The 144,179-nt window shown below is 43.0% G+C and overlaps 1 protein-coding gene across 2 annotated transcripts; it reads right to left on the bottom strand.

The window, feature by feature from the left end:
* Window positions 1-32,180: 32,180 nt before the first annotated feature.
* txnrd2.2 (thioredoxin reductase 2, tandem duplicate 2) lies at window positions 32,181-133,484 on the bottom strand. Of its 2 annotated transcripts, XM_041203186.1 has the most exons (16): window positions 133,387-133,484; window positions 126,541-126,606; window positions 122,239-122,295; window positions 119,262-119,406; window positions 108,943-109,017; window positions 108,724-108,802; window positions 97,950-98,012; window positions 95,898-95,965; window positions 78,116-78,135; window positions 77,808-77,899; window positions 73,274-73,448; window positions 44,510-44,646; window positions 43,769-43,864; window positions 43,020-43,112; window positions 35,127-35,296; window positions 32,181-33,192 (listed from the first exon to the last, which is right to left on the bottom strand). In XM_041203186.1, the coding sequence occupies exons 1-16, from the start codon at window positions 133,466-133,468 to the stop codon at window positions 33,069-33,071; spliced, it is 1,542 nt and encodes a 513-aa protein (XP_041059120.1). In that variant the 5' UTR covers window positions 133,469-133,484; the 3' UTR covers window positions 32,181-33,068. The 2 variants fall into 2 exon arrangements, with proteins under 2 accessions (XP_041059120.1, XP_041059121.1); XM_041203187.1 differs by lacking the exons at window positions 32,181-33,192; window positions 35,127-35,296; window positions 43,020-43,112; window positions 43,769-43,864; window positions 44,510-44,646 and adding an exon at window positions 64,261-64,910.
* Between the last annotated feature and the right edge of the window lie 10,695 nt (window positions 133,485-144,179).

Here is a 144,179-nt window from a genome sequence, read left to right as displayed (position 1 = left end):
CTGTTTGGAGCCTGTTTCTATGCTCCTCTCTTTTTAACTGAACTGGGATCTTTTCCTGTCCCTGTCCCTCTCTGGGATTCGTCTTTTAGGACCACTCCCTGTGCCGTCTCCCACTCCCTGCCTGGGACACTTGCTGGCTATGGTACTCTGATCCCAGTCCCCTGACCTGGGTTTGCACACTGTTTTCTTATGCACAAGTGCATTGGGCCAAAAAAAAAGCGTTAAAATGCCAATCTGTGCATGCACAGCCAGCTTCAATGCCTCTCGGGAATTGAAGTTCCTGACCTCTGCGCTCTCCAACGAGGTGAGTTTGGACTTCATAACAGTGCCAGTACAATGAATTTAAGATTGCTGTCAAATATGAAGTCCTAATATTATACATCATGTGCAGAATTTGTAAATGCTCCATTGCAAAATATTTAAAGAGTCTGCTGAAGATGGTTGAGAGAGGATCACCAATCCTTCCTTCACTTTGAGTCCTTCAATGCACTATTGGACACCTGTGAATTGCATGAATAAATATTTAGTGTTAAATGTTGCCCATGGAACTGGCTTCAAATCATCAGATCATAGGCAGCGTATGTAGCACATTAAGAAACTTTGTGTAGGACCATCATTCTTTAAAAAAATATCATATAGGGTTCAAAAAAATAATCATGTAAAATAGACTTTACTAATCACATATCAGTTACAAAGTATAACAGGTCTATACCATCCTGACTTGGAATGTGCCGTCTCACTACTATGTTCAATTAATACAAAGTACAGCAAAAAAATTCATGTTCACCAAACGTTATATTAGTTTTTTAATTAAAATCTGTACAGCATTTCTTTCAGCTCATGATTACAGTTCATATTTGAATGGCATGCTGGATTAAGTCAGATACCTTGATGCACCTAGAAGCTCACCAATGGTATCCTTATACTCCAGCGTATTAAACTGTCAGCTGTACACCCTCAGGGAGACAGCAGAGCTGTCACATTGTTGGCAAACCCCTAAATGTGAGTACATACTTTTGTCAAATTAAATTAAGTAAACTGTTTCATGTTTATTAATGCAAAAATTTGAATGTCAAGAGTTGGGGGAGTAAAGCCTTACACACAGATCCCTTGATAACCTGGGCACTTTCGTCCATGTTATTGGGACTCTTGATGGGGTCATGTCCATTTTCCCAGGCGCAAAAGAGAGGCTATGAATCCAACGTAACATAGGAACAGGAGGAAGCCATTTAGCTCTTCAAGCCTGTTCTGCTATTCAATGAGACCAATCTGTGGACTAACTTCATACACTTGCCATTTGCCCCGTATCCCTTAGATTTCCGTTAACCACAGATATAATCAATCTGAGATTTAGAATTAACAGTTGCAAAGAAGCGTTCCAAATCTCTGCCACATGCTGAGGTTGCATGAGTGTCCACTCTCAGCTTGTGGAATTCATTACTTAAATATTTTATCCCTCATTAGAAGGAAACAATAAGGAAACAAACAGGACTTCCAAAGCTGTGATATATCCTTCTGTCTTGCTATGGTGTTGTCTATGTCATGTCAGGTTTTGAAGTGGTGAGTCTACTCCTCACCATATGAGGTGTTATGCTGATGTTATTCCACATGCAACAACAATTGACATTTATATAGAATGTTCAACATGGTAAAATGTCCAAGCCTTCCCTAAAAGGAGCATACCCAAACATAAAGAGCCACATAAAGAGGTATTAGGACAGGTGCCCAAGAATGTGATCGAGAAGTAGGTATTAAGGAGCATCTTAAGAGAAGCAAGAGAAGTGGAGAGGTTTAGGAAGGAAGAAACAGAGTTGGAATTGAAAGGAGTACTGGCATCATTCATGGCTCACTTGGGAAGTGGGCACTGTTCCATTTGGGACCATTCACACCAGAAGGTCCAGGTTCAATTCTTGGGGCAGAATTTTTCCCTTGGTAGGTGTTTGGGCCCCACCGGCTCGGCGGCAGGTGGACAGCCGACTCCCACCACCGAAACAGGGCCCGCCGCTATTTTGAGTGGGTGGGCCAATCAAGGCCTACCCAGCGGCCTGCCCGACAGGAAGTGCTATGTGCTTCCTGTGCGCGGGGGGAGGGAATCCCCAGCTGTCAAAGTGCGCTCTGAGGCAAAGTGCTGTCTCAGGGAGATTACTGACAGTCCAAAAAACTTTAAAAATAGAAAAATTTAAAAATTACTGACATGTCCTCCTCATGTGACAATGTCACACGAGATGGGACATGTTAATAAATATCACATAAAATGTATTAAAGTTTTTAAAAGCTGTCATGAAACGGGATGAGGTTTCATGTATTATCAGAAGCCCGCTGGGGCTCCTGGCCTGCCCGCCAGCCTTAAGGTAGGATGGGCAGGTCTTTAATTATCTTAATTACTCTGTCAATGGCCTCAATTGGCCATTGACAGGTTGGCGGGCGGACAGCTGATTTCGCTGTCCACCCACCTTCCTAAACATTTAAAGGGACCGGGATGACATCGGGGGTTCCTCCCGACATCATCCCACATCATTTTCCCGTCGACGAGCAGGCCCCACTCCCAAATTGCTGACGGGAAAATTCAGGCCTTGATTTCTGCTAAATTCAGTCGAGGTGCCTACGCCTAATGGCTTTCCAGCAAGCCCTGCTGCAAAGTGCACAAGTATCAGCAATGGTTGATTGCCTTGTCAGTGAGGCACCCTCTTCATAGGGCTCCAACTCTCCAGGATTGTCCTGGAGTCCCCAGGAATTAAAGACTAATCTCCTGAAACTATTCTCTGGTAATCCCTGAGAAAAATCATGTTTTGTTTACTTTGAACACTTTTCCTCATTAGGTATAAAGATATTGGAGATAGGAAATAAAGGCAATATAACCCAACAAGGGACGGTGGAGATGGGAGGTCATGTCATGAAAGCTCCAAGAATATTTCCAACCAGAGTTGGCAACCCTACCTCCCATGATCAAATGGCCTGCTAACACTCATTGTCCGGATTCGCACCTGAAGTATGGGCAGTTGGGTTTTATGTACTGATAGTTGGCTAGCACCCATGGAACTGCATCCCAACACAAGTCATAGCCTTCAGCAGGAATGGGGGAAATTGGAAAGGTTGTGAAGAGTTTATGAAAAGAATTCACAGCCCTGTAAAATTCAGACAAGCTGTGTATAGTTTGTGATAATGCTTGCAGCTTATTTTGACTGTCAACACACATTGTAGACCTTGGCTTAGATTGCCGTTTATAACTAGTACTGTAACCCAGCCCATTAAATTTCTTAGTTGTAACCAGTCAAAAAATTGGACAAATGCTCAATGAAACACAGGAGTATTCCTGCCTAGCCTCAGGCCTCATACTGCTTTCCCTACAAATATATGGTCAATTAGAGTTTTTACGATGGACACAAGATATGCATGATATTAGAGGAATATTTGAAAACTAAATCCTGTCATACAAAGTCAGCTGTTCTTTTCTTTCTCTACATTGACAAAGAAAATGCTCTTTTAAATAAAAGCGGGAAGGTATCGGTTCTTTGTCATTAGCTACTCAGAGCAAGAACCATGAGGACACTCAAGTTTTGAAATGTGCGGTTTCTGTGATGGTAGGACATTAATTGGAAAAAAAGCGCAGCATTCTCCCATTCTGTCTTCAAAGGGGAACCCCGCCCCCAATACTCTTTGATAAGTATTGTAATCAAGCTGGGATCTGCGAAATGTCTCAAAATCCAACAATCGAACCATCGCTCTTTAGTCCTGCCAGAACACAGACCAGAACATTTCCGCTTTATCTATCCTCATAGAGGAGTCATGCTCAGCTGCAGAGCTTGTACATATTTGGAAGTAAAATAAAAGCAAAATACTGCAGATGCTGGAAATCTGAAATCAAAACAGCAAGTGCTGAAAATACTCAGCAGCTCTGGCAGCATTTGTGAAGCGAGAAATTAAGTTAAACTTTCAAGTCAAATATGACTTCTTCTGAGATGAAATGTTCCAGAAAACAGAAGGCCCGAGGGGTGACTTGATAAAAGTCTTTAAGTGTGGGAAAGAGTTTGATAGGGTAGATGTTTCTCCACTTGTGGGAGAATCCAAAAACCAAGGACCATAAATGTAAGATAGCCGGCAATAAATCAAATAGGGAATTCAGGAGGAGCCTCTTTAGCTTGTGAGTGGTTAGAATGTAGAACTCACTACCAGAAGGAATAGTTGAGGAGAAAAGAGAGGAAGAGAGCCGGCCCTGAGCAGTTTAGCTCATAACGTTTGAGGTAAGTCCTGTCATGATATTCTGGAGAAAATCTCCAATAGTCTTCTTGCTTATGTAGCTAATCTCTGATAGGAAAAGTTAAGAGATATTATTGTGATTTGGTGTTTCCTTTCCAACAGATACAGAGGTAAAAATTAAAGCTTTAGCCTCTTTAAGTCTCCCATCATTATCACTAATACTCCAGTACTTTGCTCAGCAATAATTCAGAAGTGGTGGTGAGAATAGTGAACTAAAAGGAAGGGTTTGATTTTTGCTACAGTGCATGACACATCAATCAAAAGAAAACTGGAACCCTATAAATGTGTAATTGAAAACAATTAAACTTTTTGAAGTTAGTATTCAAAATAAGTTGTATATATTACTTTACAGAAACAGCAATGTCCTGGATTATGCTGAAGCCTGCCCTTTTAGGCTTGTTCAGGCACATTTAGATTTTAAACCTATTTGTCCTAACAGCACTGTGCAGCTGTTCAAGAAGGCAGCTCACCACCACCTTCTCAAGGGCAATTAGGGATGGGCAATAAATGCTGGCCCAGCCAGCGAAGCCCACATCCCATGAAGGAATAAAAAAAGGTAAAGTTGTTGGAAGTGCACCTTAGTAATAAGGAAAATAGAACATCTGGGTGGGATCAACTGTCCTTACTTAATGAGATTAAAGGCTTGAGAAATAAACAGGACTGAGAAGTATGAGTGAATGCAATGTTAGAGAGGGAAGTCTCTGGGGACTTTGTGTCATCAGGACTGTGGTGACCTGAGTAAGAGAGGGATCATGGATGTGTCCCAGCCAGAAGAAAGGAAGAAAAAGAAAAAAAAATATATATATATATCAATGTCAACCTGGCTACTTTATAAAATTATTATTTTTATTTTAAAAATGGACAAAGCTTTACCCTGTCTAACCATGACTCATACCAGAGGAATTTCTAAACTTCAGAAACCAGCAGGGACCTTGTTAAAGAGGTGCTAATGCCCCCTGTGACTGCTGACAATCAAATTACAAAGAAATGCACCAACCCCCTCTACATTTCTAAGGTGGAACTCTGGTCAATGGAGGCAGTATGTCTGTGAAGGACGAAAGGGACCTTGACTCCTCTATTAAACTCCTCAAGATTCCACACCTTGGGAGATGAATCTATTGTCTAACAACCAGGAAAAGGAGTGGGAGTTATATCACATGATCTCCCTCAAGCTGCTAGAACCTGTAATATTGCCGTGTGGAACTGAACCCAGGCTACCATTTTATCATCTAACAGGTAGCAGTATAAGGAGCTCTGTCCAGGTGAAGTGTCTGGCCCTCATCTACACTGTGAACCACAGGAACATCGGAACTTCTGTATCTGTGCCTTCAAGACAAATTCATCTCTACGTGCTGTCTTCCATTGTGGAAGTCCTCGCTTCTGGAAAGTCGGATCACCATGTAATTGTTTCAGCCCACTAACTTCTGAAGGATTACGCCACTGGACTTTTGATTCTGGACTCTGCACTCACTGAAAAACATAACTTATTTTTATTGTGGTATTGATCTGTACCCCTTTCTTTCCCTTATCTCCCCTTTGTTGTATGGGTGCAAAAAGGGATAGATGTTGTGAAACCCCTTTCCCGCGTTTTGTGTGCGTGTAAAATAAGCCAACCCTCTTATTTTACCTTACCTCAAGTTTGCTGTGGGGTTATTAATAGAGGATTGGATCACTCTAAACTGAAGGGCTGGGAAAAACATGCCTCCGCTTATTACATTGGAAATTAGAAATCAAAAACACCTTTCTGTTTACGGACGGGTAGTGGGTGGAGAAATCAGGGCTGTTTAAATTAATACCCCTGCTCCCTGTAACAGATGCGTGCCTTGATGGTGGTAACCATGTCCAGGAACTTCAGATGGAATATGGCTGATGGTGAATGTGTCTCAAGGGCCAAAACCATTGAGTTTGAAGTGAGAGACCTGCCATAATGGAGGCTGAGTTGGAGAGACTGTCAGATTGTACGTGGCCCCATTTTTGTGAGGGAAGTAATGCAAATGCTTGTAACTACATGAGACATATCTTTGTCGTATTGGCTACTTAAAGTGAAATTTACCTTTTTTTTTAAATATCCTTCACCTGTTAATTAATGTTTGTGTGTTTATATTAGTTTTTCACAGTAAAAATTTTAAAAGGCGAAATCTTGTCCAGCATTGCTTTTATGCTGTTGGCATCCTGGCGATTCCTTTCTTTTTAAAATGTGAGAGGTCCCTAACAGGATTGGAACTTGTCAATGCCTTAAAACATTATAAAATAGAGTATGAAAACTAAGTGCTGAGATTCTGTTTGATTTATTAATCCCCCAGTTGATGCAGTTAACATTTATTAAAACAGCTCACATTTTCTTGGCATTTCTGTTATAGGGATGTTGAATACTGTTCAGTAGGTCTTAATGAAGTCTTCATAGGGAGGAATCGTCCCCGATTTGCACTAAGTGCAGCAGCAGGTGTGTAATTTTACCCACCAGCCATAATAGCAGGTTTTCACGTCGTATCATCCCAAACCAGCCGTGTTAGTTATGCGTTCCCAGGAAACGTGCCATTTCGATGATGGGCGGGGTCTCATTCACCCACCACGTCATCACCTCACCGCTTCATCACACCAGTCACCATATTTAAAGTCCAGCCACGCGCAAATATCTCACTGCTTCCGGCCCACAACTACTGCAGGGAACATGTCCACGAAAGGCAAAAATACTGCAGCCCCCAGGTTTAGCGACACGCCACTGGAACGCCTTTTGGATGCTGTGGAGACCAGCCACGATGTCCTCTATCCCTGCTCTGGCCACAGGATAGACAGCGGTGTGACCAACCAGGCTTGGGAGGTGGTGGCGGTGGTGATCAGTGCCAATTCTGCATGGAAGAGGTCGGCCATCCAATGCAAATAGAGGATGACCTCATCTGTCCAGCCAGGGTAAGACAACCATCTCATCACTCTAAACTCACACACTCAAGCTCATCACACATTCACTGGCATCTCACTCACTGCCAGCTCAAGGGACATCACCACTCACTCTCTCACACACACCTCACATGTCCATCTGGCCTCATCTGCTCTGGAGACTGCCTCCTAACCCCTCACCATCTTGAAGCCACTTGCACAGATTTACATGTGGCCCCCACACACACATGGGTTTACCCTCCTTCCCCAGCAGAGCTTTTGTCCTGCAGCCTCTTCCCTTGCCTAAGGCCACTTCCCCCCTTCGCCAAGCAAGCCCCAGCCCTGCAGCCATTGACAAGCCACCCACATATGGCTGATCTGGTAGGTAGAGACCTGCCGTTAGCGCCCCCCCCCTAAAAGTGATGCGGTGCTGTCTGTGAGGCCTGTAACTGATGACAGCGAGCGCTGACATAAGCAAGGTAGGCAAACAAACCTTGAAGTCCCAAGCGAAGTGCCGCCTGTCAGGTGCCCGTCTCTTATGTGCCATTGTGAGACACGGGGCGATCCAGTGGTGGGAACGATTCTGGTGGGCAGGTCTAATAATGATATGCTGACGTATTACAATGAGGTTCCTGACGTCTGATGGCGGAGAACGTGGCCCACGTGACACCATCGTGAAACAATCGCGCCACGTTATCCACTCACGCCACCGAACACGCCCGACAATGATGGGCAGGGAAAATCCAAGCCACGGTCTTAAGTAGGTTAACTGAATGTATTTATAAACTACAAGAACTATGTACATATATGCAGTAAAGGGTTCAAGCTGGGAGATGTCTCCATGCTTGCTTGTGCACACGGCTCTGTCCAACACTAGACTGACCCCCAGACATGGGTCATGTGTTTCCTTAAGTCACTGTGTAGTAGGCACTTTACTCAGTCCCACGTTAACCCTATATGTGCCAGACCCTTGTACTACACCTCTCCCCCAAGTCTTTATCTAGTGTATTTCAAGTTACTCTAGTTTATCCCATGTATTTTTTACATTGTTGTAACAACCCCATCACCGCCCCCCCACCACCACTACCACCACTACCACCACCACCACCACCACCACCAAACTCAAGTCTCTGAGTTCATAGATTCTGGTGGTCTGGAGGCCTTATAACCCTTCCATATCTCATTTGCATTATTGCCGGAGGAGTGGCAGACTCTGTCACTGCAGGTAAACTATGTTGATTTGGAGGTTGTTCTGGCATCTGGGTATCTTTTAATCCTCTTTTTCCATTCCTTGGCGTTGAGCCACTCTTTGTCGATTCGGCCGTTGTGGTGGTAGGTAGTTGTTGATTTATCAGGTTTTTTTCCAGGGTGGATGAATGCTGTGCTCAGCCCCATAGCGTTCTTTCCTCTCCTTTTGTTATCGGGCTTGTTATGGCACACACAGAAGTATACGTTCCAACAAGGGAGCCTTCACAGACAATTTTAGCCATATTTTTGGTTACTTTTTTAAAATTCATTTATAGGATGTGGGCATTGCTGACTTGGCCAGCATTTATTGCTCATCCTAATTCCCCTTGAGAAGGTGGTAGTGAGCTGCCTTCTTGAACCACTACAGTCCCTGTGGTGTAGGTACCCACAGTGCTGTTTTTCGAGCTTACGAACCTTTTCATTCAGTTCAGCAACAACTCTGGTGAGTTGAGTAGTTTTTATTTCAGAGTTATCTGCGGAACTCTTCTTAAAGTTTAACAACTTTGCCTGGATATTCAGTTCTTTTCAGAATCTTTCTTCCTTGGTCACTGACTGCACCTTAGACTCTTTCAATTCATTCATTAGATCTTCAATCTGTTCCATAGAATTCACCTTTTCTGCTTTTAAAGTTTGGATTTGCTCTTCCATACTGCACTTCTCATCCTTCATGTTTTTCAGATTGGATCGAAGTTCAGGAATTTCATCAGTTCTGGTTGTTAATTCTGCTTTCAAGTAACTGTTCTGATCCATCAGCAACGCCTTCTCCTGTTCCTGGCTTTTGCACAATGTTTACTGGAGACTTCTGATGCTTGATGTTCATCACGTTTTACGTGAAGCTCCATTTTTGTTGAATTTGTTTCTACAAGTTCATCATTTAAGCCTTTCAGGTCCTCTCTTTTAAGGGTTCTGTTTCCTGTGAGCAACATTCCAGTGTTCTCATTAGTTCCCATCTTTCCTTATCAAACACAACTTTTGTACAGGAAAGATTCTCTACACTATCACTTTTTCCTTAGCTGAGTATAATTCCACTATGCTATCATTCAAGCTCACATTCTATAATTGTGCTTCTGCTAATTGTTTTCGAGATCCCTTGTGCTCTTTTGTGAGAACTTCTACTTTCTCTTGCCATCCTAGGTTCTTGATTTTCATCTCTTCGTGTATCTCATTGGAAATGTAATGTTTTTCCAATTTTTCTTCCAAATGTCCAACTATTCTTTTCAGCTCTGTTGTCTCTTTCTTGCACCTTGGTGACACCTCAAAAATGTGTTTGTTCTGGTCTTGAACAGTTTGGTTCATTGATGACTTTAGGGTCTTATGTGGTTCCAACGATATATACTCAGTTGAAACTTGAGTTTCAAATCTTTCAATTCAGTTCTGATATGAATATTTTCCAACATTATTTCATTTTCTTTTTGCATAGTTTGTTTATTTTGGGTTTCATCAGATAGCTTTCCTTCATTCACAGCCAGCTTCTCGCTCCACATTGTCACCCGCTGTTACAGTTCAGGTAACGTGTTGGGATTTCCAAAAATACATATTTTCCTGCTTCTCTACGGCCCTCATGTGGTTTACTTGAGTATTGGTTTTTTCCATTTAGCTTTTTATTGGGGGTTTTCTATGCCTTTTTTTAAAGCTCTGTGGTCTCCACAGTTTGAAGATTTAAAAATTTGTCAAAGGCTATTAATATTTCATTGAAGCCAGTTGAGGATTCATCAATAGACTGCATTAGGATTACTTCATCAGCAAGTTCACCAAACCAGTATAAAAAGGTATTAAACAAAAACAAAATTATCTGCAAAAACTCAGCAAGTCTGACAGCATTTGCGGAGAGGAACACAGTTAACATTTTGAGTCCATATGACTGTTCAACAGAACTAAGGAAAAATAGAAAAGAGGTGAAATATAAGCTGGTTTAAGGCGGGGGGGGAGGGGCTGCGGTGGGACTGGTAGAGCTGGATAGAGGGCCAGTGATAGGTGGAGATAACCAAAAGATGTCATAGACAAAAGGACAAAGAGGTGTTGAAGGTGGTGATATTATCTCAGGAATGTGATAATAAAGGTACAGATAGCCCTAGTGGGGGTGGGGTGATGCCAGTTTCAACACCTCTTTGTCCTTTTGTCTATGACATCTTTTGGTTATCTCCACCTATCACTGGCCCTCTATCCAGCTCTACCTGTCCCACCCTCCCTTAAACCAGCTTATATTTCACCTCTTTTCTATTTTCCTTACTTCTGTTGAACAGTCATACGGACTCGAAATGTTAACTGTGTTCCTCTCCACAGATGCTGTCAGACCTGCTGAGCTTTTCCAGGTATTTTTATTTTGGATTTCCAGCATCTGCAATTTTTTGCTTTTATCTTAAAAAGCTATTAATCTGGACTTTTTCTGACTTTCTACTTAGACCTGATGTACTCCAGTAGTTTAAAAATCCTCTTCTCCGGGTGTCCAATTTTCCATTAGGTTTGGCCTTTGGATAAGTTCAAACTGATCTGGTAAGTTGGATTTTTGATCCATGGATAGAAATTTTAAAGTGTAGGCTCAGCTTTAAGAAATTCAAGATGGCGCCACCGTTAGTTTGAAGACAATGGGGTTTCCCGCTCTTGCCCTTTTTGGTAGGCTCCCGCTGCAATGGCGCTTGTGCTCAGCCTTGAAAGGAATTTAAACAATGGCTGCTTGGATAAACCAGCTGCAGACCTCTCCATTTCAGTGCTACACTTTAGGGTGGTCAAAGCGTGGAATCCTGGCCTTTGCTGGTCTTTAAAACTGATTCTTTAGCTGTGATTGTTCTGACTTAATTAATTATTTCCCCCCTTTTCCAGGCGAGCTCAGGCACCATGGCTTCAGGTTTTTCTGACAGAGTTTTTAAACGGTAATTTCTGACCGCTGAGCTATTTGAAAGCTTCTCGGGACTTGCTGAATCCTGGAATTTAAAAGCTTGAGCTGGGGTCTGCTGACTCCGCACTCTGGGAATTGACATTGTACTTCCAAGAGATTCTATGGAGTCTTCTGCTGCGGTGAGGAAATTTAAATTTCTGCTGTCAACTCCCAAGCCTTTCTTTGGATCTTTTTCCTCTGCGCAACTGCTTCTCGAGGTTCAGGTCAGAATGCGTCTTCGAATTTTTCTTTAGTCTTGCAGGTTCTTAGCTCTTGTCTGCATTTCTTTGTGAGGTTTCGGGTTTATCCATTCACTGTCACCACGTTGAAGGGTGTTGGATACCATTTGGTAGATCTTAATAAAGTCTTCGTAGTCTTAAGTAGGTTAACTATATTTATTTATTAACTACAAAAACTATGTACATATATATGGTAAAACGTTCAAGCTAGGAGCTGTAACCGTGCTGACCAGCATCCATACTGGCTCTGTCCAACACTAGGTTGACCCCTAGGTGCAGGTCATGTGCTCTCTTACATCACTGTGTGGACAATACTGTACTCAATCCCATGTTAACCCTGTATGTGCCAGAGCCTTATACTACAGACAGTGAATCGTGCTGTCAGTACAGCCAATATTGGAGGTTTTATAACCACAGCAGCCAGCAGCATTTAAGAATTGGTGCTGATATTTCTCATCTTTTCCCTGTACAGTTCTGATTTGCATGGGCCCGCACCTTACTTTGATTGTTAGAAAGCTCTTATGCATTAATAAGTTTTTTTTTTAAATGCTGCTTTGGGTTCTGCTCTTGCGATTTACAAGATTGCACTGCCCCTTCAGTTGTGTTAACATATCCAACACCCCTTTAAGTTTTCAGAATCCCATTCTAGTTAAAGATGCTGGGAACGTGGGTTAAACTGGTCACTACATCTAAAGCCAATACCTGCTGACAATTACTAAAAATCCGTGTTAATAAAATCATCTGTCGCAAGCAGTGAGATCTAGCAACAAAATTAAACAAGAGATATGATAGAGCAGCTTGCAAACACGGTGCATTGAAAGTAAATCAGTAGCTGTGAAGGACACTGGGGAGGATAGCTGTATGATATCTTGCAGCAGTTCAAGGCTGAGTCATAAATAAATTCTAAAAAGTGTAAATAGCTGGATAGTTTGAGGAGGAGAGACTGCAGCAAGTACGCGACTACTACTTTTCCAAGTAGAAACAGGATACTCCCTTTGGCTGAAGCCGTGAAGGGATTTTGTTACCAGTTGAAAGTGATTATAACATCAAGCGCACATGAAACATTCGTGGGATCGTTTTTTTTGAAATAGTGGGTTTTTTGTCTTTTTTTTTTCCTGAGCTATGACCTTTCCTACCGTACACTGTCTGTGTGAACTGAAAGGGAATGGGACTGGGTCTGGGGTCTGGGGCCTGGGGCTAAGACAAGAGGAGTTTTCAGGTGAGCTTAGGTTCGTAGATTGGCCACTGTGGAAAATCTCCGATAGAGCTGCCATATTGGATTGGAGTGCGTTGCCATGGAGTGAGGATAATGTGAGCTTTTGCACAACACACACTCATACACAAAACCACACAGTCACACAAATAAAAGCACATGTGCAGTTAAATGTACAACACACACACACATATAATATGAAATTAACAGCAGACAAGGTAAAGCAATCTGATCCAATCAAACACAATTATGTAGCATGATATATACACACCCGTCCCCACCCTAAACCATGTCATTCCCCTGGGGGAGAGGAAAACCAGATAAAAACCCATGCCAATTTGGTGAAAAGAATCCAGGAAATTCTTCTCCCTACCTCCTCATCCTAGGAGATCGAAACTAGTCCAGGAGATCACTTTGGCCCAGCTTAATGTTACTAGGTACTTATCTCTTTTATGAACTGATCTCTGTGTTAGACAGAAACCAGTCCAGCTCTCGCACCGTAGGAAATGGCAGCCCATTCCAGAGGTTCTCTGGGGAAAGAAACCATCCCTAACATTTTGCTCGGATCTGGTCCTACACAACTTAAAGTATGGAATCCCCTGGTCCTCCCTAATCTATTTGATTGGAACAAACTCTACTTGAATGCAAGTTATTCCTTCATCACACTAAAATTCCCAGATCACCCCTAAGTCTATGCTTCTCTAAAATATTATCAACCCTATCTTAATAACTGCAATGCCTCAAACTGGGAATTAGTCTAGTAGATCTCCTCTGCACCCTTTCAAAGTCTCAATATTACCAACGACGAGAGGAGACCAGAACCGGACACAGTACTCGAACTAAGGTTTGACAAAGATCTTGTATAACAAGATAAACGTGCACATGTAATACACACACACACACACACACACACACACAAACGTATGCATACACTTTAATGCACAAACATAACACACATACACAGAAACACAAACAAACACATAAATACATGCACCCATTAACATACACAAATAAACACAGATAACCACAAGCTTAGTTTATTTCTCTCCTTTTCCCGTCAGTGGCTGTAATTCAGGCATGGTGCCACAGCTGCCAGCAACCATCTGGTGCCTTGCTCAAGGACACGAGCGTAGACATCAAGGACAAGACCTTAACCCATTCAAAACCCATCCATTTGTGCAGAGTTAAATTGGGGTTTGAATGTCAACAGGCAAACCGACTGTAGTAATTGTGTGGGGGAGGTCTCATCACAGCTGAGCTTAATCCTCTTACCCAATGTCCACACACAGAACAAACACACACATGAATGTACACAGACATGCAGTTCCCAGCTTGAGTCAGGAACGGGTTCTTGGGGGATTCTTGAGGTATGGCGAACTTCACACTCAGAGGAAAACACTGCAATCACTTGGCAAGGCTTCGGGTTCTGTATTACAATCCCATTTTCTTTAATCTCTCAACTGCGCCAATCAGCCTCGACCACGCCTGCTCCATTAAGTAAACAGAGTCAGTGAGAAGTGAAAAACATACCGAGGAGCTCGGGTAGCATGATGAACTGCTTTTTGTGGTTTCTCAAAGCTACCTGAACTCCAGGGTGTGTTACATCCTTGAAACTTGCCACAACATGCAACCGTCGGTCTGATACAGGTGAAATTCCCAGTACGGTGATTTATTGAGGGTATGGTGAGTTCACTTTTATTTTGGGAGGTGGGATGGGGGGTGGTGGGTCGTTGCACCTCGGTGTTCTGAATCACATAACTTGAAGTAAAGCGCTGTCTGGTTTGAACTTTGCCGATTCCAGATTCTATTTCACAAGCATGTGGGAACAGCAGACACTGTATGTATTAGATTTAAAATAAAAAAAACAACAGATGTCTGGCACTGAGTTTAACTTTAGTAATTCAACCTCACAGTTCTTCCAGCATTCCTAAACTGCACAGATTTCACTCAGGCAGCTTGAGGTGTTCACCAGAAAATTGGACTGAGCTCCTGTCAGCCATATATCACTCTGTACTTAATAACATATTTAAAATGCAATCTTATTCCACCAAAGTCTTTTTGCACTGCAATAAAGTAAAAGGAAGACTTGTATTTATACAGCACATTTCACAACTTGAGGACATTCACAAAGTGCTTTCCAACCAGTGGAGTATTTTTAAGTTATGGTCACTGTTGTGGGAAACACAGCAGTCAATTTGTGCACAGCAAGCTCCCACAAACAGCAACTGGATAATGTCCAGATTTTTTTTTTTGGTAATGTTGATTGATGGGTATATATTGGTCATGACACCAGGGAGATCTCACTTGCTCTTCTTTGAAATAGTGCCATGGGACCTTTTATGTCTTTATGTTTTATCTTTTATCCAGGTCCAGCAAGCAACTAGGAAGGCAAATGGTACATTGGCCTTCATCACAAGGAGATTTGAGTACAGGAGTAAAGATGTCTTGCTGCAATTGTATAAAGCCTTGGTGACCACACCTGGAGTATTGTGTAGAGTTTTCGTCTCCTAATCTAAGAATGGATATACTTGCCATGGAGGGAGTGCAATGGAACTTCACCAGACTAATCCCTGGGATAGCAGGATTGTCTTACCGGAAGAGATTGGTGAAACTGGGCCTGTATTCTCTAGGATTTTGAAGAATGAGAGGTGATCTCATTGAAACTTACAAAATTCTTATAGGGTGTGACAGGGTAAATGTGGGTAGGATGTTTCCCCTGGCTGGTGAGATTTCTGGATACTAATGACAACAAGGGATATAGAGATAGCATGGGAAAGTGGTGTTGAGGTAGACAATCAGCCATGATCTAATTGAATGGCGGAGCAGGCTCGATGGGCCGAATGGCCTACTGGTCCTATATTCCTACTTTCACTTGAGGGGGCAGATGGAGCCTCAGTTTAACGTCTCTTCTGAAAGATAGCATTTCCAACAGTGTAGCACTCCCTTAGACAGAGGGAAAAACAGAGAATCACAGACCGGTTAGCCTAACATCAGTAGTAGGGAAAATGCTAGAGTCTATTATAAAGGATGTGATAACAAGACACTTAGAAAATATCAACAGGATTAGACAAAGTCAACATGGATTTATGAAAGGGAAATCATGTTTGACAAACCTACGGGAGTTTTTTTCAGGACTTAACTAACAAAATAGATAAGGGAGAACTGGTGGATGTGGTGTATTTAGGTTTTCAGAAAGTTTTTGATAAAGTCTCACATAAGAGCTTAGTGTGCAAAATTAAAGCACATGGGATTGGGGATAACATACTGACATGGACTGAGAATTGGTTAGCAGACAGAAAACAGAGAGTAGGGATAAATGGATCTTTTTCAAAATGGCAGGCGATGACTGGTGGGGTACCACAGGGATCAGTGCTTGGGCCCCACCTATTCACAATATATATCAATGATTTGGATGAGGGAACCAAGTGTAATATTTCCAACTTTGCTGACGACACAAAACTAGGTAGTGGTGAGGAGAGTGTTAAGAAGCTTCAAGGCGATTTAGACAAGTTGAGTGAGTGGGCAAATACATGGCAGATGCAGTATAACGTGGATAAGTGTGAAGTTATCCACTTTGGTAGGAAAAACAGAATGGCAGAGTAGTATTTAAATGGTAATAGATTGGGAAACGTTGATGTACAAAGGGACCTGGGTGTCCTTGTACACCAATCACTGAAAGCAAGCATGCAGGTGCAGCAAGCAGCTAAGAAGGCAAATGGTTTGTTGGCCTTCATTGCGAGAGGACTTGAGTACCCAGGAGCAAGCATGTGTTACTGCAGCAGTACAGGGCCTTGGTGAGACCACACATGGAGTATTGTCTGCAGTTTTGGTTTCCTTACCTAAGAAAGGATGTACTTGCCATAGAAGGAGTGCAGCAAGGGTTCACCAGGCTGATTCGTGGGATGGCAGGATTGTCGTATGAGGAGAGATTAGACCGACTCGGCCTGAACTGACTGGAATTTAGAAGAATGAGAGGGGATCTCATTGAAACATATAAAATTCTGACAGGGCTGGACAGACTGGATGCAGGGATGATGTTTCCTCTGGCTGGGGGGTGGATCTAGAACAAGGGATCACAGTCTCAGATTATGGGGTAGGCCATTTAGGACTGGGATAAGGAGAAACTTCTTCACTCAGAAGGTGGTGAACCTGTGGAATTCTGTACCACAGAAAGCTGTGGAGGCTAAGTCACTGAATATATTTCAGAAGGAAATTGATTTCTGGACTCTAAAGGCTTCAAGGGGTGTGGGGAGAGCATGGGAGCATGGTGTTGAGATAGAGGATCAGCCAAGATCGTATTAAATGGCAGAGCAGACTCGAAGGGCCGAATGACCTACTCCTGCTCCTATTTTCTTTGTTTCTACTGTACAGCCTAGATTTTTGTGCTCATGTCTCTGGAGTGGGACGAGGAACCCACAACCTACTGACTCAGAGGTGAAACTGTTACTCACTGAGCCACAGCTGGCATTATAAGCCATTACTTAAGCACTTTGTTCAACAAAAGAAACTTGCATTTATTTAGCCCTTTTGATAAACTCAGGATGTCCCAAAATGTTTCATAGCCAATTTTGCATATTTTGAAGTATGGTCACTATTGACATGTAGCAAACATGGCAACGAATTTGTGCACAGTAAGGTCCCACAAACAACACAAATAAATGACCAGATAATCTGTTTTAATGATATTGGTTAAAGGATATATGTTGACCAGCTTTCCCCTGCAAGCAGGAACTCCTCCATGTCTTCCACATCAAAATATTTCATAATCTTAAAATCCTCCATCAGGTCAACTTTTGGCCTTCTCTTTTCTAAAGAAAGGAACCCCCAGGCTGTTCAATCTTTCCACAAGGGAAGAGAACCTGTCGTTCCCTTTCCCTGGCTTGGTCACAGTCAACAAAGGGCTTTGGAAGTGATGTTTGGAGATTTTTCATAGTAGGACAGCTTTATGTGTGTTTATGGATTGTGTGTAATGGGCAATCTGAAGGGCCTGTGCAGAGAGAGCTGTTCTCAGAGCAGTGGGTTCAGATAGGCAGGGTTGTAAGATGAATAGCTATGCAAACAGCACCTTGTTTTAACATAGAGGTATTTATTTGGAATTCACTGCTGAAAAGCTCTGGGAGGACAAAGGTTGTGAAATGCTGTTCAATTATATGCCCTGCTGTAGCATTTAAAAGAATTAGATTGACAATTTAGTCATTAGAATCTCCATTATTAATTTTATTTTTTGTTTAAAAGGATGATTTAAGCTCTTCACCCACCTCCCACCCTCCCCTCCCCCAGTCATGCCAAAATGCGTCAATGGTCTGTTCATTGTGGTATAGAGACACACAGCGACCAAAAGAGTTTGATCTGTGGTCTGCGCTGAGTTAATTCATCTCAGGTTGAGGAGTATTTTGAGGGGAGGGTCTATAATTGGCTTCAGTGTCTCACTCTAGGAGTGGGGGGAGTGCTGTTCACCAACGATAAATGTGCCAATCTTTTCGAGGCTCTGGTTGGGACTCTGAAAGCTGCGAAAAAGAAGAAGAGGGTTAACTTCACTGAAGAGCTGCTCCTTCAAGGAGTTCATGACAATGTTGACATTGTCTTAGAAGTTGACTGAAGATGATCTGAATACTCCAGATTGCAACAGCAGTATGAGCAACATCTTGAATCTCTGGGATAGGTTCAAAACAGTACTGACTTTGAGTGTGCCTTGGAACCACAAGGTGGACTTTTTTAAAGATGTAATTTATCATAATATTGAAATTTTGGATTTCTAATTTGTGTATTTGGGTTGTGTGAAATTGGAAACTACAGCAATAAAGTAACGTCAGTAGAAAAAAAAGTCTCATTCTAGGAGTGGGGGTTGGAACACACCATGGAGTGAGGAGAAGAGGAAGGGGAGAGAAAGGGGGAGCAATTACAACAGCTGCTCCTCCAGCTCCACAGCAATACTTTTTATATTAAAAATAATTCCCAGCTACCTGTTGATGGGAACTGCTGAAGAACCCTGAGTGAGGTTGTTCTGTCACCTGCCTGCTTATAGAAAACAACTTTCCAAAAATGTTCTTCAAAAAGTGTTAGGCCTTAATTTACAAATTAAACTGGCCTAATAGATGTTTTAGGCATTGCCCAGGACGTATACAAATGTAATAGTGGGACCTAACCTTTCATAGATCGGCTGCAGTCTGTCCCACTGTTAATTTGGTCTGTATTATGCCCATTTTACATCAGATAATTAGGCATCCCAATTTCTATCTCTAAACATCTTCCTCTTCCAACCAATGGGGTCAGGGATAAAAGTTCAACGGTTGCTAATAGCTCTATGAGCCCCTGTGCCCCTCCTCAATAAATTTTGATCTATTTAACAGTGTTAATTGGCCCCAATTAAACACCTTCTCTGAGAATCTGTTCCACATTCTGCACTAACCTGTGAAAATAAGCTATGCTAACCTCCAGACTTGCTTGCGGCTTGTGCTTTTTGTTCTTCTGTTCTCTAGTCCTCTGTTCGTTGGCCAAGTTAAATATTTTGCTTACTTTGACCTTAAATATATCTTTCAGTAAAATAAGTGTAGCTTTACAACGTGTGTGATTTGATTAGATCAATTACTTTTTACTCAAGTCTGACTAATACTAGGGATACTTATGTGAGGCTGTGTAGTGGAAGGATTTGTGAGCTGATTAACAATTTGACAGGTCACGACTTGGGATTCTCTTTTTTTGGCTGCAATCGTTTTTAGACGTCAGCCAATAGATTGCCTTGTCCTCTATGGTGGGAGAGTTTCATGGGAATTCATAACTGATACACTCTTACCCCCACATTCAGAACCAGAATGCCTATCACTGTTCATCAGGGTAGTTAGGAATGGCCTGGAATGCTGCAGTCATTCTACCACTGAACCAAAGGCTGGCTGTCTTTGAAAAATGTGATGAGGTGATATTTAAGTCCAAGTCTACTCTTCTTTGCTCCCATTAAGCTGTTTCTTCAATGAGTGCAGTACCCTGACTTACACCACTCTTTCTGCCAATCCATTCCAACTGTTCATTACCCTCTGTGTAATGAAAGTGAATCAGGGAGTGTTTTTAAAATGCATTTTTGGGATGTGAGTTACTGTTGGAAAGGGAATACCAGGAATTGGGTTCATCATTACTGGGATGCATCTTCACTATATGGATTCCAGCCATACAAGAAAGTAGCTCACAACCATCAGCTGGCCAAGGGGCATTTGGGTTAAATGTCAACCTTGACAGCAATGCCCACATCCCAAGGATGAACCCTGTTTCTACCCTGAATTTTTTCTTCATTTGCATATACGAATTAGGAGCAGGAGTTGGCCACTCAGCCCCTCGAGCCTGCTCTGCCATTCAACAAGATCATGGCTGATTTGATTGTAACTTCCCACCTACCCCCAATAACCTTTCACCCCCTTGTTAATCAAGAATCTATCTACCTCTACCTTAAAAATATTCAAAGACTCTGCTTCCACTGCCTTTTGAGGAAGGGAATTCCAAAGACTTTGTACCCTCTGAGAGAAAACAATGCTCCTCACCTCTGTTTTAAATGGGCGACCCCTTATTTTTAAACTGTGACTCCTAGTTGTAGATTCTCCCACACCCTCTCCACATCCAACCTGTCAAGATCCCACAGGATCTTAAGGTTTCAATCAAGTCACCTCTTACTCTTCTAAACTCCAGTGGATACAAGCCTCGCCAGTCCAACCTTCCCTCAAAAGACAGCCCACCCATTCCTCTGAACTGCTTCTAACTAACTTACATCTTTCCTTAAATAATACAGTGGCGTATCTGAAATGATCGTCTTGGATTTAACTTCTCCCATTTTATTCCTCCATAAGAAACCCTCTGCAACATCTCTTCAAGGCTGGAGAGACTGACTCTTCAGGTTGCAGTGCTGGTTTTGCTGCCAAAAGGTGGGGCATCAGTGGCCAGTTCATGAAAATCGTCGATTGCTCTTAAAAAGACAAAGGGTGAAATTTTATGGTCCCATGGCAGCAGGAAGGGTGGGTGGGGCTGAAAAATGTGGCGAGACGTTCAAAAGTCCATTGACTTCGGCGGGACAATAAAATCCCGCTGTCATAAATTCCACCCAAAGTAACTTTAATCCTGGAGTTTAAAAAAAATTAACCACTGTGGATGATTCAGGAGTTTTCATTTAAGTACCAGGAAATGTTTGGGTTTACATACATAATATATATTTATCATTCTAATGTGATTAAAAGAACTACTTTGTTGCAATTTATATTTCAATGTTTTTCTTTGGAAACAGACAAAAGGCAAAAGGAAACTACATTAAACCTTATGCAGGAATATCTGTAATGTTTTTAAAATGAGTCACAATTTTATCATCTGCAGACTATTCAAACACCACAAAAATATATTATTTCAAACCCAAGAAAAGGATTTAAACTGTTACTTTTGAACGTTCCATTATTTTGATATTTAAATCACTTTCATGTGGAATTTTAGGTGAGATGGTTTTATGTAACATAAGTATATTTTATTTCAATTAGTAACATTTTCAAAATGCCTGGTTGTGTTGCCAATGGGTCAGTCCCAGTTGGAGCAAAGGAAGGTGACTGAGTTCTAATCTGTACAGTAAAAGCCTGGCAGAAAGACATGTGCATGGCTCTAGCTCAGCAGATATTGGCCTCAGGAATGGTGCACAGCATCTAGTAATTTAACGGAGGGCAGACAGAAATGGGAAAAGGTAATGATGCACATTTTTTAACAGTGGGAACAAAAATTGATGAAGATAAAGACACAATCATTAAATGTTGTCTGGGGGTGGTGGGGGCGGGGGGGGGGGAGATGGTGGGGGGTGGGTGGATAAGAAGGGATTTTAAAATTCTTATCCTTGTGTTCAAATCCCTCAATGGTGTCACTCCCTACCTAGCTCTGTAACCATGCCAAGATCTCTGCGTTTCTCTATTCTGGCTTCTTGAGCATCCCTATTTTTTATCGCTCCGCTATTGGTGGCCATACCTTCAGCTGCCAAGGTCTTAAGCTCCCTAAATTCTCTCCCTAAACCTGCCCACCTCTTCACTTCCTTTTGGATGCTCTTTGACCAACTCAGGCCTGCGTCGCGCCCAGCAGGAGAAACATTTAAGGTATGGCGATAAGGATGATGTGCAAGGGTCCGCCAGCCATAACATGGAAAATGCATAAGGATCCCAGTAGCCACAAGAAATGGGACATCACAACAAGCAACAGAACTCCTCAGATACCGATTAATCTGGAGAAGGATATTCAAAGATGAGGTGATGTGAAAGTGAAGTGAGACAGTTATCTCTTTCACTGCCGGACAAACAAGAAAATGTCTTCCTAACTGAAACCAGGCTCACTGGTTTGAACAAATTGACTTCAAGACTCTGTTTTCCCCTAAATTATTTCTGCATTGAGTATCCTTCAGTCCACACTAGGTGGCCGTGCCTTCAGCTTCTAAGGTCCCAGCTCCTGAAATTCTCTTCCTAAATCTCTCTGTCTCTTTCTACTTTTTCCACCTCCTTAAAAACTACCTCTTGAATTCACAGAATCACTGAATTGTTACAGTGTAGAAGGAGGCCATTCAGCCCATCATGGACATGTTAATTTGTACCAAGCTTCTGCCTTTTCCCCATAATCCTGCACATTGTTTCTAATTAAATAATCATCCAATGCCCTCTTGAATGCCTCCACCACACTTGCAGGCAGTGCATTCCAAACCCTAACTACTCGCTGTGTGAAAAAGTTTTTTCTCACCTTGCATTTGCTTGTTTTGCAAAACATTTTAAAACTGTGCCCTCTGGTTCTCGATCCATTTACGAGCGGGATCAGTTTCTCCCTATCTTCTCTGTCGAGGCCCCTCATGATTTTGAAAACTTCTATCAAGTCTCCTCTTAGTCTTCTCCTCTTCAAGGAGAACAGACCCAACCTCTCCAATCTTTCCTCATAACTGTCTCAGCCCTGGAACCATTCTCGTAAACCTCTTATGCACTCTCTCCAATGTGTTCACATCCTTCCTATAATGTGGCACCCAGAACTGTACACAGTACTCCAGCTGAGGTCTAACCAGTGGCTTATATAAATTCATCATAATCTCCCTTGTCTTGTACTCTATGCCATCACTAATGAAGCCTAAAATACTGTATGCTTTAGAAACAACTCTCTCTACCTGCTCTGCCACCTTTTATGACTTATGTACATATATACCCAGGTCCCTCTGCTCCTGCACACCCTTTAGAATAGTATCTTTTATTTTATACTGTCTCTCCATGTTCTTTGTACCAAAGTGTATCACCTCACACTTCTCCACATTGAACTTCATCTGCCACCTATCTGCCCACTCCACCAATGTGTTAATGTCCTTTGAAGCTCTACACTGTCCTCCTCACAGTTTACAAATCTCCCAAGTTTTGTATCGTCTGCAAGTTGTCCCCTGCACACCAAGATCTAGATCATTTATATACATCAGGAAGAGCAAGGGTCCAATACCGATCCCTAGGGAACGCCACTGTAAACCTTCTTCCAGCCTGAAAAATACCCATTAAACCATTACTCTGTTTCCTATCCCTCAGCCAATTTTGAATCCACATTGCTACTGTCCCTTTTATTCATTACCTTTAACTTTCTTCACAAGTCTGTTGTGTGGCATTGTATCGGATGCCTTTTGGAAGTCCATATACATCACATCAAGAGCCTTGCCCTCATCAACCATATATGTAACCTCTTCAAAAGATTCCAGTAAATTAGTTAGACATGATTTTCCTTTAACAAATCCATGCTGACTCTTCCCAATCAATCCAATTTTTTCCATGTGACTATTAATTCTATCCCGAAGAATTGTTTCTAGGAGTTTCCCCACCACCGAAGTTAAACTGACTAGTCTGTAATTGCAAGGCAGATCTTTACAACCTTTTTTGAACAAGGGTGTAATGTTTGCAATTCTCCAGTCCTCCAGCACTTCCTACAAATCCAGGGAACATTGAAAGATTATTGCCAGTGCCTCAGCAATTTCCATTCTCACTTCCTTCAATATTTTTGGATGTATTTCATCTGGTCCCAGTGCCTTATCAACTTTAAGTATTGACAGCTTATCCAATATCTCCTCCTTATCAATTTTAAACCCTTCTAGTGACTGAGTTTCCTCCTCTGTCACCATGGCCTGAGCAGCATCTACCTCGTAGGTAAAGATAGATGCAAAGTATTCATTTAACACCTCAGCCGTGCCTCTTGCCTTTATGTGTAAATCCCCTTTTTGGTCCCTAATCAGCCCTATTACTACCCTTTAAGCCTTTAGTCTCCAGTGCCAAATAGTTCCTTCTTTGCTTCAGCGTCAATTTTTGTCAACACATGAGAAGGCCATTTGGTTAATTGCACCAAGGCTACTTTAGATCAGATCTTGTTGCTGTATAATAAGCTAATAAGTTTTTGGGATACAGTAAGATGAATAATTTGAGACATGACAAGTGTAATATGTGTGGGAGAGACAAATGACTTTGAACTAATGGTTCCCAAAACTCTCCACCAGTAGGGGTTTTCTCCTGTCTGTCTGTTGTCTGGTATAGACTAAATGATAGAGATTGATTACCCTCGTTAGTCAACAGCTCCATTGTCAACATATCACGTTGATTTCCGGGGATGGTAGATGGTTAATCTAGATCCTAAGTCTTGGATCCTGAATGAGCCCATTACCCTTTCAGGGTGAGGTGCTGTTACTTGAGTTCACCCTCACATATTGTACATATCCGTATTCCTAATAGAAGGGAAATATTTCTAAACTATTAAGCCTACGTAATATAAAGTGACTACGCTCCAAAAGTAAGTTATTAATTATAAAGTGTTTTGGAATGTCCTGAGGACATGAGAGGCTTTAATGAAATTCCTTCTAAATATTGGCAAGCCAACATTTTTGCAGAGCTCATCAGAAAGCCAAGAGCTAAGACTGATATCAAGAGTCCTCCAGGGGTGAGTAGAGTACAAATTAGTCTTAAGTAGAATTTTAATTGGTTGAGATTGGGTACAATAGAAAAATCATATATAGTCTACTAAACGTGTTCGACATAATCCCACATACAAATTACATTGTTCAGCAGACACTTAACAAGCACTGTAGGGTAGCAGCAAATTGGAGCAGTGCCTTGCAATGATGAGATTGATACAGACTTGTCATTTTCCACAACACTGAATTACTACTGTCGGTATTGTTGTTGTGGGGATGTGTTGAGTGAAGGGAAATTCATTGCCAGACCATCTCCAGAAAATACCCTCTGAAAATGTAAGCAGATTGTAGTTGCTGGATTCCTTCCAAGTTCTAAATCAGTCCTCCTCACTCAATATGTTTATAAGAACTTAAACTATTCATAACTTCAAGCTACTGAAATTGGGCATTCTGGACAATATTGAAGTAAAATTGGCCTGTTACTTTTTAAATTGATAGATTTTTGTTAACCAAGGGAATTAAGGAATGGGGCAAAGGTACATATTGGAGCTATTTGGAGGTCAGCCACGGTCCCATTGGATGGACGGAACAGGCTTGAGGAGGTAAGCCGCCTACTCCCTGTTCACATATTCCTAAAATGAAAGGGGAGCAGACATGCACAGGGACAAATTGTGCAGCTACCTATTAATGCCATCAGTGTCAGTTGTGGCTCAGTGTTTGCATTCTTGACTCTGAGACAGAGAATTGTAGATTCAAGTCCCACTTCAGAGACTTGAGCACAACATCTAAGCTGACAATTCAGTGCAGCACAGAGGGAGTACTGCAGTGTTCGAAGTGTCGTCTTTCAAATGGGAAGTTATACCAAGATATAAAAGATCCCAAATCACTATTCAAAAAAGCACAGAGGAATTCTTCCTGGTGTCTTGACTGTTCTTTATCTCTCAGCCAACATTTAAACCATTTGGATATCCAGCATCCGCAGTTTTTTGTTTTTATTTAAACCATTTTACCTGGTAATCTATTTCATTGGTTTCAGTGGGAGCTTGCTGTGTACAAATTGGTTGCCCTATTTCCTACATTGCAATAGTGTCTAAACTTCAAAGAATCAGTGGCTGTAACAAGCTTGGGGCTTCCTGGCATTGTGAAAGGCACTATACAAATGTATTTTACCTTCCCAGTCTTCTTTTTAAATTTTTTGATCTTGCCATTAAATTCCTCCTATTCGCACAGGCGAAGGTTGTGGTACCTGCCTGTGGCTGGAGAGAAAGATAAATGCATGCGTTTTAAAATATTTATTTATTTTCAAACATTTACCAACAGGAGACAGCCTAATCTAGGTCATGAAGTGGTGAGCATCCATCTGTGTTCCCAACAGTGTTGGTAGGCTGATTAACATCGGACAGAGACAAATAAAGGTGCTCCATCCGATCTGTAGCTGTGCATGTATGAACAGTTGCCCACTTCCCCTTCATATAGTTCTACTTTTTGGAAGTCAGATTGAGAATACATCCATATTTCCCAAAATAAAATTAATTTCTATGTTCTCAAATGCCTACATTTGAAGACCACTAAAATGAAATTCTAAGGAAACCCAATGCCTGTTCTTGGAGTGATGAGCATGAAATAGCACATGAATTAAGACAAAAGAACTCATATGAAAGTTCCAAAGAAGATTTATATTAGATGTGAAATGTTAACTCTGTTTCTCTCTACACAGATGTTGCCAGACCTGCTGGGTTTTTCTGGCACTTTTTGTTTTATCGCATATGAAAGAAAGAGTTGCATTTATCACCTCAGGGCATCTCAATGCTTAGATCCATTTGGGAATTGTAGTCACTGTTGTAATATAGGAAGTGCAGCAGCCAATTTGTGCACAGCAAGCTCCCCCAACCATAATGACCAGATAATCTGTTTTTTGTGATGCTGATTGAAAGAGAAATTTTGGTCAGGAAGTAGTGCCACGGGATCTTTTACATCCAACTGAGAGGTCAATCAGAGCCTCAATTTAATGTTTCATCTGAAGACAGCACCTCCAACACCACAGCATCCCCTCAGTACTGCATTGGAGTGTCAGCTTAGATTTTTTGTGAAGTCTCCAGAGTGGGACAATGAACCAACAACCATTTGACTCAGGTAAATGTGTCACGGCATCGATAAAGCTCATTGGCTTTGGAAAAAAGAAACATAATCTTTCAAATGGCTTATGAACAGGGTTCATTTGAACACACCCATAGAGAACATCTTCAATTGAACACCATTGAGGCTTCATTCAATCATCAAATTCTCAGACATTACACGTGTGCATGTTTGGTATATTCATGTGGCGCACACCCATGTGTTTGCATTTGGGTTTTCAAATTCTGGCCCAGTGCTGCAGGCTTAAGAAGCTATCCTTTGTGTAGCATTCTTCCTTTATTGTTGATTTGCTTAGGGGCTTAATTTTGAATTGAGAAATAGACTTCAGCAAACATTTAGAACAATTCAGTCTCTGCAAATTTTGATGTAAATTTCAGTATGTAATTGACTTTCTGTGATGACTAATTAATAACATCACTGCCAGTGCTCAAGGCTCAATTTTTCTTCTGATTGTATTTTCAGGTTAAGTAATGTGCAGGCTCCTGTCCACTGTGCACATTGTCAAAATCTTTTCTGTCAGTTACAATAAATGGAACTCCTAACACAAATGTAATGTCAATGTTGTAGCTGAATTGAAGTAATATTTAAATTGTGTTTCTTAAGGTAAATATTATACTGTATTATTTAAATAGGGGAAACTAGTTTCAGAATTTCTTTCAAAAGCTTTATTGACAGTATCAGTTAACTTTTGATCTACAATAATTCTGACAAACAGGCACAATTGGCCTTTATTAGATCAAGTGCCGTTGAGATAAGGACTTGTTATTGTAAAGTATGAGGCAACAAGAACTCCACACATGTAGAAAGTAAGCAACGTGGGAGGAATGAATGTTTTTGTTGGTTTGCACAGTTAAAGCAAGACATTGTGGGAAGTAGCATATCAAAGGAAGGCACTAATGAAAGGCTTGGAGCTTTCTGCTATAGGACCCTTGGTATTCTGGTCATGGGAATGGGGAGGATAGTAAACGGACTGAGAAGATGTGAGGAGTGACACAGTGAACAGCTATAGACAATCTGTGGGAGGTCAGAGAAATGTACCATTAGCTCAGTCTGAAGGGAGGTGTTGACGAGCTTGCCACGGTTCAGCTTTCGCTGATATACGGCAATTTGCTTCTGAAGAATTAACCATGTTTTCATCATGCTAATGTCATTACAATATTAAGCTGGCAACTCCCTTGCTACTTAAAAGGGTTGTCAAATTTGTTCTTGGTTATGCTTCAATGATGAAAGTTTCAGGGGATATTTTATATATATATACATAAATAGATATATAAATGCCTAATGGGTGGAACAAAAAGCAAAGTATTCTGAGGATGTGTGTAAAACTGAACTAATCAAACTGTAAAAAGAAGCAAATCAAACTGTAAAAAGAAGCAATTCTGCACAAAGTCAAAATCCTAGTGGGCCAAATATAGAGGCACATGATGCATTTAAACCCTTACCAGCTAATTTACAAAGCAGTAAATAGGTGCATCAAGAGAAATGATGGATTTAAACTTTCACCAACTTTGAATGGGGGATGGTAATTGACCCTTTTCACAATTGAGTGACAATGGGATATTTCACAGTCTCTTTATGAAACAAATGCATCAATTGCTTGTTTGCTCAAAGATTTTCTTTACTTCCATTGACTATATATAATATTTAAACATAATCTCAGCAGCAACTTTATACCCAATTTAAGAGGTTGACATCAGTGCATCACAAATGTTCTGCAGAGTTCATCATTCAGTGACATTTGTTAACTTGGTATTGCCCAATGTCATGAAACTATAATTCACATATTATTATTGTGATTTAATGCAAAAGTGGGTTAATAGTGGGGTTGGATAGTTTGTGTGTGTTTGTGGGGTGGGGTGGGGGATTTAATTAAATTGGAGGCAGCTGGCCGGGAGGTTTTTGAGTCATCAAAAAGAAACTAGGTTTGAAAGGCTAAATATGTAAACAAGACTGAAATTTTAGAATGTGAGGTGTAAAGAAGATTTGCATTTTTAGATAAATTAGGTTAGTTTGAATTTCAAAGAGATGGTAAATTGTTACACTTAGCCAGAAGTAGCTAAGCCAAACAGTGTGTTTATTTTTCCCAAAGGTTACTGATAAAATTAATACGATGAAAGATTTATATTATGAGAAAAGTAAAGTTGCAAAAGCCTATGGGAACAATGGAATTTACATTCAAAAGGGAGAAACATGTATAAAGGAGATGAGGCTATGTGCAAGAGGAGAAGGCATTCTAAAATCTAACACAAGTGTGAAAAGTCTCCAGCCTCTGTGCTTCAAGTTGCTGTCTACAGGAACCGAAGCTGAGAAAACTCACTTTTGAATTTGACTGTTCAGGGTAGTGTGTGGCTTTGCCTGGATCTGTTTAAATCTGCTTGTTTTTACTGTTGCCTTAATGGGGGTATAACTGGAAGCCAGAATAATTAAGGGTTTTAGGAGTTATTATAGAAGTGATTTGGAGACCTATGTATGTGCTTGAAATCTTTTTTCTAGAAATTTATTTTTCTAAAAACCTCTGAAGTCATGGTAGTCTTATTACTTCTGAGTTCAAGGCACGCATCTTAAAATAAAATATAATTGCAAAACGGTTGTGACCACGTGATCAAGTTTCCCTTGTGGATTGGATCTGCCTGGCACACATCATCTGCCACATCATAACACTCAAGTTTATACCAGAATATTCCTTGGGGGCTAGCGTACTCATCTGATGCAGCAAGAAGGGGGAACAAGAAGAGAAGGCAAATAGGGAAAATTAACAGAAAGAGGGGAAAATAAATAAAGCTACCAAATTTAAAAATATAGACTACTGTGCATATACATAGGTGGCGTGGTCTGCTGCAAGATGGTGAAATATAGATTCGCCTTTTTCAACTAAAAAAGCTTAAGGGACAGCCATTCCCTGGTTAATTTCCCTTGACAATGCCTTGACCAGAGTTGACCAGCCTGGTTTGAATTTTAACAAAAGCTTGGCAGTTAACTGTCCCCTGCTGTATTCTCCATGGTCACCACTTGCCAACCAATCAGCACTCTCTTCACATGCAGTATAAATTGTTGTCTCTTTACTGTTGGTAATCCTGCACTTTGTCCTGACAGCATGTCTCTTTTTTTCAGCAATAAAATCTAAAAACGAAAGAACCAAAGTCCAAAGTTCATAAGTTGGAGGGGTATCTAATCAAAGATATATAAAATGATTAAGGGATCTGATAAGGTGGATACAGAGGAACTATTTCCTCTGGTGGGGGAATCCAGAACAAGAGAACAGAAACTTAATCCAAAACAGTTGTTTGGGCAATACGAAAACTTTAGCAGTACAGCACTGAATTTATAAATGGGTTTGAATTGTGATCTCTGGTGCTGGTGAAACTTGCCAACTCTCTTTAGGCTTGTTTCTATTGATCTTGGCCAAGACCACAGCCACATTCTACAATAATGGAGTGTCTCTTTAAAAATCTGCCCTGGCAAACCTACTTGTTGCCAGCTGACTGTCTAAGGATAGTGATGGAAGTTACTAAGTTAATAAGGACTATACCTGTCCTTGTTCCTGACAGAGGCAATGGAAGGATGCAGGAAACTACATGGCTTTAAAGGGAAACTACTCACACAGAAATCACAACAATTAGTGCAAAAAGTCTGAAATAAAACTTTTCTGAGGAATGTGACTTAATTAGTGATACCATTTTCCTTCATCATAAACAAGGAACATTGTCTTTGACTTTGTTTGGATTATGGCAGTCACACAGAGGAAGAACATTTAGACTTATATAACTCAACTGTTTAGAGAGCTCTACTCAGATTTAATCAGCAGTCAGGTTGTATTTCACATGCAGCTTGTTAAAACCGACTCTCCTACACTGCCTTTTTTGACAAGGGCACTGTAAATTCTTCACAAGGGCTGCATTGTCTAATAATATAAATGTGTTAGCACTGTAAATTACAGTTCTCCTTCTCCCTTCCTGTGAGAACCAACTACAAGGCACTATTTGGTTTATAAAAGACCTTGAGCCGTGTCAGACGCAAGTGATGAATCCAATTTTCGCTCTGCCTCTTTAAGCCTCAGAAACTTGTGCTCATAGCTAACCAGCAGTAAGTTTGAAATTGAATGGTCAGTTACAACATAGTGGCAATGGTGCTAGGAGGAGGCCATAAAAATGACAGCACAAGAAGTGGCCCATAACACTAATGCAAGCTCCTCACTGGGGATCCTTAAAAATGCTCCCTCTAATCTCCCTTCTCCATGCGCAGTCTATTTATTGCACTGAAGGATTCTTTTATGATTACCATGCATATATGCATCTTAAAGGGGCAGCTGCTTAGGCACAGCTGGCATGGCACTTTCCCAGGTTGCTGCAGAACAGCGTACCTGCTGATACAGAAGAATATATTTTAAAACTTCCAACAATATAATCTGAAGGAATGAGACTCCATGTTTGGTAAATATTAATTTTCAGTGCCATAGAGGTTTGTTTGGCAGTAATTAAGCTTCTCACACTTAATATTCACTTACGCTTGACATGGACTAGCTCTGGGTGCTGGTGTGTTTAGTGGGTAAATACCAATGTTTCCTAGTATTCCCTGGTCTAGTGAAGCTTATGAGGGAGCAGGGAAACTCAGCAACTTCTTGATTTCTACTTCAGTTGTGCATGCATAGAGATGAGAAGTTATTGTCCAATTTACTCCCTTATAATGGTAAATGCTGTTAGCCTCACTGCTATTCCTACCGCAAAATCCAAGCAGTTGTCTTAAACTAAAATTTCTTTTTAAAAATGGTGTTGAATGCATTATATTTTGTGCGTTTTGAAATTTTCATTGAAAATCTATAAGACAATGAAAGATGGAACGAAATTTTCACTCCCAGTCATCGCTGTTTACCCTCAAGAATCTTCATGAAACTGATTTAAAAAAAAGCTGTCTCCTCAAGATAGCTGTTGGATGTTGACAAGGAGCTTGACATGAGCTTGCTTACAGCAACAGTAAATCTGTAGAGAACAAGTACGAGTCAATGGAGAAAACCAAGACTTTTAATATGTAACTCATGAATCCAGCAATGGCCAGAAACGCACATTACGCTGATCAGCTGATCCAATGGCCAGAAAGTAGGAGATTAAAGCTCACTCAGCTATGAGGGCTATTCCTCTTGTATGACGGGTGCAACTTTTCTTTGGTCGGTGACCTGTAATTTTACAAACGGCTTGTGCTGCACTCAAAATGAGCTTCGAAAAAGGTTGAAAACTATTTCAGATGGATGGTGTATCATTATGATTTCCCTCAGAGAACCAGCACTTGTACAATGGGATGAATGACCTCAATTTAGGATGTAAAACTCTATGTTTCTCTACTAGAAGTGCAACAATGGAATATGAGACACGACAGATTTACTTTTCCCACAACTGACCAGTTCAAAATAACAAATATGAGACAAAACTGTAATATCAGTTTATTTAAATTTCTATATATATATATATATATATATATATATATATATACTTTCTAATGCCAATCAGCATCAGACCAGTCTATCCCATAATATGGGTTTACAAACAAGTCATCATTAACTGGCACATGTGTAGTCTGACTATACTATGTTCATATAATATACATTTATCGTGCAAAATGCATACCAGTTAACAGCAATAGTCAAACCACTTTTACTTTTTCTCCAATTATCCCTGAACAGCACACCAAAATCTCTGGCTCGTGAACTGGAAATCTTTCACAGAACAAGATAAAAAGGCACATTCAACAATTTCTGAAAAACATTCTTGCCTATGGTATAGAATTAAAGTACATGCCAGTTTCCATTAAAGCAATCCCACACCCTCCCAAGTTTACAGCTAAAACAAATACAATTGGCAACCCACAGTTTTGCAATACTGAGTTACAAATGATTTCCATTCCGGATAATTAAGCGACAATATTACTCACATCCAGCTTTATAAACAGACATCCCCCTCTGCTGGATGATTTAGGAATTGTTCTACTTTCACAATAGGACACATGCATGGACCCTTAAGGATTGCATCAAAAAAAAATATCATTTTGATTGCATTACTATAAAAAGAAATTGAAAAACAAAATGTCACTTCCATTCATTTACTTAATTCAACATTATTTTTTTTTGCAAAGGTCATTGAATGAAACTAGGTCAAACTTTAATAGTTGGTAAAGTCTTGAAATGTCAATAGCCAAAGCCAGCTATAGCTTCGATTTAAGATGACCAGTTTCAAACATGGATTTTTCTCCAGTGTGCATTTTTCTCAAGTGCTGTAAAGTTTTGTGGTGTGCCAGTTGCTTCAGGGATGACATTTAACCTCAGCAGGCTGTGACTGTTGGATCCAGACCCGAGCGCTTGGTGATGTTCAACTTATTCACGTCTTCTGCACAGGTTGGATGGATGCCCACTGTGGATACTAGCTGAGAGTATGTAGCATTGCATCTGGAAAAAAAATGCAAGTTTAATCGGAATGAAATAGATATTTACTAACAGACAGATGGGCTGAGAGAGATGAACATACAATGACATAGAATTTACAGCAAAGAAACAGGTGATTCTGTTCTATGTCTGTGCCAGTGTTTATGCTCCACACAAGCCTCCTCCTATTTAACTTCATCTCACCCCATCAACATGTCTTAATTCTTTCTCCCTATGTACATACCGACCATCCCCTTAACTTCTATTTGCCTCAACTACTCCGTGATAGTGAGTTCCAGCAAAGAATCTCCCAAGTTCTATACTAGATTTATTGGTGACTATCTCACATTTACAATTTCTAGTTTTTGACTCATCATAAGTGGAAACATCGTCTCTTCTTCTCTACATTTACCCATTGAAGTGCACACAGGCTTGCAGACAGCTCTGGAAGCAGATTATGGAAAATGATAGAAAGGTTGGAACTCACAAACGCATCAAATTATTGCCAAAATTTTGATCTAGTTTAAATAAAAGCAGCCAAAGTCTAGCACAGGAAGCATTGTGTTCTTCATCCCTCCCAACAAGACTGTGCTTTTTAACGAAGCAGCAAACTACTCATTACAGGGAGCACCACAAACATATAATTTACCAATGACTCATGAGGAAGCAGATGAATGTGGTTTCTTGGAACTTAGTAATTTTCTAAGTACAATAAGGCGGTGCTAGAATGGCACTAATTGTAATCGCAGCTCTTCTTTTGAAGATGAAGTCATGTTCTTTGGAGTGCTGCTGTTGTATACGATGCTGTGCAGATTTAAGCTCGTATGCAGGAAGAACTCTGAATGAGCTTTACAAGCTCATTGAGCAGAGAAAGTGGGCACAAATCAAAGGCATTACTTCAGGGAATGGTGGGATATAGAGCTTTGAGTCTTCACTTTGCTTAGTCCTTGACTTCAGGCCTGCCCCATGATATGGGGCAGAGGGGAGGAGAAAATGAAGGTGATGGGCTATCTCCTGAACACTCAAATATCCAGGGATTAGCGTGAGCCTGCATGAGTCAAATGCAGGCAGTATGTGGCCCAGATGAAGTTTAAAAAGCAGCATGCCCTTCACAGAAGTGGGTGGGAGGAAAAATGAACTGGTCTGGATGTGGACAGATACCAGCAGAAAAGCACATCAGGCTCTCCGACCAGGCCTCCACCCTTCAAACTCTCGCACTCACTAAAAAGCCCGTAACTTCACCCACACAGATTCCTCTTCCATCCCTTGTATTTTCTGTGCCCCAAAAATTAATCTCAAGCACCTCATGTTCACTTTCAAATCAGGCAATGGTTTTCCCCACTCTGCCTTGGTGATCTGCTCTGACTACACATTCCCATGCATAGTCCAGCTCCCAACACAGCGTTCCTTCATGCTGTTTCTGTTCCATTATTAGAGGTAACCCTTGCAGCCACTAATTTTTTTGCTTCCATGTTACTCATATTGCCACCTCCCTCCCTGATTTAAAAAAATAAATCTGCAACATTTCTTCACTCCCTGTTTTTCCTTTTTCTCCACCTGATTGTGTCCACCAGTTTTCTCATCTTGAATAGGGGCTCCTGTTTGACAGCACCACAGAAATGCAATGTATTGTATAAATGATAAATCATAGTAAAATGTTGCTTTATCAGATGATATTGGAGGTTTGCATAATCCTAAATACAAGTACTTAAGCACTAAAGCTGAACTTAGCTGATTTCAAAGCATCAGTGCAGTACAATAAAAGTACAGCAGCATTGCATTCCGCAGTAACATAAAGAAATAAAAAATGTACAAACTAGGCAGACAAAATTCAGATATATGCTTTTAGTTATTGGAAGTATAAGGGAAGTAGTCCACCAATTAATTAAAGATTGTATATATGTGTATCACAAAGCCACTTTTAACATAAATAAAAACCCAAATTCTTATCATCTTACTTTATTCCCAGTGCAAATCCTTGAATGACCTCTCCGGCATTTGGTCCAATGAAATGAAGCCCAAGGATACGCTGGTCACCTTCACGTAAGCAAACCATCTTGATATAGCACTGGGTGGCATCTCGTTCAGCTACTGCAAACTCCAGTGGTTTGTAATATGCATGATAAACCTAATCAAAGCAAGAAGTCAAAATAATAATAGGGACAATGAAACTATACTTCTAAGTCAACATATACACGATAAGCACATATGCATGTATATGTGTACATTATAAATATATTAATGTAAATATTTTGTGTGTGTGTATATATGTATATAATATATAAATATATATATATATATATATATATATATAACACTCCCCCATGCATACATAATAATCTCCCCCGGTGCAGTACATGCTGTATATGAGAATTAAGGACCCCCAAGTGTTGTATTCAGGGTATCAGCATGAGAGAATCAGGGTGTACAGATGCAATATAGTTGTCATTTCACAGTGTTTATTCCAATAATTCCAATACAGATTCTTACATTCACATTTATAACAGAATCTGTCCATGTAAACTAAAATCAAGTCACTTAGACAGGTGGAGGATAATTAAAGGAAGCCAGCATGAATTCATTAAGGGAAAACCATATTTAATGAACTTGGAGTTTTTTGAGGAGGTAACAGACAAAGTTGATAAGGGCAATGCTGTTGATGTGGTGTATGTAGATTTTCAGAAGGCATTAGATACAGTGCCACACAACAAACCTGTGAGCAAAATTCTAACTCAGAGTAAAAGGGAAAGTAGGCACTTCAATAAGAAATTGGCTGAGCGACAGGAAACAGTGAGTAGTGGTAAACCGTTGTTTTTCAGATTGGAGGAAGGTTTGTAGTGCAGTTTCCTGGGGTCAGTGTTGGGACCCTTGCTCTTCCTGATATATATTAATGAACTAGACTGTGGTGTTCAGGATTTCAAAATTTGCAGATGATACAAAAATTGGAAACATTGTCAACTGTGATGATGATAGTCTTGAACTTCAAACAGACTTAAACACGTTAGTGGATTGGGCAGACAAGTGGCAGATGATGTTCAATGCAGAGAAGTGTGAGGTGATTCATTTTGGCAGGAAGGATATGGAGACACAGTATAAACTAAAGGGAGAGCCTTTAAAGGAACTGCAGGAACAGAGGGACCTCGGTGTATATGTCATTGAAGATGGCAGGGCATGTTGACAGAGCAGTTAATAAAGCATAAGTATCTCAGGTTTTATTAACAGGGGCAAGGAGTATAAGAGTAAGGAGGTCATGGTGAACTTGTATAAGACAACAGTTAGACCTCATCTGGAGTACTGCTTCCAGTTATGGGCACCATACTTGAGGAAGGATGTGAAGGCATTGGAGAGTACAGAGGAGATTCACAAGAATAATTCCAGGAATAAAGAAATGTAGATATGAGGATAGATTGGAGAGGTTGTGGCTGTTTTCCTTGGAGAAAAGAAGGCTGAGAGGAAACTTGATTGATGCATTCAAGATCCTCAGGACGGAGTAAATATTGAGAAACTGTTCCCACTCAAAGAGTATCAAGAACTAAAGGGCACAGATTCAAAATAATTGACAAAAGGAGTAAAAGTGATATGAGGAAAAACTTTTTCACTCAGAGGGTGGTTGGAGTCAGGTTTGATCAAGGTATTCAAAAGGGAATTGAATTGCTATCTGGAAAGAAAGAACGTGCAAGGCTACGGTAATAAGTCAGGGGAGCGGGACTAGGGAGAGTGCTCTTTCAGAGAGCCAGTGCAGACTCGATGGGCCAAATGGCCTCCTTCTGCACCCTAAAGATTCTGTGATTCTGTAACAAGTTGCTCATGCTCCTGCCATTGGTATTGTTGCAGGGCCTCTACTAGTGGGAGGGTGCCGTTATAACATGACAAGTTTACATCAGCAGTTTCCATTATAAAAAGCTGACAGGAAGTGACTTTGGGCTTTGTACCAATATCTCATGGTAATACAAGCAAGGATTCAGGGACAAAGTGTAGTGCATATGTAATTCAGTCACCATTTTAAAACCATACAATCTGTCCTTATTTATATATTTCCATTACAAATCTGTGTCCACATGCATAATGGCAATTGTCTGTATATACTTGTTACATTGTAATCAGAGGGACATTAGAAATTCAATTTCATAACCCTGTCCTCCGTTCTGTGAAAATGATCAATGATTGTTAACCAGGCATTACACTTCAGGGGAACCAACAAACTGGCAGCACTGTGGAAGGGAACTTGAGGTTGGATTTAACTAAGGGTTGGGCTCACTGATAGATACCTGGTGGTCAGCAGTGAGGATAAGGGCAAGGCCTGGGATAGAAAGCATTGGTTGAGGGATCCCATGTGTAGCAACACTGGTTTGTGACTTTTCAAGACATCTCTGTAGACATAGAATTTGGTGTTTTATGATTTTTTTCTTGCTCTGTCTGCCACTGTGTCTCTCAACTGTGAGAAAACATAAACATTCTAATTACTATCAACAGAGTGCAGGCAGTAATTATAGCTTTCAAATTTGAACTCGTTTCCGGTATTGGACTGTTTGCAATTTCTAACTGCCAAAATAATAGATGATCACGTGAGATAATTAGAGGCAGTTTTGCTCGAAAATCCAACACATTTATTTTCAATAATTGACTGAATTAAAATGAGGAAAACACCTGATTTGCCTGGATTTCACACATTTTACTGAAGTTTATTGGACTTAAACAGTTTCAAGAAAGGTGTGTATTCAGTGACCTGCATTTTTCCGAGCATCAACAGTTGTTATAGAAAAAAAACATAATTTGTTTAAAAAGAAAATAGAAAATTAACTGCAAAAGTTTGAAAACTTGTCCTCTATTCTGAAAAGCTTTTGAGTGGAACCTGCTAGAATATGCCAACTATATAATTGAGTGGTACTAACGCATCTTAGGAAATTAAAATCATTGCACATGCTGTGACTCTCACCTCCAGCTCACAAAATCACAGGTATGTAATAAATTAACATGTCCAAGGCCTGGCTTTTGAGACAGCCTAAAGCCTTCAGACAAAACCTTCAACAAAAGGCACTGAAAAGCATCCGAAGTTTTACCCACTGCTCTCTTATTCCTCCATTTAACAACTCATTGTGCTCTAAGCAAATGTTCACAGCTCACTGATTTAAAACGTGGAATAATCTTTGTTTCCCTTGCTCTGAATCCTTTCCATTTCTTCCATGTCTTTTTTAGAAGGGCATTGTTCAAAAAAAATAGGGTACAATACTTCACATTTACCCTGATTCTTGTGCGCAGTATCTGCATCGGTGCCTGGAGCCAAGAGTGATATTACAACAATTCCTTTAAGCTTACCACTCTCTGAGCAAAGAGCAGTACAGCAAGATGTCATTCTACCCTGTTCGAGCTCTTCAACTGAATTGTTTTTCAGTTTTGAACATGCTGTTCACTGGAACAACACATGCAATTGTCAGTCAACTATTACATCTGAATCTTTTGCTAAATGTTGTCTAAAATTATAACCATCTTGTTTTTCATTAGACTTTCTGTTTAAGGACGTTATATCATATTGATTTCCTGTTGTGATTTACCCCAAGTTGATTTTTTTTAGATCATTTAATTTTACCCATTTTCCCCCAATACCTTTCTTTTCTATACAATGCATCACCTGCAGCCATAACAACAACTTGCAACTTGTGCCTGGAGCATAGTAAAATGTCCCAAGGCACCTCAAAGGAGCACTACCAAACAGCACTGGACACTGAGCCACAAAAAGAAATATTAAGACAGGTGAACAAAAAACTTGTTCAAAGAGATGGGCTTTAAGGAGCATCTTGAAGGAGAGAGGGGTAGAGAGATGGGGCGGTTTAGGGAGGGAATTCCAGAGCTTAGGGCCGAGGCAGCTGAAGGTATAGCCACCAAAGGGGAGGTGACACCTTCATGAAGGTCACATATGAAAATTGTGCAGCTGAAGTCACTGCTGAAGATGTTTTCCCAAAACCATCAATTTAGAAGTATTACTTGCATTTGATACCTTTGCTTCTTACTAGTTATCCAGCTAAATATTTTGGCTCTTTTATTAAAAAAACTTTGATTCTGGCCACAAAGCTCTTATGAGGCACCTCACCAATTGCCCCCAATACCACCACCCACCAGGCACAACAGATCCTCAGAATTCCAGGTATGACAAGGCTTTATATACCTGCATTGGTTTAGAATTTCTTATCCTTTTCTCATTAAATGTCAAGTTGACTCCTTTATAATATCTGTGCTTACATGGAAGTGCCTATTGTACAGGCACACTCAAAAACAAAAACTGCATTCTATCAATTTTTGCAACATTTTCTGTTTTATATTATATTGAGTCTATTTTAAAGTTGTACTTTTCTCTACAGTTAAAATCATTTAAGCGCACGATCCTATGAATATCAAGGTAACAGTTTCCTATAGTCCTTTGCGTGAGGGACCTGGGTGAAGATGATCACACTTGGGCCTTTTGACAGCAACAAAGCTGCTGGGGTTAATGGGTTCAAACTCACATCTATTTTTGAAACACAGGTTTCAATTTCTTATACTTTGCTCTTCTATTATAGCATACAGATATCAGTTATGGTTCAGTGAGTAGCGCTCTCACTTGAGTCAGAAAGCGATGGGTTTTCATGTCCCAATCCAAAGATCTGAGCACACAATTCAGTCTTTTGTGCTGTCTTTTGGATGAGACCCTGTATTTCCTCTCAGATGATTATATTTCAAAGAAGAGCAAGGGAGTTCTCTCTAGTGCCCTGACCAATACTTATCATAGAAACTAGGAGCAGGAGTAGGCTATTCCGCCCTTTGAGCCTGCTCCGCCATTCATTATGATCATGGCTGATCATCCAACTCAATAGCCTGCTCCCGCTTTCTCCCCATACCCTTTGATCCTTTTCACCCCAAGAGCTATATCTAACTCCTTCTTGAAAACATACAATGTTTTGGTCACAACAACTTTCTGTGGTAACGAATTATCCCTCAGCCAACATCACTAAAACAGACTGTCTGGTCATTATTACATTGCTGTTTATGGGACCTTGCTGTGTGTAAATTGGCTCCGTTTCTCCTGCATAACAACAGTGGCTGTGCTCCGTAAGTACCTTATTGGCTGTAAAATGCTTTGGGACATCTTCAGAATATGAAGGCGCTTTCCTGTCTTTTAACCTCTGGAACCTACATTTGACTCTAGACCAAATGAAAGTGTCCTCTTTCGTAAAAGCAATCCTTTTTAGGTGTGGTGTTTGGAAAGTCTCAGCTCCTAGTTGGCTCAGGTCCAAAGCACTGAACTGCCTACAATTCTTCAGTAGCCCAGAGTCTCGCTCAGGGAAGCCACAAAAACGTCTGGCACATGAAACGGAAATATTATGCTGGCACTGTGGAGGTGTTCCTCTGAGGGTGAGATTTTGCCCTGCATTTAATCAGTTGCAAACCTCATTTGCAAATGTTTAATGTTTACACTTAGTGCAAAAGTGAAAGCATCCTATTTCTTAGAACTGACATTACTACTTAGTGGGAAAAATTAAATTCCTTTCCTTCCCAACTAGAGTACAAAAGCGAGGAAGCTATGGTAAGCCTTTACAAATTACTGGTTAGGCCTCAGCTGGAGTAAGGCATCCAATTCTGCACCACAGTTTAGGAAGGATGTCAGAGAGTTCAGAAGAGATTTACTAGAATTGTATCAGGGATCAAAGATTTCTTGAGAAGATGGGGCTGTTCTCTCTACCGCAGAAATGGTGAAGGGGAGATTTAATAGAGGTATTCAGAATTATGAGGGTGTTTTTTATATAGACAGGCAGAAACTATTTCCACTGGCAGGAGAATCAGTAACTAGAGGACATAGAGTTAAGATTATTGGCAAAAGAAGTGGAAGAAAAGAAGGGTAATTTGACACAGCATGTTCCTTAACTTGTTTGTAATTGGCAGAGTACAGACCATAGTCAACCAGCTTGTGCTTTCAAAACCAAAACAAAACATCTGTTAGACGTGATTCTGCAATTGAGCAGCACTTGCTGAACAATCCCAAGTGCACTAATAGATGCACCAACAACCAACTTAAGACAAGCAGTTGAGCTTGTAACATGGCTCACTTATGCTTGCGAGAAGTTGCTTTCTCCATGACAACACCTCGGCCAGTCAGAGTCAATGTGCCAACCAATCAACGCCCTTTTCTCTTGTATCATAAATTGTTAAGAACATTTGAAATTTGGCATGCTTGTGTTTGTCCTGATTAGTGCAAGATGAAAAGCTTTGGCAACATGTCTCTCTTTTCAGTAATATTGAAGAGTTTTCTACACAGCGAGTGGTTATGATCTGGAATGCACTCCGCTTGAAAGATTGGTGGATTCAGATTCAATAATAGCTTTCAAAAAGCAATTTGAGATATAGCTGGAAAGGAAAAAAAAAGCAGGGTTATGGGGAAAGAGCAGGACAGTGGGACCTAATTGGTTAACTCTTTAAAAAGTTGGCACAGGCACGGGAGACTGAATGCGCTCCTTTTATGCTGTGAACTATTTGACGACTTATATTCACTTAGACACTGCAAACCATCAGAGGACAGGTTAAGGCTCAGACAATTTGGCATCAGATTCCATCTGTAGAACTTTTAATCTGAATCAGTGGATCTCCATAGAAAAAAAATGTTCAAACTGGAGTTTTTTGCTCCTTAATTTTCCCAGCAAAGGAGCTGCTAGAATATGGTTGTACAAGCACTGGATATTCTCTGGTGCCTCATTTAAGTTGTCAATCTATATGTGGGAGCCTTGACAGGAATGCAGATGACTACTCAACTGCAGAGGCATCACATCCAAGTTCCATCCTGTTCTCTCCCAGCATTCATACAAGTTCAGTTCCAGCAGAGGCCACCAGATGGCAATCAGGACTTGGTGCAACTTCTGGCTCCATAGCAGAGTCATGCAGAGGCCAATCACAGATCCCAGCCAGCATCCCGGCTGAGGTAATCTAAATCACAGATTGAGGAACGATTCTGAAACTGCGTCACTGAACAAACTCACTGAACTAACAAGGGAGCAACTAAATGCTTATCAATGCAGTTCAATTAAAGTGACTCTGCAGTTATCATGCAGTCTGCTCCTGGAAATTATAAATTATTTATTGTGCTTAAAAACTTAAATTATTCAAGAAATTGAAGCAAACAACATAAATAATACAGAAAAATTGGAAACCAGATTATCAGTTAATTTGAATTCAGTAGAATGTACAGCACCAAAATTGCCCATTCAGCCCAACTCATCCATACGTGTTTATGCTCCACATGAACCCCCTCCCACACCTGTTCATCAAACCCTAATTGCAGAATTTTCTATTCCTTTCCCATCTAAGTGTTTAGCTAGCTTCCCCTTAAATGCATCAATCAAGAACTAAGAATAAGGCTGGATTATGAAGACACTCTTTGAAAACTCTCTCTGACCAAAGTTTAGGTCATCTGACCTAATACCTCCTTAAGTGGCTTGGTGTCATATTATTCTTTTATAATACTCCTGTGAAGTGCCTTGGAATATTTTATTCTGTTAAAGGTGCTGTATAAATATAAGTTGTTGTTGAATAAGCCTACGATATCAAATGTCCTGACTTTGTATTGCAGTGTCCAAGTTTTCTGTCCTTGAGAGTCACTTTAGGTGCAAACCCTGAAGCCTCTTGGGCCACATATAAAGTTGAACCAAATGTTCTCACTAATTTACATTCCTCAAGTTCTGGTTACTAACTGATCTTGTCTGGTGAGGCCACAGCTGCAGGAACATATCTTTCCAAATCTGCAGGCTCACGAAACTCAAAAAGGACAATTCAATGAGTAAGAGGGCTATACTATAGTTCTTATTTCTTATACTTCCTATACTTCTTACCTCGATGTTGTCCTCACCATGGCGCTGTACTGCCTCTTCCTCAGATAAGCCTACACAGCCATACTCCAATGGTGTGAAAACTGTTGTAGCGACCTAAATATATAAGGTAAGCATTTCAACTGGATATAAGCAGTAAGTTACTAGGTAAAAGCCATCATTCCAACCTCATCACCCCAAACCATTGGGTCATTCACTCAGGTGGACCTAAAAGATCCCATGGCACTATTTCAAAGAAGAGCAGGGGACCTCTCTCAGTTGGCCAATAGTTATCCCTCAACCCACAAAAACAGCTTATCTGGTTATTTAACCTCAGTGCTGTTTATGTGCAAATCGGTTGCCGCATTTCCTACAGGACAATAGTGACTGCACTTCAAAAGTGCTTTATTAGCTATAAAGCACTTTGGGGCACTGATACATTGTGAAAGGCACTATACAAATACAAGTCTTTCTTTTTCTTTCCAAACGAGTGTGTGCCAGTTGGCCTGGTCCCTGATATCGGTTAATTCCAGCCTCAGGAAGTGAGGAACAACTCACAATAGAGCACATATCTCATTAGCCAAAAAAGAAGCAGTGCCAGTTATAGAGACTCGCTGACTTTCTGTTAAATTGCAAAGCTAATCACAATTGCATCTTATAAATATCCTATTATACATAGGCCTTTAAAATGAAAGCCTTTCTTCAATAGGTTGACTGTGAGTCAATTCTTTTTAAGCTGACTGCTATAGAATTTACCCATAAGGTTTACTCACATTGTCATAGTCCATCAGTTCAGTTGATTTGCCAAACAGTCGATGTGCCAACAACTTCCCAGCTTTGATAGCTGTGGGCGTGAGTTCTGGTCGGCCCTGTTAAACAAAGATAAAATGAACAAAACCTCTCTTGAATGAAAACTATTTACCAGTGTTCCATTTTGTCACTGATTGCTCATTTATGTCATTACTATAAATCATAGGAGACAATGCACAAGATCGCACAGTTCAAATGATTGGTAGGCATGCCTTGCAATTCTTAGTCATGTATAGTTAGCCTCATTTTAGCTATTTAACCCATTCTAAGCTGCCATTTCTGTCTTTAACATGGTCAAAGTTGACTGCATCTTCCTCTGAGATAGAAAAAGGCACTTCTATGGTGATTGCAAAACTTAAAGTAAAGTACCTGCAGCTTTTTGCTTTGGGTGTCTGAGATAGGGTGTACCAGTGTAGAAGGAACAGCCTCAGGATTGTGAAGTCACAAAAATGTCAGCTATTGAACAATTTATAGACTAAATTTAAGATGCTGAAATTTCAACATTTGTCAGCCTGAACTGTGATAAGCAACTACAAGTGCTGCAGCACTCAACGTCAAAACCCAATTAAATTACAGTGCAACAAAAGAATACAAATCCTGCAACCAATTTTGCCTCTTCTAGTCCATTACATTTCATGCAAACTATGATAAATTAATCCTGAAGATTATATTTTGTAGAAAGCAATTGCTGGATCATGTCCTACCTCTGCTATATCTCCAATCGCATAGATGTGAGAAGCAGAAGTTTCTTCATTGGCACCGACAATGACCTTGCCCGTTTCTGGATTAATCTGGACCCCAGCTTTGTCTAGACACAGGCCTCCCGTTTCAGGTGCTCGACCTGGAAGCAATTGGGAAGGTAAATACGTAATCAGCAAAGGACAGCGTGTAATTGCAGTATTTACAATACATGTATGAGAAAGTCTTGTGGCCCCGCGTGTGTCAATCAGTTTCAGGTGTCATGTATTGTTATGGGTGCAAGATAATCTTAAAAACAGAGAAAGAAAAGACAGTAATTGACTTGGAACCTGAAGTTTACAAGTGGTCACACTTGTCTGTGTATTACCTTAGATTTTAAGTAGCTGGGTTTGCAAATTAGAACAGGGGCCATTAAATGTTTTCTCTTTTGCATATAAAAGATGGACAAGACATGCAATTTCTTTTAAAAAGTCAAGTATTTCTAAAACTTCTAGTACTGTTCTCGTGTCAGCCTTGGTCTATGATGTGACAGAAAACCATCACCAAGTCAGTCTACTTTCATCCAAGCTGTTCACCCATTGACTTTGACTCAGGTATACCATTGCCGGACAGACATACCAAATCTGTGTTAATGTTTCAAAATAGCGCATCTGCATGAAAGCAAGTCTTCAACTATGTAGGACTGCCAGGTTTGACAGCAAAGGGACATTTGTTGGATAATTGTCAGCCTTCGTCTTGCTTCAATGGCACTAGATAGTGATCCGGAGACAGTAATCAAGCACGACAGACATTAACGTAGCAGTGCCACAAAGATACAGCACCTACACAGTCTTCCTCCCAATAGTCACTGGCAGCTGGTGAGAGAGATCTTGTCAGAGGTTGATCTCTGTGGAACCGCATTTGCCACTGAGCTACCTGGACATGAAATTTGTCCAAGAGCTTACTGCTCATGTTTGGGTAGGTAACTATTGTGTAAATACAAGACAGATAAACCTGGATTTTTAAGGCATTAGATCCATTTCAATCCTCTGACCTCGCCTCCCTGTGGAGGCAGAGAGATACTGGGGTTTGACCCCACAACAGCAGCAATAATAACGTGCATTTACATAATACCTTAACTGTAGCAATGCATTTCAACAAGTTCCACAGGGGTGTTATCAGATAAAATTTGACACTGAGCGACAAAGAGATGTGAGGACAGGTGACCAAAAGCTTGGTCAACGAGGTTGGATTCAGGGTCAGCCTTAAAAGATAGAGATAGAGAGGCTGTGAGGTTTAAGGAGGGAATTCCAGGGTGTAGAGCCTAGCCAGTTGAAGGCACAGCTGCCAATGGTGGAGTAAAGGGAATCAGGGAAGCGAAAGAGACCAGAAAAGCATCTCGCTAGTATCTTGCACCAATGATCATTTTTTCTATCGTGAGCATCACTTTGCAGTTCAACCCTGAAACCAATACAGATATGACTGATCCATTCCTCATCCTTACAATGTTCCCAGTGGAAGAGATGGGGTGTCACTGGGACCCAATTAAAAGAATTCTAAATGAATTTCCCTCCTCCTAGCCATTGTTGCTCATGTTTCATCCTCTGCCTCCACCAAAGCTGCTCTGAAATCATTCACCAGGAGGCACACAAGAACAGCCAGGCATATGCTTGGCATCTTCAACAAGTCTGGCCTGGGCATCTCAATGTACAGGCAGCTGCAGACAAAAACAAAAAACTGCGGACGCTGGAAATCCAAAACAAAAACAGAATTACCTGGAAAAACTCAGCAGGTCTGGCAGCATCGGCGGAGAAGAAAAGAGTTGACGTTTCGAGTCGAAACGTCAACTCTTTTCTTCTCCGCTGATGCTGCCAGACCTGCTGAGTTTTTCCAGGTAATTCTGTTTTTCAGCTGCAGACAAATACTTGCATCCTACTGTTCTCACTGACCTACAGTGACTCCAAGTCCAGCAATGCCTTGTTTTTGAAATTCTCATCCTTGCTTTCAAATTCTTTCACAGCCTCATCCTGCCCTCTCTCTTTAACATCCTCCAAGCTCTACAAACTCTCTGAGATCTCTTTGCTCCTCCAGTTCAAGCCTTTTGTGCATCTGATATTAATCCCTCCACCACTGGCTGCCTTCAGCTCTGGTATTTCCTCCCTAAAACTCTCTCTCCTTTAAGATATTTCCTAAAAATCTCTTTGACCAAACCTTTGATCACTGTCCCAATACCTCCTGTGTCTCTGTATCAAAATCTTTGATGATCACTCCTGTGAACAACCTTGGGCGTTTTACCATGTTAAAGACACTGAATAAGTGGCAGTTGTTGTCCTGTGGCACTGAGGATCCAGTACTGTGTACAACTCTCAAAACGTCACCACTGTAAAACCCAGTATACTGGTTGAATTTGTCCAGAAGCTGCCTGTGACTTTTAAGCGGATGGACTGTGTTAGTACACAAGTCACATGCCCAAACTACAAAACCTGCCAAAACTGTGCAGTTTACATTACAGATTTACAGAAACTGGGCCAATGGATTACATCTCCAAAACCTGGGCATATTTCACAGTCCAACAGGTCTTAGAATAAACAGAAAAGGAAGAAAAAGGCAGAGTTGGGACGAGTGTATGCACCCTGCCATGCCAGGAACTTAATCGTTGGGAGTGTATTTTTTCCCTGAAAGTCTGATTCATGTTGTAACAGGAGGATAAAATTCTGACATAGTAATCATTGTCTCTGTTCTGAGCTGAACATAGTAATTATAAGGTGAGGCTAGAAAAAAATTAGTCAATTGCTTGAAAAGCAAAATTAAAGGTTATATGGTTTAAACATCGGAGTGGAATTAGACTGGATGGCTTGTGGAGAAAAACAATGGCATAGACTTGGTAGGATGAATGGCCTACTTGTGTGCTGTTACATTATCGTCAGGTTGATATTCCACAGCGGGACAGGCAATAAATAACAGCTTTGCCAGTGCTCCCATATCCCAAAGTCAAATGTTAGTTAAAAATAGTGCTACACTACACCACCCATTGACCTAACATAGGAACAAACAGTAAGGCACGCCAAGTGGGGAAATATACATAAGTTCCAACCACAAGATATCGACAACCTGCATTTATATAGTCTCTTTAATGGAGTAAAACTCCAAGACGCATGATAGAACACATTGCAATATAATTTGAAACCAAGCCACAGAAGGAAATTTTAGGTCAGATGGCAAAAAGCTTGGTCAGAGGTAGGTCTTAAGGTTTTAAAAAAGAGAGACAGAGAGGTTTAGGGAGGGTACTCCAAACCTTAGAGCCCAGGAAACCAAAAACGTTGCTGCCAATCATGGAGGAAAGAAAATTGAGGATGCACAAGAGGCCAGAATTGAGGAACACAGAGATCTCTGAGGTTTGTATGGCTAAAGGAGATTAGAAAGATAATCATATTATAAAACAATCGCATGATCAGCTAGATAAATAATTATGCAGTCAGTGCAGTATCCTGTAAATACCATGGTAAGAAAAATGTACAGCACCACCAATGTTTGCAATCTACAGTATCTCTTAAAACAAAATCAAAAAATAAATTTGCACTTGACGGTTAATTGTTTAACTGCTTCCTGGTGTTATGACTGTGATGGGAGGAGTGTTCAGGTGATCTAGCCCCACTACTCCACAGGTCATACCACTAGTTTAAAAGTTGAATTTACTCACCAATGTAACTAATTGTTTACCTTCTCCGCTGGTACCCAGAATAAAAGAGACTAAACAGGCTTCTTTCAATAAACAACAAGATTATAAAACCAGTCTTGTCGAATAGAAAGGCAAAGCTTATCAACACACATGGATTATGAAATTATACTAATTACTCTTTAGAAATACCCTAAATCTCTCTCATACACACAAAACAATGGAAGTAAAATAGAAATGGAGGAGTTCAGCCAAAGGCTAAAAAAGTCAATGGTTCAAAGGCAAAGGATTGACGGTGTAGTTCTTGAAATGGTGTCTGAGTTATAGAATTGGTCTCTCAGTGCTGATCCGTGAAACAATCAATGACTCTGGCACTGCTGTTCAGGCAGACTCAAGGAATACTCGGGGGTACTCTATTCCAGCATGTAGAACATCTCAGGAGCAGTTTATATTAACTTCTGGCTCTGGACTGCAAAAGGCTGCTGTCTTCCTTCTCAAGCAGGTAGTCCTTCTCTTCTCAAAGCAAAACCAAAACCCAGCTTTAAAACAGTCTTCCAGGCATGGTTTTTTCTCAGGGCCATAAAAACCATGTGATTCCCTTTGTACACGGTTCACCATGGTCAAGAGGTTTACCGTTTTCTTTTCCAACTGCTTGATTACCCTTTCTTGTAAAAGGATGCTTTTTCCAGGAATAACAATCAGATTCCTGCAGTATCCCTTTCAAAGACAGTGTCTTTTAAAACACAAATTCTCCCAGAATGTCCTAAGTCCTAGAAAATGGTTCATCTTCAGAGATTAAAGTATTCGTGACACTGATTGCATTTGTAATGATTAGCTTCATGAGATAATCATGAATAATTAAACGCAGATTGCACTGCAATAGCAATAATATAAAAAGGTCAAAGACAGCCAAATTCAAGCTAAAGTACATTAAACTGATCAACATGATTATAACTAGTAAAAATGGTATTTTCCCCTCTTGTACACAGCCAGCATCTGCTCTCCCATCATATTTGAATGCATTTGAGAATATTTTGTATAGAATTGGCATCTGCTTACTCTGCACTTCCTTTCAGACGACTGACTGAAGCTGTCAGCACTGAACCACCTCTCAGTCTCCTCTCATGACAGCATGTGTTTTTTCTCCCTTTCTACTCACCATACTAGATCCTGCTTCATTGTTCATTTCTTCCTCCCCTATCCCCTAACATGTACACACCCACCCTCCCACCCCCATGCCGCAGTACTGATGCTATCAGTGAACAACAATAATAAAATGCCAGGCCTTATCTAGGCACGGATGTGATAGAACTTCCTACAGTTGTAATGCAATCTGTATTTGGATTATAGGCTGTAGAGTTTAGGACCCAACAAGTAACTGGGGTTTTCTAAACTCACACTCTTCCTGTATGCTGAGCCAAGGGACAAGTTAACACGTTATCAGACATTACAGCAGATTTCACTAGAAACTACAGACACTGCCTGTATAATAAATATCAGCGACAATGCATTATTTAGCTAATGTGGAGTGTTTAACTTCTTTCTTCCATCACAGGCTGCCGTTGGAGCTGATGGGATGATAATTTCACCAATTTAATTTGGCCAAGTCAGGCAGTTAAAGATGAGGAGTGGAAAGGCACCTCTGCTGGTGCCAGTGGGCAATGCTGCCAGCTGTATATGCTCAAAACTTTGCTTCGCAGTGAGTCAAGTTTGTCCTTCACAGTTGCAGTAGCACTTGGGGTAAGACAGCTGAGTGAGAGAAGGGCAAAATCAGCTAAGGCTGCTAGCCAGTGACCCTTGCTGGAAAGTGTGGGTAAGTGGGCTTCAGGTGGGCAGGTTCCAGCTCTGCTCAGATGCACTCCACAACCAAACAGCCTGCTAACAATCACCATTAAAAACTGGATAATTGGGCAAGGTACGAGGGGCCTCCCAGTGTGGGACTGCACCTGCAGACCTGCTCCTTCAGGACAGAAGGGGAGAATCCTGCCAAAGATAAGTAAGGGAAAGAAATGTAGTAAATTGTCTGAACCCAGTACTTTGCTTTCATTACAGACCAATGCTGAGGAGCATTAAGGGAGAAATATGAAACAATGAACACCCAGGAGTGATTACAGGTCAAAATATAATGGCTAAGGGGATTCTGACAATGGCCTAATCCACAAAATAAGCTCAAGCAGCTCACAGCTAAAAGTCTTGAAATTACTATGAGAGACCTGTAACCATTTATAATATGTGGATGACAATGGTCTCACCACTGTAATGCATAAGGACTCTAAATCCATTTGAAAGAAAGCTTACATTTATATATCTTGCAAACTAGGAGCCTCAACTGCAGCCTCACCAACAGCAATTAACTAAATAATCAGATAGTCTAATTTAATGATGTAGTTTGAGGGATAAATGTTCCTTAGGACACCAAGGGAACTTCTTTTCTTGAATTCAAAACAGTGTCCTGCAACCATCTGGATGGGCAGATGGGCCTTTGTTTAATCTGAAAGATTGCACCTTTGCCAGCCCCTTGGTACTGCAGTGAAGTGTCAACCGAGATCATGTGCTCAAGACTTACATCCATTTCTTTCAAATGGATCTTTGTGCAGCTATATTAAGAAATGACTCACAGTTTAATATTAGGGAATTCTACAGCAAGGAAACAACTAATATTGCAACTAAATATTCATGCTCAGCAGCTACAGAATGGATACTTGTAAGGTTATGGTATAGACCCACCCAACAATTCTCCCATGCTGAAGGTCTCTGCTACTGGTCTTACAGCTAGAAGGCAACACAGGTTGCTACCCAACAATCAAAAAAAAGGTAGGTAAGTCAACCAGGCCAACTCAATCATCTGAACCAGCATCCAGAATAGATTCGACAGTCACAAAGGACTTAATTAGTCACTGAATATCAACCCAAGCCATTAGATCAAAAGTTTTATTCATGCAGCATCTGCTACTTTCTGTTTTCAAGCTCATTTTCAACGCAACTTAATTTGTCATTAATTCCACAAAGATTTGTGAGTTTCGCATCTGTAACCCAAAGAAATTCCTTTTGAAAAGTATTTGTATTCATCCTTCCCCAATAATTCCAAGGTGCAGAGGGATCTAGATGTTCCAGATGAGGTCATTACAGGTTAGTATGCAGGTACAGCAAGTAATTATGAAGGCTAATGGAATATTATTCTTTATTACGAGAAGAAATGAACATAAAAGTAAGTACGTTATGCTTCAGTTATAAAGGCCATTCGCGAGGCCATATCTTGAATACTGTGCAGTTTTGGTCTCCTTATTTAAGGGAGGATGTAAGTGCGTTGGAGACGGTTCAAAGGAGGTTTACTAGATTTGATACCTGGAATGAGCGGGTTCTCTTATGAGGAAAGGCTGAACAGACTGAGCTTGTTTCCACTGGAGTTTAGAAGAGCAAGGGGTGATTTGATTGAAGTAGACAAGATCCTGAACGGCCTTGACAAGATTGATAAGAAAAAGATGTTTCCTCTTGGGGGTGAGTCTAGAAGTAGGGGGCACTTTTTTTTAAATTAGGGATCACCCTTTTAGGACAGGGATGAGGAGAAATCTTTTCTCTCAGAGGGTTGTGCAACTTTGGAGCTCTGCTTCAGAAGCTGGCGGGGTGGGGGGATCATTGAGTATTTTTATAGTAGAGGTAGATTGATTCCCTTGCCTACCAAGAATCTAAGGTTCTCGAGGATAAATGGGAATATGGAATTCAAAACACAGGCAGATCAGCCATGATCTTATTGAATGGTGGAGCAAGCTTGAGGGGCCGAATGGCCTACTTCGGTCCCTATTTCATATGTTCCTAGCTTCTGTCACAATGAATTCCAAAAGTCTTGGGAGCCCAACTTATTCTTCCTAAAGTCATGTCAACAGCCCCTTATGATATCTGAATTAACACCAAAGTTGGATGAAGTGATCGATGATATTTTTCCCCACCAGCAGAGTCGGACTTGCCAGTCCAACTTTCTCAGCACATTTCACTTGATTGAGTTTCACAATGGAGAGCTGCCTGATGGATGATGCCAACTACCCCAGCGGTATCTGCCCTAACATGTATTCTTCATTCACTTAATAAGTTTGAAAGCACATCATCTTCCTGCACTCAAACTACTACTGACTCCTGAATTATTTCCTCTGCATCCAAAAATGCAGCTGGGAAAGGAAACCATCCCTTTCCTTTCCTCCACCCTCTCCTACAAGTAGTATTTGTAGCAATATATTGAATCCCCAACTCCCCAGACTGGTCCTAGCTAATGTTCAAATTCACAACCATTAAAATCTGCCTCAATTTTAAGAATTCATGAGCACAATGCTAAACTTAACAAACAATTTTAAAATGAGTTGCACATCATAGCACATAATCTAGCCATTTGGAATCTGAACACAGACCATGCCACCCATCCCAACTTAGTCTGCTGCTACAGCCTTGTTTTTATGAAGCTACTAAAATATGAACCTGTGTAGCACCCATTTTTATGCTCTATCAAAGGAACATAGGAGCAGGCCATTCAGCAGCACAAGCCTGCTCTGCCATTCAGCTAGATCATGGCTATTTTCCTGCGATATTCCTATATCCCTTGATGTCATTAGTATGTAGAAATCTATCCATTTCCGTCCTCAACGTACGCAATGACTGAGCTTCCACAGCCCTATGGGATAGAGAATTCCAAAGATTCACCATCTTCTGAGTGAAGAAATTCTTCTTCTTCTCAGTCATAAACGGATTGCTCCTTATTCTGAGACTATGTCCCCGGCTCTAGATCCCTCCCCCAGCCAGAGGAAACATCCTTGTCTAGCCCCCTTAAGAATTTTGTAAGTTTCAATGAGATCACCTCTCTTCGTTCTAAACTTTAGAGAATATAGGCTCAGTGTCCTTAATCTCTCTTCATAGGACAGTCCTGCCATCCCAGGAATTAGCCTGGTGAACCTCTGCTGCCATCCCCCTCTATGACAAGTATATCCTTCCTTTTGTAAAGGGACCAAAACTGTACACAATACTCCAATACTCAACACTCCAGGTGCGAGGCTTCAGCTAATCCTGGTGCTCTATTTATAGTTATACTTTCGTCAGGACCTGTTTGGCTAACATCTGCACATGCTACGGATTCCCAAGGGAGTTTACCAGTGCTGGAGTCTCTTTAATGTCCTGAAGACGGCATTGGAGAATAATAGTTTAAAACATCAGTTAATTCGTGGCATTCACGTTTATTCTGCCAAATTGACTCAAGTTGTACGTAACAAAATATTCTAAACTAGTAAGTGTAGTTAGCTCACTGGATTCACATGGGCTTGTGATCACTAACCCGGGTTTAATTAACTCACTAACTTGTGTATTTGCCTGATATTTAAAAGTCCAAAAGCTGCTATACAGACAGCTGCTAAAAAAGCTTAAATGACAAAAGTTAAAGTAATTCTTACAATTAGTCATAGGGAATATAAGAATTGCTAGATTAAAAAAGATTAAGATCCATCTAGCTCGCTTTCTACTATTCTTAAGTGATATCACAGCACAAGTGGAAACAGTTTTCTCTCATCTACTCCATCAAACCATTTGTAATTTTGAAAAGCACTATTAAATCTCCCCTCAACCTTCTTTGCTGGAAGGATAGCAATTCCAACTTCTTTAGTCTTTCCACGTAACTTCCTTTATCTTGCTGGATCAGTTCGCTTCACTTATAAACAAGACTGATCAAATAGTTTTAGGTTGTATGCAATGGTCTGACAGTGCTATCTTTACACATAACAAGATAATGTGATTGGAAACCCACACACTCCTAGTGAACAATTTAATGCAGTCTGGAGTTAATAGTTCAATCTGTGCACATTAACTGCCGATGGTGAATAAAGATAAAGGTGCTGGAAACTTCTAACAGTTACCTTGAAGCAATCAAATATAGACATGTATTTTTAACATCACATATACAGATTCACCACTATTTCCATCTGGCCCTTTCTTCCCTAAAAGCCTTAGCTAACTTAACATAATACTGCATAATTTAATTTACCCTTAGAGAGCTTGTGAATGGCAGCATTCATTATTCCACAAAAACTGCTTGTAAAAGAAATGGAAAAAGGCATTAAAAAACTTCCATTCCTTCACCTCTCCCAACACACACAAGTGCAATGCTTTTTTTTTTAGAAAGCATCTATTTTTAACCAATTGTTTATATTTGAAAGGAAGTACTAAGGCCAAAGTAATATAATTGAACCAGGCGGCCTCCAGGTTGCAACGATCACACATCTTGGTGCTACAAGAATAGATTTACTATTGTGCTCTGATCAACCAACACAAGGAAGTCTCGACAGCAGAAAACAATAACCACAACTGTCAGTCATTCACAGTTTAAAATACTCACTTTCATTCGGCCTTTAAGTTGGAAATATACAAGCCTCCATGTATGTGCAAGTTCTGACAGTATGAGCATGTTCTTCCAAATTTCCAGGTCCCTAGCCACCAACATTTGGTACTTGAAAATCAGATTTTTCTTGGAGGTTATATTGTGCAGTGCTTGCTAAAACTGGGGTTCATTGTTTTTTTTCTTTCAAATTTTTACAGTGCTGCACATCATCAGCTATTGGCACCACCACAAATAGAACAGTTCTTCTGAGTTCAATTTTGCTATTAGAATCTTGTCCCCATTTTTTAAATTATTCATTCACAGAATGTGGGCTTCACTGGCTGGGCCCGCATTTATTGCCCATCCCTAGCTGCCTTTGAGAAGGTGCTGGTGAGCTGCCTTCTTGAACCGCTGCAGTCCATGCGGTGTAGGTACACCCACAGTGCTGTTAGGAAGGGAGTTCCAGGATTTTGACCCAGCGACAGCGAAGGAACGGTGATATATTTCCAAGTCAGGATGGTGAGTGGCTTGGAGGGGGGGCTTGAAGGTGGTGGTGTTCCCATGTATCTGCTGCCGTTGTCCTTCTAGATGGTAGTGGTAATGGGTTTGGAAGGTGCTGCCGAAGGAGCCTTGGTGAATTCCTGCAGTGCACCTTATAAGTGGTACACACTGCTGCCACTGTGTATTGGTGGTGGAGGGAGTGAATGTTTGTGGATGTGGTGCCAATCAAGTTGGCTGCTTTGTACTGGACAGTGTCAAATTCATTGAGTTTTGTGGGAGCTGCACTCATCCAGGCAAGTGGAGAGTATCCCATCACACTCCTGACTAGCACCTTGTAGATGGTGGACAAGCTTTCGGAAGTCAGGAGGTGAGTTACTCATCGCACTATTCCTAGCCTCTGATCTGCTCTTGTAGCCACAGTATTTATATGGCTAGTCAAGTTCAGTTTCTGGTCAATGGTAACCCCCAGGATGTTGATAGTGGGTGATTTAATGATAGTAATGCCATTGAACATCAAGGGGCGATGGTTAGACTCTCTCTTGTTGGAGATGATCATTGCCTGACACTTAAATGGTGCGAATGTTACTTGCCATTTGTCAGCCCAAGCTTGGATATTATCCAGGTCTTGCTGTATTTGGACATGGACTGCTTCAGTATCTGAGAAGTCGCGAATGGTGCTGAACATTGGGTAATCATCAGTGAACATCCTCACTTCTGACCTTACGATGGAAGAAAAGTCGTTGATGAAACAGCTGAAGATGGTTGGGCTGAGGACACTATCCTGAGGAACTCCTGCAGAGAGTCCTGGAGCTGAGATGACTGACCTCCAACAACCAGGTATGACTCCAACCAGCAGAGTGTTTTCCCCGATTCCCACTGAGTCCAGTTTTGCTAGGGCTCCTTGATACCACACGCTGTCAAATGCGGCCTTGATGTCAAGGGCAGTCATTCTCACCTCACCTCGGGAATTCAGCTCTTTTGCCCATGTTTGAACCAAGGCTGTAATGAAGTCAGGAGCTGAGTGGCCCTGGCAGAAACCAAACTGAGGGTCAGTGAGCAGGTTATTGCTAAGCAAATGCTGTTTGATAGCATTGTTGATGACCCCTTCCATTACTTTACCGAGGATTGAGAGTAGACTGATGGGGTGGTAATTGGCTGGTTGGATTTGTCCTGCTTTTTGTGTGCAGGACATACCCAGGCAATTTTTCACATAGCTGGGTAGACGCCAGTGTTGTAGCTGTACTGGAACAGCTTGGCTAGGAGTGTGCCAAGTTCTGGAGCACAAGTCTTCAGTACTATTGTTGGAATATTGTCAGGGCCCAAAGCCTTTGCAGTATCCAGTGCTTTCAGCCATTTCTTGATGTCACATGGAGTGAATTGAATTGGCTGAAGACTGGCATCTGTGATGCTGGGGACCTCCAGTGGAGGCCGAGATGGATCATCCACCCGGCACTTCTGGCTGAAGATTGTAGCAAATGCTTCAGCCTTATCTTTTGCATTGATGTGCTGGGCTCCTCCATCATTGAGGATGGGGATATTTGTGGAACCTCCTCCTCTAGTGAGTTGTTTAATTGTCCACCACTATTCACGACTGGAAGTGGCAGGACTGCAGAGCTTAGATCTGATCCATTGGTTGTAGGATCGCTTAGCTCTATCACTTGCGGCTTATACTGCTTGGCATGCAAGCAGTCCTGTGTTGTAGCTTCACCAGGTTGACACCTCATTTTTAAATATGTCTGGTGCTGCTCCTGGCATACCCTCTTGCACTCTTCGTTGAACCACGGTTGATCCCCTGGCTTAATGGTAATGGTAGAGTGGAGTATATACTGGGCCATGAAGTTACTGATTGTGTTCGAGTACGATTCTGCTGCTGATGATGACCTACAGTGTCTCGTGGATGCCCACTCTTGAGTTGCAAGATCTGTTCAAAATCTATCCCATTTAACACAGTGGTAGATGGAGGGTATCCTCAACGTGAAGGCGAGATTTTGTCCCCACAACGACTGTGCAGTGCTCACTCCTAGCGATTCCAACACGGACAGATGCATCTGCGGTAAACAGGTTGGTGAGAGTGAGGTCAAGTATATTTTTCCTTCTTGTTGGTTCCCTCACCACCTGCCACAGACCCAGTCTAGCAGCTATGTGCTACCGGGCCACTCTTGGTGATGGACATCGAAGTCCCCCAGAGTAAATTCTTCGCCCTTACCACCCCCGGTGCTTCCTCCAAGTGATGTTGAACATAAAGGAGCATTGATTCATCAGTTGAGGGAGGGCAGTATGTGGGTAATCAGCAGGAGGCTTCCTTGCCCATGTTTAACCTGATGCCATGAGATTTCATGAGGAGTCGATGTTGAGGACTCCCCATGAAATCTCCCTGCCGACTATATGCCACCTCTGCCGGTGGGACAGGGCATTTCCAGGGATAGTGATGGTGGTGTCTGGGTCATTATCTGTAAGATATGATTCCGTGAGGATGACTATGTTACCTGACTAGTCTATGAGACATCTCCCAATTTTGGCATGAGCCCCCAGATGTTAGTAAGGAGGACTTTGCAAGGTCAACAGAACTGAGATTGTCTAGGTTGATGCCAGGTGGTCCGTCCAGTTTCATTCCTTTTTTGTGACTTTGTAGCGATTTGATACAACTTGGCTTGCTATGCCATTTCAGAGGGCATTTAATTCAACTACATTGAATCACATGTAGGCCAGACCAGACCTTCCCTAAATTACATATTAGTGAACCAGATGGGCTTTTACAACAATCGGCAATGTCATGGTCATCATTCGATTTTTCGCTAGACTTTTATTGAATTCAAATTCCACCATCTGCCATGGGATTTGAACCCGGGTTTGTTTCTTTTTACAGGGAAACATGATTCAGTTCTAAAACCCCAATTTGCAAGAGGCTGCTGGTCTGCAACAAGAAACACACAAAAAAAAAACTCCTCGTGCATCAAAACTGTAATGTAGCTTTGAAGTGACACATCAACAGAAAGAAGGAAATGTAAGCATAAGGCATTGAGGCTATAACAAAATCCAAACTGCAATTCTCAACACCAACAATTCAACTACATTTAAAGTCCTTGCGTAAAACCTCCAGACCCAAGATTATTCAGTTATTAATACAAAAACTTGTGATTCTGTTCATAATTTTTGGTCCCTTTAAAATTTTTCCTAAGCTGAACCTCATAATAACCTAAGAAATAGGCCATGTGGCCACTCGAGCTTGCTCCATCATTCAATAAGATTATGGTTGATCTATGACCTCAGTTCCACTTTCTCACCCCATCCCCAAATCCTTTGATTTTTTAGTGTCTAAAAATCTATTAATCTCAGTCTTGAAAATACTCAATGACTGAGCATCCACACTCGCTGGGGTAGAAAATTCCAATGATTCGCAATCATCTGCTTGAAGAAATTTCTCCTCAGCGCAGTCCTAAATGACTGATCACTTATCCTGAGAGTATGATCTCTAGTTCTAAACTCTCCAGCCAGGGAAGACAGGCACATTGCATCTACCTTGACAAGCTCCCTCAGACTCTCATACGTTTCAATCAGATCTCCTCTCATTCTTCTATGTGCAGACAGTAGACAGTGCAGGTCTATTCTACTCAACCTCACCTCAGAGGACAACTCTCATATCCCAGGGATCAATCTAGTGACCTGCCCTTGCAGTTGATTTATAATTGCTTCACCATTGGTGCCATGCCTTTAGTTGCCTTGGCCCCAAACTCTGGAATTCCCTCCTTATACCTCTCTGCCTCTCCACTTCGCTTTCCTCCTTAAAACCTACCTCTTTGACCAAGCTTTGGGTCACCTGCCCTAACATATTGTTAAGTGCTCAGTGTCATAATTTGTTTTATAATCTTCCTGCTGAAGCATCTTGGGGTGCTTCATTATGTAAAAAGCGCTACATAAATAGAAGTTGCTGTTGAATAGCAAAACACCAAGACAAACTTAACTGGAGTGCAAGGCACTGGACAATATTGTGAAATATGCCCTAAAAATATCTCATTTTAACATATAACTTGTCAAATTTTATATTCCTACTTTAACTACACTTCAAAAAGACTTCATTACCTGTAAAGCTTTGGGATGTCCTGAGGTGAGGAAAATGCTATAATAATGCAAATCTTTTTTATGACTTAGGAGTGCAGCAACATATGCCAACACAATGAATTCTTCACCATTTGATTTACACCTACACAATTTATACATAGGTTATTATGGCAGCATTTTTATTCCTGTTTGAAAATTGCTGCAACACTTTTTATTTTGCACTGATCCAAAATTCTCTGATTTCCTGTTAAGTTTCTTCAAGTTGCTCCTGGGTCTTCCTTTAATATGCTTGGACAGGGGTTACCTGGAGTAACCTGGAAATGGCGTTTTATCCACTTTGAAGTTCTATGATCGTCTAATAAACACTGACTTATTTATTCTATTTGCAGAACATGTTTTATTTGTGTCCTGAATAATCCAACTTTGGCAAATCTATACTCATTTCTCAGATGAATACTAATGAGAGAAAATTATTTTAAGTGCTGCCACATCCTTGACGATCTTCTACTCCCTTGAGGGTAAAAAAAGGGCCTTGACTATTGCTAGGCACTAGGAGCTCAAAATCAATTTCAGAGGCTTGGTACAATTATAGAACTACAATAAGCTCTGCTGGTGGCTCAGTCAGCTATGCTTAAGGGACAGATCTTCAAGTCCGCACAGAAATAGCTGATCTCAGCCAGAATAGGGACGTACCAATCACCCTCAGCACTTGGGGCTACAGGAAGAACAAAAGTCCTCCTGAGTTTTCTACCTAATACTTCTGCCAGAAACAATGCAGGGGACATTTTCAACAGCAACAATTCAACTACATTTAAAGGCCTTGTGTAAAACCTCCAGACCCAAGATTATTCAGTTATCAATACAAAGACTTGTGATTCTGTTCGTGATTTTTGGTCTGTTTAAAATTTTTCCAAAGCTGAGTCTCATAACCTAAGAAATAGGAGCAGGAATAGGCAATCTGGCCACTCGAGCCTGCTCCACCAGGGGACAAAGGGTGCGGGTGAAAATGAGAGCGAGTGAGTGTGCTTAAAATTTCCAATGCATTAATTTTAAACTCTGCAAACTGCTGCAAGCTCAAGAGTTATTGTTGAAATTCCAGCATCATCAATAACTTAAACGCTTTAAATTTGCATAGGGTAAAAATATTTAATGTAAATTCCAAATATTGTGACAAACTAATTTTACTATATTAACATGAGGAGCTAGCCAATGCAAATACTGAATGAGACCTCACTTTCCGAATAAAGTTAGTTCACTCTGTTGTACAGTTATGTATGGATAAAAGCTGCATTCTCCAATTCTCCTTGTGGAAAACTACTCTTTCTTTCCAAACTCAGGGGTTGATATTAGAATTGCTGATCTTTCCTATACCATTACTGACCTGGTCTTGTGCATATCGGGCATAATTTTTAAGAGTTTGCAGATGACACAAAACTTGAAAATGTAGTAAACACTGAGGCGAAAAGTCATTTGTGGCTCAGCTGGTAGCTGGTAGTGATCCCCGGAGTTCTGGCCAATATTTATCCCCCAATCAACACCACAAAAACAAATTATCTGATCGTTATCATATCGCTGTTTGTGGTAGTTTGCAAAGTACAAGTTGGTTGCCACATTTCCGGCATTACAACGTTGACTACACTTCAAAAGTACTTCATTGGTTGTGAAGCGTTTTGAGTTCTGGTGGTCGTGAAAAGCGTTATATAAATGCAAGTCTTTCTTTTTTTAAACAGACTGAGGGAGGACATGGATCGAGTAGTGAAACAGGCAGACACATGGCAGGTGGAATTCAACACAATGTGTTAAGTGATGCATTTTAGTAGGATGAATGAGAAGCTGCAATATTACAGAAAAAAATTATTGACCCGGCAGATTTAATAGAATACAATAGAATAGAATTAAGGAAAATAGAAATGAGGTGAAATATAAGCTGGTTGAGAGGGTGGTGGGACAGGTAGAGCTGGATAGAGGGCCAGTGATAGGTGGTGGCAAAGAACAGATTGCCAAAGATGTCAGAGACACCGTCAAGGGCCCAAACATTCCTTTCAAGTGAAGCAGCACTTTACTTGCATTTCCCTCAATTTAGTTTACTGCATTCACTGCTCCCAATGTGGTCTCCTCTACATTGGAGAGACCAAACACAGACTGGGTGACTGCTTTGCGGAACACTTCGGTCTGTCCGCAAGCATGACCCGGACCTCCATGTCGCTTGCCATTTCAACACACCACCCAGCTCTCATGCCCACATGTCCATCCTTGGCCTACTGCAATGTTCCAGTGAAGCTCAATGCAAACTGGAGGAACAGCACCTCATCTTCCGACTAGGCACTTTACAGCCTGCCAGACTTAACATTGAGTTCAACAACTTCAGATCATGAACCCTCTCCTCCATCTCCATCCCCTTTCCGACCCCCCTTTTTCCAATAAATTATACTTTTTTAAATATAATTTTCTTTTCCCACCTATTTCCATTATTTTTAAATGTATTTCCATTCATTGTTTCAACTCCACCTTGTAGCCTATTTCGATCCCTTCCCTCCACCCCACCAGGGCTATCTGTTACTCGCTCGTCCTGCTTTCTACCCTTAATGCCACCATTAGCACATTCCTAAGCTAATGTCACCACTGTCAACACCTCTTTGTCCTTTTGTCTATGACACCTTTGGCAATCTCTTCTTTGCCTCCACCTATCACTGGTCCTCTATCCAGCTTTACCTGTCCCATCCCCTTAACCAGCTTATATTTCACCTCATTTCTATGTTTCCTCAGTTCTGATGAAGAGTCACACGGACTCGAAACGTTAACTGTATTCATCTCTGCAGATGCTGTCAGACCTGCTGAGTTTTTCCAGCTATTTTTATTTTTGTTTCAGATTTCCAGCATCCACAGTATTTTGCTTTTACAATAGAATAGAATTTGCTTTAACCATCTGTTTTACAGCACTTTAAATGAGTCAAATTAGAAATTGCCATAAAATGTTTCAGGGCAGGTAAAAGAAACTGTGAAAGCAAAACAAAAATTGTAACTTAGAAGTGTGGTATAATACCTTTCAGCCAAGAACTCTGTAATTAGTTAGATGGTACAGCTAATTTAGAGCTGGTATTGCACAAATGGATCAGTAGATATTGAACATTTTGCAGATTTGGGATCTCCTACAACAAATAAATCCACAGGATCACTCCAAGTCAAATGCAAAAAAATGTTACATTCCGTAGAGTGTCTGCCCATAAAAAAGCTGTGCTAATGCAACACTTTTATTTTATTCGCTTCAGTAAATTTATTTTTTCAGCAATTCTATAGGGGCTAAAGAACGAGAAGGAAGGTGAAACTTTATAAATGCAAGCTTTTTCTTTCTATGTAGGGAAATACTCAGCCCCAGTCAGCACACCTTACACCAAATTTGGAAACAGGAAATCTATGGCACAGAATGGGGCCATTTAGCTCAGCATGTCTGTGCTAGCCAAAAAAAGGTATCCAGCCAAACTGCACTTGCCAACATTTGGTCTGTAGCCCTGAACGTTCTGGTATTTTACATGTATGTCTAAATGTTATGATGGTTTTTGCCTATATTATCCTTTCAGGCAATGAGTTCCAGCTCCCCACCAGCCTCTGGGTGAAAGCATTCTTCCTCAACCCCCCTCTATTTCTTCTGCCAATTACCTTAAATCTGTGGCCCCTGACTTCTCAGCTAACAGAAATAGGTCCTTCCCATCCACTCTATCTGGACTTGTCAAAATTTTATATACTTCAATTAAATTGCCTTCCAGCCTCCTCTGTTCCAAAGAAAACAATCGCAGCCTATTTAATCTTTCTTCGTAAGCTAAAATTCTCCATTCCTGGTAAAATCCTCATAAATCCTCTCTGTACCATGTCTAGAGTGATCACATTTTTCCTGTAATGCAATGACCAGTGCTGCATGCAGTACTCTGGCCTAACTATACCCAAGCGGTGGCCTACCGATCCTCTACCAGTGGCCTAACTCGGAGAAGTCGGTTGGTGTACTTCTTGATAGCTAACGATTACACGAGAGGCTTCAGAGCATTTCTTTAGTCTGCCCTGTTGCGAAGATGTCCCCCGCCCACTCTGCCGCGAAGATCTGCAGCAGCTGGTGGCTTAAAGGGAAAGAGACAAAAGCGTAAGATACTGGCCTGAGTCACCTGAGGAGCGGCAGTCACCATCAGCCACTGGCCCCTACTTTTCTCTACCACGCCAGAGCTCCGCGTTTCTGGTCGGGAATATTGATCCCAGCTTCTCCAGAAATGCGGAGTGTCCAGTCCTTCAACGATCTTCATTGTAGCACTGGGGCATTGCAGGAAGACAAGTCACACTCCCTTTTTACAGCAGTTACCTGTATTCTGGTACAGCAAGGGCCAATCTTCAGGCTGCATGTGAATTCTCTCAGCTCTTTGGAAAATATTAATTATGCCAGATATATTACGTTAGAAAGTAGCATAAAGTTCAAGTGGCAAAGATTCCCTCACCTAATGGATACAACTTAGGCTTTTAAATGTTTCCATTTTTTTGAAAATATAGAGGAAATAATCCTGACTTTGAACCTAGTTTCCACTTCAGTGTTTAGCAACAATTTAATTGTTAAGACTATGGATTTACATCGGCTTTCAGCGGGAGAAATCTCTATTTCCCCCTCTTTTTGCATGAACTTAATGGCTTCAACAATGTGAAATCCTTCCAATTTTTAATATGGAATAACCTCATTTCAACAGTTCCCATGTGATTGACAGAAAGTGGCAAATCAGCGTTCTCCCCAACCCGTGGGCCTGTAAGTCTCTCAGTCTTATCCAACATGAAAACTGGGAGAATGTAATCTGCCAAATAGATCCCAAAGCGTAGACTTTCTTGCCAAAAACAACAAAGATTGGCTAAAAATGAACTAATAGTTTTATTTCCACTGATAGCTTTAATTAGTTTGCTGAGGTCATTCATAGGGCTAGCTTGTTTGAAGATGGCTCTTTGGGATGTTATACAGTAATTTTCTGCAGCTTGTGGCAGCGTGTGTGAGCAGGAGACAGGCAGGAGAGGAGAAATAGTTTATCCTCAGTTTGGATAACAACATGAACTAAATGCTCGACAGTGACTTCTGATCGCAATCTAGAGTAATCAAGGTAAGCGAGACTTGTCGGTGTTTGTAACCGATGGGCTGCTTCTTAACTTTTGAATCCCTTATAATTATAGCATTTGGTGAAAGTCTTTAATAAGAAGTGACAGTTGTGAATTGCTGAAAGTGGGACTTTTTCAGGTTTAAATGATGTTTTGCAGATTCAAGAACGCACTCACAACACGGCCAAGTTGGTATTTTAAGAGAAATAGTACACGTATACAAACTGGCCCATGTTACAGTGCAGGTAAAAAGTCCATAAAGTCCTCCCCCAACCCTTTACCAAAACTCAGATTGATTCAATTAGTGACATTAAGGAAGCAGGTACAATTTAGAATAATTTCATGTTTGGTTTTGAATTTTCCAACATGTTTATTGGAGCTGCTGTATTTCATTTGCAGTGCACTTTCTTCCTCGTCACATACTGAATGACAATATTAACCTGTCAGTTGTTTTTTTTAATTTTGAGGAAAGATCCTGATGTAATCGACATTGTGGTTTCCTGAAACGACTTATTTAATTAAACAGTGCAGAAATCTCCATTCAGCAATGATTAATCGCCATCCATGTACTTAATAACATAAAGACTACAGTTATGGCAGGGACGGTGCATGATGTGAAGAATTTCTGAAGTGCCAAACCCCACAGCTTGACATTAGTCCCTGCGTTAGCAAATCTCTGTCAGTTCCTGGTTACGTTTCAGATGCTCTCCACCTCCCTCACGTGTGACTAAAAAAAAACCAGAGTGTAAACACTGTAACAGTACTTATCCCGCAACATCGCCATCATATTTATTCCACAAGTTATTTTTATGAGAAAAACACAAATCTTTCAGTCCACTGTTTCTATTTTTCCCAGAATTTTCAGTGCACATGGATTATTCAGATAAAATTGTATAATTGTTCTGCTATTTGCTTTTTCTAATTGGAAATGTGCCTTTGCATTTGGTCTTGTTAATTACATAAATTGGAACTAAACATTATTGTCAATTTTAGAGTAACTCAGTTACCTTCACCTCTCAAAGCTTCTAAAAAGCTACAGAGAGAAAGTAAGGAGTGTGTGTAACGGGGTAGGGTGTGTAATGGGATAGAATGGGTAAGGAATGTGGGTAAGGGGAAGAGTGGCATGGGTAAAGGGGTAGGATGGCAGGTTGGTTAGGTGGGTGAGTGGGTAGGTGGATTAGGGCTAGTTAGATGAAGTCAAGAGGGGCTTGTCAGGTGGGGGGAAGTCAGATGGTGGGGACTAGTCAGGTTGGGTGCTGGATGGGGTGGCGTCAGGGGGGAATTCAGGTGCTGGGGGTAGTCGGGGGTGGGGTGAAGGGTCTGATTGGAGGATGGTGTCGGGGGACTCAGGGGGAGTGAGTATGAGTGATGGGGGGGGGGTCAATTGTTTGGTTATCCAGGAGTTAGATTAGGATTTTTCCGTCTAACATCCCTTGGGTAACTATCCAGATAAGTAAGTCAGAACCATCCGAAGTCTCCAGCTCTAACTCGAGTTAACACTTTTTTGGAAGGCCCTGGAGAGCTGGGGAATTGCCAATGAGGAGTTCAAACTTATCAAGCAGTTCCCACAAAGTCCTTCCATTGGGAATTGAGAGGAGAAGACCCTGGGACAGGCAGTCAGCAGCACCTAGAGGAGAATGCAAGAGAAGGACCCTGGGATATGCACACAGTAGCACCTGTAGGAGAGTGCGAGAGGAAGACCCTGGGACTTGAGCAAACGGAGAGCGGACCTGCGTGAGAAGGGCAACAGTGGTGGGAGGTAAAAACCGGTGGCAGGGAGCCCCTTCAACCTGTTCCTACCTGTCAGAAGCGAAGTGTGACATCACAGGAAAACAGGTAGGCGATTGGTGGGTATCCCTTCCATATCTCTTTTGATTGGCCAAGTGGTTTAAATCAGGAGATGTTATTACAGCTGTACATTACAGTTAAGAAATTCACTTTTAAAATATTTAACATCCAAATTAATTAATTAAATAGAATAGGGATGGCTGGGCAGGCAGCTGTAGTATGTGGGAGCTGGTGGATACCGGTGCGATCCACAGTGACCACACCTGCAGAAAGTGTTGGCTGTTCAAGGAACCTTGGCTCAGAGTTGATGAGCTGGAGTCCAAGCTGCGGACATTGCAACACATCAGGGAGGGGGAGAGTTACCTGGACACTGTGTTTCAGGAGACAGTCACACCCATTAGATTAATTACATCAAACGTGGACTGCGGTGACGCACAGGAGGGTGTGACTGCAAGTGAGGCAGGTATGGAGATCCAGAATTTAGCTTACGAGGACCCTCAGCTAGTGCCTTTATCCAATAGGTATGAGGTTCTTACTCCTGGTGTGAACGAGGGCACAGGCTGCAGGGAGCACAAGCAAACTGACCATAGCCCCCCCACCGTGGTACAGAGTGCCATTCAAGTCGGGGAGAAAAGAGAAATGTAGTAGTAATAGGGGATAGCATAGTTAGTGGAATAGATACCATTCTCTGCAGCAAATACAGAGTCCCGAAGACTGTGTTGCCTCCCTGGTGTCGAGGTTAAGAACATCTCTTCTGGGCTGGAGAGGAACTTGGTGTGGGAGGGGAAGGATCCAGTTATCATGGTCCACATAGGTACCAGCAACATAGGTAAGACTTGGAAAGAGGTTCTGCTGAGGGATTACAAGCAGATCAGGGCTAAATTAAAAAGCATAACCACAAAGGTAATAATCTCCAGATTACTACCTGAGCCACATGCAAATTGGTGTAGGGTAAATAAGATTAGAATGGTAAATACGTGGCTCAAAGATTGGTGTGGGAGAAGTGGGTTCCGATTCATGGGGCACTGGCACCACTACTGGGAAAGGAGAGAGCTATTCAGTTGGCACGGGCTTCATTTGAACGATGCTGGGACCTGCGTCCTGGTGAATCATATAACTAAGGTTGTAGATAGGACTTTAAACTAATTAGCCAGGGTGGGGTCGGGGGGGGGGGGGGGGGGGGGGGGGGGGGGTGGTGCAGGTTCAATTGAAGGGAAGTTTAAAAAAAAATCAAAAAGAAACAAGAGAGCAGAGGTGCAGGGTAGTGAAGAGGTGAACGATAATCAACATGTGACAGGAAGGGGCGGGAAATATAAGCAAAAGAGTGCAGCAAAAATTAGAACCAGAATGGGTAATAATGGTAAAAAGTCAAAGCTTAAGGCTCTCTATATGAATGCACGCAGCATTTATAACAAGATAGATGAGTTGACGGCACAAATAGAAATAAATGGATATGACTTAATAGCTGTTACAGAGATGTGGTTGCAGGGCGACCAAGACTGGGAACTCAATATTTAAGGGTATTCAGTGTCCTAGAAAAATAGGCAAAAAGGAAAAGGAGGTGGGGTAGCCTTGTTAATAAAGGAAGGTATCAGTGCGGTGGTGAGTAGTGATATAGGTGGAATAGATCATGATATGGAATCAATTTGGGTGGAAATAAGGAATAGCAAGGGGAAGAAGTCACGGGTGAGAGTTGTCCATAGGCCCCCAAAGAGCTGCCTCACCGTAGGACAAAGAATAAATCAGGAAATAATGGAGGTGTGTAAAAATGGCGCTACAGTTGTCGTGGGTGATTTTAATCTGCATATTGACTGGATAAATCAGATTGGCAGGGGTAACATGGAAGACAGATTTATAGCGTGTCTCAGGGATTGTTTCCTAGAGTAATACGTTGCAGAACCTACCCGGGAACAGACTATTTTAGATCTAGTAATGTGTAATGAGGTGGGATTAATCAGAGATTGCGTAGTTTAGGATTGTCTAGGTGGTTGCAATCACAACATGGTAGAATTTCAAATTCAGTTTGAGGGCGAGCAACTTGGGTCTCAAACCAGTGTCCTCAACTTAAAGAAGGGCAATTACAGAGGTATGAAGAAGGAGTTGTCTAAAGCAGGCTGGGAAAAGAGACTAAGGGGATGGTCAAAGGATGAGCAGTGGCAGGCATTTAAGTGGATATTTTATAATGCTCAGCAAAAATTTATCCCAGTCAAAAAGAAAGATTCAATCAGAAGGATGAACCACCCGTGGTTAACAAAGGTGGTCAAGGTGGGTTTCCAATCAAAAACTAAGGCATACAAAGCCTTAGTATGCCTAGTGATAGGCCAGGGGATTGGAAATGTTTTAGGAACCAGCGACGGATGACTAAAAAGCTAATAAAGAGGGAGAAAATTGATTATGCAAGTAAATTGGCAAGAAATAAAAAAAAACCAAGAGTTTCTACGGATATTTTAAAAGAATAGCTGAAGTGAGCATGGGACCCCTTGGAGGATGCGACTGGAGAATTGATAATGGGGAATAGGGAAATCGCAGATAATTTAAACCAATATTTTGCATTGGTCTTCACAGTGGAGGACACTATAAACATCCCAAAAGTATCAGATAAGCAAGGAGCTAATGGGAGGAAAGATCTTGTAACAGTATCTATTGCGAAGGGCAAAGTATTTGACAAACTAATGGAACTAAAGGCAGACAAGTCGCCAGGACCTGATGGCCTGTATCCAAGGGTTTTAAAGCAAGTGGCTGCAGAGAGAGTGGAGACATTGGTTGAAACATTCCAGAACTCTCTGGATTCCGGGAGGGTCCCAGCGGATTGGAAAACTGCTAATGTGACGCCCCTATTCAAGAAGGGAGACAAAAGGCAGTAAACTATAGGCCAGTCAGCCTCACATCTGTCATTGGAAAAATGCTAGAGTCCATTATTAAGGAAGAAATAGCAGAACATTTAGAAAAGTTTAATGCAGTCAAACAGATTCAATATGGTTTTATGAAGAGGAAATCATGTTTGACAAATTTGCTATAGTTCTTTGATGATATAACAAACAGAGTTGATAAAGGGGAACTGATAGATATAGTGTATTTGGATTTCCAGAAGGCATTTGATAAGGTGCCACATAAAAGGTTATTGCACAAGAGAGGAGCTCACGGTATTGGGGGTAATGTATTAACATGGACTGAGGATTGGTTAACACACAGAAGACAGAGAGTCGGGATTAATGGGTCTTTTTCAGGTTGGAAAGACGTAACTAGTGGAGTGCCACAAGGATCAGTCCTAGGGCCTCAATTATTTACAATCTATATTAATGACTTGGAGGGGGCAGAGTGTAATGTATCCAAATTTGCTGACGATACAAAATTAGGTGGGAGGGCAAACTGGGATGAGGACATAAGGAATCTGCAAGGGGATAAAGATGGGTTGAGTGAGTGGGCAAAAACTTAGCAGATGGAGTTTAATGTAGGAAGGTGTGAGGTCACACACTTTGGTAGGAAAAATCGAAAGACAGACTATTATTTAAATGGAGAGAGACTCCAAAAAAGTGCAGCACAGAGGGATCTGGGTGTTCTTGTGCATGAAACACAAAAGGTTAGCATGCAGGTGCAGTAAGTAATTAAGAAGGTAAATAGAATTTTGGCCTGTATTGCTCCAGGGCTGGAGTTTAAAAATAGGGATGTACTGTGTACAGTTTTGGTCCCTGTATTTAAGAAAGGATATAGTGGCATTGGAGGCAGTTGAAAAGAGAATCACTCGGCTGATTCCTGGGATGAAGGAGTTGATTTATCGAGAACGGCTATCAAGTTAGGCCTTTATTCATTGGAGTTTAGAAGAATGAAGGGTGATCTTATTGAAATGTACAAGATTCTGAGGGCGCTTGACAGGGTAGATGTTGAGATGTTTCCACTAGTGGGGGAATCTCGAACGAGGGGACATAGTTACAGAATAAGGGGACACTCATTTAAAACTGAGATGCGAAATAATTTCTTCTCTCAGAGGGTACTGAATGTCTGGAATTCTCTACCCAAGAGTTGTGGAGACTAGATCAATGAAGGTATTTAAATAGGAGGTAGACAGATTTTTGAAATATCAGAGAGTTGAGGGCTGTGAGGAGGTAGCATGAAAGAGGAATTGAGGCCTGGGGCAGATCAGCCATGATCTTTTTGAACGGTGAGGCAGGCTTTAGGGCTGAATGGCGTAATTCTGCACCTATTTATGTTCTTATAACTTCCAAGGGGTCCAGGAGCGCATCTTCCGGGGAATGTCCAGTCTCCGAACCATCGGACAGTGGAAGATCTGGGCCACTTTTTCCCAAAATACTGCCACAGTTTTCAACACTAAGTGATGTCAATGTTGATAAGAATTCCCAACACTCTTTTAAGAACAAGTACAAAGTTCTAATTTACTAAATTAAAAAGTGACTGATAGCTTGAATGCAAGTAATACAAAATAAATTTGGTACAAGTATTGAAGAATTCTGTAAAAACAATGGAGAATCCTGAGCAACACAGAGCGTAAGACGCGAGTATATCTGGCATTCCAACTCAGAATCTCAGAATTGTTACGGTGCGAAAGGGGGCCATTCGGCCCATCATGTCTGCACTGGCTCTCCGAACGAGCATTATGACTCGGTGCCATTCTCTTGCCTTTTCCCCGTAACCCTGATATTGTTTCTATTTAAATAATCATCTATTGTCCTCCTAAATGCCTCGATTGAATCCGTCTCCACCACACTTCTGGGGAGTGCATTCCAGACCTGAACCACTCGCTGTGTGAAAAAGTACTTTCTCACAGTGCATTTGCTTCTTTTGCAAATCACTTTAAATCTGTACCCGGTCATTCTCGTTCCTTTAGGAGCAGGAAAAGTTTATCTCCATCTACTCTGTCCAGCCCCCTCATGATTAAACTGAAAGTAATTGTTGTCCACTGACATTCTTTAGAATCCTTTGCTTGTTGACATTCTTGAATTATTTCTATATTTATGGACTGTACAGTCTGGTACCCAGGAATTCTTTCAACCTATTAAGGCTCCTTTGAAGACTATGCCAAGATGTCCGCTTCAAAATTATCCTTCAGCAGTCGTATATTTTTACAACAACATCAAAATAATTTTATTTATTTCATTATTAAAAGAACAGTGGCTGGTAGCAAAGAGCTGAACTTGCACTCGGGAGCTGGGATCGGGACTAGCATCACGAGCACATGGATCTGAACACCCCCATGGGCAGATTGTTCTGGTTCTCAGCAGTAACTCCCAGTAGCAGGCCAGTTTAGAAGGTGAGTCCTGTTCCATAAATCAAACATCCAGTTGCTAAATCTCCAACTTCAAATGGAATTCTTCCAACGTCTCTAACGCTAAAGCTGCCTCCAAAAAGCTTGATTTGCTCTTTCATGCAAAGCATCACTTATTCCTCTTAATAACCTGCAGAGCCCAGACCTGTCCAAGATTTGAATTCTGCCTTAAACAGAGGCGAGGCTCTTCCAGCAGCCCCCTCTCAGTCTGAAGATACAAGGCTGATCATCTGATGAATGATCCTTCTCTCATCTTTAGCCGCCGAACTCATTCACCTGCCTTTCTGCCATTGCTCCTCTGCCTTGTTTTCCTAAGCTTAGACCGTGCTGCCTGAAGCACTTCTCCACCACCCTTTCTGAAAGGAAGACTCACAGAATCATCTCTAACTCCCAACACTTCTGTTTCCCCAGGAGATCTACATTGTGGAACTCCACATCTCCTTTAGTATTTCCTTTTCCCTGCAAACTGAGGCCTTCAAAAATGAAGCATGGCCATACATGCTCTTCAATCTACTCTGCATTCTTTTACACAAAAAAAATTGAAGTAGTACAGACAGCAGCCACAGACACATCTAAAAACCCAGACTATTCTGCTCTCTTGATCAAAGAGAAATCTGGAGGAAGGATCCAAAATAATGACAGGTAAGCACAAGCTAGAGGGGGGAGAAACTACTGTATTCAGTCAAATTAATCTGCATTTCTGTGCAATCCACTATGTAATTAAGTGTCAGCACCCAGAGATAGACTGAGCAGTGCAACAAAGAGGAAATCACTGTGTTGAAGAGTTAACTGTTTCTCACTGCTTTCTCTCCCACTGCTTAAAACACCTGGTATGGGTGTGTTAATACAGAAAAAATACTGCGTTCTAACTCAAAACCACAGATCAATGTGCTTACAGCTTACTTCTGGGTTTGCTAAGCAGGGGTGGGGCTGACCCAAAAAAAGTCAAGACCTTCATGATGGACTCATTGTAAAGACTTCTGACAGTGAGAAAAATTAGGTGGATTACTTTGCTTTTGAGCTTGTGTCACTGCACATTTATATTTATTCAGCTCGACCTTTTTTATATTTTTACAGACACAGTTTACATAACATTGAGTTCATAAGACATACATAACATGGTATCTACTACAGTTTGGAAATAAAACTTACAAAGGAAGATTCTTGTGGTTGATTCAGCAATTCTGCATCTGGCAGACTGCTTTTCAAACAATACACGCTCCCCACAATATCTCAACAAGTCTAACTGGTAAGTAGCTGAGCCAAGCAGACCAGTTTGAGCCCTACTTCAATTCCCATTCTCTGCTGGGTCAACCAGAGCAATGGAGGGTAATGGATCACACAAAAATACTGAACAGTAATAACAACATATAATCGAGTGAATTATGGATAATCTACCATGTTTTTTTAAACAAAAATAAAAATACCTGGAAAAACTCAGCAGGTCTTACAGCATCTGCGGAGAGGAACACAGTTAACGTTTCAAGTCCGTATGACTCTTCAACAGAACCGGATTTTTTAATTTATTTTTTCATGGGTTGTGGGCATAGCTGGCAAAGTCAGCATTTGTTACTGAGTGGCTTGCTAGGCCATTTCAGAGGGGCAGTTAACAGCCAACCACAGTCACATGTAGGCCAGACCAGGTAACGATGGCAGATTTCCTTCCCTAAAGGGCATTAGTGAACCAGATGGGCTTTCATGACAATCGATGATAGTTTCATAGTCACAATTACTTTATTTACAATTGATTTATTAATTGGATTTAAATTCCACCAGCTGCCGTGGTGTGATTTGAACCTGTGGCCCCAGAGCATTAGCTTGGACCTCTGGAGTCCCATTATATTACCACTACGCCACTGTCTCCCCCTAAATTTTATTGACCAATATAAAAATGATGGGTGGCTTTCATGAAGGATGCATTTTTTTTAATGTGAAGCCGTATATATGCAAGTCTGTTCCATGGCTTGCAGCACTACCAGTGTTTCTTTTTGAAGGGACATGTTAAGAATTGACTTTCTTACCAACTGCCCACATCACTGTGTCAAAGGACTCTCGCTCTTCTACATTTGATTCAAGATTTTTCCATATAACCTGCAGCTTTCCATTGTCCAGTTTTTCTATTTTGATTGGTGCGCATTTCCAAAAGATCCTGGTACCGTAGGATGCCAAATAGTCAGTCACCAAATGGGCCATTTGCTACATTAAATGAAAATGAAAAATAAGTTAAATTGCAATAGCATTTTATCAGGCAATATCATATGTTATTTCCACATTTAGATGGGCACATTTCTGAGACTGCAGTTGGAATCTTTGTATTAGTTATTTCGGGAAGAAATTTGAGCTTTCCAGCTTAGCCTTCAAAATTAGTTCATCGAGCACACACACGTCTCAAACTTTCCTACCGATGTAAAACAATCTTAAAATTCTGGGTGTTTTGAGCTGCAGCTGAAATGAGCAAAAATTTCAACCCATACCATCCCCTGACCAAACTGTTAAACCACTGTCCTGGCCAAAGTTTCTCCCTCAACCAACTCTAGCAAGTTGACTGCTGCGTTTCCTGCACTAAAACAGTGATCCCATTTCCAGGAGTACTTCACTGGCCATCTTTAGGACATGAGAGTCATTGTATGAATGTAAGTTTTTTAAACTCAACTCAACCTATGTTTACTTAATGAATGCCTCCATAGTGTTAAAAGAAAGCCAATGTTCTTGCTGAGCTAAGCGCACAACGGCAATCTGGATGGTAGTGTGCAGGCGCTCCCAAACCATTCCCTGCAAAAGACCTCGCAGTCATGGCTGCACAAAAAATTTACGGGTAATGCTCACTGAAATAAATCATACACAACATATAGAATGTTCCTTCTAAGTTTTATATCTTAGCAAAATAGTACATTATACGTCATGTTCCAGTATATTCGGACTACAGTCAATATTTGAGAGTTTTAAAAACCACAAAAGGCTATGAAAAGATGGCTGCCTGAGGATCACCTGAGTTCTTTTGTGTATTGAAAAAACCCCCTATCTCAAGAAGGAAGAAAAGGAATTTTCCAGACCATGTTGACTCAATGCCTTTTCCTGAAACTAATTCAAAAGGGTCATTTCAAATTGAATGGGTCATTCAGATACAAAGACACTAGCTGTCTCAAACTTTCAAGGTGTGACTCATCACACAGGATATACAGCTGACCGAGACACCCACCTTATTTGCAAAAGGGCTATGGATCTTGTAACAAGTCACATGGTAAGAGTGACATGTTTGTTGCGTGCTTTTTAAACAGCAAGCTGTTCTGGACTGGAAGTCCATCAGACATCTATCAAACCAGCTGCATGTCAACTAAGCAGCCAAGGTTATAAACAACTATACCTTAAAGGTGGGGGAAGGACTCTCCTCAACCTGTTCCAATTTCAAGTTCACCTGAGAAGTAACCTGGAAAACTGACAAGAGGCTTTGCAGCTTACCTAAAATCCTCTGCTGTACAAGGCCTTCACTTTAATTAAAGCATCAACTGATCTAAGAAACTACGGGCCTGCCACAGAAGAGAGACTGAGACAATCGTACATTGTAATCTGTATCTAAAGTTTGTGCGAGCAATAGTGTGGGTGAGTCAAGTGAGTGAAGCGTCACATTTTAAACTTCCAGGGCAAATGTGTAATAATAAATAACCTTCCTTCTTTTTAAATTCACAAAAAAATTTGCTGCTGGAATTATTTAAATTAGGACAATCACTGAGGGTAAGAAAAAACACATCCCTCACACACAAAACACACTGATCTCAGGCAGTAAGAAAACACAAATTCTGTCTTTGACAACTGACATGTAATAACATCCTTGTCTTTATAAAAACAGTGCAACTTCCAACTTACCACAATCAATGATGTGAAAGATCCACTTGTTTGTTTTGAAAATTATTATGGCTGCTTGAGTGATTGCAAAGACAACTCTGAGCTTAGGTGCAAATAAACAATTCAGATTGCATCCTTGCAGTAGACGTTAAATAAATCGGAGGTATTTTATTTATTCTAATTAGTCCCACACTGATATCTATTAAATGCATGCGTCCTGGTGGTTTATGGTGTAGAATAATTGCTTTGGTATTGCATTAAAGGAGACTGTAGTTTTTCTAACTGCTGCATTCCTCATGCTCTTGAACAGAGCTTCCAATCCCATGCTCAGCATCACAGAAACCACCAATGTAACACTGCTGCCCATATCCTGTCCCACACTTTCACACTACCCCAGCACTTCTGTCCTTGCTGATATGCATTAGCTACCTATCTCATAATGCCTCAAATTTTAAATTCTTACACTAGTGTTTCAAACCCTTACTGGCCTTGCCCCATCCAATCTCAGCAACCTCCTCCAATGCATCACTCCTCACCTTCCAAACTCTCCAATGCTACAGGTATGACCTTTTCTATCTTTTCACCCTATGCCCACCAGTGATGGCGATGCTGTCACCTGACTTAACCTCATGCCATAGCCTTGAGTTATTTCCCTAAAACCTCCAATTCCCTTTCCTCCAAGACTCTTCTTAATACCCACCTCTTCAACCAAGCATGCGGTCACCTCTCCCAAACACTCTTCCTTTGCCTGTGTTTAAGTCTGAAGTACCTTAGAGCTTTTTCTACACTAACAGCATTAAATAAATGAAGGTTATCAGATTAAACAGCTCCCATGACAAACAAATAAATAAAAATAGACTATGTAAACAAGTTCTCAAGGACATAGTCACATCACTGCTAATTGAAATGGTTTCTGTATTTCACTTTACTAACCCAGTATGATTTTCTATTCATTCATGGGGTGCGGGCTTCGCTAGCTCGGCCAGCATTTATTGCCCATTCCTTGTTGCCCTTGAGGTGATGGTGGTGGTGAGCGGCCTTCTTGAACCGCTGCAGTCCATGTGGTGTGGGCACACCCACAGTGCTGTTAGCAAGGGAGTGCCATGATTTTGACCAAGTGACAGTGAAGGAACGGTGATATATTTCCAAGTCAAGATAGTGAGTGGCTTGGAGGGGAACTTCTAGGTGATGGTGTTCCCATCTGTCTCTGCCCTTGTCCTTCTAGATCGTAGTGGTCGTGGGTTTGGAAGGTGCTGCCGAAGGAGCCTTGGTAAATTCCTGCAGTGCATCCTGTAGATGGCACATACTGCTGCTACTGTGTGTCGGTGGTGGAGGGAGGGAATGTTTGTGGATGTGGTGCCAATCAAGCAGGCTGCTTTGTCCTGGATGGTGTCAAGCTTCTTGTGTGTTGTGGGAGCTGCACTCATCCAGGCAAGTGGGTAGTATTCCATCACTCCTGATTTATGCCTTGTAGATAGTGACAGGCTTTGGGGAGTCAGGAGGTGAGTTACTCGTCGCACTATTCCTAGCCTCTGACCTGCTATTGTAGCCAGAGTGTTTATATGGCTAGTCCACCAGTTCAGTTTCTGGTCAATGGTAACCCGCAGGATATTGATAGTTGGGGATTCAGTGATGGTAATGCCATTGAACATCATAGGGCGATGGTTGGATACTCTCCTGTTGGAGATGATCATTGCCTAATACTTGTGTGGTGTGAATGTTACTTGCCACTTGTCAGCCTAAGCCTGGATATTGTTCAGGTCTTGCTGCATTTGGACACAGGCTGCTTCAGTATCTGAGGAGTTGTGAATGGTGCTGAACATTGTGCAATCATCAGTAAACATCCCCACTTCAGGCCTTATGATGGAAGGAAGGTCATTGATGAAACAGCTGAAGATGGTTGAGCTGAGGAGACTACCCTGAGGAACTCCTGCAGTGATGTCCTAGAGCTGAGATAATTGACCTCCAACAACCACAATCATCTTCCTTTGTGCTAGGTATGGCTCCAACCAGTGGAGAGTTTTCCCCCTGATTCCCATTGACTCCAGTTTTGTTAGGGCTTCTTGATACCACAGTCTGTCAAATGCTGCCTTGATGTCAAGGGCAGTCACTCTCACCTCAGGATTTCAGCTGTTCTGTCCATGTTTGAACCAAGGCTGTAATGAGGTCAGGAGCTCAGTGGCCCTGGTGGAACCCAAACTGGGCGTCAGTGAGCGGGTTAGTGCTAAGCAAGTGTTGCTTGATAGCACTGTTATGACCCCTTCCATTACTTTACTGATGATTGAGTGTAGACTGATGGGGCGGTAATTGGCCAGATCGGATTTGTGCTGCTTTTTGTGTACAGGACATACCTGGGCAATTTTTCACATAGCCGGGTAGATACCGGTGTTGTAGCTGTACTGGAACAGCTTGGCTAGGGGCTCGGCAAGTTCTGGAGCACAAGTTTTCAGTACTATTGCTGGAATATTGTCAGGGCCTATAGCCTTTCCAGTATCCAGTGCCTTCAGCCGTTTCTTGATATCACATGGAGTGAATTGAATTGGCTGAAGACTGGCATCTGTGCTGGGAACCTCCAGAGGAGGCCGAGATGGATCATCCACTCGGCAGTTGTAGCAAATGCTTCAGCCTTATCTAGACTAACGGGTTATAGTTCAAAATAATGAAAAAGCAAACCTTTTTAATAGTTAAGTAGAGAAATATACAATGTCATACCTGATCAAAGCCACGAAGAGGAATGCTTCGCACCATGACTGAAGTGTCCAAACCAACACCAGTTAAAAACCCAGCACATTCCAAGGCCACATCTAATGAAGTGTCAAGTTAAGGATCCAAATATTACTACACCATACATGGGGTTTCAAAAGAATATTTTTATCAGAAGTAGTGTTCAACATTAAACACAGTTCACCAGCATGAAATTAAGCTTAGCATCTTCAAAAGCATTTCAAACAAAGGAAAAAATTTTATCAGACTGTATAACTTTATTACTAATCTAGTAAGGGTTTTCAAAATAAGGATACAGCTTGCGCCAATAATCAACCTGTAAGGAAAAGGGAAAAAATATTAAAATAAAGAATGTAATCTATTCAAGGATAACCTGGTGCTCCACTTGCTTTCTGTTTCGACCTCAGCAACAAACATTATTCAGTAAAATATACTGAAAGGTAATCTGGCTGCCTGACCTCTGCCAATCTCAGGCATCAGTCAGCCATTGAGAGGAGCTCAAGAACAGCAGAAGGAAATCCACTCATTGTTTTGGGGTTGATACAGATGATACATGCAACCTTTTCTATTGGGCTAGATTGCAATGTATGTGCTTCAGGAGCAAGTGGCATTCTCTCTCATACAATCCTAAGGCCCTTGGGCACCAATCAGCAGTCAAAACTTAGTTTAATGTTAATGCAAAACAAAAATATTGGGTTTAATTTTATCCAAATATCTGAAAGAGATGTCAAATGTCACACACATTGAAAAAAAAATCACAGCTTATTGGTTGATAGCCAGTTGATACGAAAAGGTCCAGAGGTGATATGAAGATTTCTTTTTAACGCAGCAAGTCATTGTGATCTGGAATGCACTGCCTAAAAGGGTGGTGGAAACAGATTCAACTGTAACTTTCAAAAGAGAATTGGATAAGTACTTGAAAGGAAAACATTTTTTGGATCAAGGGAAGTGTGATTGATTGGAAAGCTCTTTCAAAGAGCCAACACAGATGTGATGGATCAAATTATCTCCTTGTGTTGCTTTATTCCATGATAACATGTATGCGAATGGCATCCAATATGTTTTTTTCCTTAAGGTGAAGGTGTGCTGGAAAAAGACCACACCCATTGTCCTAGTTGCCCTGAGAATGTGATGGTGAGGCTTCTCCTAAATCAGCTGCAGTCTTTTTGCTGATTGTCCTCCTCACTTTCTCTTCCATCAATGCCATTCTTGTTGGCACCGTCGCCAACATTTAAGACTTAGAAGTGTCAAATCTTTATCCAACCTCAATAAAAACCCAAGCTATCTTCTCCGATAAAAAGCAAAATACTGCGGATGCTGGAAATCTGAAATAAAACAGAAAATGCTGAAACAACTCAGCAGGTTTGACAGCATCTGTGAACAGAAAAACTTTTATCTTCTTTGACTTTGACAAACATGCAAAATTGACAGGCCATCAAGCCTGACCCCATACACCACGATGGCTGAAACATCTGGGGCCCCTACTCCTTTTAGCTGCAATGTTTTGTGTCATTTTATTTCACGTAGTTGGGTAAATCTAAACCATTCACACTGTTGTAGGTAGGTACCAACAACTGTTGGCATTGCAAGAAAGGAAACTACTTGCTTCCAAGCCTGACCATCACAGTCCTACTCACATCCCTTATTCCCATTACATCAGGGTCAACACCCCACCCCTGCTCCAAAAAGTGGATCCTTCTCATATTACACAACCCCCAAGTTCACCTTCTTCACCCACATGTGAATGATCACCATGATCACATTTTGTCACCTCTGCCACAGTGTTTACCTTCACCCATCCCTCCCCAAACAAAACTCAAATCCAATTTTTTAATTATCTTGTGTATCTCCAAGGTTTGGCTTGGTGGCTACTACTCTACAAATCATTCAGAACACCTTAGCCCATGTTTTCATCTGCACTACAGCCCAAATCCCCATTGCTCCATATTAGCACAGATAGATGATTGGATAGCTAACAGGAAACAAAGATGAGGGATAAATGGGTCATTATCGGGTTTGCAAATTGTTACTAGTGGAGTGCCACAGGGATCAGTGCTGGGGCCTCAAATATTTACAATCTATATCAATGACTTGGACAAAGGGGCTGAAGGTATAATAATTAAATTTGCCAAGGACACAAAAATAGGTAGGAAAGTAAGTTGTCAAGAGGACAAAGAGTCTACAGAGGGATTTAGAGAGGTTAAGTCAGTGGGCAAAAATTTGGTAATGTGGGAAAATGTGAACGTGTTCACTTGGCAGGAAGAATAGACGAACAGTATATTATTTGAATGGAGAGAGACTGCAGAACTCTATGGTACGGAGGGATCCAGGTGTCTTAGTACATGAATCACAAAAAGCTGGTGTACAGATGCAGCAAGTGATCAGGAAAGCAAATGAAATGTTGGCATTTATTGCAAGAGGAATAATGTGTAAAAGTGGTAAGTTTTGCTACAGTTATACAGGGTGTTGGTGAGACCACAGCTGGAGAAGTATGTAAAGTTTTGGCCTCCTTTTTTTAGAAAGGATATAATTGCATTAGAAGCAGTTCAGAAAAGGTTCACTCAACCCCGATGTTGGGGCTGTCTTAGGAGGAAAGGTTCAGCAATTTGGGCCTGAAGCCATTGGAGTTAAGAAGAATGAGAAGTGATCTTATTGAAACATACAAGATCTTGAGGGGACTTGACAGGGTGGATGCTAAGGGGATGTTTCCCCTTGTGGGGGTGTCTAGACCAGGGGACACGGTTTAAAAATTAGGGCTCTCCCATTTAGGACTGAGTTCAGGAGAAATTTTTTTCTCTGAGGGTTGTTAGTCTGTGAAATCCTCTCCCCCAGAGAGCAGTGAAAGTCGGGTCATTAAATACATTCAAGGCTGATCTAGAAAGACTCAAAGATATAATTTGTTGTCAAAGGTCCATGGGTCTTTGCTAACCATCAGTCTGTTTCAAACACTTGCAGGTATGCCCCAAAGGACAATGACAAGCAGTCCAAAAAGTTCAGCATGAGGCAACAAGAAAATCACCCTACATAAGAGAAGCCAAACTAACAGCAGGGGGCTGGAGGTGGCCTACCTCACCAAAGCAGGTCACAATGACAGTACTTTTGCAGCAGGCAGTGGGAGTGAAAGGAAAAAAAAATCAACAATGTTTGTTTTTTTATTCATTCATGGTAAGTGGGCTTCACTGGCTGGGCCAGCATTTATTGCCCATCCCCAGTTGCCCTTGAGAAGGTGGTGGTGAGCTACCTTCTTGAACTGCTGCAGTTCATGTGGTGAAGATACACCCACAGTGCTGTTAGGAAGGGAGTTCCAGGATTTTGACCCAGCGACAGTAAAGGAACGGTGATATATTTCCAAGTCAGGATGGTGAGTGACTTGGAGGGGAACTTCCAGGTGATGGTGTTCCCATCTATCTTGTCCTTCTAGATGGTAGTGGTCGTGGGTTTGGAAGGTGTTGGCTAAGAAGCCTTGGTGAATTCCTTCAGTGCATCTTGCAGATGGTACACACTGCTGCTACTGTGCATTGGTGGCGGAGGGAATGAATATTTGTGGATGTGGTGTCAATCAAGCGTGCTGCTTTGTCCCGGATGGTGTCAAGCTTTTTCAGTGTTGTAGGAGCTGCACTCATCCAGGCAAGGGGGGAGTATTCCATCACACTCCTGACTAGTGCCTTATAGATGGTGGACAGGCTTTAGGGAGTCAGGTGGTGAGTTACTCATTGCAGGGTTCCTAGCCTCTGACCTGCTTTTGCAGCCACTGTGTTTATATGGCTTGTCCAGTTCAGTTTTGGGTCAATGGTAATGCCCAGGATGTTAATAGTTGGGGATTCAGTGACAATAATGCCATTGAACATCAAGGGGCAATGGTTAGATTCTGCCTTGTTGGAGATGGTCATTGCCTGGCATTTGTGTGGTGCAAATTTTACTTGCCATTTGTCATCCCAAGTCTGGCTATTGTCCAGATCTTGCTCCATTTGGATATGGACTGCTTCAGTATCCGAAGAGTCACAAATAGTGCTGAACACTGTCCAATCATCAGCAAACATTCCCACTTCCGACCTTAGGATGGATGGAACATTATTGAGCAGCTGAAGATGGTTGGGCCAATGACACTACCCTGAGGAACTCCTGCAGTGATATCCTAGAGCTGAGATGACTGACCTCCAACAGCCACAAACATCTTCCTATGCGTTAGATATGCGCTTGTTCTTGGACCCACTTGTTGCAACCCAATTGACTTATTAGCAATTTGGTACCTTTGTTTAGTCTGAATTAGTGTTAACCTGGCCAATACTGCAGGCTGATTGCAAATCAGTCTTTCATTCAAAATTCTGCCAAACCTCCTGCAAAGTGCAATCATGCCAAGTGAAATTCAGGGTGGTTAGCTGGGCTGCTGGTTCTCTGATCAGTTGGTCCGGTCATTCATAACCTGTGAATCTCTGCAGAGCACCAATGTGGTTCCAAAGTGATGGGAAAATCTATATTCAGAGGAAGGTAAAGAGTGAGGGTTTGCCCCAATATCCACCAACATTACACATTCTCAGAATGGAAAACTTCATAGAGACGAGTTTGAGGGGAGAGTCAACCTTTCTTCCTCTGACGAAAGTCATATTCCAACAAGCAGAAGTTAAACAGTGTGGAAATGGGAAACTTTTTCCATCAACAAGAAGAAAATGGGAGCTCAGTTTAAAGTCTTTCCAATTTACAGTGGCTTCAAATAAAAGCCCTTATTGCTGTGAAAGGATGTGTGCGTATTAGCTCTGAGCAAGTCTCATGAATTAGGCTTGAACCAATGATCTGAATCCAAAATCAGCCAGACCCAGTTCCAAGCCTGCAGTTCAAGTGAAGTAAACATTTAGAGTGTTATTCATATCCTTCTGCAGAGGAAGACATGTTTTTTTTTGAGATTACAATATAAACTGCAAAAGGCCTTTGAAAATAAATGCTGCAAAGGGGAGAAAAACTTTTGCTTTGTGTGTGGCCCACACAAAACTAAGCTCCAATACACTTGAGGGATGAGGTGCTGGTGGAATGGATAATTCTAATGACAAGACTAATCCCTTCAGGAATTAACAATACAACGCCAATGAAAAATGCAATACATATTGCAGAAGAGTTACTGTTACTGCCCCAAGGGCTACATCATTGTTGTTAAATCCACATTGAGTTGCTCACAATGGGAATTTGCCTTGAGCTGCTAACCAGAATATTACAGGCCACTTGTGCTTATGCAACTGAAGCTGTTAATGGACAGCAATGTTTCTATTCGCACAGTAACCAGCTGGTTTATCTGAAAGGAGATCTGTTGCATGAAGATACACTGATCATCAAGGCAGTATATTTATTTTACAAATTACACAGCATTTAACTGCATTCATCATAATCAGGCCCTCAATCTCCACAGCAGTTTTATTAATTCATTGTGGGCATAGTAAAGAGACAATGGTTCAGCGGTAATGTCACAGGACTAATAATCCAGAGGCCCAGGCTAATGCTCCAGGGAACAACTTCAAATCCCAGTGGAATTTAAATTAAATTAATAAATTAAAAGCTAGTTTCGGTAATAGTGACAATGAAACTATTGTTGATTGTTATAAAATCTTATCTGGTTCACTAATTTCCTTTAGGGAAGCAAATCTGCCAATCTTCCCCAGTCTACACACGAGTTCAGACCCACAGAAACGTGGCTGACTCTTAAATGTCCTCTGAAATGTCTGAGCATTGTTATATCACTCAGTTGTGTCAAATTGCTACCAGATCTAAAAGGAATTAAACCGGATAAACCACCCAGCATCGACCTAGGCACTGGGACGGGAACAGCACATCCAGCCATTCTGGCCCTGCAAAGTCCTCCTTTCTAACATCTGGGGGCTTGTGCCAAAATTGGGAGAGCTGCCTCAAAAACTTGTCAAGCAACAGCCTGACACATTCAGACTCTCAGGATTATACCTTATAATGTCCCTGAGTTAACGGCACAGTGGTATACAGTCGGGAGGGAAATTCTCTAAGTGTCCTCAACATCAACTCTGGACCCAATGAAGTCCCATGGCATCAGATCAAACATGGCCAAGAAAACCTCCTGCTGGTTACCACCTACTGCATCCCTCACCCACTGAATCAGCATTCCTCCACTTAGAAGAAGCACTGAGGAGCACTACAAATGACAAGGGCACCAACATACTCCATGTGGAGGAAGGACTTCAATAACCCCCTCAGTAGCACCACTACTGACCGAGCCCTAAAGGATATAACTGCTACAGTAGCTTGGCGGTACATGGTGAGAGAACCAACAAGAGGGGAAAAACCTACTTAACTCGTTCTCACCAATCTACTTGTCGCAGATTCATCCGTCCATGACAGTATTGGTAGGAGTGACCACTGCACAGTCCTTGTGGAGACGAAGTCCCGTCTTCACAGTGAGGATACCCTCCATCGTGGTGTGTGGCACTACCACCGTGCTAAATGGGATAGGTTTCAAACAGATCTCGCAACGCAAGCCTAAGCTTCCAGGAGGCGCTGTGGATCATCAGCAGCAACAGAATTGTATACAGCCACAATCTCTAAACTCATGGCCCAACATATGCCCCACTCTACCACTACCATTAAGTTGGGGCATCAACCATGTTTCAAACAAGAGAGCAGGAGTGCATGGCAGGAGCAGCACCAGGAATACCTAAAAACAAGGTCAACTTGGTGAAGCTACAACACAGGACTACTTGCAAACCAAACAGCAGAAGCAGCATGTGACAATGATGTAAGTGATCTCACAATCAATGGATCAGATCTAACCTCTGTAGTCCTGTCGCATAAACAGTGTTGGACAATTAAACAACTAACTAGCTGAGGCTGTTCCACATATATCACCACCCTCAATGATAGGGGAGCCCAGAACATAGGTGCAAAAGCTAAAGCTTAAGCACTGTGAACCATCTTCAACCAGAAATGCCGAGTGGCCTCCTCTGGAAATCCCCAGCATCACTGAAGCCAGTCTTCAGTCAATTTGATTCACTCCATGTGATATCAAGAAATGCTGAAGGTACAAGATACTGCAAAAGCTGTGGGCCCTGACAACATTCCAGCAATAGTACTGAAGATTTGTGCTCCAGGACTAGTCGTGCTCCTAGCCAAGCTGTTCCAGAGCAGCTACAACGCTGGCATCTGCCCAGCAATGTGGAAAATTGCCCAGGACAAATCCAACCCAGCCAATTATTGCCCCTACAGTCTACTCCCCAACATCAAAGTGATGGAAGAGGTCATCGACAGTGCTATCAAGTGGCACTTACTCAGCAATAACCTGCTCACTGATGCACAGTGTGGGTCCCACCAGGGCCACTCAGCTCCTGACCTCATTACAGCCTTAGTACAAACATGGACAAAAGAGCTGAACTCCTGAAGCGACTGACTGCCCTTCACATCAAGGCAGCATTTGACTGAGTGAGGCATCAAGGAGCCCTAGCAAAATTGGAGTCAATGGGAATGGAGGGGGAAAACTGTCCACTGGTTGGAGTCATACCCAGCACAAAGGAAGATAGTTGTGGTTGTTGAATGTCAAGAGGATTTGTTGGAGGTCATTTTTCTCAGTCCCAGGACATCACTGCAGGTGTTCCTCAGGGTAGTGTCCTAGACCCAACCACCTTAGTTGCTTCATCAATGACCTTCCCTCTGTCGTAAGATCAGAAGTGAAGATCTTCGCTGATGATTGGACAATGTTCAGCACTATTGGCGACTCCTCAGATACTGCATCAGTCCGTGCCCATATGCAGCAAGACCTGGACAACATTCAGGCTTGGGCTAATAAGTGGTAAGTAACACTTGCACCACACAAGTGCCAGGCAATGACCATCTCCAACAAGAGCGAATCCAACCATCTTCCCTAGACAGTCAATGGCTTTAAGCATTGCTGAACTGCCCCTCTATCAACATGCTTGGGGTTACCATTGACCATATGCTGAACTGGACCAGCCATATAAATACTGTGGCCACAAGAGCAGATCAGAGGCTGGGAATTCTGCGTAGAGTAATACACCTCCTGCCTCCCCAAAGTCTGTCCACCATCTGCAATGCACGATACCCTCCTCTTGCCTGGATGAATGCAGCTCCAACAACATTCAAGAAGCTTGACTCCATCCAGGCCAAAGCAACTCTCTTGATTGGCACCCCATCCATCATCTTCAACATTCACTCCCTCCACCATCGATTCACAGCTGCAGCAGCGTACACCATCTACAAGAGGCGCTGCAACTACTCACCGAGGCTCCTTTGACAGCACCTCCCTAAGTCTTCCCCATCACCTCAAAGGACAAGGGCAGAAATGCATGGGAACACCACCACCTGGAAGCTCCCCAAGTCACTCACCATCCTGACTGAGAACTATATCACTGTTCCCTCACTGTCACTGGGTCAAAAAACCTGGAACTCCCTTCCTAACAGCAATGTGGGTGTACCCACACCACATGGACTGCGGTGGTTCAAGGTGGCTGCTCACCACCACCTTCTCAAGAGCAATTAGGGATGGGCAATTAATGCTGGCCAAGCCAGCAACGCCCACATCACGTGAAACAATAAATGAAGCTATCTGCGTATGCAGTTACGGTGACACTTGCATGCCACTGCAGTGTATGCGGCAGTAGAATGGGTGTGGTTGTTGAACACACTGAAGTGAGGAAGCCACTTCACACAATCTGGCCTTCAGAACAAGGAAAATAGATCCATCTCTTCAACCAAGCTTTTAGTGACCCCTCCTATTCTCTACCCAAATGCCAATTTCTAAAGAACCTTGAAATATTTAGTTTGTGATAAAAGCACTATATAAATGCACACCGTTGCCAAACTCCACTGCTGTGTGAAGCACTGGTCATGCAGTCTACTGGGCCACTTGGTGAACTTAGTGGGGCTCCTGTACCCATGTGAGATTTAACACATGCAGCGCTTGCTACAGACAGGTAAGTCACAGCCCACAGAACAACTTCTGGCCTTGTAAACATGCTTTGAATTCAACAGATACCAGTCTCACACCGATAATAAAAAATGCAGCCTCCGGCAACACACGGTGTAACACATTTTCAACGTTCAGCCATTTTGACAGGGGCTCCTTTGCTTCATCCCTTCGGGTTGATCTCTCATTTTGCAAAAAAGGAAAAAAGGATACCCAAGTTCAGACATTCCTAAACTAGGGACACTGCAGTAACAATACTCCCCACTTTCCTATTCACTCTTACGGATCCTAAAGGAGCGACAATTTGGTAAAATGTGGGAAAAATAAATCTTGGGTAAGGAACATCTAAACAATAGAAGCATTTATACATATAGAAAGTGCCCTGAAGCATGCCAAAAATTTAGACAACTAATTAAATGATTGGGTCACAATATATTCTGGATAAACTGCAAAAAGACTGTCAAATTTGCTGATTAAGTATGGAAAAGCTACTGTAAGGCCTCGAGGCTTATTCTGACTATTACTGCAGGAATGTGACAATGTCAACAGCAATACACTTCTCATATTCTGTTAAAACCTGTATCAACAGCAACCAGGCAAAACTAGTATTAGAAATAAGATCTTCCCTATATATAGCAAGATTATTGCTCGTTTACAGCCCTCAAAATGATTAATTTCACCCTGTCAATTAGAACAGCAACATTGGGAATCAGAATGTGTTACTTTGTACAACAAAAAAAGCAAAAGGATATTAGAACATTGGCCTTTGTATTGAACCTGATGCAGAAATAAGCCACATCGCAACATTGACTCTGAATGCTGGACATCTACTGCTATCTAGTGGTGAAAGATTGAAACAGCAAGAACAAAAAAAAAAAAGTTAAAAAAAAAACAAAAAACTGCAGATGCTGGAAATCCAGAACAAAAACAGAAACAGAAATACTTGGAAAAACTCAGCAGGTCTGGCAGCATCGGCGGAGAAGAGCACAGTTGAGAAGATCTGTTGAGGGGTCATGAGGACCCCTCGTCAACTGTGCTCTTCTCCGCCGATGCTGCCAGACCTGCTGAGTTTTTCCTAGTATTTCTGTTTCTGTTTTTGTGTTAAAAAAGCTAGTCAGGTAGCAACCAAAGACACCATGTTGTAAAAAAAATGTGTGTAATGGTATATTTAAGGGCTGCTACCATGACAAAGGGGAAGGGCTAGGATCATGCTACTGCTAGTTAATGCTTTAACTAGGCAGGATTAGAGACAGGTGAAAAAACTGGCCTTTCCACCCGTCTGATGAAATCTAGCAGTTTCAGATTCATCCAGCCACTGGCTGCTGGAGATTCATGCTACAGGAGCTGACGGTTGAAGTTCAATACAAAAGCGGCTTAAAGTTCAACCTATTTTACTCAGTTTCTTCAAAAAATTCCAATTAAAGTAGCAGTCCTTTAGTGCAAATTATCTCCATGCTGTATATGTGGAAGAACTGGTTCAGGGATTTTCAGATCAAATCCAAATCAAGAACAAGACCAAATCCAGCTCAAGCTGTACTCTAGATGACCATAAAAATAACCAGTTTAATCTACCCAAGCGAATATCAGTAAACAAACTACAGTCACAAAAGATTTAGCGGTTCAACATATAACACTGTTTATTAAATTTGGTACTTTGCGCTTAAGTTTCATTGAAAATTTAATAAGCCAGATTTGGCTATAGTGTTGGACATCTAATAGCATCTACCATTAGTTAGACTCAGGTTCATAGACATTCACAGCACAGGAGGCAGCCATTTGGCCCATCATGTCCACGCCGGTCGATTCAGAAGTTAAATATTTCCCTACGCCCTTCAGCTCAAAACACTTTTGCCCACTGAGTTGGTCAAAGTGTGAGCTTGTAATGCCACAGTGAAGGAAATGGGGCAACCAGAACCTGAGTAATCAAGGTATCTCCACAACTAATGAGATTTAAGAATTAGCCAACAAACACAGGAAGGATGGAGAGTGGGATGAATTAAATAATTCAATGTCAAATCAGGCGCCAGGAGGGAAAGAATGATTGGATTCAAAGAGAACAAAGACAAAGAAAAAGAGAAAAAAAATAAAATTTGGACATGGTTTAAAATCTCCTTGAACTTTTCAAAACCTGAAGGAATGGGAGTTCACTATTACAAAAGCTCATTTTTAGTTCGAGAGAGATTGATTGGCAGTCATTAATAGTTATCATGTCATTCAGGTTATGGTTGTAATTATTAACCCCAATATCTGCGATGAATTTTGTCTACATCTACCTTGCAAACACAACTTCATGACATTCAATACCTGTTAATGATGAGGTAAAAGAGTGTTCCATTGATTAGTACAGTGGTGCTGTTCTTGCACAAGTTAGCTCTTGGGAGTCATTCCAAGTTGCTGCTTCTTGTGCCTTCTGCCTTTTAACTCTGTCCATCCTTGTTTGTCACTCCTGCAGCTCTTCTTTACGGCTCTATCCAGTCTTCTGTACTTATCACCTTTGCTCAGTGTTCTTTTCCTGGTCCCTCTTGATCTTCACCAGCTTTCTTTCAACAAACTTCCACTTTGGTTCAGAGATCCATCGTTCTTTGTTTGTTCCTCTGTCCAATAGTGACTTCTGTACTCTCCTTAATCTCTTCTTAAGATCTCCCACCGTTCCTCAGTGCTGCCCAACCTCACTTGAATCTGTTGGAGACAGCAAGCCAGAAACTGTCCACCGTGTCCTTCTCCTTCGGTTTCTTTGTTACAAATGGCTGTTATGACTTTGTTGCCTTCTTCAGCTTCAACCAGTTCAACCCCAGTTCTACATTCGAGTTCGTTGACAGCACCGCACCTCAGCAGTTGAACGTCAACCTAAAGAAATTGCCACATCAGAGGTCCAAAGAGCCATCAAGAGAGCCTGAGGAACAACAAAGCACCTGGAGTCAACAAGATACCAACAGAGCTGTTGAAATATGGCAAGAACACCATCATAACTGAGCTCACTGACCTTTTCAACAAGATCTGGACTGTGGAGGACATCCTGGATGACTGGAAGCAAGAAATAATGGTCAAACTTCCAAAGAATGGGAACCTTAGCGACTGCAACAACTGGAGGGGCACAACACTGCTGTCAGTACTTGGCAGGATCTTCAGCATGGTGCTCCTCAACAAATTGAAAACAGAAGTAGACGATAGTCTTCGTGAAGAACAGGCAGGTTTCCAGGGTGATCATGCAGTGAACAGATCTTTATGCTCATGAACATCATACAGCAGGCTCTAGAGTATTAGAAGCCATTTGTTATCAACTTCATTGATTTCAAAAAGCTTTCGACAGCATCCAACAGCAGTCACGCTGGTATGTTGCAAGACAGTACAGCATCCTGAAACAATATCAAAGCCTTAAGCCACGACTCCAGCTGCTGTGTCAAGACCATCACAGGCATGTTCAACATCATCACGGAAGTATGGCAAAGTTCATGTTCTCCCCACTCCTTTTCCTCTTGGTTATTGATTTCATCATGAGGAAGGTGCATCCCATGGTAATATCATCAATTGACAGACTTGGATTCTGCAGACGACATAGCTTTGATGGCCGAAAAATCATGCGTGCTCCAAGGCAGGACCAACAGTCTCGAAAGTGGTGGCACCAAGGTTGGTCTACGCATCAGCTGCAAAAAGACCAAGACAACGATGACTGGACAACAACTGGACAGCAACAGGTACTTCCCCTCTCCCCTCCCCACACCAAGGGAGCAACATCTCCAGGGAGAGTGAGGTAGAGATCGACATCCACACAAGAATCGCCAAAACAGCATCAGCCTTCCAGCAGCTCCACATGGTGTGACCGTCCAACACCATCAACACAGCCATGAAGCTGTGACTCTAATATAAAAGCAAAATACCGCGGATGCTGGAAATCTGAAACAAAGACAAAAAATGCTGGAAATCTGTGGATTGAAAGTCAGAGTTAACATTTCGAGTCCGTATGACTTCTTCAGAGCTGGGACTCTATATGTCCATAGTAGCACCAACCACAATCCATGACAGTGAGATATGGAAGAGAACAACAAAGGTGTCAAGTAAGTTGGATGTCTTTCATCAACAGTGCCTACGTAAGATCCTGGGCATCACATGGAGTGATAACAGCAACAAGGAAGTGCTGCAGAGGACTGGTCAGGAGCACCCTGCAGGACACTGTGATGGAAAGACAACTGATGCTTGCAGGGCACGTTCTTTGCCTCCCAGACGTACAATGCCCGCCAAAGTGGCAGTAGAGAGTAGACACCACCAGGCGGATCATGATGATGGACTGGCAAATGAAGACCTGGCAAAATAAATTAAAGGAGGGCCTCCAAGAGCGGTACACCAACTGGGAGGCAGCAACACAGATTGCAATGGAATAGTGCTGGTGGCGGAGAACTAACTCAGTTTTGGAGAAGAGTCATATTGGATTTGAAACATTAACTCTGTTTTTCTCTCCCTACAGATGCTACCAGACTGGCTGAGTTTTTCCAGTACTCTGTTTTTATTACAATTTGGATAGCCACTTAATAATATTATTTACCCTGGAGTCTGCTACCCTGGAGCCTGAAGTTGTTCTATTTACACACAGATAACAATGAGCGCCATTTGTCATATTAGATTTATTTTGATAGAAAAGTCTGGCCTTTATAATCTCTGCAGTACCTATAAATCTTGTGGGTGGCGCTGTAATGATTATTTTCAGTGTCGGGTGTCACAAAGTGTGATACAAAATAGCTGCTGTAATGATTATATGAAAAAGATCTCACGTTCTCATAAAGCACTCAAAATACTTCGATTTTTTTTCACCAAAATTTTTCCAGTTTTCCTGAAACTTCTAATATCCAAAATAAGGGATTGATTAAATTCACAACAACAAGATTACTATTTGCCAGTCTTTTAATATTTTCATTATAGGCATGAAATTACTTCACAACTGTCAGCGTTTATTTTGTATTTACAGTTAAGCATAAAGACTGGCAGCCAACATAAAGAGGAATCCCAAAGTCTTCTATCATCACACAAATAGTAAGATTTTGGCAAATGGTGTCTTAGGGCCGATTAGGGACTAAAAAGTGATTTATACGTGCAGCAGGGGGCATGGCTGAGGTGTTAAATGAATACTTTGCATCTGTCTTTATTAAGGAAACAGATGCTACCGAGGCCTCGATGACAGGAGAGGAACCTCTGTCACCAGAAGGATTCAAAACGGATAAGGAGGAAGTGTTAGGTAAACTATCGGTACTTAAAAGCTGACAAAGCACCGGAACCGGATGAGATGCATCCAAGGATACTGAAGCAAGTTAAGAGAGGAAATTGCAGGGGTACTGGCCATCATTCTTCAGTCTTCCCTAAACTCAGGGGAGGTGCCAGAGGACTGGAGAATTGCGCCCTTGCTCAAAAAAGGTTGTAAGGATAAGCCCAGCAATTATAGACCAAGCAGTTTAACTTCAGTGGGGGGCAGGATTCTAGAAACAATTATTCGGGATAGAATTAGTAGGTCGGGTTGATTAGGAAGAGCCAGCATGAATTTCTAAAGGGGAAATCATGTTTAACTAACTTGGAGTTTTTTGAAGAGGTAACAGAGAGGATTGATGAGGGTAATGCTGTTGATGTGATGTACATGCACTTTGAAAAGGCATTTGATACAGTGCCACATTGTAGACTTGAGAGAAAAGTTATTGCTCATGGAATAAAAGGGAAAGTAGCAGCATGGGTACAAAATTGGCTGAGTAATAGGAAACAGAGGGTAATCATCAATGGATATTTTTCAGGTTGGATGAAGGTTTGTAGTGGAGTTCCCCAGGGATCAGTATTGGGACCCTTGTGGTTCAGGAGCAGAGGGACCTGGGTGTATATGTGTATAGATCATTGAAGGTGGCAGGAGAGGTGGAGAGAACAGTTACTAAAGCGTCCAGTTTGCTGGGCTTTATTAATAGGGGCATAGAGTACAAGAACAGGGAGGTTATGCTGAGCTTATAAAAGACACGAGTTAGACCTCAGCTGGACTATTGTGTACAGTTCTGGATGTGACACAATAGGAAGGATGTGAACGCATTGGTAAAAGTGCAAGAGAGGTTGACAAGAACGGTTCCAGGGATCGGAAACTTCAGTTATGGCAATAGATTGGAGAGGTTGGGATTGTTCTCTTTGGAGAGGAGAAGGCTAAGAGGAGATGTGATTGAGGTGTTCAAAATCATGAGGGAGCTGGACAAAGTAGATAGGGAGAAACTGTTCCTCCTCGTAAAAGGATCAAGAATGAGAAGGCACAGATTTAAAGTGATTTGTAAAAGAAGCAAATGGGATGTGAGAAAAAACCTTTTCACACAGTGAGTAGTTCGAGTCTGGAATGCACTGCCTGGGAGTGTGGTGCAGGCAGGTTCAATCAAGGCATTCAAGAGGGCATTAAGCGATTATTTGAATAAAAACAAGGTGCATGGGTACAGAGAAAAAGTATGAGAATGACACTGAGTCATAATGCACATTCGGAAAACCAGTGCAGGCACGATGGGCTAAATGGCCTCCTTCTGCGTCGTAATAATTCTGTGATTCTGTATAGGAACATCATAAGAACAAAAGAAATAGGAACAGGTGTAGATCATTCGGCCCCTCGAACCTGCTACGCCTTTCAATAGGATCATGGCTGATCGTCTTGTGTTTCGATTTCCATGTTCTCATCTAACCCCGATAACCTTTGATTCCCTTGCCTAACAAGAATCTATCTACTTCTGCCTTAAAAATATTCAGTGACCCCCGCCTCCACCACCTTCTGAAGCAGAGAATTCCAAAGTCGCACGACCGTCAGGGAAAAAATTCTCCTCATTTCTGTCCTAAAAATGTTGCTCAATGCATTTTAATGGTGATTCAGACATCAAGTGGCCATTTTTGTGAAGCTAACTGCAAAGCAGCATATCTCAGGTAGGAACTTTTCGATTTCATCTTTAATCGTGCATCTTTCCTTGCCTGAAGTTGCTGTGGCATTTGCACATGAATACCAATGAAGGCTATTGGCGACGTGTTATTCTGATAGCAACTTTTGAACTTCTGTGTTTGAATATTTAGTGTGCAGCTTTAACAAAAAAAAGTTTCAAGTTGCTGCTATTTTTTTGTTTTAGTTCCGCTTCCATCATTTTGGCTTTGCCAACAACCAAAGATCTTTGCTGAGAATGGATGCATTGGCATCTATTCAGTCAATCATTTTCACCCAAGATACGGTACAGCAGAGGGTGAACACCAGTGGGTACTGTTTCTTTAAAAAAGAAAACCCAGAAGTAAAGTGCTATTATTTTTCCAATGGAATGAACCATCCTGAACCATTGGTTATATTTGGATGTTATTCTGACTTCAACCATTTTTGTTTTAAGAGGGGGAAATAATAGGAAGCTCTTCTGTTATTCAAACACTTTTGATTATTCTTTAGGCATTTGTTAGAATGGATCATGAAGTGCAGAGAATGTTTTATAACACAAAAACACACATTAAGGCTTTGGACATGATATAATTGGATCATTACACAAAACTTCAATGAGTTTATTGTAGGGAACTTGTTGATCTTTGAAGTATCTTTAACCATCCTAAGGCAAGGCAAGCAAGTAACTAAATAGAAACTGAGAAACACTGAGGCTTCCATTGATATACCCTTTAACAATGGACTGGAATAACAGACTGAGTGAAGTTTGTCAAAGTAGAATAGACTTTCATTTGCTTTTGGTTAAAATGACCTTTTACTGAAGTCTCCTGACATTTTCAAAACGCTCTGGGAATAATAAATGTCTGACCGAGAAACGAACTCTACACTTTAGCATTTCACCAACTATCATTTTTCAAATTCAGTTTTTCAATTTTTTCCATGCAATGGTCCTTTAAATCAAATTCAAATGGGGATTTTTCTAATCTCACTAATAGTTGAGAAAATTCAAAGCATGGCAGCAGTCACAAGGTCTGCAAATATGCTGACGACAGCATATTCCAACTGTTGCACTGTTGTCTTTGCCTTGGAAAACAAATATAATAAACAATAATGAAGTACCACAGTCCACAGAGAGCCCCTAACGCATAAAACTAAGCCACATTTGCCACATCAACCACGGGAGCTGATTCTTTGTTCCTTAGAAAAATGAAGGGCAACATTCATACACACTTAGCTATCCAGCAGAGTCATCATGCAGACCAATCTATAAAGATTTGGCAATTTTACTCTCAATTCACTAATTCCTATCAGGTTCTCAGATTCAGCTATAACATGCAACAGTGAAGGTCAGAGGAGAACACAGGCTGGATTCTCTGGGGGGAAAAAAGACTTGTGTAAAAAAAAAAAGCTTGGATTTTTTAAAAATTTCTGCCATTTCAGCCAGCTTCCTGAAAATGCACAAAGAGCCACCATCAACCATTTGCTGTCCAACCCATTTTTTGTTTTCCTCCAGTTTCACTTAACAGTTCCAATAAGAAACTGATATAGAACATGATCAGCTCAATTAGCCCTTTTGCCCTTTGGAAGCATTGGGATTGCTGTGAGTGATCTACTCCCTGGCCCCTCGTCAATAAATCTGAAAAATGCATTTCCTTTGTATGGCTAAAATTAATTTAATCAGAAGTTTTACTACAGTTCACCATCATCAGGCACATTGTAACCAGTTCGTTAGGTAAAAGTAGTCAACATAAGTGTTAGTTTTTAAGACACAAAGTGAGAAAACTTTGTTCCTCCTCTATTTTAAAACAGGAAACCGATACTCATTAAATACTGGTGCCATGCATGTTATAAATGAAAACCTAGCAGCTTCCTGCTTCTAGTTGATTGCCCATCGGGAATTTTTTTTTACTCTTTGACGGGATGTGAGTAATGTGAGCATTTATTGCCCATCACTAATTTCTCGAGAAGGTGGTGGTGAGCCACCTTCTTAACCCGCTGCAGTCCAAATGGTGTAAGTACACCCTCAGTGCTGCAAGGAAGTGTGTTCCAGGATTTTGATCTAGCGACAGTGAAGGAACAGTGATACAGTTCCAAGTCAGAATGGCATGTGGCTTGGAGGGGAACTTGCAGGTAGTCGGTGTTCCCACGCATTTGCTGCCTTTGTACTTCTAGGTGGCAGAGGTCACAACCTCTCCTTCCCTCTCGTTAATTGAAAGTTCAACTGAATGGATTATTTACTCACGTTTTTCCAGGTGAGTCTTGAAGCCAAAAAATATCATCACTGGAAATGCCGAGTTCAGCCCCTGGAATCTTACACAAGAAAATGAGCATTTTACATATTTTATAGTTAAAAGAAATATTGCTTTTTATTTCTGTCTGTTACAAAAAAATAAACAGCATGCAGGACAAAGAGTTGTTTTAACAGACATTGACTACAGAAATATTATTTTCAATTCTTACAATTTAATTTGTAAGATTTTAAAACAGAAATAATCTTTGTAAGTCAACTAATTTTCAACAAAGTGCATCCTTCAATTAAGCTATGGTTTGGATGGCACAAGTGTGAAGCAGAGCAATAGAGATCATAGGAATGACTGGTCTTTGCTGATCCCAATCAAAATGTTTGTTGAAACCACTTCAATTCTCCTCAGTGCACCTGGAATAAATTCAGGGGAAAACTGAGCCAGAATTTCTACTCCTGACAGCTCCCTTGTAATCTACTAGAAAGTGGTTGTGGAATAGAATTAGGGTCAGCTGTGGAACTGGAAATAGTTACAGCAACAAACTGACATTTAGATGTGAAAATATGAATGTATAAATAATTACAGTGCATGGCAAACGTCTTCTTAAAGACAACTGTGTGCACGCGCAGGGGTGGGCAAGCTGAGCGTGTTTGTGTGTGTGTCTGGCTCACTCCCAGTCTCAGGGCTCTCATTCACCCCTACACGCTCTCTCACCCACTCACAATGGGTGAAGATGTGTGAATGAGTGAGCACGCTGAGCCTGGGAGTGAGCTGGGGGACACACACTCCCAATCTTTCATACTCTGTCATCGTTATTGCTTGTTTTTTTTTAAATCATCAATTTATTGTTTTGACCTTTTTGCTTGCTCAGCAAATTGATTCTTTTCATAAATCAACCGTTTATTTGAAATTCATGCCCAATGTTGTGCCAAGCCTTATCTTACCGAAATTTGTTCATCAGACCATGTGAAAAGTTTAGACAAGCCTGCGATAGACTATAACCAGACACAAGGCAAAATCCTCTCTTTGCAGGACTAAACAATGTGTATTACTCAACCTCAAACTTGACAGTCTCACTCAGATATTTTCAAGATGGATAGCGTGGGACGAAAGAAAAAGTAAATCATTCTGGGGAATGTAAAACAGACAAAAGCAAAATACTGCGGATGCTGGAAGTCAAAAATAAAAACAGAAAGTGCTGGAAAAGCTCAGCAGATCTGACACATGTTGTGCTAAGGTTGGGAACTAAGCTTATTAAAAAGAAACTTTAAAATTTAAAGTTGTGGGTAAAGGTATACTTTTCTCCTTAACAAAAACAAAAATACCTGGAAAAACTCAACAGGTCTAGCAGCATCTGCAGAGAGGAGCACAGTTAATGTTTCGAGTCTGAATGACCCTTCAACAGAACTAAGTAAAAATAGAAGAGAGGTGAATTTACTTAGTTCTGTTGAAGGGTCATTCAGACTCAAAACGTTAACTGTGTTCCTCTCCGCAGATGCTGCCAGACCTGCTGAGTTTTTTCCAGGTATTTTTGTTTTTGTTTTGGATTTCCAGCATCTGCAGTTTTTTGCTTTTATACTCTTCTCCTTCCTTGGTTTTCCTGTGTGCACTGTTTCCAGCGGAGAGGTTTAGCAAGTCACTTATTACCAGGCCTCCACTAAACCAAAACAACACAAAAGCAAAATATTGCGGTTGCTGGAAATCTGAAATAGAAACAGAAGATGCTAGAAATACTCAGCAGATAGTAGACAGCATCTGAGCAGAAAGGAAAGCAGAGTATTCCAATGAAATGTCACAAACCAGATTCTATGATTCTAAATGATGTCCAACAACAGCATGATGTGACAGCACATTTATATTTTCCCTCCCTACAGAGAAGCACCCAATTTACACACTGAGCCTCGCAGGGGCTGAAGTTGTTGATTCAGTACATGTGGGATTGCAGAAATAAGTGCACATTCATCATAGGATCCTAGTGCCTAAACACAAAAGTATTAAAAGTCCCAGCAAATTATGTATTATAAACTGCACAAGAAACAATTGAAACTTACGTCTAAGGGATACTTTGGCCGGCCTCCAGTTGCGATCACAATGTTTTCAGCAGTCAGAATGGTCTGCAAATAGAATCCATATTATTCCAAGTCAAATCTGTGCACATAATGAATTGGGTGAAGTTGGTAAGCAATGGACTGTAGCTCATCACAACTTGCAATGTTGAAACCTGCTACAACAGGAGTGTCCAACCTTTTCATGCGAGGATGTACATTTCACAATCAGCCAGGCCGATCACACTTTTACCTTGAGGGATGGAATGATGCTGGTGAATTGGGTGCGAGGACTCTGGCAAAAGACCAGGAGGTGGTTGCTGAAGAGATCACAAGAGTGTGGGGTGACAGTGACTCTACCGCTCTGACCCTCCATGTCTCTTCCCCCACCATGTCGCCCCCTAACCCCAACAATCCCCTCCAGGATCCCTCTACCCGCCTCGCCCCCAGTCTCTCACTCAGTCGTCCAGCCACTGCTCCACCCAGCCGTCCACCCACTTCTCCCTTTCTCGCTCCCCCCCTCCACCCGCTTCTCCCTTTCTCGCTCCCCCCCTCCACCCGCTTCTCCCTTTCTCGCTCACCCCCTCCACCCGCTTCTCTCTCTCTCTCTCTTCCACCCGCTTCTCTCTCTCTCTCTCTTCCACCCGCTTCTCTCTCTCTCTCTCTTCCACCCGCTTCTCTCTCTCTCTCTCTTCCACCCGCTTCTCTCTCTCTCTCTCTTCCACCCGCTTCTCTCTCTCTCTCTCTTCCACCCGCTTCTCTCTCTCTCTCTCTTCCACCCGCTTCTCTCTCTCTCTCTCTTCCACCCGCTTCTCTCTCTCTCTCTTCCACCCGCTTCTCTCTCTCTCTCTTCCACCCGCTTCTCTCTCTCTCTCTTCCACCCGCTTCTCTCTCTCTCTCTTCCACCCGCTTCTCTCTCTCTCTCTCTTCCACCCGCTTCTCTCTCTCTCTCTCTTCCACCCGCTTCTCTCTCTCTCTCTCTTCCACCCGCTTCTCTCTCTCTCTCTTCCACCCGCTTCTCTCTCTCTCTCTCTTCCACCCGCTTCTCTCTCTCTCTCTCTTCCACCCGCTTCTCTCTCTCTCTCTTCCACCCGCTTCTCTCTCTCTCTCTCTTCCACCCGCTTCTCTCTCTCTCTCTCTTCCACCCGCTTCTCTCTCTCTCTCTCTTCCACCCGCTTCTCTCTCTCTCTCTCTTCCACCCGCTTCTCTCTCTCTCTCTTCCACCCGCTTCTCTCTCTCTCTCTTCCACCCGCTTCTCTCTCTCTCTCTCTTCCACCCGCTTCTCTCTCTCTCTCTCTTCCACCCGCTTCTCTCTCTCTCTCTCTTCCACCCGCTTCTCTCTCTCTCTCTCTTCCACCCGCTTCTCTCTCTCTCTCTCTTCCACCCGCTTCTCTCTCTCTCTCTCTTCCACCCGCTTCTCTCTCTCTCTCTCTTCCACCCGCTTCTCTCTCTCTCTCTCTTCCACCCGCTTCTCTCTCTCTCTCTTCCACCCGCTTCTCTCTCTCTCTCTCTTCCACCCGCTTCTCTCTCTCTCTCTCTTCCACCCGCTTCTCTCTCTCTCTCTCTTCCACCCGCTTCTCTCTCTCTCTCTTCCACCCGCTTCTCTCTCTCTCTCTTCCACCCGCTTCTCTCTCTCTCTCTCTTCCACCCGCTTCTCTCTCTCTCTCTCTTCCACCCGCTTCTCTCTCTCTCTCTTCCACCCGCTTCTCTCTCTCTCTCTCTTCCACCCGCTTCTCTCTCTCTCTCTCTTCCACCCGCTTCTCTCTCTCTCTCTTCCACCCGCTTCTCTCTCTCTCTCTCTTCCACCCGCTTCTCTCTCTCTCTCTCTTCCACCCGCTTCTCTCTCTCTCTCTCTTCCACCCGCTTCTCTCTCTCTCTCTCTTCCACCCGCTTCTCTCTCTCTCTCTCTTCCACCCGCTTCTCTCTCTCTCTCTCTTCCACCCGCTTCTCTCTCTCTCTCTCTTCCACCCGCTTCTCTCTCTCTCTCTCTTCCACCCGCTTCTCTCTCTCTCTCTCTTCCACCCGCTTCTCTCTCTCTCTCTCTTCCACCCGCTTCTCTCTCTCTCTCTCTTCCACCCGCTTCTCTCTCTCTCTCTTCCACCCGCTTCTCTCTCTCTCTCTTCCACCCGCTTCTCTCTCTCTCTCTTCCACCCGCTTCTCTCTCTCTCTCTTCCACCCGCTTCTCTCTCTCTCTCTTCCACCCGCTTCTCTCTCTCTCTCTTCCACCCGCTTCTCTCTCTCTCTCTTCCACCCGCTTCTCTCTCTCTCTCTTCCACCCGCTTCTCTCTCTCTCTCTTCCACCCGCTTCTCTCTCTCTCTCTCTTCCACCCGCTTCTCTCTCTCTCTCTTCCACCCGCTTCTCTCTCTCTCTCTCTTCCACCCGCTTCTCTCTCTCTCTCTCTTCCACCCGCTTCTCTCTCTCTCTCTTCCACCCGCTTCTCTCTCTCTCTCTTCCACCCGCTTCTCTCTCTCTCTCTTCCACCCGCTTCTCTCTCTCTCTCTTCCACCCGCTTCTCTCTCTCTCTCTTCCACCCGCTTCTCTCTCTCTCTCTTCCACCCGCTTCTCTCTCTCTCTCTTCCACCCGCTTCTCTCTCTCTCTCTTCCACCCGCTTCTCTCTCTCTCTCTTCCACCCGCTTCTCTCTCTCTCTCTTCCACCCGCTTCTCTCTCTCTCTCTTCCACCCGCTTCTCTCTCTCTCTCTTCCACCCGCTTCTCTCTCTCTCTCTCTTCCACCCGCTTCTCTCTCTCTCTCTTCCACCCGCTTCTCTCTCTCTCTCTTCCACCCGCTTCTCTCTCTCTCTCTTCCACCCGCTTCTCTCTCTCTCTCTTCCACCCGCTTCTCTCTCTCTCTCTTCCACCCGCTTCTCTCTCTCTCTCTTCCACCCGCTTCTCTCTCTCTCTTCCACCCGCTTCTCTCTCTCTCTTCCACCCGCTTCTCTCTCTCTCTCTTCCACCCGCTTCTCTCTCTCTCTTCCACCCGCTTCTCTCTCTCTTCCACCCGCTTCTCTCTCTCTCTTCCACCCGCTTCTCTCTCTCTCTTCCACCCGCTTCTCTCTCTCTCTTCCACCCACTTCTCTCTCTCTCTTCCACCCACTTCTCTCTCTCTCTTCCACCCACTTCTCTCTCTCTCTTCCACCCACTTCTCTCTCTCTCTTCCACCCACTTCTCTCTCTCTCTCTTCCACCCACTTCTCTCTCTCTCTTCCACCCACTTCTCTCTCTCTCTTCCACCCACTTCTCTCTCTCTCTCTTCCACCCACTTCTCTCTCTCTCTTCCACCCACTTCTCTCTCTCTCTTCCATCCACTTCTCTCTCTCTCTTCCACCCACTTCTCTCTCTCTCTTCCACCCACTTCTCTCTCTCTCTGTCCTTCCTCTTCTCTCTCTCTCTGTCCTTCCTCTTCTCTCTCTCTGTCCTTCCTCTTCTCTCTCTCTGTCCTTCCTCTTCTCTCTCTCTCTCTTCCCTCTTCTCTCTCTCTCTTCCCTCTTCTCTCTCTCTCTCTCTTCCCTCTTCTCTCTCTCTCTCTCTTCCCTCTTCTCTCTCTCCCTCTGTTTTGAATATGCTCAATGACTCAGCACCCACTGATTTCTGGGGTACTGAATGCCAAAGAATCACAACCTTTCAAGTGAAGAAATTTCTCTTCTTCTCAAATGACTGATACTTTATTCTGAAACTGTGACTCCTCCTTCTACATCCCCCAGTCTTGGGAAACATATTCTCAGCATCTGTCAAGCCCATTCAGAATTTTAAGTTTCAATTAGATTACTTCTCATTCTTCTACACTCTAGGGCAAATGGGCCTAGTCGACTCCTTCTTTCATCTTTTATCATAACATTGATATTAGAAATTTCTATGGCTAATAGAAACCTCCTATGTAAACAGGTCATGCTGTAATTACCAGTAGGTTGCTCACTGTTGTGAAACAGCAAACTTACTGAAGCAATATTTCACCAATAATATAGACACCCTACTCTTCCTGCAAGATATAAGGTCTCATAAATATCTTCTACTTTATAAAAGTTTTGGTCAAATTGCTAGTAACTTTTGTTTGTTCTTTCTCCCGAAGCTTCTTGTCCTCAGATATCTGTATTGGCCCAGGTTTCGTGATCAGTGTGAAGTGACGGTGCTCACCTCTGATGTCAAAGGAAGCTGCTCACAAAGATCTAGCAATCTGGGTGGTGTGGATTTCCCCTTTCCCAAGGCTAGTTTGAATCTGGCACCATGTCAAGGGGATCTCCAGGTGACCGGGAAGTAAGATGCACAGATTATCGTTCATTTTTAATTAAATTTACAGAGAACAACATAAACAATTAGTACCCAAGGAATTATCGTAGCTGAAATGTCAAAAACAACTTTTAAAAAATTTGAAAATAAGTGTCTGTTTTTATCATAATGGAGTGTCATGCCCAATCTATTATGAACTTCCAGTAAATACTTTGAAAATCTGGACACAAACAAGCTATTAAAATGCTCCTGCAAATCATGCAACCTTTGACTTTACAGGGTGAGTGAGAGAGAAACAGCCTGGTCCTTTACAGCAAGAGAGTGAGAGAAAAACAGAATGGCCATTTAAAGGGTGAGAGTGAGAGAGAAACAGCATGGTCATTTACAGCGAGAGAGTGAGAGAGAAACAGCATGGTCATTTACAGCGAGAGAGTGAGATAGAAACAGCATGGTCATTTACAGCGAGAGAGTGAGAGAGAAACAGCATGGTCATTTACAGCGCGAGAGAGAGAGAAACAGCATGGTCATTTACAGCGAGAGAGTGAGAGAGAAACAGCATGGTCATTTACAGCGAGAGAGTGAGAGAGAAACAGCATGGTCATTTACAGCGAGAGGGTGAGAGAGAAACAGCATGGTCATTTACAGCGAGAGAGTGAGAGAGAAACAGCATGGTCATTTACAGCCAGAGGGTGAGACAGAAACAGCATAGTCATTTACAGCGAGAGGGTGAGAGAGAAACAGCACGGTCATTTACAGCGAGAGGGTGAGAGAGAAACAGCATGGTCATTTACAGCGAGAGTGTATGAGAAGAGCGGGGCCTTTAACAGTGAGGGAGGAAGGAAGAGTGAGAGACCATTAAAGAACGCAAGAGGGAAAAGAGCATGGAGAGCAACTGATGGGTGAGTAGGATTGGTGAGTATTTCTAGTCTTTAAAGTAAAGTAAGGTCTTTAGTTTGTGTTTAGATCTCTAGTCTTTTTTTTCTCTTTTTCTTAAAGATAGTTTGTTAAGTATAAGATCCATACTAGTGTGTATAAAAAATTATTATATTAAGTGTAAAGAGTGGGGATAATAATTGAGCAATTATTAATAACTTGAATAAAATACAATAGTGATGGTAGGACGGGCAATGTGTTGCTGCTGCAGCATGTGGGAGCTGCTGGACACCAAGATGATCCAGAGCAAACACATCTGTACCAAATGTTTGCAGCTCAAGGAACTTTGGATCCGAGTTAAGAAGCTGGAGTCATTGAGCCACATCAGGGAGGGGGGAAAGTTACCTGGACACTTTACTCCAGAAGGCAATCACACCCCTCAGAATAGGTAATTCAAATTTGGTCTGTGATCAGGGACAGGAGGGTGTGACTGCAAATGAAGCAGGTTTGGGGACCCAAGGGGTAGTGTCCAAGGAGCCTCGGCCCCTGAAACTGTCCAACAGTTACAAGGTTTTTGCAAACTGTGTGGATGAGAGCGGGGACTGCAGGGAGGATGAGAAAACTGACCACAGCACAGTGGTACAGGGAGCCATTCAAGTGGGGGGACAAAATGGGAACGTAGTAGTGGCAGGGGACAGTGTAATTAGGGGGATAGATACCGTTCTCTGTACCCATGAGCATGAGTCCTGAAGGCTGTGTTGCCTGCCCGGTGCCTGGGTTAAGGACATCTCCTCAGGGCTGGAGAGGAACTTCGAGTGGGAGGGGAGGGGTCTAGTTGCCGTTGTCCATGTTGGTACCAACGACATTGATAAGACTAGAAAGGAGATTCTGCTGAAAGAATCTGAACAGTTAGGAGCTAAATTAAAAAGCAGAACCTCCAAGGTAATAATCTCGGGATTGCTACCTGAGCCACGGTCAAACTGGCATAGGATAAAAAGAGCCAAGGAGTTAAATGTGTGGCTCAGAGATTCGTGTGGGTGGAATGAGTTTCAGTTCTTGGGGCACTGGCACCAGTACTGGGGTAAAAGGGAGCTGTTCTGGTGGGACTGCTTCACTTGAACCGTGCTGGGGCCAGTGTCCTGGCAAACCGAATAACAAGGGCTGCAGAGAAGGCTTTAAACTAAATAGAGCTGGGGAGGGTTCTGGAAAGGAAGATGTAGAATCCATATTGGTAGAGGTAAGAAATAACAAGGGGAAGAAGACACTGGTAGGGATCAGGCTATTTTGGATCTGGTAATGTGTAATGAGACAGGTTTAATAAATGATCTCAGAATAAAGGATCCCCGAGGAAACAGTGACCATAACATGTTAGAATTTAGCATTCAGTTTGAGTGTGGGAAACTTGGGTCGGAACCAATTGTGCTAAACTTTAATAAGGGTAATTACAACAGAATGAGGGCAGAGTTGGTTGGAGTGAACTGGGAAAGCAGTTTGGCAGAAAATACGGTTGATGAACAATGGAAGGCGTTTAAGAAAATAGTTCATGACTCTCAAGAAAGATATATCCCAGTGAGGAAGAAGGATCAAGAAAGGAGATAAACCAACCATGGTTAACCAAGGAAGTTAAGGACAGTGTCAAATTGAAAGGAAAACATACAATGTGGCAAAGATTAGTGGTAAGCCAGAGGATGAGGAAAGTTTTAAAAACCAACAAAAGATGACCAAAAAATAAAGAGGGAGGAAATAAACTTTGAAGGTAAATTAGCAAGTAATATAAAAATGGACAGGAAGAGCTTCTTTAAATATTTAAAAAGGAAGAAAAGCGCCAAACATAGGCCCCTTAGAGAATGAGGCTGGGGAATTAAATTATGAACCAGGAAATGACAGAGGAATTGAATAAATATTTTACTTCAGTTTTCACGGTGGAAGATACTAATAGCATACCAAAAATGCTAAACAATCAAGGGGCAAAGGACAGGGGGGAGGAAATAAATACAATAACTGTCATTGGAGAAAAAGTACTAGGGAAGCTAATGGGGCTGAAGTCCGATAAGTCCCCTGGACCTGATGGGTTACATCTTAGGAAATTGAAGGAAGTAGCTACAGGGATAGTGGATGCACTGGTAGTAATCTTCCAAGAATCCTTAGATTCCGGAAAAGTCCCAGAGGATTGGAAAACGACCAATGTAACACCATTATTCAATAAGGGAGGGAAACAAAAAAACAGGTAACTATAGGCCAGTTAGCTTAACATCTGTTATTGGGAAAATGTTGGAGTCTATTATAAAGGACGTAATAGCAGAGCATTTAGAAATACATAATCTAATCAAGCAGAGTCAGCACAGCTTCATGAAGGGGAAATCATGCCAACAAAGTTATTAGATTCTTTGAGGAGTTAACAAGCAGGATAGAATAGACATAATATATTTGGATTTCCAAAAAGCGCTCAATAAGGTACCACACGTAAGGCTACTTAATAAGATAAGAACCCTTGGTGTTGGGGATAGTACATTAGCATGGATAGAGAATTGGCTAATTTTTCTAAGACAGAGTTGGGATAAGGGGAGCATTTTCAGGATGGCCAACTGTAACTAGTGGAGTGCCACAGGGATCAGTGCTGGGACCTCAATTATTTACAATATATATTAATGGCTTAGATGAGGTAAGTGAATGTGCTATCGCCAAGTTTGCAGATGACACAAAAATATGTGGGAAGGCAAATGGTGAAGATGACACAAGGAATCTACAGAAATATAAACAGGTTAAGTGAATGGGCAAAAACATGGCAGATGGAATATAATGTGGGAAAATGTGAGGTTATGCACTTTGGCAGGAAGAATAGAGGAGTAGAATATTATCTAAATGGAGAAAGACTACAGATGGCTGCAGCAGAGAGATATTTGGGAGTTCTTTTGCATGAATCCCAAAAAGCTAACATACAAGTTCAACGGGTAATAGGGAAGGTAAATGGAATGTTGGCCTTAAGGGAATAGAGTATTAAAATAGGGAAGTCTTGCTAAAACTATACAAGGCACTAGTTAGACCACACCTAGAATACTGTGAACAATTTTGGTCCCCTTATCTAAGGAAAGATAAACTGGCATTGGATGCAGTCCAGAGAAGGTTCACTAGGTTGATCTCAGATATGGAAGAATTTTCTGATGAGGAGAGGTTGAGTAAGTCGGGCCTGTATTCATTGGAATTTAGAAGAATGAGAGGCAACCTTATTGAAACACATAATATTCTTAGGGGGCTTGACAGAGAAGATGCTGAGAGGTTGTTTCCCCTTGTGGGAGAGTCTAGGACCAGAGGGCATAATCTCAGAGTAAGGGGGTGCCCATTTAAAACAGAGATGAGGAGGGATTTCTTCTCTCAGAGTGTAGTCAATCTGTGGAATTCTTTACCGCAGAGAGCTGTGGAGGCTGAGTCGTTAAGTATATTCAAGGCTGAGATCGACAGATTTTTAATCAGTAAAGAAAACAAGGGTTATGGGGAAAAGGCAAGAAAGTGGAGTTGAGGATCTCAACCAGTGAACTAAATGCTGAAAGTGTTGAAGACCACTTTGTGTCATCAACAAGAACTGAAAGGAATTTGGAAGACGTTGATCAAAATCAACCCATTGAATTCTGCACTCTGGAATTGGTGCTATTGAACTGTTTTATCCTCCCTTTAAAATCTATGTTTTTTTATGTCTTGTGTGTCTTGTATGCGTGTGTATAGGGATTTAAGAAGGGTAGAGTTTAGGTTATAGAGTTAGAAATTAGCAGTTCATATTCCTTTCTTTTGCCACTGGTTAATGACAGTTTGTTCAATAAACAATTATTTACTTATTAAGTTTACAAACCTGGTGCTCATATTCTGTTAACCTAAATTAAGTAGTTAGGTAGAATTAGGGCAATGTTGTGGTTTGGTCAAACTTTTCACATTTGTCACGGTTCAGGAAACAGTGGTGCTTGATATGACAGCGCACTATCCCCAGTGAGTCGCGACATAATTAAATATGGATATTTACAGCCATCCAGGGAATTCACACACCTCTTTGTTTAAGGATGGGCCAACACAAAAGGACAATGGAATTTCCAGACTATCTGACTCCCTGTTTCATACTGAACAAAAGGGAAGATCAGAACTCACTCGATGACAAACAGAAGTGAATAATTCCTATCATTATGACATATCATGATGGCTTTCCCCATCCAAACTAGCCTGGGTGAACCTCAGAGGTGTTCATCCACAGCACGGGATGTGAAATCAACATAAACACCGCTCCTTATTTGGAAAAGGACTTGAACTTGTGAAGAGGCGTATGGGGAAAACCATGTTTTTGTCTGCTTTTTAAAATCAGCTAAGAGCAGTTTACATTTAGTCATCAGTTGCCAGTTGGTCAGAAAGCCAGACTACAAACGAGCTGCAAGTCATCAAGCAACCAAGTTAACTCACAACAATATCTTGAAAATGGAAGATCCTAACAGAGAGAAGGACACCCCCGCAACCTGTTCCAGTTTAAAGTTTGCCTGAGAAACAACCTCCTTGCTATTTGACTATAGGGAATCTCTAAACCTGCTGTAAATACTTTGTTTTTTTCAAGACCTGGACTTCAACTTTAAGCCATCAAAATCATTCAAAAACCCAAAGTGCATCACCTTCACCTATACCCAATATTTGTTTGTGTGTGTGTACGTGCATGCGAGAGATTGAGTGGGTAACATTACTTCAATTCAGAGAAAGTGTGTGAAAATAAATAATCATCTTTATTTCTTAACCTGCTAAAGCTTGCTGCTGAAATTATTTTATTGGAACCTGCAATCAAGGGGTAGGAAAACACACACTTCCATACAAAACGTACTGATCACAGGCATTAAGAAAACAAATATATTCTGTCCATGGCAGGAGAAATTTAACAATCCAGAAATATAAGATTAGTTTCTCAGGACCAGTGTTCAGCAATAATTATAAACTTAGTGCACTGTTAAAAACCCAGTCCCATCTCAATCAACAAAATGCAATCTACTCAAGGGTTTTTTTTGAACAGCAAAACTAATTGCATAACGTGGCAGGTTCTTGTCGGTTTAGCAATTTCTAACTAATTGCAATCTGGAGGCGGACCCCGTGGGGAAGCGTAGAATCACTGACAGCAATTTCTGGGTTTGAGTTTAACTGTGCATGTGTGGGCTCAGTTTCAGAACAACAATGACAATGAACACTGAGTTCCGCCACAATTACCATTGCAATGTGTATTTTTTTCACTTCCTGTCCCCTAATCAGTAAAAGGTTTCTCTCTTGATTTTTCCTAGGCCCCTTTCTACACATACAAACACAGAAGCAGGAAAGAATGAAGACAACTGCTTACTGGATTGCTCACTGCATTCTAGAAATATTCTGGGAAATGAGCTGGTCTTGCATAAACCTGACTGGCACCACCAAAAAGCCCATGGAATGTAGTCATGCAAGAGTCTTTGCCCGATGATGGTATTAACCTTGGTGGGTGGCAACAGGAGTTTTCAACACAATTTTACCAAAATTTCTCTTTGATCCTCTCCCCCTTGCTCACAGCATAATGCAATAAAATTGCAAACTCTCAATCAACTGCATATAAAACACAATCTTGCCCCCATCACCACAAAGTGCATCCAAAAGTATCTAAACTGGTGTAAATGTTGAACTACAAGTGCAGAAGCCTTACCTTTTCGCCTTGCTTGGACTCCCCTTGAACAGTATGGTTGTCTAGAAAAACACCTTTGAGATTCTTATACTTCACCTTCCTGTTAAGGGTAAGGAGAGGTTACATGTTCTGCTCTGAAAATTAAATACATCCAAATGAAATGTGATTTCGGAAGAAAAATGCTGAAAATGCAGTGCAAGTGCCATTTAGAAAGTGCCAGATGACGTAGGTTGTACTCACTTATCTTGAAGTTGCACTAGATGTCCCCAGTTTAAGGATTTCACATGGCTTTGAACAGCATTTGCCATGGTACCCCTGAAGAGGAATGGAAACCATTAGCTACTATGATCTGAACAAGAGCAAAATACGGCGAATACTGGAAACCTGAAATAAAAACAAAGTGCTGGAAATACTCAGCAGGTCATGCAGCATCTGTGGAGAAAGAAACAGAGCTAATGTTTCAAGTTGATAACATTTATCAGAAGAGTTACACGTCATCAGCTACTCTCATTATGTGGTGAAATGCAACATTTATGCATTGCACCAATCCAAGCTCTGGAATCAGGAATGACATTCCCTCAATTTAAATCGCCGATAATGAGATTCAACCATCACTTAAGGGTTTATTTTTAACTTCAAAGCATCACACCTACTGCCCTGTGAGGCCTGCTAGACACTTCTGAACAGACCATGGGTGAGCATGCTCACTCTATGCAGCCTGATTCCAATTCATGTACAGTGAATGGTACAAAGCTAAGCACACCAAACTTACTAAAGCATCCTGAGGTGTGCAGAATTACACACAAGCAGCAAACTAGAGCGACACCAGCAGATCTAAAACAACAGAAAACTGTAAGGTGATGGAACAAGAAATGCCAAACAGTGATATACAGTGAATGGTTGCTTAATAAAAAGACTTGCATTTATATAGCACACTTGTCAACCTCAGAGCATCCAAAAATGTTTTACAGCCAATAAAGTACTTTTGAAGTGTAGTTATTAGTGTAATGTAGGAAATTGTGCATGCCCCCACAAACAGCAGTGATCAAATCATATATTATCAGTGATGTTGATTGAGGTTTAATTATCAGACAGGATATCAGGGATGTTCCTCTTCAAAGTGGTGCCATCCAGACACCAGGTTTAATGATTCATCCAAAAGATAAACTTGCAATTATGTAATGCCTTTCATGACCTCAGGACATCTCAAAGCACTTTACAGACAATGAGGTACTTGAAGTGTAGTCACTGTTCTAACAGGAAACATTACAGCCAATTTATGCACAGCAAATTCTCACAAACACCAATGTGATAATAAGCAGATAGTCTGTTTTTGTGAGGTTAGTTCATAAAATCTTGAAGTACAGAAGGCCATTCAGTTCAATGCACTTATGGTGACTCTTTGAAAGTTTGAGGTATAAGTATTGGCTAGTTCACTGATGAGAACTCCCCATCCCTTCGATAGAGTGCCATGGGATATTTTAATGTCCATCTGAGTGCAAAGGCAGGGCCACCATTTAACGGTTCATCTGAAAGACAATGCAGCATTGCCTCATTACTGCACTGGCATGTCAGCCTAGGTTTTTGTACTCAAGCTTTTGGAATGGGACTTGAATTCATAACATTCTGACTCAGAGGCAAGGATGCTACCCACTGAGCAGAGATCATTATCCAGCTTTGACTTTCTAGACAGAGGGCATTGAAGAAATAACAATAAAGGCAGTGCAGCAGACATTTCAGGACATTTGTAGTAAATCATGACCTGGAAAATCTAATTGTGGAATGTCTTTATGGTGATCTCTGAAAATAATGCAACAATTTTTGAGATCATCAAGCAATTAGGAAGGCAAATGATATGTTAGCCTTCATTACAAGGGGATTGGTGTGTAATAATAAGGAAATTGACTTGCCTGGAGGGGGCAGAATGAAAGCTCACTGGATTGACTCCTGGGCTGACAGGGCTAGCCTAAGAGGAGAAATCAAGTCGATTGGACCTTTATTCTGTGGAGTTTAGAAATAAGTGAGCTGATTTTTTTTAAATGTTCATGTGATGTGAACATTGCTGGCAAGACCAGCATTTATTGCCCATTCCTAACAGCCCCCAAAAGGTTGGTGGTGAGCTGCCTTCTTGAACTGCTGGTGTCTGTGTGGTACAGCTACACCCATAGTGCTGTTAGGGAGGGAGTTCTAGAATTTTGACCCAGCGATCTCATTGAAGTGTATAATTTTTTTTTAAGATGGCAAATGGTAGACACAGAGAGCCTTTTTCCTTGGCTGGAGAGTCTAAAATCATTGTCTCAGAGTAAGCGGTTGGCCATTTAGGATTGAGATGAAGAGAAATTTCCTCAAAACGTTGCAAACCCTTGGAATTCTCTACTCCAGGGAGCTGTGGATGTTCAGCTGATGAGCATATTCAAGACTGAGATCGAAAGATTTTGGGCAGTAAGATAATCAAGGGATGGGGGAGAAGTGGAGTTGAGGTACAAGTTCAGCTATGATTTTATTGAATGGCAGAGCAGGCTCAAGTGGCTGAATGGCCTACTGTTGCAGTAGGGAACTAAAGGAAAGGATCAGGGCACAGTTATAGCCATTCACTAAGAAGCTGTTTGTGAACTATTTGACTACTGGGATGTACCTCAACAACATCTACATAAACATACAGTTATTAAAACAGATTATCTAACCCAGTATCATTTGTTAGTAATATTTAGAACACTCCATGTGTATAAATTTGAACATTCTTTTTTCAAAAGGAGCACCAATGCATTGTGGGAGAGTCCAAAGAAAAGCAACATTGCAGATTCTGGTACAGTGGACCCTATCTTATGAGTTCAAAAAAATTGAACATTTTTTTTATTGGAAAAGGGAAAATTAAAAGATATGACCCAGTTCTTTAAGATGGCAAGGCATTCCTGAGAGAGTGACTATTTAACTTGGACTTTGATCACACTATTACAGAGGACAGAAGCAAAACAAAAAAAAAAATCAACAAGCTTCAAGGTCTACAGTGGAATTCCTTCAAGCCAGAGCTGGGCCTTTTCCGGCTTAGGAAGACATCACTTCTCACTCAAGATAGGTGCTGCAGGGAATTCAGGGCCAGAGAGATCTCCTGTACTAGTTCCAATTGCCTAGATGTCAGACAGGAATTTCCCACAATTTCTTTCCTTACAAATTGGCCTGGGTTTTTAAATCTGCTTGTTCACCTCTCCGAGGAAACAACATGGCTTTAGATGGGGTGGAGAGTTGTCATGGTAATGTAGTTTTCATAATATTGTTGTGATTTAATGTAAAAGTGGGTTAATAGTGGAAGTTGGATAGTTTGTGTGTGTGGGGGATTTAATTGAATTGGAGACAGCTGGTCTAGAGGCTGAGAGTTATAAAAAAGCCAAATTTGAAATACTAAATATGTAAACATGGCTGAAGTTTTAGAATTTGAGATGTAAGGAAAATTTGTATTTTTAGATAAATTACGGTAGTTTGAATTTCAAAGAAATGGTAGGGTATTACCCCTAGCCAGAAGTAGCTAAGCCAAACTGCGTTTATTTTTCCCCAAAGGTTACTGATAAAAATTAGTACTATGAAAGATTTATATTATGAGAAAAGTAAAGTTGCAAAAACATATGGGAACAATGGAATTTGCATTAAAAGGGAGAAACATGTATAAAGGAGATGAGATTATGTATCAGGAGAATGGCATTCTAAGATTTAACAAGTGTAAAAAGTCTCCAGCCTCTGTGCATCAAGTTGCTGTCTACAGGAACCAAAGCTGAGAAAATTCACTTTGAATTCAATTGTTCAGGGTATTGCGTGGTTTTGCCTGGGTCTGTTTAAATCTATTTGTTTTACTGTTGCCTTAACAGGGGTGTAACTGGAAGCCAGAATAATTAGGAGTTTTAGGAGTTATTATAGTAATAATTTGTAGACCTAGGCATGTGCTTGAAATCCTTTCCTTTATTAATCAAATGTTTAATTTAGTTTTCTAAAAACCTCTGAAGTCATGGTGGTCTTAGTACTTCTGAATGCAGGGCACGTATCTCAAAATAAAATATAATTGCAAAGCAGCGTGATCAAGTTTCCCTCGTGGATTTGAGCCGACTGGCACATATCATCTGCCATGTCATAACAGAGTTAGTCTGTTATGCAGAAGGCATCATAATTGTGTGGGGCAGGCTGGATGGACTAAAGGGTCTTTTACTCTACCATCATTGTTCCCATGTTTATTTCTAGACAAGAGAAAACTCCTTTTCTTTCCTATTTCACCCAACCTTCACCCCTAGAAACCTGGGGTAGACTCACAATAAAACCAGCTGAGATTCTGCGAATCCATGCGAGGTGTGGTCAGGAATAAATTTCACAGTATCCTTTTTTTTTTTTAGATTGGCTCATCACCCGTCTTAAGAAACTGATGGATTGGAGCCAATCTGTAATAAAGTAAACTGCACCTATGTTGTGGAGGGAGGGGCCAAATGAGAAAACTGACCCTTTTTGTTTTCTAATTTAAGCACACTTTTCTTGGGGAAAGAGTACAATGTATCATTATGTTCTAAAAAGGTATATTGCTCCTTTAAGCAACTTCTTTCTAATCTCCAAAGTCCCCTTTAGTCAGCAAAATAAAAGCAAAATACTGTGGATGCCAGAAATCTGAATTAAAAACACAAAGTGCTGGATAAATTCAGCAGGTCTGGCAGCATCTTTGGAGAGAGAAACAAGTTTCAAGGAAGTGTCATTTTCGGCTTGAAACATTAACTCTGTTTCTCACTTCACAGATGCTGCCAGGCCTGTTGAGTTTTTCCAGCACTTGGTTTTTATTCCCCTTTTGCAGCCTCTTGTATCCTATTTTAGATCTCTACCTGCAACAGAAAAAGAGCATTCAGGTCCATCAACTGACAACTAGAGGATATTATGTGCCCGAGGACAGACAGCCAGGAATTGCCTGATATTTTTGTTGGCTTGATGGGAACTTGAAGCAACCTGACAACTATATGTTTATCACCTGCCAGTTAAAGAGCAGGCAGATTGGAATGATTTCTTCATCACATCACTCGAGGTGTGAGGCAACACACATTTCAGACTTGCCACTAGGTTTAGGGAAAATCATCACATCAACATTCTTTGTATTCCTCTCATTTTCCAAACCTAACTGGCGCCTCACTGCCCGAATGTACCTTCAGGTGCCTGATGAGATCATCTGACTGGTGCCACACAAACTCAAAACAGATTAACTTATTTCCATATGATGCTTTTAAGAAGCAGAAGCGCCTTAGAAAGTTAAACCAGTTTTTGTCATTTTTAGTCTTTATTCTAACTCTGTGCAAACAGCCAAAGTAAAAGAGTTTGCTTTTCATTCTTTAAATCTTATACTCCATTCTTTTAAAAAACCAAGTGTAATGGTTATTATTCTAGGTCCTTCACCTACTGACTTTTTGCTATCAATTATTATAGAAGTCTGCTGATATTAATCAGGGAAACTAACCCACAGGCAAATTATATTACATAGTCTCCGTCAATGAAAGGCAATTTTCACTTCCCAGCGATTGAAATAGTATACTGCATTCTTACAAGTTAGCCATTTGGAATTCTGACATGCTGTGGCGTACCACCTTGGGGAAGTCAGCTCATGCTGCTTTACAACCATAGGAACAACTGATGAACTGGAGAATTGTTCCACTGGCTGATCGCATTAAAAATATAAACGGCAATTAAACCTACTGTACATATAACTGCATTTATTCACACTCAGGAATTGCATGCACAGAATTTCAGTTTTCCTATCCACAATAGGGAGAGTAACTGGAAGCCAAGAGTATAAAATAAGAACAGAAACTGTGGGAAACATGCAGCAAGTCTGCCAGCATGTGTGTGGAGAGATCCGAAATGTTAAACTGGAAACGTTAACTCTTTTCTCTCTCCACAGATGCTGCCTGACCTGCTGAGTGTTTCCAGCATTTTCTATTTTTATTTCTGATTTCCAGCATCCGCTGTATTTTGCTTTTGTAGCCAGGAGTATAACCCAGGTCTACTGCTCTTCATTATTCTTTCTAGGTACAGGTCTCAAACTAATACATGAAATACATGAGGTGTGCAATTGGAGGAGTTACTGCATAAGAGCTGAATTCACATACACCTCCAATCAGATGCTTACACTTCTCGACCCATCTTTTGTTTCTTCCATCACCACCTCTTTCTGCCTTGCCCTGTAATCCCTTTCGTCATTTAATCACTCCTGCCCTCCACCCTATCACAGACCTTCTGTTTTGATCCCACCTTCTGCCCTCCCATTCCCTGCCATTGTATTTCGAATATGAGCAAGGGAATTCTCCCTGTGTCCTGGCCATTACTTATCCCTCAATAGATGTCATACACAAAAAAGACAGATTATTTGGTCATTGCAACATTGCTGTTTGTGGGGGCTTGCTGTGCATAAATTGGCTGTGTTTCCTACATCACAATGGTGACTAAAATTCAAAAGTACTTCATTAGCTGCGAAGTGCTTTAGGACGTCCTGTGGTCACGAAAGGTGCTATTTAATGGAAGCCACCTTTTTTTGCTGAGTGTTTCCAACATTTTTTATTTATTTTTCATATTTTCAGCATCCACAGTATTTTGCCTGATGCTAAATTATGGTTGCTACCATACAAAATTGCTATAGATACTTTTTCTCAACCCTAGTACAGACAAACCCACACTCCTTATGACCTTCCTCCTGAATTTATGCACAATGTAGTCTGGGACGCTGGCCATGGGGTGAATAATGAACCTTTAACAAGTAGTGTAACTGAAGTAGGATAAATTACCACCGTACGTACTTGATCATGATAATGCATAAATAATATTCCATATTTCTCAGGCTACAAACTAAAAATCAGGTTTAAGAAAAATAAAACTAGCACAGGAACAAGTTAAAAACAAGGGATGGACAAAACACATTGCGTCACATTTTGGGCACAGAATCTGTTGCAAAATTATGAAACATTTAGGTTTTCCCTGGAAAATTACACATCCAATTGTTCTGTCAATGCAAAAATTATATGCAAAAATGAATGTTCACAGGATGTTCCATTCCCTACCACATGGGTTTATAAGTGGCATGTTACATTCATGCCATACAAGTGACAGGCATTATCTCCAACAAAAAAGAATCATCTGCCACTGACATTCAATAGCTGAAACCCCCAGCTCCTGACTGCCCAAAGCCTGTCTACCATTGCCAAGTCAGAAGTGCGATGGAATACTCTCCACTTACCTGGATGAGTACAGCTCCACCAACACTAAAGAAGATCGAAACCATCCAGAACAAAGCAGAGCCACTTGATCAGTATCCCATCCACCAACTTACATTCACTACCTCCAACATTGGTGCACAGTGACAGCAGCGTACACGATCCACAAGATGCACTGCAGCAACTTACCAGGCCTCCTTTGACAGCACCATTCAAACCTGCAACATCCTTAACAGGGCAGCAGATACTTGGGAACACCACTAACTTCAAGCTCCCTTCCAAGCCACACACTATCCTGACTTGGAACTACATCACAGTTCCTTTGCTATTGCTGGGTTAGAGCCTAGAACTCCCTTTTGCACACCCAGAACAGTGGGTGTACCTACGCCTGATGGACTATAGCGGTTCAAGAAGGCAGCTCACCACGACCTTCTCAACGGCAGTTAGAGATGGGAAACAAACTCTGGTCTTGCCAGCGATGCTCACAACCCATGGAAGAATAAAATAATCTGTTTGGCAAAGCAGAGCATCACAGAAGATTCCTTGATTCATGGTTCTGATTATACATCCATTTTCACTCTGTCATACGAATTGGGACAAAGGAAGATCATGTGGTGCCAAACATTTAGGGCTGAGATGGAGAAATTTCTTCACTCAAATGATTGTGAAACTTTGTAATTCTCTACCAAGAGTAGTGGATGCTCAGTCGTTGAGTATATTCAAACAGAGCTCGATAGAATTTTGGATACTGAGGCAATCAAGGGATATGGGTTAATGCAGGAAGGTGCAGTTGAGGTAGAAGATCAGCCATGATCTTGTTGAATGTCGGAGCAGGCTTGAAGGGTCAAATGGCCTCCTCCAGCTTCTATACTTAAAATTCAAAGCTAATGTTCCCAATCATACAACAGTGCTGGTCAAAAAAGCTGTTGAGAGGCCTAGCAGAAGATCCTCATTATCATGTTTTCATAGATGGAACCAATGATCTCAGATGCAGGATAACTGTGCTAGACCCCAAGAGAGATGGCCAATGCCAATATTGGCACTCATCAATGGTGCTCGTAAAGCAAACCAGTCAGTGTTAGCAAGTCCTTTTCAACCAACATTAGTTCACTAGTCAAGAGAGGTATTTTCTCTGATACAAAGGAACTCCCAGGAGCCAAAGGAGACATTTTTACATTTTTAACAATCCTATCAACTTTGATTTACAACAAATAAGCTTTAAAATGTAGCATCCTTTGTGTTTCAAAAGAAGGCATCTCCAATTTGCTACTACAGTACTTCATATTATGTTACTTCTGTTCGCTCACAGTCAGGCTAGGAAGTTATTTAAACACATCGCCCTAACCGACTCCCACAAATTAATCAGCAGAAATAGAAGGATGTCAAGGATAATCATAATTCTCTACAACGACTTAATGTTGTTTTAATGGTTCTGCGAATGAAACACCTTCATTAAAACACATCATGACCAGTAGCTGTATGCTAATCACAAAAGCTCCTACTTATCTTTCAGTGTAAAATTCAATTGCACTCCTCTCATTATACATACTGTACAATAAATCATAATCTATTAAATGGCAGCACTCCAAATGCTCCAGATGTAGGGAAAGGAGAAACTATTACTTGCATAAAGGGAAAACAATATTAGTTTTGAAATACTAGTGCTACCTAAATTGCTTGCATCAACTTATGGCTGCCATGATAGCAACAAGTCATGGACACCAAATGATCCCAGGTTCCAGTGCCATAGTGTGCCAAGTTAGCTTATCCAGGATCATGGCAAAGGTACCATAATTGGTCAAGCATCTCAGAACCAGGCAAAGGAGAAGTCAAATCAGGATTCAAAATGCTGACTTCTATCCAATGACTCCCAGCCCAACAGAAAGTGTGCATACGCAGTCGAGAGGGAGAGATTCAGGTTTAACAACGATAATGGTCAGTCAAAGCACACAAACTAGGCTCACACTTCCCAAAGTACAGACACTTGCATCAGCTGCTACTGAAAGAACTGCTGCCCATGCTAGCTACTGTACATTAATATGCAGCAGTACATACCATCTACAAGATGCACTACAAAAACTCACCAAGGCACCTGAGGCAGCTCCTTCCAAATGCATGACCACTACCATCTAGAGGGACAAGGGCAGCAGACACATGGGAACACCACCGCCTGGAAGTTCCCCTCAAGCCACTCACCATCCTGACTTGGAAATATAGTGCCGTTCCTTCACTTTCGCTGGGTCAAAATCCTGGAACTCCCTCCCTAATAGCACTGTGGATGCAACTACACCACATGGACTGCAGCTGTTCAAGAAGGCAGCTCACCACCACCTTCTCAACGACGATTAGGGATGGGCAATAAATGCTGGCCCAGCCAGTGACGCCCACTTTCCATGAACGAATAAACAAATTGACAGTCCGGGGACAAAGCAAGATGAAGAGAGATAAAAAGACTCAAATGCACATCTTCGTCTGAAAATTTCATGCAAACAAGTTAAAATTTTCAAGAGGTTTAGAGGGGAATTAATGTGCTGGCCCTACTAATGCAAAAATGCATTTTTTTAAAAATCCAACAAAAGCATTTGCAAATATAGCAAAAAGAAACTGCATTTAGATGGTGCCTGATAACATCCACATGCCACCTCAAAGCTTTTCATAACTCATGGATTACTTTTAAAATGGAGTCACTGTTGCAAGACACTTAAGTGGAGCTGACAAGATCCCACAAACAATAAATGAGATGAATGCCCAATTAATCTGTTCATGATAATGTTGACTGAGGGGAGTAATGTTGGCCAAGCAATGGGAACTACCTGTTCTTCTTTAATTAATGCCACAGGATCTTTTACATCCCCCTCTGAACTACTGGACATCTCACCGAAAGATGACACCATTGACAACGCAGCACTACAGACAGTACTGCACTGAAATGTCCACCTAAAGTTTTTGTATGGGAGTTGAACCCTCAATCTTCTGACTTTGGGATAAGAATTCTGCCAACTGAGCTATTCTGACACTTAGTGACTTTAAATATAAGGAAACAATGTGCTTCTACGTCCCTGGTTCTCAGCATCATTCCCTACTCAACAGGAAGGAGAAGGCAACCAACTCTCAGGTTTACATCAAGGTGCCTGTGCAGCTAATGCCTCGGGAGGGTAAGCAAGCATGAATTCTTCTATCCACCTGCCCTAACCAAAGATTAACCGTATTCCTTTATGATTTTTTTTTTTACAGTTTGTATAATTTATCCTCCTGCAATAAATGCCTCACCACTTCTCAGGACCTCCAACACACCATAACGAAACAATTTATTCTTGTGTGTTAAAAATTTAAACATACCAGTCATGATGTACAGGCAGGGGTACATCCCAGCCATAATTCTTGCCATCTTTAATGGCACCCCCCAGCAGGGCTGCATGATGCATTAGCTTTTTCGGAATACAGCCTACATTGACACAAGTGCCACCAAGACCCCATCTCGTGCCTGGAAGACAGCAAACAATGATGTAAGTTACACACCTTCTTGCAACAAAATAGATGCCACATTCCGAAGTTAAAAAAAAATACACAAGAGATTCAATGAAGGAAAAAGACTTGTATTTCTGCAATGCTTTTCCTGTCCCCAGGACATCCCAAGGCGTATTTTACACCCACCTACACAGGCAGACAGGGCCTCGGCCAAATATACCCTAAATATGGCACTTCTGACAGTGCAGCACATCCTTGGTTTCAGAACATCAGGCCATATTATATACTCAAGCCTCAGGGGTGGGGGCTTGAATCCATAACCTTCTGATTCAGAAGCAAGAGTGCTACCAACCAAATGAATCTGGTCCTAAGTTTTTATTTCGAACTTAGTTTGAAATTGATTAGCGATTTACACATTTATGTTAGAAGGGCAGAAAGTAAAAATTGTATTTTCCTTCTGTCTTGTCCTGCTTGTACCAGGTGATCTGCTGTAATGTTCAGTCATGCTTGTCTGTTTTGCACCATCCTCTCACATCCTCTTCTGCAACCGCTCGGTGATATCTATCATCCAACTACACCTACGTCAACTCCTCTTTCTGCTTCCCTTCTGTCTTTTGAAGGTGGGTGGGAGAAGTGGGAAAGGGAGAAGATCTCTGTAGCTTTTCAGCTCTGATCAAATGGCCAAAATACTGACATTTTATTTTCTGTATGTCACTTTTTTTAATGAGTTCTTTGTGCTCTCGCAATTTCAAGCAGTTCTTCATTTGTCTTATAGTCTATGGAGTTTTAAGCATACGCCTTAGCATCAAAAGTCTTTATTTTCCTAATTTGCTCTTTTTTTCTTAAATAAACCTTTTCTTGAATCCTTCTCCATCTGACCTCAAACCTCATCCCTGGCCAAAGGATAATCAAGCGCTTTGGAGGCCATAATTCCTGTCTGCCTGCTTTAGTAATAAAGTAGGTAGGAGAATATAAAATGGCAAAACAAATTGGAAAGTTTGTTGAGACAAGTTTACATTTGTCCAAATAATCAGCACTTCAAATTTAACCAGGGGAAAATTAATCCTGGGGCTAGAAAAGAGGGGCAAAGTATCTTCCAACAGCCAACCACACAGAAGGCCTGGGTAGAACAGGCCAAACGTCAGCAAAAATCAGGTTGGATTCAACTGAGAGGTGGAAGATACTGGTGGAGTCTTAATAGTGCAGCGTAAGGCAAGGCTGCAGGTGAAGCAGGGTAACAAAGGCAGGAGCAGCAAGACTGTGGAGCTGAGTCCTGAGCAGCAACCAACATATGCACAAGGAAACAGGAGTAGTTCCATTTACAAATTGCTTCTGTTCCAAGAAAGTCTCAACCCTTCAGTGAGTTCTAACCTTCGTTTGAAAACTCTGAAGAGTACAGTTGGGGCTCATGGGTGGTGGGGATTGGTAGATAAAGTTCAGGCCTCTCTGTAACTGGAAAGTCAGGGCGTGTTTTGTGGTCTGGATCAGGGCCGAGCTAAGCAGTGGGGTCGAGGTTCATCTGTGGCCACAAAATTAAAGCCTGCCAGGAAGCTGGAATTAGAGCTCAGCTCCACCTGGGGAGCAGAGTCAAGGCCTGCCAGAAGGTGCAAGTTGCTACAAACATATTGGTACAATTGGCTTTGTTGCTTCCATAGGAGATTACTTATGGTACTTTAGAGAAATAGAAAGATTGCAGACTGATACCTAGACCTTGAATCCAATTAATGTAACCTTATTTCAGCTTCCCAGTATTAGTGTTCCCAGTTACTGTGTATCTGAGGGAGCTACAACCAATTTTACCATGTGTCCACCTGAGGAATGGTCACTTGAGAAAGGCAGAGGACAGCTGCTGGCAGGTATAGATTGGACACTTGTGGAACTGAACCAGCATGAGTCACTGTCTTTTGAAGGTGGGTGGGAGAAGTGGGAAAGGGAGATGATGAAAGGAGAAAAAAATAAAAAAGTATTTGTCTAATATGAATCACCAAATTACATTACCACATCCTGCCTAAATATACATTCACTATTTGTGATCGCATTGAAGAGGGTACAGAGGAGATTTATGAGGACGTTGCCAGGAATGGAGAATCTTAGCTATGAAGAAAGATTGGATAGGCTGGGGTTGTTTTCTTTGGAACAGAGGAGGCCAAGGAAAGATTTAATTGAGGTGTATAAAATTATGAGGGGCCTAGATAGAGTGGATAGGAAGGACTTAGTTCCCTTAGCAGAGAGATCAATAATTAGTGACATCATTTTGAAGTAACTGGTGGAAGGATTGGAGCGAAGTTGAGGGCTATGTTTTTTCACCAGAGGTAAGTGGGGTCTGGCACGCACCACCTGAAAGGGTGGTGGGGGCAGAAGCCTTCATTGCATTGAAAAAACACTTGGATACGCACTTGGATGCCTACAGGGTTACGGACCAAGAGCTGGCGTGGGATTAGGCTGGATTACTCTTTTTCAACCAACACAGATAAGGTGGCCTTAATGGCCTCCTTCTGTGCCATAAATCTTCCTATCTTTCTATGTTAAGGGGTCAGACCACAAATCCTGATTTAGTGAAGTAGCAGCTTTCATCCAAATCACAGCCTACATCAAGAAACCACCAAAATTAGTACTAGAGCACATGCCAGCTCTCTCCGGCAGGACTGGATCTGAGTGACTTTTGTGGCAGTATTTTATTATTGATCAAAGGCAATATTGGACGTTCAATCTCATCAATGCCATGACAACACTCAAATTCTAGTACTATACCAATCTAATGTTAAAATTCAAGGACAGAGAGGCACAGATGACCAGCCCATTGCCGTAAGCAGTTTTAGTATTTTAGCATAGGAATCCATGTTCTTACCTTTAGGTGATGGCTCCACATAATCTAACACCACTACTTTTCTGTCATACTGGGCCGCTGTAGGGAATTTGAAACAAACAGTGATTAGACTGAAGATCTGTTTTACACAGCAGCCAAACGACAGTGATTAGGAGAAAATAATATTGTTTGCATCTATACATTAATGGCAATGGAAGGTTGCACCTTCCGCATTGCACTCTGGTTCCTTTTGTAGGTCAGATGATTTGTTTATTCGCTGATTAATCAGAATCTCTGTCTACAAGGCATGGGTCACTGACCAGACACAAATATAAAGCAGATCTGTCCCTTTAGTGTGACTTGAGGGTGCCACTCAAGCAAAAGTTTCATCCACTGAGCTGATCCAGCATACAGCTTTATTTTCCTCAAAAAAAAAACTTTATTCATAAAATTTTTCAAAAGTACATTACATAACCATTCAAATTAGACAGTGCAATATAGTTAAATTTCTTACAACAGCTTACATGGCAGTCTGAGCTATTTGACCAATTGCATCTTCACTAACTTTCTGAAAGGGTCAGCCATTTACTCCTGCTTCCCTCTTCTTTCCCTACACTTTACCCAGAGAGCTGCTAGAATGTGAAAATCATTATTACAGGAAGTATCGGAGGAAAATAGTACAGATTCATTTAAGGGATAGCTGGATAAACGTAGGAGGGAGAAAAGAATAGAAGGTTATGCTGACAATGAGATGAAGAGGGATGAGGAGGGACTTGTCTGAAGCTACAACACCAGCAAGGACCAACTGGACCAATTCTGTGCTGTAAACGCGATGTAAAACGTTTACATTTTCTTTTTAAAAAATTTATTCCCTTGCCTCTTAAAAGCGATTATAGATTTTAGTTCAATCAGCGATTCTAATGCAGCATTCCATATCGTAACAATCCTCTGCACAGAAAATTCTCCTAACCTGCTCCGCTGTTCTTTTGGTGATTATCTTAAATTTAATGTTCTCCAGCTACAATGAAAAAGTTTTCCTGAATTAGCTTACCAAAATCCATCAATTTTGAAAACCTCCATTAGGTCTCCCCTTTAATCTTCTCTGCTCTAACGAAGACTCTTTAGACTCTTGTCATAACTAAAGCCTCTCGTTGCTGGTATCACCTTAGTGGATCATTTCTGTGCCACTTCCACAGCCTTCATATCGCTCCTAAAGTAAGGCATCCAAAATTGGGCACAATATTCTAACCATGGCCTAACCCGTGATTTGTCTAGGTTTAGCATCAGCTTTTGCCTTTTGTATCCTTCATCTCTTTTATAAAATCCAGGATACTTTGTTTTTTTTTTGTAGCTTGATCAACTTGTCCTCCCACTTTTAAAAGATTTGTGCATCTTCAATTTTGTCAATTATCCGTCTTCAGTATTTTTTTCTGAACTTCAGTGCATGCTTATTAAATAATTACTACTTGGAACTCAACCACAATTGTTGTGTGTGTTCATTCATGGGGTTTTGTTCATTCATCGTTAACAAGGTTCAGCACTTATTGCCCATTCCAATCCAAGGGAATGGCTTCCTAGACCATTTCAGAGGGCAGTTAAGAATTAACCACGTTACTGTGGGATTAGAGTCACATGTGGGCCAGGCCAGCTAAGGATGGCAGATTTCCTTCCCTAAAGGGCAATGAAGCAGATGAGCGAGTGCTCAACAGTGCTGAGGGATAAGCAGCCAGTCGATCTAGTCTTGGTTAAGTTGGCAGGTGTGTTAGATGGGGGGAATGCCATCTGGTATAGCATCATGAGATCGCTTGTGTTTGCCCAAAAAGGCATTTGGGGCCTGGGTTTAATATTTTTTCCAAAGGAGGGTGGGATTATTATTAGAAATTAATTATTCCAAATAATTTGTTAGCCTGCTGGAAATTATCAAGCCTGTTTACAAAAATACATTTACAAGAGGACCATTTAAACAATCAGAATCAACCAAAACAGCAGGGAAACAGGAAGAAGTGACAATATGGTAGGAAACAGGTGCTTAAATGATTAACTTATTAACAGACTAATAACAGTAATTTACAGAGGCCCACTGTAGATGCTAAAATGTTTAAAAGTTTGTTTATATTTCACATCATAATTATACTATCCTGAAGCACTTCAGCCCACTGTGCAGAAACCTTTGTATTCAACATTGTAGCTCCATTAGTGAGTATAATCATGTTTCTTAAATCGTGTAGGAATCTGTTGGAGGGATAAAAGGGAAGGGAAAACGTACTGCACTCTGAACATGCCCCTACACCACACTTTGGATGCAGTAAGTGGGTGTTCCAAGTGTAGACCTCTTACGAACATGATTAATAAATTTTCCTGTTTAGTGATTATGTATGTAATATATATACTGAAGCTATTATGGTTCTAGATGAACAAACCAGGGGTCATGTGACTGATCAAAACAATAAATAAAACAGAGTACGAAGCCTTTGCTGTGGTCTTATTGCTACACTATCCATATGGCTGATCCAGTTCAAAGTTGGTCAATGGTGAGCCTCTCCCACACCCCACAGTATGTGGAGGAATTTGACAATGGTAACATCGTTGAATGTCAGGAGAGACAGTTAGATTCCCGACTGGAGATGGTCTTTGCCTGGCACTTGCAGATTCCCGACTGGAGATGGTCTTTGCCTGGCACTTGCAGATTCCCGACTGGAGATGGTTTTTGCATGGCACAAATGTTACTTGCCACTTTTCAGCCCAAAGCTTGGATGTTGTCCAGTTCTGCAAGCACAGACTACTTCATTAACTTGGAAATTACGAGTGGTGCTGAAAACTGTGCAATCGTCAACATACGTCGCTTCTGACCTTATGACGGGGGGTAGATTACTAATGAAGCAGCTGGAGATGATTGGGCCTAGGACATTGCCCTAAGAAAGTCCTGCAATAATGTCATGAGGCTAAGATGATTCACCTCCAACAACAACAGCCATTTTCCATTGTGATAGGTATGACTCCAACTCCAACTCCAACTCCAATCGAGAGTTCTCCCGATTCCCATCGACTCCAGTTTTGCTGGAGCTCTTTGATGCCACACTGGATCAAATGCTGCTCGATGTCAAGGACAATCCCTCTCACCTCACTTCTGGAATTCAGCTCTTTTATGCATGTTTGGACCAAGGCTGTAATGAAGTCTGGAGACACAAAGTCCTGGCTGAATCTAAGCTGAGCATAGGTGAGCAGGTTACTGCTGAGTAGGTGCCACTTGATAGCGCAGTCGATGACACCATCACTTTGCTGATGATCAAGTACAAGTTGATAAGGCAGTAATTGGCCTAATTGGATATGTCCTGCTTTTTCTGAATAGGTCACAGCCAGGCAATCTTCCACTTGTCAGGCAGGCTTCAGTGATGTAGCTGTACTGAAGCAGCTTAGCTTGAGACATGACTGGTTCTGGAGCACAAGTCTGCAGCACTACAGCCAGGATGTTGTTGCGGCCCAATGCCTTTGTTGTACCCAGTGCACTCAGCCAATTCTTGATATTACATACAGTGATTCAAGACTGGAATCTGTGATGGTGGGGACCTTAGGAGGAGGCCAAGATGTTATGAATATTTCAGTTTTGACTCTTGCACCGGTGTGCTGGGCTTTGCCATTGTTGAGCCTCCTCCTCCCATTAGTTGATTCGTTATCTACCACCATGGGAGAACAAAGCCGCCCGCTCGATTGGCACCCAGTCCACCACCGACATACAGTGGCAGCAGTGTGTATTATCTACAAGGCTCCTTCGACAGCACCTTCCAAATCCGTGACCTCTACCACCTCAAAGGACAAGGGCAGCAGATGCATGGGTACACCACCACCTGCAAGCTCCCCTCCATCCTGACTTGGAACTGTATCGCCACTCCTTCACTGTCGCTGGATCAAAATCCTGGGACTCGCTTCTGAACATTACTGTGGGTGTTCCTACACCACATGGATTGCAGCAATTCAAGACAGGGGTTCAGTATCACATCTTCAAGGGCAATTAGGAATGGGCAATAAATGCTGGCCTAGCCAGCCACGTTCGCAAATAAAAAAAAAATCACGACTCGATATGGCAAGATTGCAGAGCTTTGATATAGGCCCTTCTTGGTAGGATTGCTTAACCCTGTCTACAGCATGTGGTTTAGCAGCATGTCGTCCCATGTTGCAGCTTCACAAAGTTGGCACCTCATTTTTAGAGATGCCTTCTCTTGCTGTGCTCTCCTGTGCTCCTCAATAAACCAAAGTTGGCCCCCTGACTTGATGATAATGACAGAGAGAGAGATAGGTCAGGATACATGCTCAGTTGTGTCCTGGTTAGTGTTAATTAAGTTGTACCTTCTTTAGAACAGGCAAGGCCACCGGAACCACCTCCAATCACCAACAGATCATACTCATACTTTCCTGCAAATGAAAGAGACAGCCAAAGTGAAAAACAGTTGAGTAGAGGTCGCTCAAGTTAGATACACAGCATTACAACAGGTCATTCTAAGATTCAGCAGGCAGGGCTTGGGATGATGGTTGCAAGTCCTGGAACTAAAGTTCCTTTACAAGTGGAAATGAAAAGGACAAACACGCCTCCATAGAAAACAAGGTAAAAAGCCCTGAACTAATTGGTACACAAGCCATCCGAACAGTTTAGGCCCTCTCTTGGCAGATAAATATCGAATTATTTGGGCAATTCACAGGAAATCATCTCTTTGCCTGAAATGGAGGGCTTAAGGTGTGGGGAAAATCCAAACTCCAGGAAGAATTAGCCTCAATAAAACATTAAAGAGTGACATTGTGCGAGAGGACATCAAGCAGCTTCTGGATCCGCATTTAATTTTTGTATTAAAATGTGAAATACGAATAAAAAGTTAGTTAAATCAAAATTAGTGGCTGTGGCTTCTTATGTGGGGCCATGAGGTACAGGACCAATTCTCTTCATAACAGTCAGTTATCATCATTTCTTTTACAAGGGGTCTGAGCGGATTAGATGGGTGGCTGGTCTAAGGAAGGGAGGCAATGCAGACAACAGATGACAGGAGAGGAGTGGGGGAAGTGAGGCGGAGTAAGGGGAGAGGGGAGAGGGGAGAGGAGGGGAGAGGAGGGGAGAGGAGGGGAGAGGGGGGGAGAGGGGGGGAGAGGGGGGGAGAGGGGGGGAGAGGGGGGGGAGAGGGGGGGAGAGGGGGGGAGAGGGGGGGAGAGGGGGGGAGAGGGGGGGAGAGGGGGGAGGGGGGGAGAGGGGAGGGGGGGAGAGGGGAGGGGGGAGAGGGGAGGGGGGAGAGGGGAGGGGGAAGGTGAAGGGAGGGGGAAGGTGAAGGGAGGGGGAAGGTGAAGGGAGGGGGAAGGTGAAGGGAGGGGGAAGGTGAAGGGAGGGGGAAGGTGAAGGGAGGGGGAAGGTGAAGGGAGGGGGAAGGTGAAGGGAGGGGGAAGGTGAAGGGAGGGGGAAGGTGAAGGGAGGGGGAAGGTGAAGGGAGGGGGAAGGTGGAGGGTGGGGGAAGGTGGAGGGTGGGGGAAGGTGGAGGGTGGGGGAAGGTGGAGGGAGGGGGAAGGTGGAGGGAGGGGGAAGGTGGAGGGAGGGGGAAGGTGGAGGGAGGGGGAAGGTGAAGGGAGGGGGAAGGTGAAGGGAGGGGGAAGGTGAAGGGAGGGGGAAGGTGAGGGGGGGTCAGCGAGGGGGGGTCAGCGAGGGGGGGGTCAGCGAGGGGGGGTCAGCGAGGGGGGGGTCAGCGAGGGGGGGTCAGCGAGGGGGTGGGGGGGGTCAGCGAGGGGATGGGGGGGTCAGCGAGGGGGTGGGGGGGTCAGCGAGGGGGTGGGGGGGGTCAGCGAGGGGGTGGGGGGGGTCAGTGAGGGGGTGGGGGGGGGGTCAGTGAGGGGGTGGGGGGGGGGGGTCAGTGAGGGGGTGGGGGGGGGGTCAGTGAGGGGGTGGGGGGGGTCAGTGAGGGGGTGGGGGGGTCAGTGAGGGGGTGGGGGGGTCAGTGAGGGGGTGGGGGGGTCAGTGAGGGGGTGGGGGGGTCAGTGAGGGGGTGGGGGGGTCAGTGAGGGAGTGGGGGGGTCAGTGAGGGAGTGGGGGGGTCAGTGAGGGAGTGGGGGGGTCAGTGAGGGAGTGGGGGGGTCAGTGAGGGGGAAGAGCAGGGGGCCAGTGAGGGAGAGGAGCGGGGGGGTCAGCGAGGGAGAGGAGCAGGGGGGTCAGCGAGGGGGGGTCAGCGAGGGGGGGTCAGCGAGGGAATGTCAGCGAGGGGGGGTCAGCGAGGGGGGGGTTCAGTGAGGGGGGGTTCAGTGAGGGGGGGGTTCAGTGAGGGGGGGTTCAGTGAGGGAGAAGAGCAGGGGTCAGTGAGGGAGAGGAGCGGGGGGGTCAGCGAGGGGGGGTCAGCGAGGGGGGGGTTAGTGAGGGGGGGGGTCAGTGGGGGGGGTCAGTGAGGGGGGAGTCAGTGAGGGGGGAGTCAGTGAGGGGGGAGTCAGTGAGGGGGAGGAGTGGGGGCTCAGTGAGGTGGGTTGGGGGGGTCAGTGTGGGGTGGGGGAAGGTGAGGGGGGTGGGGGGGTCAGTGAGGGGGGGGTCAGTGAGGGGGTGGGGGGGGTCAGTGAGGGAGAAGAGCGGGGGTCAGTGAGGGGTGGGGGTTCAGTGAGGGGGAGGTCAGTGAGGGAGAAGAGTGGGGGTTGGGGGAGGGTCAGTGAGGTGGGTTGGGGGGGTCAGTGAGGAGACAGGGGGGGTCAGTGAGGGGGGTGGGGGGGGTCAGTGAGGGGGTGGGGGGGTCAGTGAGGTGGATTGGGGGGGTCAGTGAGGATGCGGGGGGGGTCAATGAGGGGGGGTGGGGGGGTTAGTGAGGTGGGTTGTGGGGTCAGTGAGGAGACGGGGGGGTCAGTGAGGGGGTGGGGGGAGGTCAGTGAGGAGATGGGGGGAGGTCAGTGAGGAGATGGGGGGAGGTCAGTGAGGAGACGGGGGGGTCAGTGAGGGGGTGGGGGGGTCAGTGAGGGGGTGGGGGGGTCAGTGAGGGGGTGGGGGGGGGTCAGTGAGGGGGTGGGGGGGGGGTCAGTGAGGTGGGTTGGGGGGGGGCGTCAGTGAGGAGACGGGGGGGTCAGTGAGGGGGGCGGGGGGGTCAGTGAGGGAGTGGGGGGGTCAGTGAGGGGGAAGAGCAGGGGGCCAGTGAGGGAGAGGAGCGGGGGGGTCAGCGAGGGAGAGGAGCAGGGGGGTCAGCGAGGGGGGGTCAGCGAGGGGGGGTCAGCGAGGGGGGGTCAGCGAGGGGGGGTCAGCGAGGGGGGGTCAGCGAGGGAATGTCAGCGAGGGAATGTCAGCGAGGGGGGGGTTCAGTGAGGGGGGGTTCAGTGAGGGGGGGGTTCAGTGAGGGGGGGGTTCAGTGAGGGGGGGTTCAGTGAGGGGGGGTTCAGTGAGGGAGAAGAGCAGGGGTCAGTGAGGGAGAGGAGCGGGGGGGTCAGCGAGGGGGGGTCAGCGAGGGGGGGGTTAGTGAGGGGGGGGTCAGTGGGGGGGGTCAGTGAGGGGGGAGTCAGTGAGGGGGGAGTCAGTGAGGGGGAGGAGTGGGGGCTCAGTGAGGTGGGTTGGGGGGGTCAGTGTGGGGTGGGGGAAGGTGAGGGGGGTGGGGGGGTCAGTGAGGGGGGGGTCAGTGAGGGGGTGGGGGGGGTCAGTGAGGGAGAAGAGCGGGGGTCAGTGAGGGGTGGGGGTTCAGTGAGGGGGAGGTCAGTGAGGGAGAAGAGTGGGGGTTGGGGGAGGGTCAGTGAGGTGGGTTGGGGGGGTCAGTGAGGAGACAGGGGGGGTCAGTGAGGGGGGTGGGGGGGGTCAGTGAGGGGGTGGGGGGGTCAGTGAGGTGGATTGGGGGGGTCAGTGAGGATGCGGGGGGGGTCAATGAGGGGGGTGGGGGGGTTAGTGAGGTGGGTTGTGGGGTCAGTGAGGAGACGGGGGGGTCAGTGAGGAGATGGGGGGAGGTCAGTGAGGAGATGGGGGGAGGTCAGTGAGGAGACGGGGGGGTCAGTGAGGGGGTGGGGGGGTCAGTGAGGGGGTGGGGGGGTCAGTGAGGGGGTGGGGGGGTCAGTGAGGGGGTGGGGGGGGGGTCAGTGAGGTGGGTTGGGGGGGGCGTCAGTGAGGAGACGGGGGGGTCAGTGAGGGGGGCGGGGGGGGGGTTCGTGAGGGGGTGGGGGGGGTCAGTGAGGGGTTGGGGGGGTCAGTGAGGGGGGATTGGGGGTCAGTGAGGGGGATTGGGGGTCAGTGAGGGGGATTGGGGGGGATCAGTGAGGAGACGGGGGGGTCAATGAGGGGGGTAGGGGGGTTAGTGAGGTGGGTTGGGGCGTCAGTGAGGAGACGGGGGGGTCAGTGAGGGGGGTGGGGGGGTCAGTGAGGGGGGAGGGGGTCAGTGAGGGGGGAGGGGGGCAGTGAGGGGGGAGGTGGGCAGTGAGGGGGGAGGGGGGCAGTGAGGGGGGAGGGGGGCAGTGAGGGGGGAGGGGGGGTCAGTGAGGGGGGAGGGGGGGTCAGTGAGGGGGGAGGGAAGGTGAGGGGGTGGGGGTTCAGTGAGGTGGGTTGGGGGGGGTCAGTGAGGAGACGGGGGGGTCAGTCAGGGGGGTGGGGGAAGGTGAGGGGGGTGGGGGGGTCAGTGAGGAGACGGGGGGGTCAGTGAGGGGGGTGGGGGGGGTCAGTGAGGGAGAGGAGTGGGGGGGTCAGTGAGGGGGGAGTCAGTGAGGGGGGGTCAGTGAGGGGGGGGTCAGTGAGGGGGGGGTCAGTGAGGGGGGGGTCAGTGAGGGGGGGTCAGTGAGGGGGGAGTCAGTGAGGGGGAGGAGTGGGGGCTCAGTGAGGTGGGTTGGGGGGGTCAGTGAGGGGGGTTGGGGGGGTCAGTGAGGGGGGTTGGGGGGGTCAGTGAGGGGGGTTGGGGGGGTCAGTGAGGGGCGTTGGGGGGGTCAGTGAGGGGCGTTGGGGGGGTCAGTGAGGGGCGTTGGGGGGGTCAGTGAGGGGCGTTGGGGGGGTCAGTGAGGGGCGTTGGGGGGGTCAGTGAGGGGCGTTGGGGGGGTCAGTGAGGGGCGTTGGGGGGGTCAGTGAGGAGACGGGGGGCAGTGTGGGGGGTGGAGTGGTCAGTGAGGAGGGTGGGGGAGGTCAGTGAGGGGTGGGGGAAGGTGAGGGGGGTGGGGGGGGTCAGTGAGGGGGGGTCAGTGAGGGGGGGGTCAGTGAGGGAGAAGAGCGGGGGTCAGTGAGGGGGAGGTCAGTGAGGGAGAAGAGTGGGGGGTCAGTGAGGGGGGTTGGGGGGGTTCAGTGAGGTGGGTTGGGGGGGTCAGTGAGGAGCCAGGGGGGGTCAGGGGGGTCAGTGAGGGGGTGGGGGGGTCAGTGAGGTGGATTGGGGGGGGTCAGTGAGGAGACGGGGGGGTCAATGAGGGGGGTGGGGGGGTTAGTGAGGTGGGTTGGGGGGTCAGTGAGGAGACAGGGGGGTCAGTGAAGGGGGTGGGGGGTCAGTGAAGGGGTGGGGGGGGTCAGTGAGGGGTGGGGGGGGTCAGTGAGGGGGTGGGGGGGGTCAGTGAGGGGGTGGGGGGGTCAGTGAGGGGGGTGGGGGGGTCAGTGAGGGGGGGTGGGGGGGTCAGTGAGGGGGGTGGGGCGGTCAGTGAGGTGGGTTGGGGGGGTCGTCAGTGAGGAGACGGTGGGGTCAGTGAGGGGGATGGTGGGGTCAGTGAGGGGGTGGGGGGTCAGTGAGGGGGTGGGGGGGTCAGTGAGGTGGGTTGGGGGGCATCAGTGAGGAGACGGGGGGGTCAGTGAGGAGACGGGGGGGTCAGTGAGGAGACGGGGGGGTCAGTGAGGGGGTGGGGGGGTCAGTGAAGTGGGTTGGGGGGGTCAGTGAAGTGGGTTGGGGGGGTCAGTGAAGTGGGTTGGGGGCGTCAGTGAGGAGACGGGGGGGTCAGTGAGGGGGTGGGGGGGTCAGTGAGGGGGTGGGGGGGTCAGTGAGGGGGTGGGGGGGTCAGTGAGGGGGTGGGGGGGGTCAGTGAGGTGGGTTGGGGGGGGCGTCAGTGAGGAGACGGTGGGGTCAGTGAGGGGGATGGTGGGGTTAGTGAGGGGGTGGGGGGTCAGTGAGGGGGTGGGGGGGGTCAGTGAGGGGGTGGGGGGGGTCAGTGAGGTGGGTTGGGGGGCATCAGTGAGGAGACGGGGGGGGTCAGTGAGGAGACGGGGGGGTCAGTGAGGAGACGGGGGGGTCAGTGAGGGGGTGGGGGGGTCAGTGAAGTGGGTTGGGGGCGTCAGTGAGGAGACGGGGGGGTCAGTGAGCGGGGTGGGAGAAGGTGAGGGGGGTGGGAGGGTCCGTGAGGAGACAGGGGGGGTCAGTGAGGGGGGTGGGGGGGTTAGTGAGGGGGTGGGAGGGGTCAGTGAGGGGTTGGGGGGGTCGGTGGGGGGGGTCAGTGAGGAGGTGGGGGGGTCAGTGAGGGGGGGTCAGTGAGGGGTTGGGGGGGTCAGTGAGGGGGGGGTCAGTGAGGGGGGGGTCAGTGAGGGGGTGGGGGGCTCAGTGAGGGGGGGAGGGGCTCAGTGAGGGGGTGGGGGGCTCAATGAGGGGGGAGGGGGTCAGTGAGGGGGTGGGGGGCTCAGTGAGGGGGGAGGGGCTCAGTGAGGGGGGGAGGGGCTCAGTGAGGGGGTGGGGGGCTCAGTGAGGGGGGGAGGGGCTCAGTGAGGGGGAGGGGCTCAGTGAGGGGGTGGGGGGCTCAGTGAGGGGGTGGGGGGCTCAGTGAGGGGGGAGGGGTCAGTGAGGGGGTGGGGGGGTCAGTGAGGGGGTGGGGGGGTCAGTGAGGGGGGGAGGGGTCAGTGAGGGGGTGGGGGTGTCAGTGAGGGGGGAGGGGTCAGTGAGGGGGTGGGGGGGGTCAGTGAGGGGGGAGGGGTCAGTGAGGGGGTGGGGGGGTCAGTGAGGGGGGGAGGGGTCAGTGAGGGGGTGGGGGGCTCAGTGAGGGGGTGGGGGGGTCAGTGAGGGGGGGAGGGGTCAGTGAGGGGGTGGGGGGCTCAGTGAGGGGGTGGGGGGCTCAGTGAGGGGGGGAGGAGTCAGTGAGGGGGTGGGGGGCTCAGAGAGGGGGGGAGGGGTCAGTGAGGGGGTGGGGGGGGGTCAGTGAGGTAAGAGGGAAGGTGAAGGGGGGGAGGGTCAGTAAATCAGGCTGATCGCGGGTAAGCGGCTCAGCGACTTCTCGATCCTGTCAGCGCGTCTGAGAAGCGAGAGGTTCCGGTAACCGGGTGACCCCCACCTGCCAGCCCCCGGACTCCGACCCCCAGCCCCCGGGTTCCCGCCTTCCTCCGGCAGCGGCTCCACAGCCTCAGCGCCGCCATCTTGTCCGGCCTGAGGACCCCGGGCCGGCTGTTCACCGCGCTGCCTGAGGAGATTTCCCTTGTTAAAAAAAAAATTCTTCCATTCACTATTAAAACATATTTATCAAATCTGTTTCTAAAGACATACCAAACATTACTGGAAATGAAATAAAATGCTAAAGAATGCTGATTTTGCAGAATGTGTTAAGCTGCCCTACTTTGTGCTAATTGAGGAGGCTTGTTTTAAGTGTTGCCCTCTTCAGTTTATAACCTTTAATATTTTCTCAAGGTGTTCCTGTGAGTTAAATTGTTTACTTTTTGAATTTTGCCCACAAAGTTGCTGGATGTGGTCATATGACACCTTAACAAATAACAGCAGGTGGCTGGTGGGCTGAATGGCCTCCTTCAGTGCTACACCATTCTGATTCTCAGTTTAGTATTACCAACCCCTCAAGTATTTTCCTGGAATCTCCAGCCGCTGAAGATTAATCTCCAGGACACTGCAACAACCCCAATGGAGAATCATAGCAGCATCTCATCTCTCTCCTCCTTAAGACACTCCTTAAAAACCTCCCTCTTTGACCAAATCTTTGCTCACCCATCCTAATATCTCCTTATTGACAATTTGTTTATTGAAAAATCGTGACATCAGGTGCTCAATTGAAGATACAAGTAAAACAAATAATCATAATTCATAACAGTGACAGGCAATTAAAATAAAAAAATCAAGTATATCATAAAAGAATTGCACAATTGTGAATGTCAGCATACAAATAATTACAATATATTGCAAAATATAGGTCTCTAATTTACAAATTTAAATGAAAGGTCCAATGCACTCTGCATTGTGTATTAAAGTCCACAGATCCTTTGTTGTCAGGTTGAGTTAATTAAATTCTCAGTCATTTGCATATTATTTAAATAAGGGATTGGGCTGTCTCTGTCTATTTGTTCCATTTCTCATTCGTGGAATGGTGTCTTTTCTCCTGTGACTCACTGACAAATTTTGTTTGACAATGCTCCTATGAAGTGCTTTGGGATGCTTTACTGAATGAAAGGCTATATAAATAAATACAAGGTCTTGCTGTTATTGTTAGAAATTGTGTTTTTATCAGCTGTGACTTCAGTGGGTAGCACTCCCCCCTCAAGTCAGGATGTTGAGAGTTCCCACTCCAGAAACGAGACATTAAACCGAGGCTCCATTTGCCCTCTCAGGTGGAAGTAAAACATCCCATGACACTATTTTGAAGGAGAGCAGGGGAGTTATCCCCAGTGTTCTGGCCAATCGTTATCCTTCAACCCATATCATAAAACAGATTACCTGGTCGTTATCACATTTCTGTTTGTGGGAGTTTGCTGTGTGCAAATTGGCTGCCATGTTTCCTACATTATAACAGGCACTTCATTGACTGCAAAATACTTCGGGATGTCATGTAGTCCTGAAAGGTGTTCTTTCAATCCAAGTTATTTTTCCACTTTCTTGTATACTTTCCATTGTTAGTTATAAAACATTGGGATTAGATAACAAAGAATTTCTTTCCTTTCCAATTGGCTGTTGGGAGGTTGGTGGATAGGCCACAGGAGTGGTTGGGGCGAGGGGAGGTGGGGAAGGGGTGCTTCAAGGTGTAGGGTCATGCGCTGAAACTTTCAGGAATACACCCAACCATAGTTGGTAATCCACATTCAAGTGCATCGCCAATGAAATTTAGGGTTTGTAGAACAGAACAAGGACTGAGGAGGAGGGTGAATTAGATTGAGTGAATTCAATGTCAAATCAGGTACTAAAAGAGAAATAAAAATAAAGGCAAAAAGAAAAAATCTGCAACAATTTGGGTAGCGGACTGCACACTTTTAATTATTCACTCTGATTGGCAGCTATTAACAATGATCACATCATTAAAGGAGTATTTACACTGATTATTATTGGATTTAACTGACTGTGGTGAGTTTAATTGACAGTGAATGTGCAAATACAGTAACGTCATGAAAATCATGGCAAGAGTAAGGGCTTGATGCCATTTTCAACAAAGCTAGCAGTGGAGCAGGGCAAATCATCAAATAACTTGTAATGATACACAATTCATTGGGTATCACTTCCTCACGACAAGTTGCTGAATGATTTTCACATTAATGAGTGTGCATCGTTCCTACATTTATGTTTGCAGCAAATTCTGGACTACTGTCAAAGGTCAGGTTTATAAGGTACTTTCATGTTTCAGCTTTGCAATGACAGGATCACGAGGTGATTAAGGATACATATGAAAGTAAATACTATTGAAAAGATAAATCCGGTTGAGTACTTTGGGCTAAATTGTTAGACAAGGTGACACAGGTTCAAACCAGTAAAAGCCAAATGTCAGAGTGATACCAGTAAATTCTTCTGAAACAAGGAGTGATCAGCACAGGAAATGAACTCTCAGATGCAGTAGCGGAGTCAAGAAATCAAATAGGGAATTCAGAAGAAACTTTTTATCCAAAGACCAGAGAGAGTGGTTGAAGTGAGTAGTATAGATGCATTTAAAGGGGGGCTAGACAAGTATATGAGGGAGAAGAGAACTGAGGGTTACGATGATAGATTTAGATCGAGCAGAAACGCCGCATGGACTGATTGGGCCAAATGGTCATTTCTGTGCCATATATCTATGTAATAAAATCACTGAAATCATTTAAAAATAAGTTGATGTTAAAACGGGAGACTGCACGGTTTGTCTGGATGGGAGTTCCTAAGCTGTAATTACGGTGTCTGGAAGAACTGAGGAGAGAGAAAGATTTTGTCTTAACCTTGAAAGTCACGTGAGCAGCACGGGAAGATGTTTTCAACTCCAGCAGGTAGTTGTTAAGAGTTGATGGGATTTATAGCAAGGAGAATTATTAGGCTCATTAGATTTATGGAAGATAATTAAAAGCTTTGGCAGCCATGTTTCCTACATATGTTTTCCTTTTCATATGTATCTTTAATCACCTCATAGTCCCAAAGTTGTGGGTGATTGAGGAGTGCATCAAGGAATCACAGAGGAACAGTCAACAGAGAATATTGAAAGGCGAAGGGAAGATCATCTTGCTAGTGGCATCACACTGGAGGTGACAGAAATGGCAGAGGACGATTTGTTGAATGTGAAGAATGAAAGGTTAAGCCCGTTTCCCTCTCCAGAGATGCTGCCTGACCTTCTGAGCGCTTGCAGGATTGTTTTTGGTTTTTATTTCAGAATGTTTGCGTATTCACTTAGCACAAAGTACAGCAGCTCTTCTTTCACATGGCAAGGATTCCATACACAGCTGGAAGGAAATCTCCAGAGCGTAAACTGAGTAGGTCAGTGCAGAACACAGAAAATAAAGTATGCTGGAAATACTTACAAGGTACGATTGATGCTGCCTGATCTGTTTTGTATTCTCCCAGAAAGCAGTTGGTACATGTGTGTACTTCAGTACTGGAGGACATCACCATCATTGTAAACAATGGGACCCCACCTCCTTTAACTGCTACATCTTTTAACTATTTCCCAGAACATAAGCTTTAATTGTTAGAAGCGGCCTACTCTTGCTCTTATTTCATATGCTTGTTGACTGGAGGAGGGCAGGTGTTTACCACAAAGCAGAATGGCCGGGCAGCCATATCACAACTGTACCAAACAACCTCTTGGCACCGGTAGTGGCTTAAAGGAGCAGGTCCTGCTGCTTTGGCTGACCAAAGCTACATAGAAACAGGAATCGGCCCCTGAGCCCGATCTGCCATTCAACCAGGTGACATGTCTCTCAACTCTACCTATCCACTTTCATTCTGTAATTTTTAATAGATTTTTTTGTTCGATAACATTATTAATCTTGGTTTTGAAATTTACCATCAATACCCACCTCAACAGTTTTTTGGGGGAGAGAGTTAGATTTCCACGACCCTTTGTGCAAAGTAATGTTTCCAGATATCACCCCTGAATGACCTGGCTCTAGTTTTAAGGTTGCCGCCCCCTCACCCTGTTCTGACTCTTCATCCACCAGCAGAAATAGTTTCTCTCCATCTATCCACCAAATCCTTTAATCAACTTGAACACCTCAATTAGATCACTTGCTAAACTTTCTGCGCTCAAGCTTAGTCCATGTAAGAGTATCATAATTGAACCCTTTTAGCCCTGGTGTCATTCTGGTAAATCTGAATTGCAGCCCTTCCAATGCTAATATAATCTTCCTGATGTATAGAGCCCAAGTTAGGTGGTATGGCAGGGAGAAGTCATAGTGGTGGTGTGGCAAGGAAATCCCAGAAAGGCACTAAGCCGAGCTGCCAGAGGTTGAGCAGAAGCTGCAGCTTCTCCCCAGGGGTGAGAGTACGATCAAGCAACTCCTGGAAAAACCTTAAAATACAAGCAACTCACCGTGGATGCTGGAAATCTGAAATAAAAACAGAAAATGCTGAAAAAACTCAGCAAGCCTGGCAGCATCTGTGGAGAAAGAAACAGGGTTAATGTTTCGAGTCCAATGTGGCTTTTCTTTGGAACTGGCTTTGGCCAGGAGACACTGCCCTCTCTGCAGTGTTCTTATCAAACCGGATTAGCAAAGGAAAGGGGACAAAAAAAGGGGTGGGGAGGGGTTGTGGGGGAAACATATCCAAATTAAAATAAAGCTAAAAATACTGAAACAATCTCAACATTTCCTCCTTTACTTCCCTACTTTAAAATCTCTGTTTTTAGCTACATTCTCTGAAAATAGCTAAGTCTTGAAGAAAATGTCAAGATTGCTTCAGGAAATGAAACATTTTCACCACATTACAGCAGCCTGAATATTCCTAGACAGGGATTAAGGAATGTAAACGTGTGGCAATACCGTTGTTAAAGATGATTATTTGAACAATTTTAATTCACTCCTCATTGCATGCTCCCCCTCCCCCCACCTATGTCTGTTTTGTTTACACAGAACCACTTGCAACTGGGAGACCTGGCAAGTCACCTGCGGATTTCTGCCTGACTTTAACACTGCCGCTCAACCGTGCATTTTTGCCTCTGGCCAGATGGCTTATTTCTGTATTTTCAGAACTGACAAAACTCATCATAATTGGAGTGGATGGATTTAAAGGCCAGGTAGCTAAGGGAGCTCAGACAGCTGCTGCTTATAATTCCACTTCATGTAACTAGATTATGCCTCTTAAAGGAGAACTGTATGACTTTAAATGGCTGTTAAAGACTTACACTTATAAATCACCTTTCATGACATCAGGATGTTCCACAGCGTTTTACATCCAATGGAAGTACTTACTGAAGTGTGGACACTGTTGCATTATTAAATATTGCTATTGCCTTCCAAAACCCTTGTTTCTTTCAACCCTTTAGATACATGAAGAATACAGATTAAAGGAGGCTGGGAATAAATTTATGCAGAACTTCCCTTGAACTGACATCCTCACCAGGGATTCAGAATCCCAGTTTCATTCATGATATTCATTGAATGAAACTTCATGTCATCTTGAGAAATTTCACCCAAAGCATTTATAGAATCATTGAATTGTTAAGCACAGAAGACGACCATTCGGTCCACTTGGCTTCTTTGAAAGAGCTATTCAATTAGTCCCGCTCCCCCATTCTTTCCTGGAATTTGCTTCACCCATCCTTGCAGACAATGCATTCCATATAAAATTATGTAGCAGCTTTAAAATACAGAAGGGGCATGGAGAACATATAAATAGAGGCACGGTGTACTAAAGCAAGCAAGTAATGTTGAACCTTTAGAAAACACCGGTTCAGCTTCAACTGGACTATTGTGTCCAATTCTGGACAACAGACTTTAGAGAGCGTGCTGAAAAGATTTATGAGAATAATTCCAAGGATGTGGGACTTGAGTTACATGGATAGATTGGTGAATCTGGGGTTGTTCTCCAGAGAAAAGGTGGTTGAGAGGGGATTTGATGGAGGGTTCCAGGCAGAGTAGATAAAGAGAAACTGCTGCCATTGGCGGTAAGGTCAAGAATCAGAATGCACAGTTTTGAAGTGATTGGCAAAAGAGTCAAAGGCAACATGAGGAAGATCCTTTGTAAACAGTGACTGGTTATGATCTGGAGTGCATGGCCTGAAAAGTTGATTGAGATGGATTCAAGTGAGGCTTTCAAAACGGAAGCAAGATAAGTACCTTAAGGGGAAGAATTTACAGGGCTACACCTGTGTTTCATGAATGATCAGCAGTTGGCTGGGCCATGGAAAACTGTGAAATCAGAGCGTGAAATCCTCTTTGGCTTCCTGTTAGTGTGAAACCAGTGCTGGACTTCAGTTTCCTCTCAAAGATTTCTGACTCAATTCTGCTTTGGCCAAGACAGTCTCTTTTGAAAATTATAGATTTGTTTGAAGCTTCTCAAAGTTTCTGTACATTTCTGCCTTTGCAGCTTAAACTTACAGTGTCCAAGAGGCAAAATTAATCCTTTTCTTCACTGCTCAAATGACAAATCCAGGGAAACCACAAGAGCACACTCAAGACATTTGCCATCACTTCAATCCTTTACAGATTCTGTTTAGTTTCTGCATCTGATTCATGTTTTGTTCCTAGCTCTTCCCACCTCAAGGATGAGCTCCTCATTCATACTTATAAACAAACATTTATGCTTTTCCAATTTCTTTGGTTGAAAATGGCTTCAATGCTTCCTGTGGGATGCAGTTTCAGCAAGTGCACCTCAGTGCATTTCATCAATTCTACTTAAAAAAAGTCAGCATGGTACAAGTTACAGAAACGCACAATAAAGATCTAAGTGTTATGAAAGCCACACTTACCTCGTCAGAGAGCAGGAGGTTGTTAACTCCAAGTCCTGGCAGACTCCGGAGTTTCCACACACGTGCAGTCCACACAGTTCAGCATTTTGAGTAAAGGACCAGCACAGCATACCTGTGCACAAAGGGAAACCAGTGCAAAAGCTCAGGGCATGTGACCAGAAGCAGTGGGCCATTGAAAACAAGTAACCCAGGCAGGGGACCAGGCAGCAGTCCCAGAGGTAGAAGGGACAGGGGGAGGTTCCAAAAGAAGAGTCCCAGACAGGGGACAGGGACGGGAAGAAGTCCCAGTTAAGTTAAAGAGAGCAAAGAAAGAGGCTCCAAATGGGAAAAGGGCTGCAGTTAGTAGGTTTTAAGTGAAGAGGGCTCAAGAGAAGCCCTGAAGATCCAAGAAGGCAGCAGCAGGTTGGTGCCTCTACATTGCAGGCTGTTGGGGTGAAGGTACAGTAGTCTTCTTCTTGGAGCAGTAGTGTCCTGTTCAGTGTGGCCAAAGAGCTGAAAGTTGTGTTTGAGAGTTGGTGCTCGAGTGCAGATTCAAGAATCCGGAGAACAGAATCTCAGGAGACGGGATTTAAATCCTGCAAGGTCGGCTGTCGTTGAGGCCCTAAGAGTTGGAGCGGCTTGTGGAGAGAATTCCCAGGTTAGATCTTTGAAGGTGAAGACTGAATCCCTCGTGAGAGAGAGTCAGAGTTTCAGTGAGATTGGTTAACTCTCAATATTACTGAAGTCTGGTGGGGTTGTTAAGAAATCAGTCGACTCTGTCTTTGCATCTGCAGTGGTGCAGTGTGGCATGTTCGACCAGTTTTTCTGTTAATTCATATGTACTTCATATTAACCAAGAATGTTAGAGTACAAAATAGATATTATAAATTGTTTTATCTTTCTGAGCTTGTAATGTTTATTTTTGTTTGTTCAAAACCCTTGGAATCTTGCGAGTTTATTCTCTAAGTGTCTTCAATCTCAAACTTTGTCTACTTTAAACAAAATGTTACTGGTCCCTAATGAATCTTAGCACAAACCTGAGGGTCTGGTCAAGGATCATGACATAAATCAGTGCTTCCCAAACATTTTCCTGGTGTGACCCCATTTCAATGCCTCAGACTTGATGTGACCCCAGAGAGAAAATTTGGGATGGGGGGGAGGGGTATGAGAGTTATTGAGTTGGGGGCAGGGGATCAATGGCTTCAGCTGTCAGGATAATGATGATCAATGCAATAGAGAACCGTGTTGCAGCTCTTTACATTAATTATACTTTCTTATAGCTTTAATAATTAGATCCTAATTAATGTAATAGAATCCTGATTATTAATGAAATAGTATGCTGATTTAAGCAATAAGATGCTGCTTTTAATGGAATAGGCACCAGGTTATGAATATAATAGTATCCTGATCATTAACGTAGTAGGACTCTGAGCAACAATGTAATAGAATCCTTATTACTGATACAATTGGATTTTAATTATTGTAACAATCATGATTATCAATGCATTATGATCTTGATTACTGATGCAAAATGATCCTGGTTATTGAGGAATTAGGCTTGTCAAAAAAACAAACACCTATCTATTTATTGACTTTTTTACATAGTAATTGGGCCTCGGGGAGCAGTCCATTAGACCACCACCCACCATTCGAGGCTTCACAGCCAGCATTGCTCCCTCAGAGCTCGCAAATCCAAAATCTCATATTAGGGGGTTGCAATCCAGTTTGGGAAGCCTGATATTTTTAAAATTAATTTTATGGGATGTGGGCATCGCTGCCTGGGCCAGCATTTATTGCCCATCCCCAGTTGCCCTTGAGAAGGTGGAGGTGAGCTGCCTTCTTGAACCGCTGCAGTCCATGTGGTGTAGGTACACCCACAGTGCTGTTAGGGAGGGAGTTCCAGGATTTTAATCCAGCGACAGTGAAGGAACGGCGATATATTTCCAAGTAAGGATGGTGAGTGACTTGGAGGGGAACTTCCAGGTGCTGGTGTTCCCATGTGTCTGCTGCCCTTGTCCTTCTAGGTGGTAGCAGTCATGGGTTTGGAAGGTGCCATCAAAAATGTTTTGGTGAGCTCCTTGATGAGAGTTTGCATACGTTATTAAACAACCGTTTCCACCAGACAGTGAGACATCAGAAGTTCAATGAATATCTGTTTATTGTAGTGCAATACCATTTCAAACTGAAGGTAAAATAGCACAAAAACAAACATATCGAGCAACCAAATGTTCAGTGACAGAACAAACTGTGCCACATTTATTAACTGACTTGCTCAAAAAATCTTTACTTCTCAATAAAGTCATTTCAAACCCCAAAAAATTGAAGTAGCTTTGGAATCTGAATATTAAATATGATTTGTACAATTAAAGGAAACTTCAGAGTTGCAGAGAAGACTCAACCTATGCAGTGCGTAATGTGACATGCAGGTCTGCAGGGTGCCACATTCAAAATATGATCTCTATTGAGCTGACTGATCATGGCTAAGATGTTGGTAGAGACACAATAATTGATTATTGCATGAAAAAGGCTGGAGCAAAATGAATCAGCCAGGGCTTTTATTCCTGATTATTATGCATCAACACCTGCTAGAAGTGAGGATGTGTAGACATCAGGTTTGGCTGTGAGTTCCGAATAGTCACAGCTTACTATTTGGACTTAGACGTACAAGTGGTGGCCTGGGAGGTACTAGGGAGTGACTGGGATCCTTGAGAACATCGTCCAGAAGTCAATATCTTCAACAATTAACTACAATATTGAAGGAATGCTCCAGGAATATAGGAACATAGGAGTAGGAGGAGGCCATTTGGCCCTCGAGCCTGCTCTGCAATGTAACTGGAACGTGGCTGATCTTCTAATTCATTGCCATCTTGCCGCACTTTCCCTCTATCCTTTGATGTCATTGGTATCTAGAAATCCATCAACCTCTGCTTTGACCAAACTCAATGACTGAGCCTCCACAGCCCTCTGGGCTAAAAAATCCCAAAGATTCACCACGCACTAAGTTAAGAAATTCCTCTTCATTTCAGTCCTGACTGGCATACCTGGAGGCTGTGTCCCCTGGTTCTAGATACCCCAGACAGGGGAAACATCCTTCCTGCATCGACCCTGTCGAGCCCCTGTCAGAATGTTGTACGTTTGAATGAGATTCTTCGAAACTCCAGAGAATAGAGGCCTAGGGAAGGAAGGTATGGACACAGAAATTATTAGACAACTATATAGAAAGGGAGTGACACGTGGCTGTAGGCATCAAAACCGAGACCTGTTGAAACTCACAAAGAGACACGACCACTGCAAAATGCCTCAACCAGAGACTCATCTAGTTTCACAAAGAAATGCAAAGTACTGTAATAGTTCTGCATAGTCTAATGATAATCAAAACACCCAAGTAACCAACCTGATTGTAAAGTGTATAAATGTGGAAAATGAATTATGACTGGGGAGGAAGTCTCTCCACAAACTGTGTCCTGTGTGCACACTTGTAATAAAGCCGCTGTCTTGTTCGGACGTCCACCATCTCAGTCTTTAGTGTTGCTTGAAGACGAGAGCACCCAGTTTCCTCAATTTCTCCGCCTAAGAGAATCCTGCCATCTTGCTGTCTGGTGAACCTTCATTACGCCCTCTCTATGGCCAGTATAACCTTCCTTAGGTAAGGAGACCAAAACTGTCCACAATACTCCAGGTGCTCTATACAAGGCTTGTCCAACCATTTTGTGTGGAGGGGGTGGGGTGGAGTGTGGAGGGGGTGGGGTGGGGAGGGGGTGGGGGGTGGGGGCAGGTGTGGGGAGGTAGGGGGAGGTTGTGGGGGGGGTCACATTTTCATTTTTTTCTCACTCGAGGGCCGGTGAGCACATTTCAGAAAGAAGCATGAATTTCAACAAAAAAGTTAATTATGAAGCAAATAAACCACTTCCTGAGTAAAAATAAAGCAATGGCAAAACAATAAAGCGATAATTTTTTTAAAAAGTAATTAATAAAGATGACCATTAGAGTGTGAGGGGGTCAGAATGAGTGTC

This window comes from Carcharodon carcharias, chromosome 13, assembly GCF_017639515.1.
Source record: "Carcharodon carcharias isolate sCarCar2 chromosome 13, sCarCar2.pri, whole genome shotgun sequence".
NCBI classification, from domain to species: Eukaryota; Metazoa; Chordata; class Chondrichthyes; order Lamniformes; family Lamnidae; genus Carcharodon; species Carcharodon carcharias.
This window is presented reverse-complemented; position numbering and strand designations above follow the sequence as displayed.

Bases quoted from the DNA above. Each gene is read 5' to 3' on its own strand.
- txnrd2.2 (XM_041203186.1), bottom strand. From the start codon at position 133,468: ATGGCGGCGCTGAGGCTGTGGAGCCGCTGCCGGAGGAAGGCGGGAACC. The intron at 95,966-97,949 runs GTAAGTTTCAAT...TTCTTGTGTAAG, and splicing joins GGCCAAAGTATCCCTTAGAC to ATTCCAGGGGCTGAACTCGG. The intron at 43,113-43,768 runs GTGAGTAAACCT...TTATATATTTAG, and splicing joins AACTGATGGACTATGACAAT to GTCGCTACAACAGTTTTCAC.